The sequence below is a fragment of the Hemitrygon akajei genome, chromosome 13, assembly GCF_048418815.1.
Source record: "Hemitrygon akajei chromosome 13, sHemAka1.3, whole genome shotgun sequence".
Lineage (NCBI taxonomy): Eukaryota > Metazoa > Chordata > Chondrichthyes > Myliobatiformes > Dasyatidae > Hemitrygon > Hemitrygon akajei.
Genome location: NC_133136.1, coordinates 55,575,217 through 55,713,282, shown reverse-complemented (window position 1 = coordinate 55,713,282; position 138,066 = coordinate 55,575,217). Strand labels below are relative to the sequence as shown.

The 138,066-nt window shown below is 40.5% G+C and overlaps 2 protein-coding genes and 1 long non-coding RNA gene across 6 annotated transcripts; 2 read left to right on the top strand and 1 right to left on the bottom strand.

Annotated features, from left to right (window-relative positions):
* Positions 1-37,038: 37,038 nt before the first annotated feature.
* Positions 37,039-43,394, top strand: LOC140737888 (homeobox protein Hox-A4-like). 2 transcript variants are annotated; one of them, XM_073064651.1, is made up of 2 exons: positions 37,039-37,873; positions 41,812-43,390. In XM_073064651.1, exons 1-2 carry the CDS (start codon positions 37,555-37,557, stop codon positions 42,132-42,134), a joined length of 642 nt encoding a protein of 213 aa, XP_072920752.1. In that variant the 5' UTR covers positions 37,039-37,554; the 3' UTR covers positions 42,135-43,390. The 2 variants fall into 2 exon arrangements, with proteins under 2 accessions (XP_072920752.1, XP_072920753.1); XM_073064652.1 differs by having other exon boundaries at positions 37,735-37,913; positions 41,812-43,394.
* Positions 43,395-43,400: 6 nt separating this feature from the next.
* On the bottom strand, positions 43,401-63,719 carry LOC140737889 (uncharacterized). Its single transcript, XR_012101264.1, has 3 exons — positions 62,302-63,719; positions 47,927-48,084; positions 43,401-45,475 (listed from the first exon to the last, which is right to left on the bottom strand). It is a non-coding gene; the product is annotated as an uncharacterized lncRNA (long non-coding RNA).
* A 6,059-nt stretch (positions 63,720-69,778) lies between these two features.
* Positions 69,779-120,696, top strand: pdgfra (platelet-derived growth factor receptor, alpha polypeptide). Of its 3 annotated transcripts, none has more exons than XM_073064649.1 (23): positions 69,779-70,004; positions 85,834-85,909; positions 87,257-87,568; positions 89,852-90,118; positions 90,851-90,981; positions 94,839-95,001; positions 96,222-96,411; positions 97,243-97,358; positions 98,231-98,357; positions 98,581-98,777; positions 101,375-101,469; positions 103,682-103,814; positions 104,953-105,057; positions 105,848-105,958; positions 106,185-106,338; positions 107,585-107,751; positions 109,548-109,666; positions 109,789-109,911; positions 110,364-110,475; positions 112,780-112,879; positions 113,003-113,108; positions 114,627-114,865; positions 116,998-120,696. In XM_073064649.1, the coding sequence occupies exons 2-23, from the start codon at positions 85,849-85,851 to the stop codon at positions 117,143-117,145; spliced, it is 3,276 nt and encodes a 1,091-aa protein (XP_072920750.1). In that variant the 5' UTR covers positions 69,779-70,004; positions 85,834-85,848; the 3' UTR covers positions 117,146-120,696. The 3 variants fall into 3 exon arrangements, with proteins under 3 accessions (XP_072920750.1, XP_072920748.1, XP_072920749.1); XM_073064647.1 differs by having other exon boundaries at positions 69,780-70,004; positions 94,836-95,001; XM_073064648.1 differs by lacking the exon at positions 69,779-70,004 and adding an exon at positions 70,087-70,735 and having other exon boundaries at positions 94,836-95,001.
* Positions 120,697-138,066: the final 17,370 nt, after the last annotated feature.

The window sequence follows — 138,066 nt, the reverse complement described above, 5'->3', positions numbered from 1 at the left end:
TTTCCCACCATGACGAGAAACTTTTCCAATCATTTTAGTCCCTATGTATGTTTCTAGTAGGTGGCACGTTCACTGTGAACTCGTCACGAGCAGATGAAAGGAGAAATGGAGAATGTTTCCACTGAATATAAGCAACGATTATGTGAGAGGTTGCTAAGGATTCCAGAAATGTTAATTTTAATACGTGGGGTGACAAGATCTGATGGCAGTTACAGGCAAATCCCAGTGAATATATTTAGTTGCTCCTGTCATAAGCGTCTTGTCAATTGAGACGGACGTAATGGATTGCAGAGTACATCAGTGGTTTCTGGAAATATTTCAAGAATAAGTGCTATATTTTAAACCTTAATTACAATGAAAAAAAAAGTACTAAAAACCACGAGAAATCCCGCAGATGCTGCAAACCCGAAGCAACACACACATAAGATGCTGGAGGAACACAGCAGGCCAGGCAACATCTATAAAAATGAGTAAGCAGTTAACGTTTCGGGCCGAAACACTTCTTCAGCACAGGCCCGAGTGCTTGTACTTACGAGTATCTCAGAAGTATGCTGGACCTTGTGTCACTTTCAAAAATATCACCCACGTATTTTAAAATAGATCCAGCTTACATACTGGACCACAGCGTTCGTGCAACGCATAGCTTGCAAAGAAGACCATCGCATTTGTGTACATAATTTGCAAGGCCAAGACACCCAACTTAAAATATCTGCTAGAAAATGCACTTGGAATTTTAGGGCCAGGTTTGGTTGTGTAGGGCTCTTGTTAATTTCTGTTGCAACTTTCAACTGAGCATAGGCTATCAGTTTCTCGAATTCTGCCATTGCCCAAACAACAGACAGTCCTTCGGGCACTTCGCAGAATTGTTAGGGCAATAAGAGAAGATAAATTGGAACATTATTCATTGGCAGCATGGAGAAAATAGCCACAGATTAATGAACTATTGACAATTTCCATCTGTTGAAAGGCCGAAGTTGGCAATGTCCGGGACTGAGCGTGGAGAGCCCGGCGGAGCTCGCTGTGGCGAAGGGCGCATTGTGTATATTTTCTATGCAAGCGACAATGATGGATAGGAAAGCATTGAGGGACCCAGAGGAGTGATTCAGCAACTCGTAAACCAGTGTCACTGTTAGACATGGCCCGAGGTGCTTTTATGATGCCTTATTAGCCCTATCTATACAATATCGGTCAAAGATATATGACTTTGACGTCCTTTTAATTGACTTTAAACCAAATGCAGTTGGGTGTACAATAAGCATGTGTCTTTTTTTGTAAAATGGATGACGTTCATTGGCAAAAAGTCGAAGTCTTCATTTTTAACAATGCTATTAATGTTCATGTAAAAAAGGAAAAGTTTAGAAATGATCTACACCCTGAATTGGATCGTCAAAGTTAACATGGGTTTCAACAGGATTTTTTCTAGTTCGTTTCTTAATGTTAAACAATCAACGCAGATTTAATAGTAAAATGTTGCTTAGGAACTTTTATTAACAAAAGGCGTCGTATCGGAGGCTTTGATTGTTGGCATTTAATATATTTGATTGTTTAACATCTTGGGTATTTTTAATAAGTGCGATTTCTGGATATTAAAGTCACCAAGTTCACTGCTTTGATCTCTCAGCGTTATTAAGTTTTTATTTTGTATATGGTTCAGAACTGAGCAGAGCCTGTATTGCGCAGTCGCCACATGTTTAGTCTGAAGAACATGAGTAACGTTGACAACTTTATCCAAACGGCGCCGTTTATTTTCAGTTTCAATGCACTAAAAGGTTTATATATTTCTCTCGCGCTTGGAACCTCTGTAAAAGCAGAAAAAAAGACTACGTTCACCAAAAGAACGCTTTGACAGGTATTCTGCTGCCAAAGACTTGCATTGCATTGAGTGGGACCCCCGACGGTTGCAAACCCAGAGCCTTTGAACACGGAGCTGAAGGGCTCCAATGTCGGCTTAGTGAACGATTTAGTCACTGTTTCATTAAGCAGTATTTGAACCTTACAACATGTGGTAATTTCTAGGGGCAAGTTAACCGCCGTAAAAAAGAAGGATTATGTGGTAGGGACACAAGAAAATTAGCGAACGGTTAATTTAACTCGTTTCTGGCAGAACTTTCGATACATTCCTAATTGCCTAGGGAGGCAGGTGAAGTTGAAGCCCAAGCACATTCAATCTCGCATTTAGGATGGGAATAAATAGGTCCCATTTAACTCGCTGTTGACAATTTATCTTTGCAGAAAGACACAGAATAACAATTAGTTTAAATTTTCATTAATTAAATTAGATCCTGTCTCGCAGGTGGAGAGATCAAAGCCATCCTATCAACTTGTAAGTATTACTACTAATAATTAAAAAAACAGATCCTATTTGCTGGGTTGTGGGCCTCAGTTTTAAGATTTCGGACCAGCTGCTGGGACCATACCGCTCTTTGTAGGCAGCAAATGTAAATCCCACAGAATGAGGAAAACTGTCAAAACAAGGCACAGAGGAGAAATTCAGCGCTGATTAGCGTCAATCAACCAGCGCTCAGCAGCCAGCGCGGCAAATTAATAGCAATTATTTCTACCTTTTGTTCCCCTCAGTGGCTTGCAACATTGATTGTAGTAAGTTTTCCAAAAGTTTGTATGATACACCTGACAAATGCGTTTGCTTTCGTGGCTACACTTTCTATTATTACTGCCAAAGACGCGTCGTCGGGAAGAACCCACATTGATACTAAATCCGCAAAGGAGGCTATTGACTCCGTTGAATTTAACTTCTCCAAGCAAATAAGAGATGGAAATGACAATAAAGAAATTACTTAAGAACAGCTTGAGCAAACGGGGTCGTTTATAATCTGGCCAGCACACCGTTTAGTTCCCAGCACAAAGCGCAAAACGCGCCGCCCCTATCTCGCCGCCAGCTTTAGAGGGTTTTTTTTTTGTTTAACAATGTTCAGATTTTAAAAGTTTCTCAAACTTGCTGTGTAGGATTGAAAAGGCAGCTTGTAATAAATCAGATCCTTTAGTTAAGAAGCCTTCGGGACACACAATAGAACCAGAACTTAGTACCTGTGTCTGGTAGACGAGGTGATATATGCAAATGACAATATTCGCAAGGAAAAATACTCGAATCCTCCAAATGCTTCTTTTGTGAGTTTCTTTAGAAATCAAGGAATTCTGCATGACAAAGAACAATTAATAAGCCGTCTTTTCACGAGCTAGCAGCTGGTACCCCGTGGGGAAAGTAGGGGAAAATCAGAGATGAATGCGCGCAAAAGTTTTATTTTGCGCACCGACATCTACTGTTTGGAACTGCGGCCACCTGAACAATGTTGATCAAAAAAGAACACTTGTGAAGGATCAGGAGCTTATAATAAGCATAAAACATCTCGAATCAAATGCAGGAGCTTTAGAAAACCCTTTGGTCGGAGGTGGTTATGTTGGAGAAGGTTGGACACGTGGCGGATCAGTTTGGAGACGGAATTACGCGGCAAGCGCCGCACCAGCGCCGTGCGTTTCTTCTCCCTATTTCACTCCTTTGAAACTAATTTTATCGTAAAATATAAAAATAGCGTGGAGCATGTTGAAAATTTGCATGTTTATTTAACTAAGATATGAATTATATTGGCAAAATTGCATTTAAACTGGAAAAACTTTATATGCGCACTTTTACTTGTAAGAAGCTGGACCTGCTGTGTTAAGGGAGCCCGACCAATGAAGCTGCTTAATGTTATTTATTTTTCTTTTGTAAGAATTGAAGGCCATCGTCTCCAACACTCACCCCCCCCCCACCCACCAGCACCACACTCCAAAAGCCGCTAACTTACTTATGCCTAGTACATGCACCGTGCAACCCAAAGTATATTACGGTAATGTTTTAACAAGTGGCCGATAAAAGTCTTTATTTTATACTTTTATATTCGAATGGTATTAAAAACTCCGCGTTACTTTAGTGGACTAAGGGAAATCAGAGCTTCGATATGCAGTTTCTATTACTCTAAACAGTTTTTACTTACTTTAATAGAAGAAATGTATGTATACAATAAGAAAACAATAGGAATTAGAAAGTGCGGAAGAAAAGATTATAAGAAAGAATGTAATTCCAATGAATTAAACCAAAATAGTATTCAAAGGGTTATAGGTATGATCGAGGCGAATCTTACGACTATCGTACACATAAAGGTAAATTAGTAGATGATTGTAATACTTTATTGCCAGCGCAATTACACGATATAAGTGTTTCATGGGACACTGTTGAAGTGGCACAGTAGCTAGTTTGAACCAGTGTGTGGGTACAATAAAGCGCCCCGTCCTCCAGCGGTAGTTTTGTCAATTTGAATATATATCCAGCAAAACCAATTTTTCGTAAAAGTAATAACTCAGAACGCTTGTAAATATGGACACATAGTAGCACTACCGTCCTAAAAGTCGGCGCAGACGCGTGTGAACCCTATTTGAATATTAGTTTTGTTAATTGAACTTTACCTAAGAGACCCGTCTTTAAAGGTTATAAGGTATATTGTGCAATCATGCCCTGAAGAACTTGGACTGCATAAAGCTGTCATATCGGCCGCAACCTCTCATAACCTTAAGCGGCCTTCTCTGCGTGGTCACGTATACTTCCCCGCAGCAGCTCTGAGTTCGAGGCGCTTTGCGCCATGCTCTCCATGCATTGCCACAACTGTAGATATGTCCAAGCAAAGAGATCTAAAATGCAGAACTTAGCAAATAAAAATAATGTATTACAGTGAGCCGAACTGTATCTACGAGACTTGTTAATTTATGTTGCATTCGAAGGCCGAGCTCAGATCAGCACTAAAATCTTAAGTGCGGCTGACACGCCACACAAACTTTCATATTTTCAATGTTGGGTTGCAATTTTGAAGGCATCGTTTTAAAAAGATATTAACGTCTGCTGTAATTTCAGAAAGTGTGTCGGAAATAGAGGGATTCTGAAAAGGTGCGGAAGTGCATCTAATTCTGAGTTAAAACCAAAAGTGGTAGAGTTCCTTGTGTTCTTGGTAATCGAATTGGTCCTTAATCAACCTGTGCCTTTTTGTGCAGGTACTATTTTATATACCTGAGGTCTATTGGTTATGAACTAGATAAAAATTCAAGGTTTTGTGAACTATCTTATAATTGTAATAAATAAATATGTTGGATTAGAACATTACGCACTTGGAACGGTGTTTGTGTATTGCTGACAGCGTTTTTACAATGATCGTTTATACATCTGATACCTTATGACAGCTTGTTGTAAGAGCAAGGATACAAATAAATCACATAAGTACATCGACACAAGGGACTCAAGGGCACGTTAGCGGGCGCTCTCCAACTTGTAATCTGGTCCAATGAATCAGATATTCACAGACCCCACAGAAAAGCATTAGGGAAGTGAAACGTAGAGGTTAGCCTTCAGATATTCCATTCAGAAGAAGATGGACCCTTTGTCTAATACACATGTAAACGGGGCTTTTTTCTTGCTTAAATGCGCAGCGGATTTGACTGTGCACAGGCAAGTTCAGCTACAAGACTGGGGTTTGTTCTGCGATCTTTCCGACACTCAGTTTGCCAAGGGGCGTAACTCCAACCAAAGCGAACTTTCAAATCACCGGCAATTATCGGTGAACTATAACTACAGCCTATTGAGAAGTTATATTTAAATGTCATTTTTGCATTTTCTTAATGCTGTTGAATATTGGTATAATGGAAGTTGCAAATAATTCGTTTAATCAGAACTCGCCTCTATTTCTCGCATGCAGAGTGTAATTGCAAGAGCTAGTTACATAATAGTTGTTCATCACTCCTCATTGCACCATATTCTTGACTCTGTCCCATATTGGTAGTTAAACTACGAAATAGTCGGTTACATACACTTGACAATGATCACTTTCATTAAATATATAGCTCTGAAAAATATGGCTGACAGTCAGTTACGAGAATATGCAAAAGGACCAGGGCATAGTAGAACAACTGGTAAAGTTGTCACTTCAGTTCCAGCGACCTGCGATCAGCCCGCACCTCCATTGCCTGAGTGAAGATTGTGGGCTTTCCCTGTCACCCGTGGGTTTACCCGGGTGTGCTCCGATTTCCTCCCACAGGCTACGGTTAATTAGCCTCTGTAAGTTGTTGCTAGAGTATAAGTAGAGGGGATTGAGTTATTTTTAGAGGGAGGAGCAAGGAATAGATTGACAGAAATGCAAGGAAGAATTAAAAATGAAGTTGTTGATCGGTACTCTACGGTTCCTGTACAGTATGAATCTAAATAGGTGTGGTTTTGCAATTGTTTTGAAAAGCAACTGTGCGTGTTTGAACCATTAATCCTTGCATTCCCCTCCATCCATTTAAAATAGTAAGAGTATATTAGAATGAGGTAAGTAGTTAATGAATATACTAATATATATATTCATATTCATTACATATACTCCAAGTTTAAGTTTTAATTTAACTCGCATTTTGCTTCTAAAGTTTTGATCTATCCAGGATGATGTGTTTTGAAGACTATTGCACTTCGCACTGACCATAGCTCACGAATAGGCAATGCTATTTAGTAACTGTCTTTTTATTTTGTAAGGCGACTCTCGCTCTTTTGACGTGAATGAGGGTCTCCGCTTTGGTTCTCCCAGAACTGATCAGGGACACGTTATAAAATGTCGGGTTGTGCCAACCATCCTTCCAATAATGTGTAAGACCATGTGCTGATCCACCCAATTTCTTAAACGCGTGTTAGAGCACCTTGATGGAATTACTCCCCGGTGATCATAGAAACATACAGAACGGAAACATGCTCTTCAGCCCCACCGAGTCCATCCTCGACCAATCACCCGTTTGCACAGTTCATCTCATATTTTATTCTCCCCACATTCCCAACAATCTTCGCAAAATTTGACCAATCACCTACGTACAGTGGGGAGCTTAGGGCAGCAAAGGAACCTATCAAGCCGCGCATCTTTGAAATGAGGGAGGAAGTCAAAGCACCCGGAGGAAAACCAGGCCGTCACGATACAACCTGTAAACGCCACGCAGACCGCATTCAAGGTGGTCGTTGATCTCCGGGGTTTCTGTTGTTGTGAGGTAATGGGTCTGCTCAGTGCTCCTTCTTCACAAACTGACTCTGCTAATATTTTGTGTTGGAATGATATGATTTGAGCTTTAATATTAATTTTCGGCACTCAAGGGTATATATAACGATCGGCGAACCGTTGAAAAGCATTATCTTGCCATTAAAATGCAGTTTAATTCAAACTTTAAGCGTGTATACTGGTTTGGATGCTGTTGGGCGACGACCTCCCCGGGGAAAGCTGCAGCGACTATATCCCTGGCTCAGAGGGGAAGGGGGAGAAGAGAGGAACGGTAGCAACAGGAGATTCTGTGGATCTGAGAGTCCTGGATGACGTGTTACGTCCCGGGTGCCAGGGTCAGGGAGGTCTCAGATCGGGTCTTCAGCAGACAAGAGAGGGGGGGAGGGGGAGCAGCTACGAGTCGTAGTGCATGTTGGTAACAACGACATCGAATGGGAAAAGGGATGAGGTCCTGAAAAGCAAATGTAGGAAGCTATGAAGGAAATTGAAAAGCAAGACCTCAGGGGTTGTAATCTATGGATTGCTGCTTATGCCAGGGGAAGAATATGGCAGATAAATGTACAGCGGAAGAATTGGTGTAGGGGGCAGCGTTTCAGACTTGTGGATCGTTGTGATCTTTTCTGGGGAAGGTATGACCTGCACAGAAGGGATGGGTTACACTTGAATTTGAGGGGATCCTATATCCTTCTGGCCAGGTTTGCTACAGCTGTTGGGGAGGGTTTAAAATAGACTGGCAGGGGGATGGGAAGCAGTGTTGGGTCAGAGATTGGAACAATTGCTATTAAGGCAGATGCAATGTGTAGATAGATTGTGAGGAAGGAATGGCAGTCGATAGGGTATAAAACCAGTCAGATGAATGGGTTGAAATATGTCTATTTTAATGCCAGAAGTATCAAACAAGGGTAATTAACTTAGAGCCAGGGTCATTAAATGGAACTATGACATTGTGGCCATTATGTCGACTTGGCTGTCACAAGAAACGTCATACTGTTGTTTAGATGTTTCAAAACGGACAGGGAGGAAGGCAAAAGAGGTGGAGAGTGACATTGCTAATCAAAGATAGTATTCAGCTGCAGAAAGGGTGGAAGTAGTGGAGGGATTGTCTGTTGAGTCAGGTGGAAGTCAGAAACTAGAAGAAAGCAATCATTCTATTGCGTGTATTCTTTATACCCTGCAATAGCAACAGAGACACTGAAAACCAGATCGGAGGCAGATTCTGAATAAAAAAGAAAAAAATAACAAGGTTGTTGTCATAGGTGACTTTATCTTCCCAAGTATTCCTAGTGCAAAAGGTTTAGATAGGATGGAATTTGTTAGGTGTGTCCAGGGCTATTAGGCAGGGACTTGGTAGCATGATTTGGAAACAGATGTACTCAGTAAAATGTTCAATGTGGAGGCTGTTTAGGGAGCATTTGCATGGGGTTCTGGATAGATTTGTCTCATTGAGGTAGGGAAAGGATGGCATGGTGAAGGAACAAGAGATGTGGGTCATCTAGTCAAGAGGGAGAAAGGAAAATCAAGAGAGAAGAAAGAAGCATACTTACAGTTTAGGAAACAAGGATCAGAGAAGGAACTGAAGAGTTATAAGGTAGCCAGGAATGAGGTTAAGCAAAGACCTAGGAGAAGCCCATGGTAAGTAGGATTCAGGAAATACTTTCTGCATGTTGATGAAGAACAGGAGGATAATCAGTGTGAGTGTAAGAGCGATCAGCAATAGAAGAAAAAAAAATGTGCCTGGAGTCAGCAGTGGCTGGGAGGTTATTACTGAATATTTTACTATGGTATTTACCAGTGAGAGGGGCCTTGATATTAATCTATTTTATCATGTATTGTATTGCACTGCTGTTGCAAAATTAACAAATTTCATGACATATGCCAGTGATATTAAACTTGATTCTGATACACAATAAATAAAAAAAAACTGAATTACAGTATTGTTTATTTGTCTATTAAATAGTTAAATTAAGACATGTAATGCAAAAAAAAACAGACATTAAAAAAAGGTTGTGCGGTAAAGTTCATAGGTTCAATATCCATTTAAAAGTCAGATGGCAGAGGGGAAGAAGTAGTTCCTGAATTGCTGAATGTGTGCCTGAGTGATGGGGGTCCTTGATGATGGAAGACACCTTTCTGAGTCACCGCTCCTTGATGATGCCTTGGATATTATGGAGGCTATAACCCATGATGAAGCTGGTTAATTTTACTACTCGCTGCAGCTTGCTATGATCCTGTGCAAGTAGCTTCCTCTGCCCAATACCAGACAATGATGTGGCTAGTCAGAATATTCTCCTCAGTATATCTGTAGAAGTTTTTGTATGTTTTAGGTGACAAACCAAATCTCCTCAAACTCCTGATGAAATATAGCCGCTGTCTTGCCTTCTTTATAGTTGCATCAATATGTTTGGACCAGGTTAGAGCCTCAGAGATATTGACACCCATGAACTTGAAATTGCTCTCTCTCTCTCTCTCTCCACTTCTGATCTCTCTATGAGGATTGGTTTGTGTTCCCTTGTCTTACCCTTTCTGAAGCCCACAATCAACTCTTCAGTCTTAACTGATGTTGAGTGCAAGGTTGTTATTGCAACACGACTCAATTAGTTGGGATATCTCACTCCTGTACGCACTCTCGTCTCCATCTGAGATTCTGTGAACAATAGTTGTATCATCAGCAAATTTATAGATGGCATTTGAGCTATGCCAAGCCACACAGAAAGAGGATGTTCTTGAATGTTTGAAAAGCACTAGGATAGATAAGTCCCTACGTAGGACAAGATATACTCCAAGTTCTAGGAAGAGGGAAGAGATTGCTGATCCTTCGGCAATGATCTTTACATCCTTGCTGCCCACAGGAGTAGTACCAAAAGATTGGAGGGTAGCAGATGTTATTCATTTATTCATGAAGATAATCCTGGGAGTTATAGACCAGTGAGTATTACATCAGCTCTGGGCAAACTTTTGAATAGGATTCTTAGAGATAGGTGCATTTGGAGCTTTGCTGATTAGGATTAGTCAGCATGGCAGGTCATGCCTCAGGAGTCTAATTGAATACTTCAGGGAAGTGACAGGACAAATTGATGAAGGTAGAGCAATGGATGTAGTGTATATGGATTTTAGTAAGGAATTTGATGAGGTTTCCCATGGCAGGCTTATTAGGAAAGTTAGGAGGCATGGGGTCCAAGGAAACCTGGCTGAATGGAATCAAGATTTGCTTGTCAACATAAGACAGGGGGTGGTAGTAGATGGAGTGTATTCTGTTTAGAGGTCAGTGACAAGTGGGGTTCTGCAGGGATATGGTCTGAGTCCCTTGCTGTTTGCGGTTTTTATAAATGACTTGGATGAGGAAATTGAAGGGTAAGTTTTCCAGTGACCTAAAGGTTGGTGGTGTTGTGGGTAGTGTGTATGAGTATAGAAGGTTGATATGAGTATAGAAGGATACAGAGCTGGTTGAAAAGTGACAGATGGAGTTCATAAAATAACATTCGCCAATGAGTTGCATCAGGAGATATTACACCAGATAGTAATCTTTAAAGAAGGAAATAGAAGAAAAGAAGTAAGGATGCTGAAGGAAGATTCCAGAAGTTATTGCAACAATAGCTAAAGACAAACTGCCAATTGAGAAACATTTAAATTTATGGCTGTAAAAGCCGGAGGAGCTTAAAGATTGTTGAAAGGCTTTAAAACTGGATGACGTTAGAATGATATGGGGAAGCAATGCTATGGATATATTTGAAAATAAGAATGAAAGTTATAAAAGTTGTGCCATTGCTTAAGATACAGTTGTTCAGCAAGTTGGGAATGGTGTTGGTTTGCCAATTAAATTACTAAATTGATAATGCAAAGATCTCAGCTAACAGTCTCAGGAACCTGAGTTCAAATACACCCATTGCAGTTAATAATGCTTTTTTTTTTACAAAGACTTCTATTAATAATGATGACTGAGGGAATTGAACCATTTCTGGAATGTATCACCAGAAAGGATGATGGAAGGACCAGTAATTTACTTCAAATGTTCTGAGACCTGTGAGCTGCTCATACAAGATCTTGTTACACGCTTTATAATGATTAAAACTGTTGCAGTGTTTTAGGACATCAGGTTCAGTGAATATATGATTCCTCACCCAAATCAGGTGCCTGAATCACTTGGAGCAGACCAATTGGAATTCTCTTTTCTGGCACTTGATCACATCAAAGTTCACTTTACAATTCTGTACACTCACACCTTCCACACTAATGAATTGCTGCATCCTTTACAATATATCCATTGTAAAGCACTAAAGGAACATCATTTCTGCTCAAAGTGAAAACACACAGTAGAACATTTGAAGTCTGGAAATGTGTGATAGCCACTGGTACACTCAGGTATGGTATAACAACCTACTTGCTCTGAATAGCTGTTGCGTTATGTACCGTGCAGTTCCCAAACTTTCATGAGTTCAAATCCTGTTATTAGGTAACATATTCATTAGGACTAAAAATATTTATCACTTATCTAAAAATGCTATTATGAGACCACTAGAACTGGCAGAAATGTTCATGCTTGGAATTATTTTGTCCCTTTGTTCTACTGCACTTTCACTGGTGTCTCTTGCATTCTTAATCTTTTACTCCTCTATATTGGTTATTCATTTTTAGATAGCTGTGGACCTTATAGCTGAACTTTAGAATTGGCACCCTCAAGGACTGAAATGACATGGCTCGCCAAACCTAATCTCATTACATGAGCTGCTCATGATCCTGTTACTCTTACTGAGCCCAGGTGGCTTTGATGGAAATAAACTGTAATTTTTGTGAGAAGCAGCAACATTCATTCATTCTACATAAACTTATAGAGTCATAGAGCATGGAAACATGCCCTTCAGGACAATGTGCCCAGAACAGGATGAACAACCTGTTTACACTAATCCCGTTTACTGGTGTCCACATTTCCATCAACTTCTCCTAGATTCTACTGCACAACTACACGCTAGAGGCAATTTACACCAGCAAATTAACCTACGAATCTGCATGTCTTTGGGAGGAAAGAGGAGCAGTCAGAGTATCCCAAGCAGTTACTGGGAGAGTGTGCAGACTCCACACAGACACCACTGGAGTTCAGGGCAGGAGCTTTTCTATAGGAGAAAAGTAAAAATTATTGGTTTTGCTTTGTTCCAGCTTTTGTAATCTCCCTGAATGTCTTCATTAAAGAATCATGAGGAGAGCAATCGTTCTCAGTGCCTGCAAAACCAAACCAACACATTAATGAAATTTACTTAGAGAACAAACACGAGGAAATCTGCAGATGCTGGATATTCAAACAACAACACACACAAAATGCTGCTGGAACACAGCAGGCCAGGCAGCATTGACAGGGAGAAGCGCTGTCGACGTTTCGGGCTGAGACCCTTCGAAGGTTCTCGGCCCAAAACGTCGACAGCGCTTCTCCCTATCGATGCTGCCTGGCCTGCTGTGTTCCACCAGCATTTTGTGTGTGTTGTTGTTTTACTTAGAGAAGTTTTAGAAGGCTTGTGATATTAGTATTGGCATTTGGTGAATACTGTTAGGCTCGCCAACTCTCAAAGCTCCATTAAGATTGAATGTTTGTAAAATTTTTACAGATGTATTAAAAACAGAATTATTTAACAAGCTGACTAAAAACTAAATTAAATCAAACAAAAAGAAAACTTAAGAGCTGCAAAATGTGAAGAGGTTTATGTTGTGCTTTTGGACTCCTTGAAGATTCCACTGATGCAGCATAGTTCCCTGTGGCTGGTGATTCAGTTTCAGTTTACTCTTGTGAATACTACCACTTTATCAAATCCTGTCAGAGTCACCACACGTATAGCGTCACTTTATGGACATACAATCAATGCCTGTATGTAAGCTATCTTATGTATTTATATTTATTGTGTTTTTTATATTATTGTTTTCTTTACCTTATTGTGGATTTTTTTTGCACTGCATTGGACCGGGGTAACAATTATTTCATTCTCCTTTACAGTTGTTTACTGAGTCTTGAATCCTGATCTAAACTTACACTTCATTAAGTGCTTAAATATCAGCATATCTAGTATGCTCCAAAATGCTTCCATGTGATTGCCTGGGATCTGTATTCATAGAACATAGACCATTACAGCACAGTACAGTACAGGCCCTTCAGCCTGTGATGCTGTGCTATCCTTTTAACCTACTCTGTGGTCTGACCATTGCCTCCCCCATAGCCCTCCAGTTTTTTTGTAATCTTCCACACACCTGTCTAAAGGGATCCTTACATGTCTTCAATGAATCTGCCTCTACCACCAACCCTGGCAGGGTGTCCTAGGCACCCACCACTCCGTGTTAAATAACTTACCTCTTTTATCCCCTCTGTACGCTCTTCCCATCACTTTCAAATGATGCCCCCTCATATAAGTCATTTCCACCCTGAGAAGAAGAATCTGGCTATCCACTCAATCTATACCACTTCCCTTGTACACCTTTATCAAGTCAGCTCTTATCCTGCTTCACTCCATTAGCCCAGTACTGAATACTGCATTATACTTGATCACACTCAAAACTGCCCTTAGTACTTTCAGAATCAGAATCAGAATTAGTTTCATTATCACTGACAAATGTCATGACATTTGTCCTATTTGCAGCAGCAGCATAGTGCAAGACATACATTTACTGTACATTACAAAAAAAATGCAAAAGAGGAACTGTGAGGCAGTGTTTCTGCACTGTACAGAAATCTGTTGGCAGAGGGTAAGAAGCTGTTCCTAAAGCATTGAGTGTGGGTCTTCAGGCTCCTCTATCTCCTCCGTGATGATAGTAGTGTCTCGGATGTGAGGGTCCTTCACAATGGACCTCAATGATGGTGGAATTACTATTTCCTCTGCTTCAACCCTTCATGACTTAAATGCAGAGCTACTTCTTTATACCTAATGAATATACACACACAAGCATGCTCTCTCCTGTTTGCATCGCATAAAAGCTGACATACTTTAATATCTGACAACTTGCACTGTCACTAATTATTCCACCATTTCTTCTGCACTTTATTTTATATTATTCCCACTTTCTTGGTGTTTCCCTATATTTGACAAGGTACCCCATGCAAGGCTTATTGAGAAAATAAGGAGGGATGGGATCCAAGGGGACATTGCTTTGTGGATCCAGAACTGGCTTGCCCATGGAAGCCAAGGAGTGGTTGTAAATGGGCCATATTCTGCATGGAGGTCGGTGACCAGTGGTGTGCCTCAGGGATCTGATCTGGGACCCCTTCTCTTTGTGATTGTTGTAAGTGACTTGGATGAGGAAGTGGAGGGATGGGTTAGTAATTTTCCTGATGACGCAAAGGTGGGGGGTGTTGTGGATTGTGTGGACGACTGTTAGAGGTTACAGCGGGACATTGATAGGATGCAAAACTGGGCTGAGAAGTGGCAGATAGAGGTCAACCCAGATAAGTGTGAGGTGGTTCATTTTGGTAGGTCAAATATGATGGCAGAATATAGCATTAATGGCAAGACTCTTGGCAGTGTGGAGGATCAGTGGGATCTTGGGATCCGAGTCCATAGGACTCTCAAAGTTGCTGCGTAGGTTGACTCTGTGGTTAAGAAGGCATACGGTGAATTGGCATTCATCAATTGCGGGATTGAGTTTAAGAGCTGAGAGGTAATGTTGCAGGTATATAGGACCCTGGTCAGACCCAACTTGGAGTACTGTGCTCAGTTCTGGTCACCTCACTACAGGAAGGATGTGAAAACTATAGAAAGGGTGCAGAGGAGATTTACAAGGATGTTGCCTGGATTGGGGAGCATGCTTTATGAGAATAGGTTGAGTGAACTCGGCCTTTTCCCCTTGGAGAGACGGAGGATGAGAGGTGACTTGATAGAGGTGTATAAGATGATGTCGGGGTAAGTTTTTTTACGCAGAAAGTGGTGAATGTGTAGAATAGGCTGCTGGCAATGGTGGTGGAGGTGGATACGATAGGGTCTTTCAAGAGACTCCTGGATAGGTACGTGGAGTTTAGAAAAATAGAAGGCTATGGGTAACCCTAGGTAATTTCTAAGGTAAGGAGACGTTTGGCACAGCTTTGTAGGCAGAAGGGATTGTATTGTGCTTTAGGTTTTCTATGTTTCTATGTTTCTATTCCTGCAATATTTTTCATTATGTTTATGTAACTTCCATTTGAAAGTTATTATTCAAGCTGCTTCTACTACTCATTGTCTGGTAACAACTTAGTGTGTAAAAAGGGCCATATACTGTCAGATATATTTTAATAAGTTTGCATCTGTTATCCCCAACAAATAAATATTAGACATTGAAAAAGACTCAGGATAGTGGTAGAGCTCATTGTATCAGTCAGCAACTGTGATCTGTGGAGGTAAAAGGTCTCAGTCCACTTTTCAGGTCAAGACCCTGCTTGCATCAAGCACTGACAGGGAATGGCAGCATGTGGCAGTACCAGGAAGTTGGAATGGTGTGGGGAAGTGGGATAGAGGCTGGTAGTTACGAGGTAGAACCATGTAGGGAAGGAGTGATAGACAGATTGGACCAGGTGCAGGGGGTGGATGAGAAAGTTGAACAAAAGGAGAAGAAAACTGGTGACTGTGGATGGAGAAAAGCTTCTCTCCATCACAATGCATAAGACATGTTTATGTCTATGTGGGAGTGGCAAGGAGTGTTACAATATCAGGCAATCAGAATCTCAAGATAGCAGACTGTGCTCAGGTGCTCTGCAATAGTAGTTGCCTAGTATTAACAAGCCTCACTATTATAGAAGAGGCCACATTAAGAGCACCAAGTGCAGTAGACCAGGTTGGAAGAAGTGCAGGTGAATCTTTGCCTCACTTGGATGATTGTGTCCCTGGGTGGTGGTGATAGTGAAGGTAAAGCTACAGTTGTTGCTCCTCCTATGCTAGGAGGAGAAGGTTCCAGCAAATGGGAAGGGATGGAGGGAAAGGATGAACCACCCAGGGAGAACGCAGACTGTGGGAGAGGGGGAAAGATGTCATGATCACATTGGAGCTGCTGTAAATAGTGAAGGATGATTTATTGGATGGCGGGGCTGGTGGAGTGAAAGTCGAGGACCAAGGGAACTGCATTGCCTCTATTGCTATTGTGTCTAGATGTGGATTGATGGTGAAAACCAATGTGCAGGAAACAGAGGAAGTGTGTAATAGCTCCATCAACTATAGTAGAGGGGAAGTAACAATTTTAGAAGAAGGAGGACATTTCAGAAGTTCTAGAGCAGAATGCCTCATCTTGAGAATGGATGCTGTACAATCAGCAAAATTGAACAAAAAGATTCCATCCTTACATGGCGGGGTAGGGGCCATAATTGAAGTAGCAGTAGGAGGCAGGAGTTTATATAAGATATTAATGGCAAGTCTGTCTCCTGAGATGGTGATAGTGAGATAAAAAAAGAGAGTTGTCAGAGATGATCCAGAAGAACTTCAGGGCAAATTAGAAGCTGGAAGCAAAGGTGGTGAAGTTGACAAGTTGTGCATTAGCACAGGAAGCATCATCATAGGCATGGCACACAGATTGTTTCACTTAGCCAACAGAATGATAGGCATGGCTGGGGCTCATGCAATTGCCAATTTGTCCCCTTTGATTTGTCTGGCATGGGGGGCAGGCAGAAGCATGTGGGATGAATGGACAATTAATGATCATACTGAAGTTCCATCCCAACCTTACATTGGACACCTCTGTGTCATACCTGATACTCATCCACTCAATTTCCAATTGCTGATATGACATTGACCATCCTGACTTCCCCATTCCCCTGCCCCACTCCAACCTCATCCTCTCTGAATGCATAATCTCTGCTTACTTCTGACTATCATCAAACCCGCAGACAAGATGTGTCTTTGAAGTCCGGCACATAGACCTCTACCTTGCAGAGGCTGTACGCTAGCTTTCTGACACCTCCTTCTACCTTCCTCTGCACCATGACCCCACTGATGAACACCAGGCCACCATCTCCTGAAATATTACAGATTCTCCATGTCAGGATCTCTCTCCTCCACAGTCTCCAATGTCACAGTCCTCCAACCCCACACTGCCTGCTTCTAACTTTTAGCAAAGATATATAAACAGGACTATTGTGGTAAGATCATTGTTTTGTCTGATCTCGCCCCCGCTGAATTCATTTCTTCATACCTAGACTCCATTCTACCTTGCTACTCATTTATATCCAGGACATACTGAAGCTTTCACCATTTCAAAATCTTCCAATTACCTGGTCCCAACTGGCTCATCTTTACCACGGACATCGTTCCTATACACCTGTCACCCATCAGGAAGGTCTTACCATCATTTGTTTCTCAAACAAAATCTCCATACGTTTCCTTTCACTAACACTCTTAACTGCTTGGAAGAATTTTCCCTTCTCCTCAACAATGTCTCTTTTGATTCTCCCCCATGTTCCTCTCACTTTCTGCAGATCAAAGGAGTAGCCGCAGGCACTTGCAAAGGCTCAGCTATGCAGGTGCCCATGGCTTTGTTGACTAAGTGGAACAGTTATTGTTCCAAGCCTTTTCCAACACACCCTAACTCTTTCTCTGGTACATCAATGACATTCAGTACCTCCTCCTGCACTTGTGCAGAACTCAGTAGCCTATGCACGAGCTCACTTCGGCTGGAATCATTTATCAGAATATGAAGGTGTTCAAATCAGGTGACCCTGACTTTTACAGGAAATCAAAATATGACTTCTGTACAGCTATCAGTGAAGCCAAGAGACAGAATAGAATCATGGGTCGGCCATCATTTGTGGCAGGGCCTATATGTTATAATGAGCTACAAAATGAAGTTAGCATCACCGACAACACTGTATCCCTTCTTGATGAGCTTAAGCATTCTATGCATGTTTTGAACAGAGGTGGATTGGAATGTCACCACTAACCACCAGCCTCCAATGTGCTTGAACCCACAGTCATCACTGTAAATGTAAGATTAGTCTTCTGGCCAATGAACCCATAAAAAGCAACTGGCCCATATTGAGTCCTTGGCTGTGTCCTCAGATGTACAAATCAGCTGGCAGGGTTATTTGCAGACATTCTTAACCCCTCCCTTCTTCAGTCTGAGATTCCACCTGCACTGCGAAGAATACTATTATCCTGGTACCTAAGACCAACAAGATAACCTGTTTTAATGACTATTGCCAGTGGCACTGACATCCACCATCATGAAGTGCTTCAAGGGGCTAGTCATGGCACACATTAATTTCAGCTTTACCAACAACCTTGATCTATGACGGAAGAAATCGTAGTTAAAAACAATTTCTTGTTGCTGCAACACAATTTAAATTCTCCGAACTGGGTAGTTATCTGAGTCGTGACATAAGCTGCTCAGTAGATGAAATGGTTGATTCTTTCATCAACAACTTGACAAAGACGGCATGTTAAATACAGTGACCCCACTTTGGGTTATAAAGAAATCACATAGTGAAACTATGAATCTTTTCATAGAGTTTTCAATACTGTTAGAAAAAAAAATATTACCACATTCCTCGAGAGTGGGGTTTTCCCAGATGCCTTCAAAACTGCAACTGTTAAAGCAGTCAAACCCCTACATAAAAAGCCAAACCTAGCTAACTGCAGGCCTATATCAAATCTTCCCTTCCTGGGTAAGATTCTTGAGAAAGACATGCTCATCTGACTCAACAACATTCTGAATGAGAACAATATTCTAGCAAAGCTTCAGTCAGGTTTTCAAGCATGGAGATAGCAGTTAACAAAATTGTCGGTGACCTTAGGTTCAGCACTGATGCCAACAGGTTCTCAATTCTAATTCTCCTAGATCTAAGTGCCACCTTTGAAACAATTGACTACAACATTCTCCTGGATTGCCGTGAGAACTGACTTGGTCTCTCTGATAGTGTCCTTAATTGGTTTTGTTCATATATCTCAGAGGGAAAATATTTTGTCTGTCCTGGGGACTATTTTTCTAAGACATACAATATACCATTTGGCATTGCTCAGAGAAGCTGTCATGCTATACATGCTCCCCTTACGAGGCATCATTAGAGAGCATAAACTTAATTTCCACAGTTATGCAGATGACACACAATTATACATCTCATTTGAGTCTGATGATTATAACAGCCTATCTTCTCTGACTTCTGATTTGGCTGCAAAAAACAAATGGATGGAGGGGCAATAATTTCCTAAAACTACATGAAGCTAAAACTGAAATACTTTTAGTTGGCCCTAAAGCCAAAAGAGATAAACTTCTTAATAAACTCAAGAACTTGGCTCCATTTGTAAAATCAGAAGTAACAAGCCTTGGTGTTTTCTTTGATTCAGATTTGAATTTTAAATCCCACATCAAGAAATTGACCAGAGCAGCATTTCTACATTTAAGAAATATTGCATAGCATTCATTTCTGTTAACTAATGATGCTGAAAAACTAATTCCTGCCTTTTTCTCAAATAGACTAGATTACTGCACTTTTTACTGGCCTTCCAAAGTGATCTATTGACAAACTTTAACTCACTCACAACACCACTGCTAGACTTTTAACTAAAACCAGGATGAAGGAGCATATCACTCATGTCCTAACAACTCTGAACTGGCTTCCTGTATCTTTTAGAATTGATTTTAAAGTTCTCTTACTTGTTTTTAGAGTTCATAATTGTCTGGGACTGGAGTACATCAAAGAAACACTTCTGGTTTATATCCTGCTTGAGCTTTCAGGTTTTCTTCTGCTGGTCTCTTAAATTTAAATAATTTTCCTGTAAAGGTAATTGGTAGGTCAGTTTTTTGAAGTACTAAACTGTGGAACTCAATACTTAAATCTACAAAGGATGCCGATCCAGTTGATACATTTAAACACCAGTTGAAAAACTTGTTCATTTAACCCTGCTTTTAACTTTCACGATTGCACTTTATCCCATTGTAAAGCACTTTGAACTATATCATTTGTATAAAATGTGATGTATAAATAAGTTGATGTTATTATTATTATTATTATTATTATTATTATTATTATTATTATTATTATTATTATTATTATTATTATTATTATTAATTTGCCTATTGATAATCCACCCATCTCACTGTCCCTATGCTCATCTCTGGAGTATTTGGACAGTAACAGCATTGATGTTAGGTTGTTGTTTATTGACTACAACTCAGCCTTTAATACTACAATTCCAAATAAACACATCTTCAAACACCCAAACCTGGGACTCAACATCTCTCTTTTCAACTGGACCAATAGACTGCAATCAGGAAGGATAGGCAGCAACACATCTGCCATGATTATTCTTTAGCATGGGTGCCCCACAAGACTGTGACCTCTGCCTCCTACCCTATGAGCTAGAAACTTTGTGAACCCTTTAGAATATTCTCTTTTTCTGCATAAATGTAACCTAAAATGTGATCAGATCTTCATGTAAGTGCTAAAACTAGATAAAGAGAACCCAATTAAATAAATAACACAAAACATTACACTTGTTCATTTATTAATTAAGAAAAATGATCCAATATTACATGTATATTTGGAAAAAGTATATGAACCTTTGCTGTCAGTAACTGTTGTGACCCCCTTGTACAGCAATAACTTCAACCAAATGTTTCCATTAACTGTTGTTCAGTCCTGCACATTGTTTGGAAGAATTTTAGACCATTCTTTCATCCATAACTTTCTGTTCATCAATATTTCTGAGATATCTTGGATGAACAGCCCTCTTCAGATCATGGAACAGGATCTCAATTGGCTCAAGATCTGGATTCTGACTTGGCCATTTGAAAATGTGAATTTTCTTCTTTTTAAACCATTTTGTCATTGATTTACTCTTGTATTTTGGATCATTGTCGTGTTGTATCAGCTAACTTCTATTAAGTTTCAGGTGATGGACCACCACCCTGATATTCTCCTGTAAGATATCTACATACAATTTTGAATTCATTGTTCCCTCAATGATTGCAAGCTGTCCTGGCCCTGAGGCAGCAAAGCAGCCCCAAACCATGATGCTCCTTCCACCATGCTTCACAGTTAGACTGAGGTTTGGTGTTGGTGTGCAGTGCTCTTTTCCCTCCAAACATAGCAGTGTGCATTTCTGCCAAAAAGTTCAACTATTGTCTCATCTGGCCACAGAATATTGTCCCAGAAGTATTGTGGAACATCCAGGTGGTCTTTGCAAACTTTAGACATGCAGCAGTGTTTTTTTTTGGAGAGCAATGGTTTCCTCCATTGTGTCCTTCCATGAATGCCGTTCTTTTTCAGTGTTTTTCTTATAGTGAACAAAAGAACAAAGACTTTAGCAAGTTCTAGATGTTTTCTGCAGGTCTTTTGCTGTTACCCCTGGGTTCTTCTTCACCTCCTTCAGCATTGCAATTTGTGCTCTTGGTGTGATCTTTGCTGGACGCACTCTCCTAGGGAGAGTAACAAAATTACTGAATTTTCTCCATTTGGAGACAGTTTCTCTTACTGTGGATTAATGAACACTTTAATCCTTTGTAGCCTTTTCCAGCTTCATGCATCTCTACAATTTTTCTAATGATCTCTGAAAGTTGTTTTGATCGAAGCATGGTGCACGTGAAGAAATCTTTCTTTAGAAGCACAGGCTCTGTCAGTAACCTGACTTTGTGTGTGTGGTTTTTAAAGGGTAAGGCACATTTACAACCCACACCTCCAATCTCACCTGACTCCAAATAGCTTTTGTAGAAGCCATTACCCCAGAGGTTCACATACTTATTTTGAACCTAGAAACATAAAAACATAGAAAACCTACAGCACAATACAGGCCCTTCGGCCCACCATGTTGTGCCGAGCATGTACTTACTTTAGAAATTACCTAGGATTACTCATAACTCTCTATTCTTCTAAACTCCATGTACCTATCTAGGAGTCTCTTAAAAGACCCTATTGTACCCGCCTCCACCACCGTCACCGGCAGCCCATTCCACACACTCACCACTCTGTGTAAAAAAAACTTACCCCTGACATCTCCTCTGTACCTACTTCCAAGCACCTTAAAACTGTGCCCTCTCATGTTAGCCATTTCATCCCTGGGAAAAAGCCTCTGACTATCCACACGATCAATGCCTCTCATCACCTTATACACCTATATCAGGTCACCTCTTATCTTCCGTTGCTCCAAGGAGAAAAGGCCAAGTTCACTCAACCTATTCTCATAAGGTATGCTCCCCAATCCAGGCAACATCCTTGTAAATCTCCTCTGCACCTTTTCTATTATTTCCACATCCTTCCTGTAGTGAGGCAACCAGAACTGAGCACAGTACTCCAGGTGGGCTTTGACTAGGGTCCTATATAGACTGATTGTTTATATGGTGTACTCAGTAATGATGAGAAGAAGTACAACTGTTTGTGTGTTATTAGCTTAGGCATACTGTGTTTGTCCATTATTGCGACTTAGTTGAAAATCAGACCACATTTTATGAGCAATCAATGCAGAAAACCAGGTAATTGCAAAGGGTTCACAAACTTCTTCTTGCAGCTCTATACTCATAACTGCATGGCCAGATTCTATTCTAATTCCATCTGCAAGTTTACAGATGATACCATCATAATAGGTTATATCTTAAGTACTGATGAGTCAGAGTCCAGGAAGGCAATAGGGAGCTTAGTGACATGGTGTTATGACAACAACCTTTCATTCAAAGTCAGCAAAACAAAAGAGCTGGCAGTAGACTTCAGAAGGGGGTGGTGTGGTGATGCACTTGCTTCTGTTTACATCAATGATGCTGAGGTCAAGCAGGTTGAGAGTTTCAGGTTCCTAGAAGTGAACATCACCAGTAGTCTGTCCTGGTCCAATTATATGATGTCATGGCCAAGAAATCTCACCAGCTACCCTACTTCCTCAGGAGGCTAAAGAAATTAGGCATGTCCCCTTTGACCCTCACCAATTTTTAATGAGGCACCATATAAAATATCTTTTCAGGATGAATATTGGCTTAGTATGGTAACTGTTTTCTCCATGGCCACAACAAACTGCAGAGAGTTGCTTAGCTCAGAGCACCAGAATCCATTTGTATGATAACATTGTCTCTTCACTCACTATCTAACTCATCATAACCTTGTAAGAGCTGTTTGCAGTTTATTGTCCCTGTTCTGCAACCCTGTTATTGTTTTGTCTTGTTCTATCTCAATGGAATATTGCAATGAATTGATCTGGAGGTATGAAAGACTTGTTTTTCAATGTACCTCAATGTACAGTATGCAACAGTAATAAACCAATTTTCCATTTGAATTGCCTTCCAGCATACAATAATTAGCCTGTTTCTAACTGCATTTTTTTCACCTAGAATGTGAGATACCTTGTTCTTTATTCATCATCTCCGCTACCTCCTTGATTCATCCAGGGAATTTTTACTTTATTTTTATCTTTTTCCCTTCTGGGAATGTACCTCTAAGGTTGCCCATAATATCAGAGGAAGAGGCAATGCAGAACAAAAACACATCACTTATAATTAACCAATAACAGAATGGAACAGCATCTGCCTAGTAACAGAATAAACAGTCCACCACAGGCCAAGTCCTCCCCACCATTGATTACATTTATTACATGGAGTGATGCCACAAGAAAGCAGCATCCATCATCAAAGATGTCCACCATTCAGGATATGCCATCTTCTCATCTCTACAGTCAGGCAGGAGGTACAGAATCTTTAGGTCCCACAACACCAGGTTCAGGAACAGTTATTGTCCTGCAACCATCAAGTTGCTTAACCAGCATGGCCAGCTTCAATCGCCACTACACGGAAATTGTTCTACAACATACAGGCTCACTTTCAGGACTCTTAATAACTCATGTTCTCAGTATTATTTTTTATTTGCATAGTTTGTCTTCTTTTGCACATTGGCTGTTTGTCAGTCATTAAGTATAGTTTTTCAAAAATTCTATTGTATCTCTGTTTCTCCTGTAAATGCCTGCAAGAAAATGAAACTCAAGATGGTGTACTGCAGCATATAAGTGCTTTGATAATAAATTTACTTTGAACTGCCACTTATACATTGCAACTGGTACAAGCCATATTAATTCAAATTAACCTTGGAAAGATAAATGACCTTTTATTAGAATGATTTCCATAAGCAGTAGTTGTCCTAAAAAGTAAACTCAATTTTTTTCTCTCTCTCTGCAGTTGCTGCCTGACCTTCGAAGTATTTCCACTTCATTCCACTTTTCATTATAGATTTTAAATATATACAGCCTTGGTGGAGCTTCAATGTTGCAATTTTGCTTCCTAGTCCATCCTGATGTTTTGATCATGAAAACCCTGGAAGTGTACAAGGTAGCCTCTAGATTAACACACAAAAATGAACAGTCCTGACAAAGGGTCTCGACCCGAAACGTTGACTGCTTCTTTGAACGGATGCTGCCCGACCTGTTGAGTTCATCCAGCTTGTTTGTATGTCTTGATTTGACCACAGCATCTGCAGTGTACTTTGTGTTTACTAGTCTTTATTCTTTTTGTGATCCCTAATGTTATCCACTCAACCCATGAGTTGGAAAAATTGTGCCTCTGTTTTAGCAGGGAAGTTTGCAAAACCCACACTGAGATCTTTAAATTCCAATTGCGGTGGCAATATCTGTTAAGATTAATTGCTTCAATTTACTACTTCATCTCCAAAGGGAGATAACTCTCACTAGATCACATCTAGTACTGAGAATTCTGGAAGCGAGTTGAGTGTTGAATTTGTCATTTCTGACATTTTAACCTATTCATGCCCATTTTTGGAGTTTCAGAACCACTCACACAATTTTCCAAATTGATTCAGTTCTCCTTGAATCGTGGATGTAATTCTAGAAAGATATACTGTTGGACTTGAGTTCTCAGGGACAGTTCATTTTTTTCCAATATCGGAGGGTGCAAATGGTAAATTTGCCCACAGTTAATAATTTCCCTTTGATATTCAACGTTATAATTAAGACATAAACCTTACTGGAAACACTTCCAATGTCTCAATGGTCTCTAATTCATGGATGTAAGGTGATAAAAGAATAGATAATGTATATATTCCACTAGATCATAGATACAGCAATTAATGAGTTCATTAAATTCTCTATTTGTGTCTTTTTAAAAGTGATCAGTAATAGGCACAGTGCTCAGGTTTAAAATGCTCTAAAAGACTGGTAAACTAACTAGATCTGCCAAATGGAACATATCTTGCATTACAAGTTAAAGTACTGTATGACCATATTAAAACATAGAAAACTTCCAACACGATACAGGCCCTTCGGCCCACAAAGCTGTGCTGAACATGTTCTCACCTTAGAAATTACCTAGTTACCCATTTCCCTCTATTTTCTAAGCCTCATATACCTATCCAGGATTTTTTTGGGGTAATGATATTTTAATTATTGATCAGACAGACTGAAGAATCGATTTACATTCAATTACGAATTAAGAATAATATTGGGATCATTTTGTAAGTGGAAGGTGCATTTTATATTTTGTACAAGTTTTGAAAATTATGGACTGCTTTTGTGAAGTTTTGTAATCCAACATTTTTTCCTTTTATAAATTAGAAATAAAAGAAGCCAAAAATAGCATTGATTAATTTGTATTTTGAATTGACTTTATTTCTTACTTACATCCTTCATAATCATAAGAAGTAAAAATCCTTACGTTATCTCTCCGTCTAAAAGTGCAATGTGCAATTTATAGTAATTTATAACAAATCGTATGTACAACAGAACAGTCAATATAACATAGAAATACAAAATGGAAGGAGTTTGGCACTGGTAAAGTACCAAGTGTCTGCACTTGCTGGTCAATAATACCTGAATAATAGAGTTCAGTGGAATCGTAATTATTATAAGGAGCGGGTTTCTCGGTAGAGGAAGAGGACGCTGTTTTCCAGGTGATAGTTTTGTATTAAGCCATTAGTCCCCCGACTTTGCTATTCATGTTTGTTTCATCATAACAGCAGTCATTGTCATCATTATCGTATATTCTGGAAATGTTAGCATGGTGCTAGTGCAGCGTAATTCGGAGTTCAATTCCGACGTCATCTGTAAGGTGTCTGTACGTTCAAGCTGTGGAATGTATGGGTTTTCTGCAGGTGCTCAGGTTTCCTCCCAAAGTTCAGAGACGTACCGGTTAGTAGGTTAATTGGTCGATGTAAATTGCCCCGTGTTTGATTAGACTGTGTTTAAAACGGAAATTGCTGGGTGGCGGCGGCGCAGCTCGAATGGTTTATTCCGCGTTTTATTTCTAAGTGAATGAATGAATGAAGGAAGGAAGGAATAAATAAATACATAAATAAGTAAACAGCTAGCTAGAGACCTAGATAGATAAACAAATGAATAGTTAAATACATAAATCAATAAATAAATTTCCAACAGGCCAGGCAACAGCCGAGAAGCGAGTTTTGATGAAAGATTTTTGACCTGAACTGCAAATGCGTAACAGAGCAGAAATGTTTTTTGTTTTCATCCCTATTTTGTTTAATTGGAATTAGATTGTCTTGTTTACAGCTCACAGAAGTATCCGACGGTAATAGTGAAAACATGAGTCAACTTTGTATGAATTCTCAGTGTGCTCGATCACTGTACGCATTTGTGTTTTTGTAAAGGTCGATTGTGCACCGACTAAATTCATAATCACTTGGTGCCAGAATTGAACTGCAAACTAACTACTCTAGCATGATGCAATTATTTAGATACCTTTCTCCGCTGAGGTAGTTAATACTTGAAACACAGCACACATTAAAAAATCCTTTTAAAATTACCCAACAAATTACCCAAATCCGCAGCATTTATTATAAGGGTTGTACCTCCGAAAAGGAACATTAGCAACTGCATATTTCTTGAAACTCCCTGCCATTCAATCTCAGCGGCGAGATGTACTTCGCTTCTTGTCAGTGAAGGCATGCAAGATGAATGCAGTTTCAAATTATACTAATACGAGGGGGGCTTAATTTTAAGGTGATTGGAGGAAAGTATGGGGAGCGTCAGGGGTATTTGTTTTTACACGGCGAGTGGTGGGTTCGTGGAAACTACTGCCAGGAATGGTGGTTACATTAGGAACATTTGAGAAACTCTTAATGTATATAGGCACATGGATGAGAGAAAAATGGAGTTGTATTATGTCTGAAATGATCCATCGAGGCTGTAAGTGCCAGTTGTCCGACGTTTTTTTGTTGTTCGCGCGCATCCTCTTTGAAGCATTTGAAGGGAAGATACGATGACCATATTTCCTTTGTCAGCAACATTTTAATGAATTGGTTATTTAAAGCAAATCACTTTTTGAATACTATAATCAATATTCCAATATCAACAAGAAAATATGTTTTATAAACTGGTAATTTTAAATTTTGCGCATTCTTTGCTTTTTAGTTCCCTCGCACACGCTTTTGTTTAACGAGATATTGGTAGGCAAACTAAACACGCAAATCTAGCTTTGAGATCTGCGTCAAATGGAAATCGCTAGTCAGCAAAATGGGTTAGATTTATCTTTATTAACATTTAAATTACTCATAGCTTGCAGGCATCGTATATGGGAAAAGTTTACCAAATACGACATTTTTAAAAAACTTACGAAGACGAAGGGCAAAGAACAAACTTCATTCATAGCCAAACGCGGTCGCTCAAATAGATGTCAGTTGGTATTGAAACTGCATTTACACAGCGGACATCAACCTCAACACGAACCCAAAATGTTAACTGTTTCTAATCCTGCAGGTCCACTCTGCCCAGCTAGGCGTTTTCAACAATTACTATTTTCATTTCGGATTTTTATCTTCTGCGATTTATTTTTAATGAATTTCAACCACAAAATGTAATCACTAAAGTACAATGAATGGAGTTAATCTAGGAGTAAGCCAGGAAGGGTCCCTTTTCTCTAAACATTGAACCAGTTTGTGTAGGTGTTTGTAAAATAAACTCCCACAAAAGGTCCCACAAAAATTAGCAGGCTCTATACTATATCTTTACCAAAATCAACTCGAATTTAGTGGACTCTACAGCAAACCGGTGATAAAGAGGAAGCAGTAAGTAATATATGGACAAATCAGATGCAAGAGTTCTCGGAAATGACAAACTGATAAAGAATATAATTCATATTTAAATCATTCTACAGAACAAAATAAAGATTGGGGCTTAAGAGTGGAACTCTAATATTGAAACAAAACTTATGAAAAGTAACAATGAATTGTCTATTGCTTTTGACATTCTAAAATTGCCAACTTTTATCAAGATCACAATTTGTTCAGCAGTATTTTGCACATTGTTAACAATTCTACTACACTAAGTTAAGCTAATTTAATTTTTTTTTCATTGGACTCTGCATTGAGAGTACTGGACAAATGGTTAAAATCTATGAAAATCAGTGAATCTGATATAGATCTGATTTACAAAGACACACAACAACACAGCTCAAATGACTACATAATATCACTGACAGCAGTTTCTAGATTTGTGCATTTAATTTTTTTCCATAAAATTTCAGAACACTTCCAGGATACTCAAGGCACTCTAGAACATAAATCTTGACCTAAATTATCAGTTCAATGGGAATGGGAAACTACTTATAGAGATTAACTGCTTATACGAAAAGTGCAGTCTGTCACAGAGATTCCTGATTTCCAATTCCAGATTATTAACCATTTCTGCCCTGTTTCAGTCCATCTTAAATTCCTGTCCAAGCCTTTATCACTTCCAAAACTCAACAACAATTATGGCATTATAGTCAGCCTTTCATTCTTCTAGCCTTTTCAAAGTTCAATATATCTAAAATTCTCACATCTCTGTTATTGATTTTGTAATTGAATGTAGATACACATTGTCTTCATTTTCCCCAATGCTATCAATTTAAGTCGTTCATAGATTCCCATCTCTTTATAACCTGTCAGCTCTAACCACTATGACATTTACAGTTCATCTTGTCCATTTTTCCTCCCCTTACTCCACTATTCATGGGCAATCTTTCAGCATTCTGTGGACAAACATCTGTAGATGTGTGGTGGAGAGTATACAGACTGCCTGCATCACAACCTGATATGGAAACACCAAAGGCCTTGAATGGAAAATCCTATAAAATGTAATGAATATGGCCCAGTCCATCACGGTTAAGCTCTCTCCACCACTGAGTACATCTACATGGAGTGTTGTCACAGGAAAGCAGCATCCATTATCAAGGATCCCCACCATCCAGGTCATGCTCTCTTCTCCAAACTTACTGTTTACCTATATTCTTCCCTTAATATAGGAAATATTAAGATTAGTACCTTAATCTTCCCTATACTTAAGGCTTTCAGTTCATTAACATCCTTCCATAAATAAGGAAACTGCTATTATAGACCATAGCCCTATAGCCTTATTTAAATGAAAATTAACATCTCTGCTTTTGTATTCTTTTATCCAGGCAATAAACCATAAGAGCAAACACGAGGAAATCTGCAGATGCTGGAAATTCAAACAACACAGACAAAACGCTGGTGGAACGCAGCAGGCCAGGCAGCATCTATAAGGAGAAGCACTGTCGACGTTTCGGGCCGAGACCCTTCATCAGGACCATAATATTAGTTTTCCTAATTACTTCATTCTTCAATTGTCCTGCCAAAATTTCACCTGTTCCAAAGTTTTCATTATTAGTACTTTGTTTAATCACTTAACCTATCTGTGCATTTTATAGTCCCCTTATATCTTTCTCTTTGCTTACTTTGCTTCCTATTTTTGTATCATCAGTGAATTTAGCAACTACAACTTCAGTGTTTTCAAGGAGTTTATATAACTTGTAAGACGTTGAGGTCCCAGCACTACCCTGTGGCACATAATTCCAACCAGACAGAAAAGACCCATGTATGCTTATTTTCCAATTAGCTAACCAATCTTCTATCAAAGTAATATGTTACTTTTAATACTATGCACTATTATTTATCTCAATAACTTTTCATCTGGTACCTTAGTAAATGCCTTCTGGATGTCTACGTATCCACTAGTTGTCCTTTAGCTACAGTACATGCTACCTCTTCAAGATGAAGGGATACAACAAGAATACATAATGAGAGCATGAAATAACAAGATAAAAAATCCTTAGTGAGATTATTGATTGTAGGAACACCTCACTGGATGGGCAAGTGAGTGTAGTAGTCCCCTTTTGTTCAAGAACCTGGTGGCTGCGGCGTAATGACTTTCCTTGAATCTGGTGGTACTTGTATCTTCTATCTGATGGCAGCAGTACATGGCCTGGGTGGCAAGAATCTCAGTTGATGGATACTGCTTTCCTATGAAAGCATTTTGTGTAGATGTGCTCAGTGGTTGGGAGGGCTTTACCTGTGAAGTACTGGGTCAAATCCACTGCCTTTTGTAGGATTTTCTGTTCAAAGGCACTGGTGTTTCCATACCAGGTTGTGATGCAGCTAGTCAATACACTCTCCACTACACATCTGTAAAAGTCTGTCAAAGTTTTAGATATCATGCCAAATCTCTGCAGACTCCTAAGGAAGCAGAGGCACTGCTGTGATATCTTTGCAATTGCACTTACATGCTGAATCCAGGACAGGTCCTCTGAAATAGTAACACACTATAACTTGTCCTGGTTCAGCATCATAGATGCTATGGCCAAGAAAACACACAGTGCATCCACTTCTTCAGAAGGTTAAGAGAATTCAGCATGTCCCCATTGACCCTCACCAATTTTTACAGAGACATCACAGAACACATCCGATCTAAATGCATCTCTGCTTGGTGTGGCAACTGCTCTGCCCAAGGCTGCAAGAATTTGTAGAGAGTTGTGTATTCATCTCCTTCCATCAAGAAAAACAGACTCTGTCCATATTGTCTTAGAAGTACATCCACCATAACTGAATACTAATACCACTTTGGACATTCTCTCTTCTCCTGCCTTCTATTGGGTAAAATATACAAAAGCTTGGAAATGCACACCAACCAGACTCAAGGATAACATAGTTTCCACTCCTATAATGTAATTAAATGGACTTCTTTTGTAATAAGAATAAACTCTTGGCCTCACTAACTGAAAACCACAGCTTGCTTACCCAAGAATGTGTTATTGTCAGTTCAAAAGTACTTGCCTTTACTTCAGATTATGTTAGTAGCAATTTTCTTTCTCTTCAAAACAATCTTATATAATCTATATCAGATTGTGTTAAACATTTTAAGAGAAAATAATTCCCTTCTTATTCTTATGATGCAGCAGAACCTATGAAAATAATGGTACAAAAATAAATCACCTGCAATGTGATACGTAAAATGACGTTGTCCTTTGGGAGTGCTTTTGATATTTTAATATAAATGTTTTTTTTGTAATTAACTTTATCTCTCATTCCATTATCCATTCTACAGCTGTCGAATCTCTGCTCCAGTCTCTCTTTCTGACTAACAGTCCTGAAAGTGGGATGGTGTGTGTGTGTGTGTGTGTGTGTGTGTGTGTGTGTGTGTGTGTGTGTGTGTGTGTGTGTGTGTGTGTGTGTGTGTGTGTGTGTGTGTGTGTGAGGTAAGAGAGAGAGAGAGAGAGTAAAAGACAGACAGGCAGACAGACGGGGGCAGGAGGGGGTTGGATGTGGATGGATAGAAAATGTGTGAAGGAGTGATCCGGCTGACACTCGGCAGTGATAGTCCAAGCCAATAGTTTCGGCAGTAACATAACACAGCAGAATCTACGATATCCAGGCATATTTATTCATATTCTCTTTCGAATCAAAGGCTGTTGTGTTATATACTTCTGGAGTTCCAAAAATGCACAGTAACATATTCTTGAAATTTTCTTTCAATTTTAAAAACTATCGAATTTATAAAAGAGCTACCCAGATCAGATAGCATTTATAAACAAATGGTGCAGCGACGGCATAAAACAGCAGCAAATTTCTTTCTCTGTAATCTTTGTTCAAGACCACCTTATCATTCTTTGGTATCCAAGTCAACCTGTAAATTGCTGCCCGATAGTGGGTCAAAAGGTTATTTATTTCTACTGTGTACACAGGATACAGAATAAACTGGAGAAAATCAATACCTTCACCACGAAGACAGAATACCTTAGACCGAACTTTAGTTAAATGAAAGGTGTGTTCTTAAACTGGCAGTAAATGGCACCAGATGCAATAGCTTGGCTAACATTGTTATTTCACAATCTCAGTGTGTTGGTGGGGTGGAGTAAAGGGTGCGGAGGAAACAAAACTATCTGCTGTGTTGAACAGAGGTCACTGGTAAAAATAAAACTCTTTTAATCTGTATAGCCCTGCTATAAATCAACAGTTGGTATAAGGATAATGTTGTAAACTCTTTCTAATCCATTGTTAGTTTTCTTGAAATGTGCTACTGTGCTGACTGAGTGGAAAGCTATAGTCAGCACTGAAGCCAAAGGTCTGCAGAATGACTCCCGTTTGGAAAAAGCAAATCTAATCCAGCTCGATAAAGTGATAATATTGTGGAAAGGCTCAAAACAATTCTACTCCGGACTAACACATGACAAAACTGTTTTTGTGTGTTACAGTCCTATTATGAATGTAAATTGCATTACCATTAATATATTTACACTGCTATGAGTTTGATTTGAATTGTTTTGAGGAAAGCTCGCTGACTGGAAACATTGACTGAATTCTCCTTACACAGATTACGCTCTACTGACTGAGTTCGTCCGGCACCTCTACTTTCATATCAGAAATGTATTTTTGTTTTGTGTTACAAATCCACCGATCGGACATTGTACGCAATAAGTGAACTGAGCTTGGGAGAATTAAATGGCATCTCATTGAAAAGAGCAAAATTCTGAGAGGCGAGACAGTCGTGAATGCAGAGAGAATGTTTCCCTGGACTACAGAGAACGGCGTCTACAACGAGGGGTCATGATCTCAGGATTGGGAATAAAACATACACGACGAAATTGGCGAGACATTTCTTCAGTCACAGAACATGTAGAATTATCTACCGGGAAGGCGGTGGAGACAAATTGTCGGATATTTTAAGAGATTGGTGGACTTCTCGACACAAAAGACACGCGGAGCTATGGGATATGGAAGTGGGGGAAGAGCAAGGATATGTTACCAATGGCATTGTAGGCTCGAAGGGCCTGTTCCCACTCCTACTCCTAATTTCTATGCTTCATTGTTTTGTTTTTATCTGGCACCTGACTTTAGCGCATGTCAAACATATTTGATCTATAGAGGTGCACTTCCACATATTCCCATATCAACTTTCTATGCCCCACGGCGTGCTTGCGTTCCTTCTTACCTGAGTTTTGCAAAAGAGATGATGTCCATAGTTCATAGGATCTTAATGAATTTTCCGCTGACAAATTCTGATATAACTCTTTCTACTTTACAACCGAGAGACAAGGTGTTGCAGTATAATCAACCGAATATAACAAATTCTGCATTCTTCGTCAGATAGTGCAGTGAGAACGGCTCCAGGGGCTGTATTGTGTTCTTTATGTGAGATGTGGGAATTCTGGGTCCCGGATAATCACAGGTGCACCGAGATGCAGCTCCTCGTGAATGTGTTAAAGAACCGGAGCAGCTCTCATACCGGAAAGTATGGAACTGATAGATAGGAGCTGCAGAAAGGTAATTGCAGCAGGCAGGTGGCCTGTGTGACTGTCAGGCGAGGGAGAGGAAATGGGCAGTCCGTGCAGAGTACCCCTGTGGCCGTTCCCCTCAATAATAAGTATACCACTTTGGATGCTGTTGGGAAGGGGGGGGGGCGGGGTCGACCTACTAGAGGGGAAGCTGCAGTGACCAGGTCATTGTCACTGAATCTGGCGCTGTGGCACAGAAGGGAAGGGAGAGAAGAGGGCTGCATTAGTGATAGGAGGTTCCATATTGGAAGAGTAGACACACTACTTCGTGGACGTGAAAGACGGTATGTTGCCTCGCAGGTGCCAGAGTCAGGGATGTCTTGGATATTGTCCATGCCATTCTAAAGCGGGAGAGTGAACAGCTAGAAGTCTTGGTACATATTGGCACCAATGATATAGGTAGAAAAAAGGTGGAGGTCCTGAAGAGAGAATTTCGGGAGTTACGAAGAAAGCTGAAAAGCAGGACCTCCGTGGTAGTAATCTATGGATTGTTGCCTGTGTCATGCGTCAGTGAGAGTAAGAATAGGATGATTTGGCAGATGAATGTGTGGTTGAGCAACTGGTGAAGGGAGCTTCAGATTTCTGGTTCATTGGGATTTCTTCTGGGTAAGGTATGGCCTGTATACAAGGGACAGATTACACCTATACCCGACGAGAACCAATATCCTTGCCGGCAAGTTTGCTAGAGCTGTTGAGGAGGGTTTAAACTAAATTGGCAGGGGTTGGGGACAAGAGTGATAGGGCTGAGGATGGGGCACTTAGTACAGAACTATAGAACAGTATGTAGTGGGACTGTCAGGAAGGACAGGCAGAAGACAGGGCAAAATTGCAGTCAGTGGGATGATTTGCAGTGTAACGGGGACAAAAGCGAGAAGGGTGACGAATACAGTTCTGAAGGAGTTATATTTTGAATGCATGCAGTATACAGAATAAGGTAAATGATCTTGTAGCGCAGATAAAAATTGGCAGGTAGAAGTTCTGGGCATCAATGCGTCGTGGCTGAAAGAAGATCATAGTTTAAGTAATATACATTACTTTGAATAGACAGGCAGGTAGACAAAGAGGGTGGCATGACTCTATTGGTAAAAAAATGAAATCAAATATTTAGAAAGAGGTGACATGTGATCGGAAGTAGTAGAATTCTTGTGGGTAGAGTTAAAAAACTGAAAGGGTAAAAAGACCCTGATGGGAGTTATGGAACAGTAGCCAGGATGTGAGCTACAAATGACAGCGGAAGACAGAAAAAGCATGTCGAAAGTGCAAGAGAGGATAGTCGTGGATGATTTCAATATGCAGATAGATTGGGAAAATCGGGTTGGTGCTGAATCCTAAGTTAGAAGATCTTTTAGAATGCCTACAAGATCGCTTTTTAGAGCAACGTGTGGTTGAGCCCACTGGGGGAGATTATTCTGGATTGGCTGTTGTGCAATGTACTACATTTGATTGGGGTAGCAAGGTAAAGGAACCTTTAGGAGATAGAGATCATAGTATGGTAGAATTTTACCTGCAGTGTGAGAGGTTGAAGATAAAGTCAGGTGTATCTGCATTACAGTGGAGTAACGGGTATGAAAGAAGCATGAAAGAGGAGCTGGTCAAAGTTAGTTGGAAGGGGACACCAGCAATGATGATGGCAGAACAGCAATGGCTGGAGTTTCTGGGAGAAAATCGGAAGGCACAGGATAGAGACATCCCAAGGAAGAAAATGTATTCTAAGTACAGGATGACACAGCCGTGGCTGACAAGGGAAATCAAAAACACCATAAGAGCAAAAGGGAGGGCATATTACAGAGAAAAACATAATGGAAGGTTAGATGATTGGGAAGCTTTTAAAAACCAACAGAAGGCAACAAGAAAAGCCATAAGGAAGGAAAAGATGGAATATAAATGTAAGCTAGCCAATAACATCAAAGAAGATACCAATTTTTTTCAGATGGCATATATAAGGAATAAAAGAGAGGCGAGAGTGGATATTGGATCATTGGAAAATGATGCTGGAGAGGAAGTAATGGGGGACAAGAAAATGGAAGATGAAATAACTAAGTATTCTGCATCCGTCTTTACTGTGGAATACTCTAGCAGTATGTTGGAAGTTTGAGAGTGTCAGAGGGCAGAAATGAGTGCAGTTGCTATTACTAGGGAGAAGGTGCTTGGGATGCTGAACGCTCTAAAGGTGTATAAGTCTCCTGGACCAGATTGGCTGCACCCCAGATTCAGGAAGAGGTGGACGGGGAGGTTGTGGAGTCATTGGTAATGACCTGTCGATAATCTATTGATTCCCAGCGGTCTGGAAAATTGCACATGTCTATTCACTTTTCAAGAGAGAGGGAGGCAGAAGAAAGGAAAGTATAAACCAGTGAGCCTGATCTCAGTGGTTGGCAAGAAATTGGAGTCAAATGTTATGGATGAGGTCTCAGGGTATTTGGAGGCACATGATTAAATTGAGCAAATTCAGTATGTTTTCCTTAAGAGGAAGTGTTGCCTGACAAATCTGTTGAAATTCTTTGAGGAAATAACAAGTGGGATAGACAAAGGTGGATGCTGTGCACTTGGATTTTCGGAAGACCTTTGACAAGGTGCTGCAGATGAGGCTGCCTAATAAGAGCCCATGGACTTACAGTGAAGATACTAGCATTGATTGAGGATTGGCTGATTGGAGGCAAAGAGTGGGAGTAAAGGAATCCTTTTCTGGTTGGCTGTCGGTAACTATTGGTGCTCTGCAGGGGTCGGTGTTAGGACCACTTCTATTTACATTATGTTTGATTTTGATGACATGCTTGATGGCTTTGTGGCCAGGTTTGTGGACAACAGGAAAATAGGTGGCGGGGCAGGTAGTGTTGAGGCGGTAGGGAGGTTGCAGAAGGATGTGGGCAGATTAGAGAATGGGCAAAGGAGTGGCAGGTGGGTTATTATTTTAGGAAGTGTATGGTTCTACACTTTGGTAAAAGGAACAAAAGCATGGATTATTTTCTAAATGGGCTGAAAAATCAAAAATCTGAGGTGCAAGGGGACTTGGGAGTCCTTATGGAGGATTCTCTAACGATTAACCTGCAGGTTGTGTCGATGGTGAGGAAGGCAAATACAATGTTAGCATTCATTTCTAGAGGACTAGAATATAAAAGGAAGGATGTAATGCTTAAGTTTTATAAAACACTGGTGAGGCCTCACTTGGAGTATTGCGGGCTCTTTTGGGCCTCTACCGAAGAAAAGAGTTGCTGACATTGGAGAGCGTGCAGAGGATGAATGCGTGAATGAAGAGTTATGGTATCACGAGCGTTTTTATGACTCTGGGCCTGTACTCGCTGGAATTTAGAAGAATGAACCATCGAACCATAGAACGCTACAGCACAGAAAACAGGCCATTCGTCCCTTTTAGTCTGTGGCAATGAGGAGGTATCTCATGGAAAACTGTCGAATGTTGAAAGGCCTAGATAGAGTGGATGTGGAGAGGATGGGCCCTCCAGCGGGGGAGTCGAGGAGCAGAGGGCACAATCCATTTAGAACGAAGGTGGAGAGGGATTTCTTTAGCCAGAGGGTGGTGAATTTGTGAAATTCGTTACCACAGGCGACTGTGGAGGCCAGGCCACTGGCATATTTAAGGCGGATGTTGATAGGTTCTTGATTCGTCAGGGCATGAAAGGCTTCCGGAGAAGGCAGGAGAATGGGGTTGAGAGGGAAAATGGATCAGCCATGATGAAATGGCGGAGCAGATTAGATGGGCCGAAAGGCCCAATTCTTCTCGTATCTCTTATGGCTTTATTGACTATACGGGAACTCGGCATATCTATATTTATCACCCAACATATAGTTGCTTATTACAGCAGGTCAAATAAGACTTTTTCAAAAATACAGTAAACGCTGGTTTGCTCTCTGCCTACCAATCGTTGACTTCAAATGAATCACATGACAAAGAAACAGGTAGAGAGTTTCAGACCAGGTGTGAGCGTTCATTGTACACGAGACTGTGGAAAAACGAAGTTTATAGAGATTTGGCGATAACACCTCCCAAATATTAGAAACTATCTCGGCTATGGATTGCGACGTGGACTACTTCGAAAGTGCCTGCCAGTACCAGGGACCAGATTACGCGCAGAATCCACCTGCCTGTATCTACACCAGAAATCCGCAGTCGCCTCTCCTCAGGTCGTGTTTCGGCGATTTAAATGAGCATAGTGTGACGGATTTCACCCACTGTGAAGGTCTTCCGACTCTGAACTTCGGTCAACTTCCTCAAGCGAATTTTGTCCATACTGAATACGGGGATAACCGTGAGCTTCAGGGACGCTACCCATTCCCCTGGATGAAAAATACAAAACCGCATGCGTGTGCTTGGAGAGATCAGTGGGCAGGTACGGTCACAAGAAAATCAGATATTATTTTCAGTGCTTGGTAAGTGGAATTAACGAAACATCAACAGTTCTTAACTATAATACCTACAGCTTTTTCTTATGGCGTGTGATATTTACTGAGAAATATTATTAATATTTAAATTAATTGTACTTCGCGAAGGTACTATATGCTTTGTGTGTATGTGTAGCATAGGGAATGGCACATTCCAACATACTTTACACCCGAAGTGTAACTAAAAAAATCAATTCAAATCGATGACCATAAAAAATCATGAGTTTCCTTTGATTTTCTCGAACTATAAAGGCCAACATTAAAACGGATACAAAATAATTTTTAAAAATTCAACTTCGTTTGTGTTGCGACCAAGCAAATTCATCGGGCATATATCGAAGGCTACTTTGTCGAATTCGATGCAGATCGAACTGAGGCTCCCAGAAGAGTAGATAATGATCGAATGGTGTTGAATCTCTTGCCCGCTTTGCTGTAGGTTTTCACCTCTTCCCTGATTGAAGTGGACAAAATGCAGAATATGGTGAATTAAAAATCATCCACACAAAACCAGCTGAGTGGGCCCGAAGTCCTTCTCTCCTCTGATTTCTTATAAACACTTTAAGCCTTATCGAAACACCAAATCCTAACCGGTGCTTTCAAGACACAAACTTCTACGATATAGTAGTTGCAGAAATGTCGCTAAGTAATTATTGTAATAAGAAAAACACAATTTCCTTTGTCCTCTGCACATTTCTTTAGAGAAATGTTATGCGGAAGTACAGCTGTCACACGATTTTAAAATGCGCTGTATTATACAGTATTAATTTTGGTCCTATAGTTTCCTACAAATTTTCCTGCCACCAGATCATAATATTTAGTGACTTCTGATGACATATCAATGAATGACTGGAATTCAGATCTGTCCTGTAAAGGATAAGTGCAAAAATAAGTTACGGCGGATTTCCATTACAAGAGTATAAAGAGCCATTGTGACTAAAAGTAGCAATATTAGTTTCTCTGCGCGTAATACCAGTGCCGACAGCGAGGAGCTACGTAAATTAGAATACAGCTTTATTTACTAGCCACCCATTCATTTGTTTTTTTATCTTATTCAAATAATTCTTCCATTTCTAGAAATTAACACGTATGTTTAAAACTTTATTACCGGGTTTTATTATATAGGATCAATGAATTATAGAAAATATTCCGTTCAGTATAGAATGATTATTTATGGTTGGGTGTTGAAATGAACCACGTCATTGTCAGATTGAATCCATATTAAAAAATTAGCCATGTTCCAAAAGTGAGGAGATTACAGTTACAGGTAAAAAGAAATCAAATTGTAAAAATGAAATTATTTAATGCTGTACAGGAAATAAACACCAACTGCTTTCAGTGGACGGATAAAAGCTCGCACAAGTAAATGCACTTACGACGCAGCAGTTAAAAGAGTACGCCAATGCATATTTCCGATCTCAATTCTAAAACGCAGTTACATTTAGAGAACCAAGTTTTTCATATTCTAAACCACCTACTTTGGTCAATTAAAGGAAATCTTTTTTTATTTATTCACCGATTTTTGACCAGGGACTGAATATAACAGTAAGCGATTTCTTTGGCGCCAAAGCGTGGGTATTAGTATTTTAACACAAGAGCAGTTATAGAGCACAAAACATACAGTATCTGTTTATGACTGCAATTATATGCCATATTTTCACAATATACCAAAGTAGAATTGTGTACAAGTCTGGAACTTGCATGTCGACATTTTGGAAGTCTGGAACTCTTCTGTAAATAACGTTAACATTAAATCTGACTTACAGATTTTGATTAAACCCAGGTTTTATTAACCATATGTTAGCTACCTAATATCAAAGTTCAAAGTAAATTTATTATCTAAGTGTATATGTCACCATACACAACCTTGAGGTTCGCGTTCTTGCGGGTACACTCAGTGAATCCATAATAGAATCAAAGAAAGACTGCGCCCAACAGGGCCCTCAAACAACCGGTGTGCAAGTACACCAAAACTGCGCATTTACAAAAGAGAAAACAAATAAATAAGCAATTAATATTGAGAACATGAGATGAAGAGTCCTTGAAAGCGAGTGCATAGTTCAGTGATGGGGCAAGTGAAGTTGAATGAAGTTATCCCCATTGGTTCAAGAACCTGATGTTTGAGGCGAAGTAACTGTCCCTGTACCTGGTAGTGTGAGTCCTGAGGCTCCTGAGCCTTCGTCCTGATGGCAGCAGCGAGAAGAAAGCATGGCCCGGGCGGTGGGGGTCCCTGATGATGGATGCTGCGACAGCACTGATTAATATAATTGGAACAGATAAACAACGATCTTACTTAGTTGTGAACAGAGGTGTTGAACAGCCAAGCATATTCCAACTTTCCGATTCTTTTATATTCCATTATTCACGTTTCCGCAGGTAATTATGATAAAGGATTTGGGTCATATAAAATCGAGATATCAGTGGGCTGTAAACATTTTTTTCTGGAATAAAATGTCCACTTGTAATTCTAGCATTAGGTTTATATTATACACTTCTACCCTGGCAATGTGGGTTTCACCTCGATTGGACTTCCCCTATTTTCCGGAAAACGGTGCTATTCTTTGAGCGCTTTATTTACGCACAGCCGAATGTGGATTTGTCTGAAGCCTTGAGATGCCCTGAACTCCTTAAAATATTTGTATCTATAGGACACCTGCTAGAAACAGAGAAGCGAAATAATGCCCTGCTTGAATGAGTTAACAATTTTCAAGGCTCCTGAGGATTTCAAAATATTTTTGTTTAAAAAATGCGTAGGAAGCCATTTTTGGCACAAGAAAAACAAAGGCCGCAATTGGAAGACTTTTTCAGCGTTTTAATTTTAAGCGTTCAGAAGGTACCAACCTCTCACAGAAGTAAGGAGAACTTGTCCATTAGGGTAAATAGTATATCTTAGGCACATTATATATCCACGATTGATGGTAGAGTACCTGTGGTTCTTATAATGTTTCATACCAAGTTCAGCTGTCATCTGAGGCCCTCCGTTGGTAGGGGTCAACCATGATGCTGTGTCTCAGCTGTCTAGATACGCAAGCCACGGCAGGACGATATGGAGAGCAAAGTGTTGCGCATGTAGCCGATGAATTTAAAGGAACACAGAGACCGATGCAGTTTGGCATCAGCAGCGTCGCTGGAGTTGTCAGTCAGCGTTGAACCCAACGCCTTAGGGACTCTAGCTCTGGATTTTTCCTCGGGGTTTACTCCTGAAGCCTTCCCCATTAGTGGGTATAGCCGCAAGGCAGTGGAGGTTTTCCTTCACTGAGACGAGCTGACGAGCCCCATCTGCCCGAAGCTACTGGCTTTAAGGCGCCGATAACCAGCCTTTGCCCATTCCTCTGTCAGTAGAAACGGTTCTGCTGGGCTTAGTATCTAAGCCATACATGAAGGCCAGGAATTGGACTTGGTTGTCAGAGTCTGTTGGAGACGCATGCCATTGGGAGCATTTAATAGATAGTGGAAGCTTATCCGCACTACCACCCCGGCCATAAAACGCTTAAGGAACACTGTCATTATCTAATAGTGTGGTGTGGATTCTGTTCACCACTGTTATGGGCCAGATTCCACACTAAAGGTTAACCCTCCGTAGAAAAACGTGGCTTAATCTGTTGTTATGACGGACGATAATACGAGTAGCTACAATTACTTTAAGAAGTTCGAAGTTAATGCTTGAAGAATTTCAGAATGTCTTGAGCGTTATTAAATTCCACAAAAAAATCTACATAATTTTCCGAAAAAATTGTCGAGGTGTCATCGACCGTGAATTCGCTCAATTTTCAGAATGCTTCTTCTGAAATTTGACTACTATGAACGGTCAACAGATCCTGACCCGGGGACTAAAATGTCAAACTGCAGACATCATTAAGCTTTCAGTTAATACTTGGTTTCCTTGCAGGAAACAACGACCCGATAGATGCGGATGAGACCAAGAGAACCCGAACGGCCTATAGCAGAGGTCAGCTTCTGGAACTGGAGAAGGAATTCCATTTCAACAAGTACATCTCCAGGCCACGACGCATTGAACTCGCAGCGATGTTGAATCTCACCGAGAGACACATCAAAATCTGGTTCCAAAACAGAAGGATGAAGTGGAAGAAGGAAGAAGCGAAAGGGCAAGTAAAGGCATCCCCCGACAAAGCAGAAGCCACATTGTGCGAAAACTATGCAGGAGAGTCCGAAGGGAGTTACTCCGGAGATTCTTCCAAAAAGACATCATGATTTTCCTGATACTGCAATCAATATCGCGATATTGGACATCTACCATTGGCATAGGAATAATTTTAACACATTCTTCTGAATAAAATATTCTGATCATTGATATTGTAAGCTGGGAAATGCAGCATGTTTTATACACAAACCAACATAACCACACTTGTATCACTTTAAATATTTAATATATTGCAGTGAATAAATGTAGCCTTCAATTTAAATGTGCTATGTATTTTTCTATCTGACAATGGCGATTACTTCGGTCAGAGGCAGTTTTCTCAAGCACATCTAAGATATTAATGAAAGCATAAAATCAGAGATACGTTGTTTACAATAGTGTCCGTTAATTGTCTTCTCTGTCGGCTTAACACTTCAAACCTACAGCAGTAAAATAAAATATAAAGAAATATAATGACCATTCGAATTAGCGTACATTACCAACTTTCTCAAGGACATACTAAGTAAACGACGGTTCAAAGGAAACATTAGTACACTCAACCAACAACGCCCGAGTTAATTGGGAAGAAAAATGTAAAAAAATGGAATTTAAACATGGTGAAAGTCAGAGAAAGAGCAGTATATGCGTATGTTGTAAAGCTGTTGGCGATTTACTCAACATGAACCTTCAATGATCCATCAGAGGCGAGGCCTATGTGATGTAGCACGACTTTACTCACAGTCACCTTGCTTATTATGTCTTTACAATACCGTTACCAGAAAAATACTATTCGAGACGCAAATAACTTCAGGGTTGAGAGCACAATGTGCACAACGCTTACACGATCGGCAGAATTATTTACTGAACCCAGTGGCTAAGAGGGGGGGGGGGAATTGGCGGTTAAATTTCGGGTTTACTTTGATCCGATGCTCAAAAGCGTTTAACAAAGAAGAAATAAGATTAAATTCAATTAACCATTGACCTGCCGTATCCTAAAGGGCAAACGCCCTTCCAATCTATCAAAACATTAACGTGAACCTAAGCCAGTATTACATGTCAGTATTCGCACAGCACACTCTATACAAACATGTAATTGTATTTATAAACAACAGGTTGAATACCATTAAATTATTGATACCAAACATATTTTATTGGTTTTGCATATCAATTAATAAATTAATTAATAAAAACGATAAATTAAATAATAAAAAATTGCAAAACCATACAATGCGATATCATGTAAGGGGGAATCCCGACAGTCCTCAAAAGTAGACACTTATGAAATGCATACATCGAATAATTAGTGAGAAATGGGCTTTATTAGTTACTGGATAAATGTTAACGACATAGGTTTAGGGCGAGAGGAGAAGATTTAAAGGGAGTCTGGGGAGCAACTTGTTCACACAGAGCGTGATGGAGCGAATGCCATAAGGTGGTAGACGCAACTGCATCGTTTGAAAGACTCTTGGGCAAGGATGTCCTTAGGAAAGGTTTTGGGGGATATGGGGCAAACTCAGACAAATGGGATTGGCATAGCCAGTCTTCCTGGTCGGCAGGGACGAACTGGGCTGAAGGGTTCGTCTCCGTGCTGTATAATTCTATGTATCTATGAACAGATGCCGACGGGTTGAGTATTTGACCGGCGGATTATTATGCAGCACGATGCTTGTTATTGCCGGAATGTGATAAATTGATATTAATCAAAACAAAATATTTTAGTTTATTTAAAATATCCAAATATTACATTTGAATAAATACATAAATACGATTAATCTGAGAGGATATAAGACAAGTGATATTGGTCAGGAAAACACTAAACTCATTGAGGGTCGTGATGTGTTATTTCATGCAAACAATATTCGCCACAAAAGTAGAATGGAAAAGTGATTACGTAACTAGAGCGGGACATTGTAATTGGAAAGCATATTCGGTCCAGTTTTGAAGGGACGCAATGGGAGCTTCAAATTTCTTTTATCAGCTATAAGATAAAAGTCTAGTTTATTCTGTTTCACTTAATTTAAATAATTTCCTGACCATTTGTTACACGAGCTAGTACTTCCGCCTTGCAGTTGCGGTGTTTTAGCCTTGCGGGTCAGTACCTGAAAAAAAAACTTGAACAGCAGCGGACTGTAAACACGAATGCATTTGGATATTAAAACGAATACAGCAATTCTCCTGAATACAACCAGAGAAGACATAAATCCTATAGCCCAAATTTCTCACCTAAGATACATAACAGCTTGACGACAGGACGATAGAATATCACTGAAGGAAATGATCAATGATTGCTGACCGACACACTGATCACCAACTGTTTGTCATGCAGCTATTATATGGACTTTATATCTGTGAAGAAATAGATAACTAGTATTTTATTTACTAAATGGATGTATGCCCAAGGACCACGGTGAAAAATTTAAACTAAAATTCCTCAACTGGCCTTCCTGCTAAAACTAAAAGATTCGACTGGATACAATTCGGTATGATTTCATTGGTGAGGATCTTCGGCGAAACGAAAGTTTTCAATCTATAGAACCTATCGGCCGCGGCTCTTCTCTGGCTCTCAGTGATACCTTGTCACTTCTACCCCGCTATACCCCATACGTTACCCTCCCACTCTCCATCGCCAGCAGCAAGCCTGAATACGGTAACCACGTTCTGCACAGTGCCTCACCACCAGACAGGGTCAGTTCAACTTGCCTTGTGCTCCGTTCACTTTCAGAAAGAGCAGGTGATACTTATCAGGCGGCACCTCCTTCCGATGAAAACAACCGATTCAGTATAGACTGGGATAGACCCAAGACCATCGGGATCTGCGTCGTCATACATTGAACAGGTTTGCTGAGTGTGGGACTGGCGGTGGAGCGAGTGGAACTGGGCGAGGGCAAAAAAACAGCGCATGAAACAATCTCAAGCCCCATACACAAATAACCATCAATCCAATTATGCATTAATAGCCACGTTTCTTCATTCATAACTGACAACTAAACTTTTCTACACAATTTCAAATTGATATAGCCTCGACTCAATAACTTACAAAATTTGTTCCAGTGCTCTCTAAATAATGAGCCCGTGGCATCAATTTAGCGCGTTTATAATTCCCAGGTATTTTCCAAAGCCTTATTTGCATTTCGGTTGATATATGTCCCTGTTGTCATTTCACTATCCCTTTGAAAACGATCTCTCTTGTAGACCCGTTTATTCGTGCACACGCGATTCTAGGGGTGAGATTGAGTTTTCCACCTCGAGATCACCAGTCCAATTCTCTTCCTCCGCGGTAGGCCTTGGGACCAAAGGAGACATAAGTTCAATTCCGAAAGATTGAAGATATCTGTGCAGAATTCTCTTTCCTGTGGATAGCCGTTGTAGGCTAGCGTGGTCCGGAGGTCTTAGTCCAGTGGCAAGGATTCTGCTGCAAAATGTAAGCACATGCATGTGCTGGATCTGAGTGCATGAGTAGCGTAAAAGTATCATCTGTCTGTTGGTTATATAACGTTATTCCCATAATGTGAAATCAGTTTACATCACCTACTTCAAGTACTTCACAATTCCTATTAACCTTGGAATGTAAACAAGCGTGCAACCTCGGGCAAAGTTGCCGATAACTGTTTTTGGAATATTACAATAATAATATATTTCTACTTTTAAACCTTGTGTGATGCTGGGGGTAGGGGGAGGCAGGTGGCTTCACTTTTCAAAGAAGGGTGGAATTAGTTCAATAGAATATTTCTAACCACTTAACTAATTATTGTAAATTTAGGAGATAATGTGTAAACGTCGTTAGACTTTCCTGAAATAAATCAAAACTCTTGAACTTTTTAATTACGTTATATATCTCAAAACCGACAGGACCTGCGACTGAGCGCTGCGACAAAACGGAAGTTGCAGAGCAAAATTGACTTTTGCCCTTGAATCTTATGTAAACAGTAAAGAAACAACCTAAAGATTATGTTAAATATTCCGTTTCACACGGCAACAAAGCAAAACACACTAAAACACTTTGGAGAGCTGAATAATTTGATCTGATCACCATATTAAAGAGGGGGGAAGGGTTTCAAGCACATTTGTACCGATAGGTTTGAGAATTTGAGATTATTGAATCAAGCCATTTCTCACTGTTCCATGAGTAAAACACTTAGAATGCATGCGGCAACAGCATGTCGCCAAGTCAACACAAACATAATCAGGCAACACATCAGTTCCCAACAATGTAATAACTGAATTGCAAGAATGTAAACGTGTATTAAAATTATTTTCTAACAATGATTTTGAATCATTAAACTGAACATTGTTTGGAAATCTAATGGAAGTGTATAGTTACTCCTGTGTGGGAGAATAGTTTGACCTGTGAAATATTAAAATGAAATATTTTGTTATGTAAAGTCTTTGTCTGATATGCCAGCACATTTTACATGGTATTGCTCATGGTGACCTAGATAACATTGTGTTTGCGGTGACGGTGTGTTTTCCTGTGAATAATCAGCAGTCCTGAAACAAATGTTGGCAAGAGGAGTGCCACTAGGATCAGTGCTGGGATCTCAGCCTTCCTAATATATATGACTGAAATAAAGATAATGAATTTGATGATTGCTTTATTTACTGGTATCACAAACATTGGTCAGAATAGAAGTGGAGAAGATAACATAAGGAGTCTATAAAGAGACAAAAGTTCACAGTAGTGAGTGGGCAAATATATGGCTAATAGAGTGTATAGTGGGAAATGTGAAATAGTCCTTTCCTGGCAAGAAAAAAACTAATAAAAATAAATAATTTTATCTAATGGTGAAATTTTGTAGATCTCTAAGATGAAGTGTGTTCTGGTGGTCTTGATGCATGATTTTCAGATGGCTACTAGGCGGGTACAATGAGTAATTAGGAAGGAGGACAGAATGTTATTGTGTACTACTGGAGAAATTCAACCCAAAAGTTGGAAAGTCATTTCAATTATGCGGGACATTGTTGAGAGCCTCATCTGTAGAACTGCTTAAAGTACTGGCCTCTCGAATTGAGGATCAATCTCATTGTATTGGAAGCAGAAAGTTTCTAGATTGGCACATGGAATTGGAGAGTTTTAGATGTTGGATAGGCTAGGCTACCATCCATTGGTATTTGGAAGAGGGAGAGGAGGCTAAATTGAAACATTCTGGGGGCCTCCTTTGCAAAGTAAATAGATGGAGGATATTTCCTTTAGAGAACCTGGAAACAGGGACTACTGATTAACGATTGGTGGCCATCCTTTCAGCTTTTGTTTTCTACATGAGCCTTTGAAATTCTCTTGCTCAAAGTTTGACATGATATGGGGTTGAGGCTGCATTTGGAGTAGCCATGACCTAACTGCCAGAGGAAACTGTAGAGGCAAGTACAACTACAATTCTTAGCAAAGATAGTTAAGCAGGTACTTGAATAGAAAAAAGTTTAGAGGGATGTGAAAATAGGACTAGCTTGGATAGACATCTTGGTTGGTATGAATGGGTTGAGCTGAAGGGCCTTTTGTGTGCTGTAAAACTCTGTGATCCTATGAATATTGGAGCAGGTTGAAGGAGTTGAGCAGCTTTGTCCTATTCCTAGTGTATGTGCCCATATGTTTGTACGTTTGTAAACTGCTGTGATAAAATATTGTGTCAATATTTGTGTTGGGAAGAAAATCTTTCACATCTTTCAGCCATTGTAACTCTGGCATTAGTTTTGAAAGATAGCCTGGATTTAAGTTTAGATCTACCAATATTAAGATTTGACCTGATATGGGTTTACCCATTTGATTTATAAAAGATAGAACCATTATCCACCAATAAGAACCCCTTGGTTATGCAGAAGATTGATCAGTGCATGAGGGGAGGAGGCTCTTTACTCTGAGTATTCTTACATTTGAAGACGGTCATACATTTAGGACTTGGTAATGTTGACAGAGAGCATGGTAGATGATCCCTCCTCCTCCCTGTTGACAACTGGCCATGACATGCTCCTTCAACACTTCTTGTTTCTGGATCAGATTGCACCTCAGCTGCTTTCAATATTATCCACCTGGTCATAAAAGATCAAGAAATGATGACAAGTGTGAGGTGATGCACTTTGAGAAGTCAAAAAGTGGGTAGAACATTTACCGTAAACAGAGCAACTGTGGGACTTAAGTCCATAATTTCCCAAAAATGGTAGCATAGGTAGATGGTATGTGGTGAAGAAGGCAAATGGCATACTTACTTCATAGTCAGGGCACAGAATATAACAATTTCAACTTTATAAAACATTAAACTGTACCAGGAGTCTGGTACACAAAATGCTGGAGGAACTCAGCAAGTCGAGCAGTATCTATGGAGGAGAGTAAACAGTCAAAGTTTTTGGCTAAGACCTTTCATCAGGACTGGAAAGAAAGGGAGCAGAAATCAGAATAAGAAGGTGCAGAGAGTGGAAGGAGTACAAGCTGGCAGGTGATAGGTGAAACAAGATGAGGGGAAGGTATGTGGGTGGGGAGAGGGGATGAAGTAAGAAGCTGGGAGGTAATAGGTGGAAGAAGTAAAGGACTGAAGAAGAAGAAAGGGAAGGAAGGGGGGCATCAGAGGGAGTTGACTGGAGGTGAGGAAAAGAGAAGGGATAAGAGGGGAGCCAGAATGAGGAATGGAAAAAGAAATAAGGGGAGGGAGGAGAAATGACAGGAAGTCAGAGAAATCAATGTTCAAGCCATCAGATTGGAGACTACCCAGACAGAACCTCTCACTGCTATGGGCAGAAGTTCCCACTTGCTTTAAAAAGGCAACAATTATACCAGTTCTGAAGAGGAATAATGTGAGCTGGTTGATGACTATTGCCTGATAGCACTCACATCTATAGTGATGAAATTATTTGAGAGGTTGGTCATGACTAGAATGAACTCCTGCCTCAGCAAGGACCTGGACCCATTGCAATTTGACTATCACCACAATAGGTCAATGGCAGACACAAACTCAATGGCTTTTCACATGGCCTTGGACCATCTGGACAATACAAAACCTATGTCAGGATGTTGTTCATCAACTATAGATCAGCATTTAATACCATTATTCCCACAATCCTGACTGAGAAGTTGCAGAACCTGGGCCTCTGTACCTACCTCTGCAATTGGATCCTCAGTTTCTAACCAGAAGACCACAATCTGTGTGGATCGGTGATTATGTCTCCTCCTCACTGATGATCAACACTGGTGCACCTCAGGATGTGTGCTTATCCCACTGCTCTACTCTCTCTATACCCATGACTGTGTGGCTAGGCATAGCTCAAATGCCATCTATAACTTTGCTGATGATACGACCATTGATGGTAAAATCTCAGATGGAGACGAGAGGGCATACAGGAATGAGACATACCAACTAGTGGAGTGGTACAGTACTGAAAAAAGCTGGAGAGGGTTGTAAATTTAGTCTGCCCTATCTTGGGTACTAGCCTACAAAGTACCAGGACAACTTCAAGGAGAGGCATCTCAGAAAAGCAGCTTCCATTATCCATTATCCTTTTCTCACTGTTACCATCAAGTAGGAGGTATAGAAGCCTGAAGGCACACACTCAGTGATCCAGGAACAGCTTCTTCCCCTCTGTCATCCAATTCCTAAATGGACATTGAACCCTTGAACACGACCTCACTTTCTTAATATATATTATTTCTGTTTTTTTGCATGATTTTTAATCTATTCAATATACATATACTGTGATTGATTGATTGATTAATATTATTATTTTCTTTTATATTATGTACTGCATTGAACTGCTGCTGCTAAGTAAACAAATTTCACGACACATGCCGGTGATAATAAACGCGATTCTCATTCTGAATATGAGGTGTTGCTGAGAGTGGCCACATCGTGGCAGTAGAAGACGTCATGGACTGACATGTCAGAATGGAAATGGACAGTGAAATTAAAGTGGCTGGCCACTGAGAAATCCTGCTCAACAAAGAGATCCTCCAATATATGTTGGGTCTTACCGATGTCAAGGAAGCTGCACTGGAACCCTACTTACAGATACTGGCCCCTACAGTCTCGCAGATCACCTGGAAAGACTGCTTGGAGCCTGAACTGTGATGAGGGAGGAGGTGACTGGGCAGGTGTTTCACTCGCAGGGATAAGTGCCAAGAGAGAGATCAATGGGGAGGAATGAGTGGCAAATGCAATCACAGAGAGAATGATACCTGCAGAATGTGGAGAGGTGGGGTGGGGGAGGTACAAACATGTCTGGTGTAGGACGACGGAGGTTGCGGAGAAAGAGGTCCTGGATGCAGAGGCTCATGAGGTGGAGGACAAGGACAAGAGGAACTCCATCCCTGTTGAGGCTGCGGGAACATGGGGTGAGGTCGGATGTCTGGGAAATGGACGAAATGTGGGTGAGGCCAGCATCAATGGTAGAGGAAGAGAAATCCTATGCTATAAAGAAGGAGAAATTGAGAAAGGGGAGAGAGGGGAGAGAAGTGGACCAAGTGAATTTAAGGGTAGGGTTAAAGTTGAAAGATAAATGCTCATTCCTCAATCCTTGCATCCAAGTTAGAGATTCATGCAGTATCTCCCACCAGGGACAATGACATATAATCAAGGCAGTCATTGCCAATGTTATAATGTGTTTATATGCTGCAGTGTGATTATTCCTGTCATTTATTCCATTGCGGTAGGAAAACTGAAACTTAATGGCTGCAAATTTGTCAGCATTCCATCAAGCAAGCTAGTCTCAAATTGCTTGAGAAATTAAAGCTTCACTTGTCTATCTGCTCAGATTCATATAAAGAATGTGACAACAGAACTTACTGAAGAATGGTTTGATGGTCTTTAAGTATTCTAACTGAATTTTATACCTCAACTAATATCCATTGTTTGTAGGTCCTTACTGTATGTAAATATTGTATGCAATGTAAATATTTGCCCATGTAATGACAATTCAGAATATGTGGTCTAGATTATGTGGTGTTTTGGATACCCAGACAACATGAGAAAAATATCTATATGCACAAGGTAATGCTTCCTCATTTTAATGAGACAGGTGAATGTTTTCATAACCCAATGACTGTTTATAGGGGACATATGAATATCATATTTTAGTGGATGATTTCTCTTGTTGTCCACTTATATACTGTAAAAGGAAAATTCTTATTGCTTGACAAATAATCAAGTCAATTATGTCTTATTCACAGATTAATCAAGTGCATCTTTCATCCATGTGGAAGAAGCAATTGTACATCTTTAATTCATAATGAAAGCTGTTATGTATAGTATGAAAGAGCCATTGATTCATATAAAAAGGGAAATGATTGCTATCTATTCATTTGTAGGAGTGAACTTCCCTCCAGTGTTAATTGCCCAACTTTGCTGAGGTTATTTATGAGGCTAGACAACTTAAAATTGCTGAACATGTCCTTTTATGAATTCAGTAGATCAGGTGATCCCATTGGTTCTTAGATACTTGACAAAGGTCCATGCCTTGGCCCCAGAAAGTTGGTTATTAGACACTGAACTTGGGAGAGCTGCTGCAAAAGTGTGTGCAGTAGACTAGAGCTTCCAGGCAGGAAATCTTACTGACTTCTCTCTAATTCCTGTAGTTTACATGGCTCTCACAGAGAATGTTGCCTCTTCCAAAGAAAGGAGGGATTTCATTTGTCAGTGACAGCTTTTCTTTTCATACTGTTTTGTAATAAATTCAGAGTTTAGAAGTCATTATGAAATCAATTCCACATATTTTAATAAACCTAGGAAAGGATCTTTGATGGAGCATATGGGGTTAGATTCTGATAGTGTAAAATGATAGTCAAGTGACAGACATTTTCCATCTCTCATAGATTTTTATTTTCACTGAAGTCAAAGGAAATAAATATTGTGCATGATATCAAATGCATGCAGATTCACACCCAGTTTGCATTATTTTTTAAACTTAAACCCTGCCTTATAAATGACTGTCCATCACTCTTGCAAAATCATGAATTTGTAGCCTTTATATTCAAAACTATTGTTTTTCCTCATGCAGATACTTAAGGCAAGTAAAACAATGTTGGAAAATAGGAAATAATTTGACGAGCAATTCATCCCTTACCAAAAGTTATACATTATTTATTTAAAATAACTGATCTTAAATGAGCATAGATGAAACTCAAATCGCAATGTTTGAAGGAGAAGCAAATAACTTGAAGCATTAGAGCTTATTTGTTGCATACAAAATGATCTTCTAAAAGGTATAAATATGAAATATTGTTGAAAAATTATATGGAGAATATGTTCCTAAGAATTCAATATGGTAGGTGGTATACGCCTGGCTATTCTGTCTAAGAAGAATATTGTCACCTTCAGGCAGACTGAAAAGACAGGCTGTCAGTCGGACCGAGACCCGATTTTGCTCATTCTCTGTGATGGTCATCTCCATGGCGCTGAGTCTATGAAGACTGCCTGGCTGCTGTGCTCCGTGCCTGCTAATAAGATGAACTGATAAGCGAGGCTTTGGGCCCACTCCGGGCTGCTCCGGGGTTTAGATCCGAAGACTCATTTTTGGTTCAGAATGTTGTTGTTTCCTTCAGTTGTTTGCATGACTTGTTTTTTTTTTCTTTCTCTTGCACATTGAGCGTTGGTCTTTTATTTGTATTCTTCTTTTTGTTAATTGAGTTCTTTTGGGTTTCTTGCTTTCTGGCTACTTGGAAGTAAGCAAATATCAAGAATGTATGATTTATACATTCTTTGAGAATAAATGTACTTCAATTGGGTTCCAGGTGATGCACGTATAGCTTGGCCCTTGGTATGATATGGATTAGGTGGTGCTGTTCAGAGAGGTTAGCAAGTCAATCGTCAATCTGCACTCGGAAAGGCAGTGATTAATGGAGTATATTCATCATGGTTTTGTCATGAGTGGATCCTGCATAATTAATTTCTTAAAAAAATTCGAAGATATTAATTGTACTAATGATGCAGCTTACATGGACTTGACAATATGTCACATGGCTGACTGGATTAAGATGTAAAAATCCATGGGATTCAGGGAAATTTGGTGATTTGGATCTGAAATTTACGGGAGCTAGCGGCCAGAGGGAAATGACCAAGATCGTTTCTGTGAATGGAAGCACTGCAGGGAACCCTTGCTGAGCAGATCATTGTTAGGCTGAGTTTGCATTGGAATGGATTCGAGAAGGCTAGAGAGGGTCGTATCAGAGGTATACAAATTATGAAAGGCATGGACAGGTAGATAGCTGAGTTGTCAATAACTAGACAGCAAGGGGTAGGTGATTTAGAGGGATCATGGGGAAGGAAGGTTTTTCTCCAAGAGAGTGGTTGAATTCTGGTACATAATTACTGATGGGATTATGCATTCAGGACCTGTACTGCTATGGCATAGAAGACCCTATGTCAAATGCTAGAATATGGGAAGATCATAGACAGATTTTTGATGGTGAGATGGCTATACCGGGCTAAAGAGCGTGACCTTATGACTCCAGGAATCTATGAATTCATCACAGGTTCATGGATTCAGGGTGCAATAACTGCCTCAACTCTTCTGCAGTGTTCCCAGTACAACTTACAGAGGAACACACTAAACTTTGAATTCTGTTTGCTTCTGCTTAATGCAGCACCTCTACTGGTCAGGAACACACAGCCGACTGCTGAGGTGTAACTTGTAATAGCAAGTCTGTAAGGAAATGAAAGTGAATGCAAGTATACTGCTGGAGATTAGTCAGCTAAAATGTACACAGCATTCCAGGACATGCTACCTGTTACTAGTTCCCTAAGAATGCACACCACCTCAGAGATCATTGATTTTCAGGCATCCTTAGAGCTTAATCAGAAAAATTGGGTGTGTCCAGTCTCTTCCAAGCTGCCATAACCCAATTATTAGAAAGAATGAGTAATTTTCGTGGACCAGCCCATCTGCAATCAGTCATTCATTCTTAAAGACTGGATTACTTAGAGTCATAAAGTAATGCAACGTTACAACAAAAACAGGCCCTTCAGCCCATCTAGTCCATCTGCCTAGTCCCATTGACCTGCACCCAGACCATAGCCCTCCATATATCTCCCATCCATGAACCTGTCCAAATTTCTCTTAAATGTTGAAATCGAACTTACAATCACCTTTTCCACTGGCAGCTCGATCCACACTCTCACCACCCTCTGAGTGAAGAAGTCCCCCCTCATGTTCCCCTTTAACATTTAATCTTTCCCCCTCAGCCTATGACCTCTAAGCAATACACACAAAATTTTGGAGGAACTCAGCAGGCCATCTAGGTAGCATCTATGGAAAGGAGTAAACAGTCGATATTTCAGGCCGAGACCCTTCATTGGGACTGGAGAAAAAAGATGAGGTCAGAGTAAGAAGGTGGGGAGAGGGCAGGAAGAAATACAAGGCAGTAGTGTTACCAGGACTGGAGAAAAAAATTCCTTTATCTCCTCTGCATCTGCTCTCAAGATGAGGCTTTTCACTTCAGAACTAAGGAGATGTCCATCCTTCTTGAAAGAAAGGGGCTTCCTTTCCTTCACCTATGCTGCCCTCACCCACATCTCTTGCATCTCATACACGTCTGCCACCCCACCAAGGATGGGGTTCCTCTCACCCTCATCTACCACTCCACCAGCCTCCATGTCCAGCACCTAATTCTCCGTAACTTCTGCCATCTCCAAAGGGATCCCACCACCAAGAACATCTTTCCCTCCCTCAAATATTCTGCTTTCCGCAGGGATCATTCCCTACGTAACTCCCTTGTCCATTCATCCCTCCCCACTGATCTCCCACATGGCACTTGCCCTTGCAGGTGGAACAAGTGCTAAACCTGCCGCTACACCTCCTCCCTCACTATCATTCAGGACCCCAAACAGTCCTTCTGGATGAGGTGACACTTCACCTGTGAGTCTGTTGGGGTCACCTGGTGCTCACGGTGTGGGCTCCTGTATATTGGTGACACCTGGAAGACCGCTTCGCCAAGCACCTGTGCTCTCTCCACCAGAAAAAGCAGATCTCCCAGTGGCCACCCATTTCAATTCTACTTCCCATTCCCATTCCGACATGTCAGTCCATGGCCTCCTCTACTGCTGTGATGAGGCCACAGTCAGGTTGGAGAAGCAACACCTTATATTCCACCTTCCAACCTGATGGCATGAACATCAATTTTTCAAACTTCCAGTAATGGCCCTCCATGTCCTTCATCATTCCCCATTCTCATTTCCCTCTCTCACCTTATCACCTTACCTGCTCATCACCTCCCTCTGGTGCTCCTCCCCCTTTACTTTCTTCTATGGTTTCTGTCCTCTCCTATCAGATTCCCCTTTCTACCACACTCCTCAGTGCCCTACTGCTAACCAGACAAGTTCTACCCTGTTTTGTCCTCGCAAAGTGCAGCACCTCACACTTGTCCGCATTAAATTCTATCTGCCATTTTTCCAACTGGTCCAGATGCTGCTGCAAATTTTGACATTCCTCTTCACTGTCCAGTGCATCTCCAATTTTGGTGCTATCCACCAAATTACTGATTCAGTTTACTAAATGATCATCCAGATCATTGATACAGATGACAAACAACAACAGACTCTGCCCGGATTCCTGCAGCACTCCACTAGTCACAGGCCTCCAGTCAGAGAGGCAACCATCTACTACCACTCTCTGGCTTCTCCCGCAAAGCCAATGTCTGATCTATCTTACTACCTTATCTTGAATGCCAAGGGACTGACCCTTCTTGACCAACCTTCTGTGTGGGGTGTGGCCAAAAGCTTCACTAAAGTCCGTGCATTTCCATGGCTTTGCCTTCATCAATTTTTCTGGCAACTTCCTTGAAAAACTCTATAGGATTCATTAGACATGTACAAAGCCATGTTGATTATCCCTAATTGGTCCCTGTCTATCCAAATAAGTAATATGCCTGCTCCTTTAGAATATCTTCCAATAACTTACATACAACTGCTTATAATTTCCTTGCTTATTCTTAGAACATTTTGTAATCAACAGAACAACATTAGCTATCCTCCAATCCTCTGGTACCTCACCCATGGTTAAGGATGTTTTAAATATCTCTGCTAGGACCTTCGCAATTTCAGTACTGGCCTCCCACACTGAGCGAACACCTTGTCATGCCCTAGGTATTTTCCACCCTAATTTGCCTCAAGACAGCAAAGACCACCTCCTCTGTAATCTGTAAATGGATCACTGAAGCTTTGCCTCCAATTTCATCCTTTGCAATTCTATTGCTCTTAACACACCTGCAGAAGCCTTTCAGATTCACCTTCACTTTGTCTGCTGGAGCAATCTCACGCCATCTTTTAGACCTTCTGATTTCCTAATTAAGTGTTCTCTTGCATTTCTTACACTCCTCAAATACATAATTTGCTCCTTGCCTAAACCTGCTATGCATCTCATTCTGTCTTTCAGCCGGGGCTTCAATATCTCGCAAAAACCAAGGTTCCCTTAACCTGTTATCCTTGCTGTTTGTTCTGACAGGAACATTTTAAACTAGTTTTGAGGGCACTAGGAACCGGAGCCCTGGGTGAGTAAGGGGAGGATCAGACCAAAAGGTAGCTGTCGGTGAAAATATTGAAAGACAAAATAGAAATAACAGGTACGATATTATTTTTAAAGTGTGTATATTTTAATGCTAGGAGTACTATGGGTAAGGGTGATGAACTTAGAGCATGGATCTGTACATGGAAATACAATGTTGTAGCCATTACTGAAACTTTGGTTGAGAGAGGAGCAGGAATGGATGATTAACGTACCAGGTTTTTGAAGTTTTAGAAAAGATAGAGGAGAAGGTAAAGGGGGTGGGGGGAGAGGAAGTTGTATTACTTATCAGGGATAATATCACAGCTACACTCAGGGGAGACGTTCTGGAGGGGTCAGACACTGAGTCCATTTGGGTGGAACTCGGGAATAGGAAGGGTGCAATCACACTGACAGGATTGTACTACAGACCCCCAAATAGCCACCCGGACATTGAAGAACAGATATGTAATCAGATTAAGGAAATGTGTAAATGTAATAGGATCGCTGTTATGCAACACACACAAAATGCTGGAGGAACTCAGCAGGTCAGGCAGCATCTATGGGAAAGAGTACAGTCAATGTTTCAGGCTGAGATCCTTCATCAGGACTGTTGTCATGGGGGATTTCAACTCCCCTAGTATAAACTGAGACCTTCTTAGTACAAAGGGTTTAGATGGGGCAGAATTTGTTAAGTGTACCCAGGAAGGTTTCTTCTATCAATATGCGGACAGTCCAAAGAGAGGACGGGCCATGCTGGACCTGGTGTTGGGTAATAAACTGGCCAGGCTACTGACCTTTCAGTGCACAAAGAGTTAGGCAACAGTGACCACAACTCCTTAACTATTAGAATAGTTATAGATACGGATGGGTATGGTCCTGGTGGGAGAGGTTTAAATTGGAAGAGGACAAATTATGAGGGCATTAGGCAGGAACTAAGAAGCACTAATAGGGAACACCCTTTCTCTGGCAAGTCCACATCAGGCAAGTGCAGGGTGTTTAAAGATCGATTGCACAGAGTAGAGGAAAGGTATGTTCCAACTAGGACAGAGGTGGAAAGAGAACCCTGGATGTCCAGAGAGGTGATGAATTTAGTCATGAAAAAAAAGGAAAAGTATGTGAAGCTTTGGAAGTTAGGATCAAATGGAGCACATAAGGAGTATTAAGAAGCCCAAAAAAAGAAGGGTATTAGGAAAGCCAGGAGGGGCCATGAAAAGTTCTTGGCAGGTAGGATTAAGGTGAATCCCAAGGCATTCTACACATACGTACATCAAGAGTAAGAGGATAACTGAGTGTGAGACCACTCAATGATAAAGGGGAGAACATTTGCTTCAATGTGGAGAATGTGAGTGAAGTACTTAATGAGTACTTTGCCTCAAGATTTACCAAGGAAAGTGATACGGTGGACCAGGAGATCAGTGCTGAGTGTGTAAATGCATTAGGGCATTTAGAGACCAAGGAGGAGGAGGTGCCTGGCCTCCTAATGAGTATTAAGATGGATAGGTCCACAGGACCTGATGAGATTTACACCAGGTTATTGAAGGAGGCAGGATTGCTGGGCCCTTGACCAGTATCCTTGCGTCCTCTCTAGCCATAGGCACGGTCCCAGAGAACTAGCAAATGGCTAAAGTTGTACCTCTATTTAGGAAGGGAACAAGGGAGAATCCTGGGAACTATAATCTTATGTCAGTTGTCGGGAAATTGCTGGAGAATTTTTTTAGGAATAGGACATATGAGCATTTGCAAACCCATGTGCTAATCAGGGAGAGCCAGCATGGCTTTGTGCTTAGCAGGTCGTACCTTACCAACTTGAGTTTTTTGACAAGGTGATGAGAGAGACAGTGGATGTTGTCTGTGACAAAGTTCCTCATGGGAGGCTAATCCAGAAGATTAAATGGATGTGGCTGTTTGGATTCAGAACTGGTTTCTGCATAGAAGACAGAGGGTAATGGTAGAAGGAACATTTGACCTGGAGATCTGTACTTAGTAGTGGTCCATAGAGATCTGTGCTGGGACCTCTGCTGTTTGTGATGTATACAAATGGCTTGGATGAAAATGTAGTTGGGTGGGTTAGTGAATTTGCTGATGATATCAAGATTGGTGGAGTTGTGAATAGTTTAGAAGACAGGCAAAGATTACTGCATGATATAGACCAGTTGCAGATATGGGCTGAGAAATGGCAGATGGAGTTTAACCCAGATAAATGTGAGGTGTTGCACACCTAAAAAGGGCCAATGCAAGGAGACAGAACACTGTTATGGGCAAGATCCAAGTTCATTGCTCCTTCAAAGTGGCTACACAGGTTGATAAGGTCATTAAGAAGGCTTATGGAATGCTTGTTTTTATTAGTTGAGGCATCGAGTTCAAAAATCAGGAAGTTATGCTACAAATTTATAAAACTCTGATTAGGCAACATCTAGAGTATTGAGTACAGTTCTGGTTGCTCCACTATAGGAAGAATATTGAGGCTTTGGAGAGGGTGCAGAAGAGGTTTACAAGGACGCTGCTTGGTTTCAAGACATCTGCTATCACAAGAGGCTGGATAAACCTGGGTTGTTTACTCTGGAACAGTGGAGGCTGAGGGGAGATCTGATGGAGGTTTAGAAGATTATGAGAGGCACAGAGAGTAAATGTTTCCCAGGGTTGAAATGTCTAATACCAGAGAGCATGCATTGAAGGTGAGGGGGGATAGGTTCAAGGGAGATGTGAGGGTTAAGTTTTTACTCAGAGAGTCATGGGTGCCTGGAATGCGCTGCCTGGTATGATGGTAGAGGCAAATACATTAAATGACGTTTGAATGGGCACATGGATGTGGGGAAGATGGAGGGATATGGATATTGTGTAGGTCGGAGGGATTAAAGTTTGGGTGTTTTTAATTAGCACATTATGGGGTGAGTGGCTTATTCCTGTTCTGTACTGTTCTATGAAAACTCTATACACTCGAAATTTCACTTTTGATGGCCTCTCACTTACCAAGTGTAGGCCACTGTTAGTCTCGCTAGACCATGGATTTGCACCTTGGAAAGTTTCCAGGGCGCAAGCCTGGGCAGGGTTTTTTTTATGGAAGACTGGCAGTTGCCCAAGCTGCAAGTCTCCCCTCTCCACACCACCAATGTTGTCCAAGGGACGGGCATTAGACTTGCCAAGTACACCTTTGCTATAAAACAACCCGTCCCAATCCACACCTGCCAGATCCTTTCGTGCACCATCAAAGTTGGCCGTTGTCCAATTTAGAATCTGAACCTGAGGCCCAGAGCTATCCTTCTCTATTATGATCATGAAACTAATGGTATTATGATCACTAGAATAAAGTGTACTCCTACATCAACTTCTGTCACCTGTCCTGTCTCATTCCTTAATAGGAGATCTAGTATCACACTCTCTGTCTCTACTTAGGATCTCTATGTATTGATTAAGGAAACTTTCCTGAAAACATGTGACAAACTCTTTAGCCCTTTATCCCTTTTACAGTATGGGAGACCCAGTCAATACGTGGAAACTTAAAATTACCTACTATCACAATCTTAAGTTTCTTGCAAAAGTCTGTAGCTTCTCTATAGATTTTCTCTATTACACTAGTAATGCCACCCTTCCTGCTTTAATCCCTCCTTCTCTATCACACCTAAAACAAGGGAACTATGGAACATTGAGCTGTGTGTCTTGCCCCTCTTGGAACCAAGTTTCACTAATGGCATAATTCCACAAGGGATTCCATCCACATTTTGGCAAGTTGTCAAGTGATGAAGGGCACAAGGTGACAGGGGGGACATGCATCACTATCTCTTAATCAGTAAATCTTCAAAAGAGTAACCATTACCAATACATTCTCCAAGCAGCTAAATAAGGCTACGAGATTTCCACACTGGAATCGCATCACGTTGAAGGGAAAGTGCTTTCAGCTTCTCAGTAATAAGCACTTGAAAAAATAACCACATGTCTGAAGAAGAACTTTAAAATAACTGGAGGAGAATATGTTTTTATCATAAATACAGAGGAAGCATCATGGCAATAAGAGTATGGGTAGCAATGACATAGAGAGAACTGCTATTGAGGTCCTACATTTAGAATTTCAGGAATTAGGAAGCAGGTTAGAAAATAGGTCTTTAAAGGATTATACCCAGTGTGCTATATTTAGAGAAGTTTAAATTAAATTAGATGGGCAAGAAGAAATGACATGAACAAAGCAATGAGCATATTGGGTTGTACCAGAGAATAAAGCAGAGTAATAGAGGCCAAGGAATACAAACACACATTTTGTGAGTATACATATAGATGCACAAAGTGTGGTTGATTATGTTGGTGAGTTCCAAACATAAATAGTCAAGTGAGAATCTGAAGTAATGGCAATAATGTAAATAAGATTTTCATTGGTGAGACTTGGGGCTTAATATTCAGAAATAAGATATAGGAGCATTATCAGGCCAGTTGGCCCATTGAGTCTGCTCTACATCATCATGGCTGATCCATTTCCCTCTCAGCCCCGATCTCCTGCCTACTCCCCGTTTCCTTTCATGCACAGACTAATCAGGAATTTATCAACTCAAGTCAATATACCCAATGACTTGGCCTCCACAGCCACATGTGACAGCAAATTCCACAGATTCACCACTCTCTGGCTAAAGAAATTCCTCATCAAACTTCTAGCACACTGCTAGTGTCTTCCACAGTGAAGACTGATGTAAAATACTTATTCAGTTCATCTGCCATTTCCTTGTCACCATTACTACCTCTCCAGCATCTTTATCTACTCTCACCTTTCTTTTACACCTTATCTATCTGAAGAAACTTTTGGTATCCTCTTGAGTATTACTGGCAAGCTTACCTTCCTATTCCATCTTTTTCTTCTTTATGACTTTTTAGTTGCTTTCTGTTGGTATAAAGAAGCTTCCCAATCTTCTAAATGCTCACTAATTTTTGCTCCATTAAATGCCCTCTCTTTGCCTTTGACTTCCCTTGTCATCCATGGTTGTATCATGCTGCCTTTAGAATACTTCTTCTTTGGGATGTATCTATCCTGCACCTTTTAAATTGCCCCCAGAAGCTCCAGTCATTGCTCTGCTATCACCCCATCTAGTGTCCTCTTCCAATCAATTTTGGGCAGCTCCTCTCTCATGTCTCTGTAATTCCCATTACTCCACTGTAATATTGATAGATCTGACTTTAGTTTCCCCTTTTCAGATTCTGGGGTGAATTTGGGGTGACTATGATCACTGCCTCCTCTGGGTTCCTTACGGGTTTCTAAACACTAAATACTCAGTGATTAGAAAAAGTTGTAAGGAAAGTAATGGAAATGGGGCAGCAGTGCTGTTTAGGAGCGAATCCTCATGCAGCTTTGATTTTGGCCACAACTAGAGCATTGTGTCCTACTCTGCTCCCCATACTTCCCGATGACTGTGAAGGTGATTTACAAGGATGGTTGCAGTGATGAGTGATATTAACTTCCAGATTACATTGGATAAACCTTGAAGAACAGAGGTCAAAGGAAGTTTTGGAACACTCATACAAGTTGGAGACAATAGAGAAAGAAAAGCTGTTTTGGTACAAGGATCACAGAGGTTTTGGACAAGCAAAGAAGGAAGGAAGATTTTTCTTACATGGTGAGTGGTATTAAACTGGAACTTGCTATTGATGACACTGATGAAAACATAATTCGATAAGACCATAAGACATAGGAACAGAATTAGACCATTCAGCCCATCAAGTCTTCTTAGCCATTCCATGATGGCTGATTTATTTTTCCTTCAACCCCATTTTCCTGACTTTGCCCGTAATCTTTGATACCCTTACCTCTGCTTTAAATATACCAAATGACGTCCTCCGTAGTCCTCGGTGCAATGAATTCCACAGATTCACCACCCTCACTCAGCCCAAAAGAAAAACGCCCTCATCTCTGTTCTAAAGGGACATCATTTTATTAGAAGGCCGTGCCCTCTACTCCTGGACTCTCCCACGACTGGAAATGCTATTTCCACGTCCACGCCATCCAGCAGAGATGATCAGATATTTCACAGGAAATCCAGCACGCAGGCGGGTGGAGCTCGGAATGGGGCTGGCTGGATTTCGCGATAGCCCGAAATAAACTTGTGACCGTTGATGAACAGGTATATGCGGTTTAAACAGCGGCCTAAAAATCAAACACCTCTTTAATCGATGTTAATTAATTCATTCTTGGCTCCCCAGAAACTGCTTAAGAAGACAAGAAGCATCAAACCAAATACAAGGTAACATTTTTGATTCTAAACTATTACATTCGTTAATAAATTCGATTATTAAATTAATCCATTAACCTGAAACTTTGACAATACCTTTCTCCTCACAGATGCTGCCCGACGCTGAGTACTTCGAGTGGTTTGTATTTTTGCTATTAAATTCATTATTTGGTTACTTACATCACTTACCCTCGTTATGCAAAATAGTAATGGTGACACCACTTTGTTGTTGCGGAGGAAAATGTTACTGCTCAAATTCTCATGCCACTGTTTTTAAAGGTTCGCAGTGCTATGTCAACTACTAGGGGCGTGAGTGCGCTTTCGGAGCGGACTGGCAGTTCCTCACTGGGCCCAGTCGGACACTCAGTCAGCCGGACTTTTCCGCCCTCTGCTGGCCAGATCGCCAGCGACAGGTTAGCCTGCAGAATTGGATCCAAATGTGAATCCGTAACTATGCGATATGGGTCGAGTTCACCGGACGTTTACTAAATGTTAATTTCGACATTGTTGCTGATCAGGTAATCAATCTCTTGTGGAGCTTTAATCATTAAAATCCAGCGAAAGTCCGTTTTTTGAGATTTGAAGAAAATCGAAAAAGGTATAAATAATCTAAAATGTAATTTAGAAAGTACGAACACGAAAGCATAATGAATTATTATATCGGTTTTAAGATACAACTAAGCACCTTAGACGTTCTTTCTGAGCATCTCTTTCTATGAATATAACGTCAAATGTTAATTCGAGATATGCCATTTGTGCATTAACCACTTTTTTTTGCATTTCGGCACATAAAACTTCTCTAAAATAGTATTTGTAACTGATAAAAAGCTTTAAATCCGATTCGCCATCTCTTTAACGGTACACATTGCAACTAGAAATAATCCACAACTTATCAGCTGTCTGGTGCCCGTCTCATTCTTTTAAAGGATTTGACTCCGCAAAGCACCAAAGTAAACATAATTTCTAAATGGATTCACCCATTGTGTACGTCCAGTAATTACTTCAGTTCGCGTAAAACTCACCGCGGACAGACAATAAACCATTGCCAAGTTTACGCAATTAGCCCAAAGCTCCAAGACCTTGTGATGATTATTGCTCAGCTTTATGTCGGTTTCCACCCGGAGTTCTTTTACTGGAAAATTGCAGATTAAACAAACCAATTGCGCGAAGATCAGAATGTCACTGTTCTGGAAGTCGGGAGTATCCTCTTTAGCCCCTGTAATGTGCCATAGTCAGCGGTGCCATTGTCTGAACTGTGCTCATTTGAGCTCTCGACTTTACAGTTCCTGCTCTCGTAATACGGCTCCGCTCTGTGAACTCGGACACACAGCATTTCTCAGACATAGGGGAGGCGGCACAAAATGTCTCTCGATGCTCAAATTAAAAGATCATTAGGCAACTGCGGAAAATGAAACTGGTTTCATCTATTGATTCCAACTTTAAGTTTGTTGATGGGACAACATTTGTTATCAATTTTGGGTAAAATTCAGAGAATTTTAACTCTGCAGTTTGTTGATTTTCGGTCAACTCACTATCAATACCACATCTATCAGCCTGTCTATTGTCTATCTCTACTTATCTACTTCTGACTGGCACTTAATGTTCTACCCACCTATCGAGGGCCTTTTGGATCCTTTTGCTTGCTTACCTTCCGGATGATCTCAGAATATTTCTCAATCTACTGTTTTTCGATAAACTAAAGTGTTTAGTGAAATGCTTCATTCTGGGCCATTGCTTGGAAAGGCGGTCTGTTTTTTTTTGTCCCGAGGATCCACGTCTTGTCCCAGGTAAAAAACCAAGCGAGGGCAGGACTCAATTCCAGTCCCGGTACGGATGGAATTGTGGTTCCACCGGACAGCGGAGTACGCCGAGCCATTCTGAGCTAGACGTATACTCACGCACATTGTCTTTGGCTGGAAGGGTGCTGCCTTCTGGACAATTCCACCTTTAGGAAAGGGTTAAGATCTTCCGGAGACTATAACAGCACGTTTTGTTTTAATTCTTCCTTTGCGATTTTAGTTTTCTCTGAGCAATTCCGTGGATGTTCCTGTGGGAATTGGGCAAGGATAGAGAGGGCTGGTCACATACGCCTGACTTCAATGCACCAGGGAAACCTCGAACACGATTCTTAGACTCTCTTATCCCAATGCACAGCCAAATCAATTTGCAGGCCGTTCTGTCAACAAAACTATCAAAGGAAACAACATCTGCATAATGAATTAATAATTGAAACTATTGACTGGCTGGAAAGAAAATAGAATTGACGAATGATGGACGTAGCTGTAAGCTCAATCGTGGTATTATGAATTAGATGGGTCAAATGGGATATGACCTTATCCTTTAGTTGGTACATAGAACGATAATAATTGTGATCTACCTTCACGCTCTCCAGCGTTAAAACGTATCACATGTCAAACAAACATCTTACTTCGATCATGAATGTTTGTGCTTGTCAGACGGTGGTGGGGTGTGGGCATTCAGAATATTTGTAACGAACTTTTGATTGATGGTTACCCAGATTTATTCCCAGGGTATGAGACGATCTTGTTTTTGATTGGGTAAATAATGGGATGACGTTTCCTTAGTTGGGCTGATAGAACCAGAGTCACCGTCTCAAAGAAGAGAATTAGCCCGTTAGAACGGGGAGAGGAAAAAATAATTTTTGTCCAGAGGATGGTGATTTTTCTTTTGGAGTCCTTTATCCTTGAGGGCTCTGGAGACTGAAAAGTTAAGTTTATGCAGTTCAGAGATCTTTGGATATTAAGGTAATCAAGAAAAAAGAGGATTGCACAGAAGAATGGCACTGAGGTAAAAGACCAGCCATCAGCAGGGCAAGGGGCCGAATAGTCGACTCCTATTTCTATCGAATGGGTTCCAGTCAATAAAACGCGTTTCCAGATAGAGAGAGGGCTCGAAGTTAGAAGTTATATGCCCCGCAGACATTCTGTTACCTATGATTGAAGGCGCAGTATCTCCCAACATTCCAGATACAGTATCTGCGACCCAACAAACAATCCAACCTCCAAAATAAATCCTATGGTCTGAAGTCGTAAAACTAAGCTCGCAAACTGAAGCCAGCTGTGCTCTTTGTCACACGTGTTAAACGTGCTTGAACATCAACTAGTAAAACTATGGTCTCAGAAATGGGATCAAAAAGCCTCTGCAAGTTTTATCTGCAGTGAGTTGGCGGGTACACGGAAATAACTGCTCACTCACACTGCCTCGGCCCAAGTAGATTACATTTAAAACACAACGCAAAAGTTAATATGGACATCCCCTCCCACCCAAAAGAACGAGAAGCCTGACCCACTACTCATATGGAACAGAGCAACGGTCCTTTTGAGACGAAACGAACTCGCTGCGTGGGGTTGTGGTTGAGTCACAAAGCCTGGACTCTATTAGTTTTCACATCCAACCTTTGTGTAGAAAGAGGAGAATATTTTACTCAATATTCATCGCATATTGGGTTTGATAAAAACCTTTTATCATTTTATAGGCCACTTTGAGTCCCAGCACATATGGTCAGGGAGTTAGTACTAAGGGGACCTTTGGTAAATCATCAAGGGACACATATGGTGAGCATTTTAACGCTATCAGACGCACGGCCTGATAAGAAACAAATAAACAAACAGACCCGTCAATTTGGGAGACTTTTTTTTAAACCCTCCCACCCATTAGGACCACACAGATCCACTCGGACTGTCGGGCAGTTTGCTTCTGAGCAGATCTCCCCATGCAAGGAAGAGGGCCCAGCTGCTCAGGTTTAACAACCCGCGTTCAGCTACGGGCACAGAAATGTTTGGCGGTGAACTAAAAGTTGGGATTGGTAAATAACATCCCACTGAGCGGCACCAGTCCCAGTGATATTCGCCATGGCCTTGCTCTACCAAACTTGAGGCAAACAGAAGGCAAACTAGTTTTCTGCCGCTGCCCTAAACGAGATGGTTCTGCACAATTTGTCCCTCCCAAGGTCGGCAAATAACTTCTCACACAAGAGGATTTTATTTCGGTAAACGCCTGTTAATGAGCGAGCACCAGAGGCTACTCGAATGAAAGCGGTTATCGCAGTTAGATGGTCAGAGAGGAGCCGGGGCCATTCCTCATTCTCCAGTGAGTGACAGACTCCTCTCACTGGCAAGCATCCCGCGAACGCACTGAAGCTTCGTGATCAGAAACAGGGCGATGCTTTGATTTCCGTTCTGTGACACTGGTGTTTGGAACAGTTTTGCTTGTTTAAAACGCACATCAAAGCATTCATTTCGAATAAGCTCACCAAACAAATGGGGAAAGCAAACCAAATAATTATTAGATTGCGAAATGTTGGGGAAAATTGCATCTTTATATACGAAATGGAGTCTACTCCAACCCACACCTGCATGAAACCGCAATGATTGTACTTTCAATATCAGGAATTAATATCGACATGAAACAAGCTTGCATGGGAGTAATCTGTAAATAAGTGAGCTGCCATTTCCAAATACTTTCAGGGTTTTGCTGACTTTACACAGCATATTGGCGTTGCAAGCTGCACTCCCCCCAGTTTTATCGACAGTGAAAGCAATCGAACCCGAAGTCAGCGAATGCAATGTTGACACATTTTGGATGATCGAGGAGGCTCGGTCACAACAGTGAAGCCAATGGCAGTTGGTGAATTCGCTGGCAGCATTACAGGAGCAACAGCCACGGTTCCGCACGGGGTTTGCACCATCAGCCACAAGGAGAGTCTGCACTAAATTGGATTGTTTTCTTCGGGACGTACCGGAAGCTGAGGGGGGAGAACTGATAGAAATACGTCTAAGAGAGGCCTAGACAGGGGAGGCAGCCCGATTCTTCTTCTCGGGGTGGAAATGTCAAATACTAGAGAGGATAACGTTAAAGGGAGAGGGGGAGAAATTGAAAAGAAATTTAGAGGGATTTTTTTTAACATAAGGAATGATAGATGCCAGGAACGCGCTGCCTGGAGAAGAGGTGGATGGCGACGTTTAAGGGCATTTAGCCAGGCAGGGAAGGAGATTATAGACCATATGCATAGTTTGATTGGTAGCACGGTCGGCACAGGGTCGCGGTGGCCGAAGGGCCAGTTCTAGGCCGTGCTGTTCTATGTTCCTTCCTATTCGCGCCTAATGGCAGTGAAACTAGGGCGTCCGAGCAAGCGCCTTTACACAGGGCCAGAGGAATCTGATCAACCCTCGCCACGAAACAGATGGATTCTTCAGACATGCCAGCTCTTGCCCTGATCGACTTTAACTCCAGAGTGGCAGAGCGGTCAGGACTGGGGAGCGTGTGTCAATTGTGTTGTTCAGGTGCTGAATTAGCCGGGGATATTATGTTTAGCGATGGGGTGTTGAAACTATGGCACTCTGATCCGTACTGACCAGTATGCTGATGAGAAGTGGCCACCCAGCAGGATCTGGAGTGATGGGCAGTGTATTGGGAATAGCACCACTCCAATCCAATCTGGACAAACCAACGAGCCAATGCAAGATCTAAATCGCCATAAAAATAAAAATAAAGAAGTACTACGAATCTGCCATGGCGGCCCCAAACCCCTCCCCATCTAACACACACTTGTATTCAGTTTGTCCCGACCATGATGTTTACATCGCTCCGTCAAAGTCGGTGACCAGTTTGTTTCCAGAGGCTATCGAGAGCTTTCCGATCAAAAGTCCGCCTCTCGGGCCAAACACAAGTGTCCAGTTCTTTGGTAAAGTCCCGTAACCACAATCTAGTTCTAACCAATGTGGATCAGCGACACTAACTGTTTGCCTATAACAAACTAAAGGAACTCGTCGTGAAGGAGGCGGCTATAACTAAATGGTAAATGTCAATGAAAGAGAGGTAGTTACACAACATGTATCTAACGCATTGTTATGGAAGGAAAGGACTAGCCGAAAGAAAGAGAGCGGGAATAACAGGGAAAAGCAAATTAATTTTTAAAAAAAGAGTTGGTGGAAGGTGAAAGGTAAATGTAAAAACTGAGAAGGCCCCCCCACCCCCCAAAGCTCTGTTTATTGCCCGGGAAGTGGGCAGGGGTACACGCTGCCCCGTCACAACGTTTCCACTGAAAACAGTCGAATGGCCCAGCACGGTGCCGTCGACTGGTCACTTTGGTATTCCCGCGCACCCCAAAACAATCGGTCTGGCCTGGCGTTGCCTCCAACGATTTGCTGAAGCATGTGGAAGTAATAGTTCGTCTGTACCTTCACAGCGCTGAAGATATATTACATCAGCTAGCGGCTGGAGGCAAGATGAGAAACAGCACTTAAAGCAAAAAAAAACCCAGAACCCTCGCAGCCGTTCTTTCTAACAGACTGACTGACACATGCTTTACCACCCGTGTATAACCCTCTGTGCCATACTTCACCCCCTTTCCAATACCCCCCTTAAATCTCCCACACGTCCCGCACTGTTTTCTAAAGCAGAGAAAGGGACTGAACCCCAGAGGTAAACAAACGGTTCGGGACACCCTTATTATGCACTTATCTGAGATTTCTGTGCAAAGAGCCTGTTAGCGTCACCTCCAAGCGAAGAGCAACTCGGTGGGACAGAGCAAGGGCGCCTCCTTCTTTTACTGATGGGAGTTGCTTTAATTCATTCCTCAAAACGTCCAATTTATCACACAGCAACACAATTACATAGTGTTAAGAAATGGGTTCTGCTTTTCAAAAACTTAATTTTCCCTGCAGATTTATGGCGGTCATAAACGCTGAGAAAAAAAGCTCTCCTTCCGACCAAAAAAAAGGCGGTACGTTCTTCTTAACTCCAATTACTTTAATTTTGGTTAAAATTCTTTCTTAGGGAATATTCTGGCGCAGAGACATTGCCCTGATAAATTAAAGGCTCGCCTGAGGTGAAAATCTATTCACGAGAATCGGAATGCGAAAAAAGCACAAAAGAAAAAAAAACATTTTCTTCTATATAAAACTTTCTTCAAAAAGCACATATGGCAACTTTCTGAGCAAGACAGCCCTGGATGTGACTGTGCCCTATTGGATAAGAGTTGAAGAGGCCCAGCCTCCAGAATCAGAAGCCAGCAAGACTCCCGGCGCTGACTAAGGGGGGAGGACTCTTATTCTGAAGCGACCACAGGCGCTTCATTTCCTGACAGTTATTTACTTAAAGCAAATGATTAGTTTTTTTGGAAGGATGGACTGCAACATTGAATCAATTACAAAACGCTGTTCTGTGCGCCCATTAACAGCCAGAGTCCGACTCTAACGTTAAACCTCTATGTTGCCCCCCGTTTTAAGAGGAGTTTGTGGATTTACCACTTTACGCAAGGTAAGGAGAGAGTGATGTAAAATTTATTAAGGCGATGCTGCTTTGTATTGTCGTCACTGAAAGCCAATTTCGTAAAGAAATTTCGTGTTACAGAGGAGTGACAGCGGAACCCAGGTCGCTTCGTTCTTCCACACACAGACCCAGTTGTAGCATTGTTTCGAACTTATTCTGCGAGTAATCCTCCCGTTGTATTAACTTTGGCGACTGTGCACTGAAGATTGTTATCTTTGGCTTAAAAAAGTGTGCGAGAGTATGCGTTTTTTTAAAATCTTGGTCGAGGGGCTGAAGTTTGAAGTAGAATGTTTGCCTGCGATTGCAATACATTTCTTGCTGTTGAATGAGGCAAGTGAAAGGTTCCTTTGGATCGCGTTGTGTCACGTCAGCCCGCTTGCTGCATTTCACTCGGACAGCACTAACGCTGATGGCTCCAGTGCGCAAATTCTATAATGACAAACACATTGGCGTTGGATGTGGAAGCCATTGGGTGCCTGCGTCAGGGATTTAAGGAATTTCGAACAAGATACAGGCTTTTTTTTTCTGGGACTACTCTGCTGTCCTGGGATCGAGGGTGGAGGAGGGAGAGATTTTTGGATTGTTCAGGAGCCCTGCCATGTGGATGAATCACATAAACAGGAAGGAAAGTAGAATGGTGCCAGGACATTTGGATTGTCTGTGAGCAGGCTGTACCGAGAGACTTGTGCGGGACTTTTCGGTGGGAGAAAGTGGCCGAGGTAGGAATGGAACAGTTGTTTACTTCACGGTGCGACCCTTTGTCTTCGAGCTTTCTGCCCCACTACTACCCCCATCACTCTGTTCTATTTGCGCTCAGCTCCCTCCCCCTGTTCCTATGACTGCTTCTTTTCAGCATTAATATTTTTCTCTCTGTATCTAGACTCCCATCAGTAAAGCTGTTCTCGTCCGTTCTTTTCTCCTCTCTCTGAGGTGTAGGGTAGTCTTTCCTAAACGCACCCACCCCTTTCCCCCATCCTTTCCTTCCCGATCCCCCCCCCCCTCATTTTCTACTCCACTCTTTCACCTTTTCCCCGCCTCACTCCTTTGGCCTTCTCTCCATTTCCTCTCGCCACCCCTCTTTCTCTCCAGCCCCTTCCCCCTACCCTCGTACACATACTCATCTGTAGTCTATTATAAGTCCCCCTGCTTTTACAGTTCTGTAATATTTTAAAGGAACGGGACTCGCAGTTCCCCAGCACCGCACACCCAGCTACATTCCCTCCTTATCTTTCTCGGCCACAATCTTCCCCCTCTCCTATCACCCTCTCACAGCCACTCCCGCCCAACCACAACACTTGGCCGGTTTTTCACACAGCAGATTGAGAAACAGCAGGCGGGCAGTCGTAGAACCATTTGGCCCGCAGCTATCTCAGCTCTTTCCCCAAGTGCCAAAGCCCAGCGGGAAGACTGAAGCAGCTGTCCCGAGTGGCACCGAAATGGTTAACGTGAGCCAAGGCGAATAAAGAGAGTGGGCATCTTAACTCCGTCGGTCGCTGGCACGTTCAGAAGTGGCGTCTTGCTGTTGCATGAAACTATGTGAAGCCTAATTCCATGGAACGCCTGTAAGACAAGCTTTTGATAAAGCAATTTCTATCACAGGGATAACCTTTCTGTTTGCCCCAGATTAATCCCTTTATTTGACAAACTTGAGGCGACTATTTAAACTCTTATAACCCGTTACTTTTTGTGTGGCCATGTAGTTGTATACCGGACATGGAATTCAATCTTCTATTAACTTGTAACTGTACTGGGAACGGTTTCTAGTGCCGATTCAGACCAGGCGGTGATGCTAGCCGCTTTTCTGAGGCGCGGAGAGGTTGGTACAAGCGGCGAAAGCTTTTACCAGTTCACATCAGCACAGGAAAGTTTTCAGTAAGCCAGCCTTCCTCTTTCTGTAGCGCAAGAGGGGGTTTCGTTGCCCGAATCTCATCTTCCACTGTCCGAGGGAGTGAGTAGGGTCTCGGATGGTGGCGGTGGTTTGGTTCTGGCCCTCCGAGCCCGGATTCAGCTCCGCTTGCCGATGCATTTCAGAGGGGCATCATTAAAAGCGGTTCGCTCAGTCTGATAACCAAGTCTCTTACTCTAGTGGGCAGATGGACATCGTAGACCCCAAGAACACTCCAAACACTTTCAGTCAGAAAGCGAAGCCCAGATTAACGAATTTTCTGTTGAGAAATCTTTAGTAGTCAAGAGGCAAATAAAATTACCGAACTCATACAAGACTGAAATGCCCAAAGATGTAACTAATGGAAAGTATTGGGAAGTGTTAAACGCTTGGCGTAGAAACGAAAACAAGGCAGTTTCAATCTTGTTTTCACTAACTTAGATCGAATAATTTATTCGGTTTGGAATCAGAACCCAAGGATTGAAATGACCAAAACTACAACTGATGTCAAGTATTAGGACGGTGTATTATATTCATAGCAAAGAAACGAAAACAAGGCTGCTTCAACTTTGTTTTCACTGATTTAGATCGAATTATTCACAGGACACAACGTTGGTAGTTAGAACCGAAGTACATTTTAAAGATGAAACATGGATCTATAGCTCCCCCTATACAATGAGAGCTGAATTGCACCCGGGGTTTAAGAAAGGATTTAAGTTGTTGCAACAATTCTCTTACGGGAAAATAAATGGCAATAATCAATTTTCAAGAAGTGGTAGTTCCGGGGATAATTTAATTGACCCAGTTGATAGGTTATTTTATTTTGCAGGGCCTTTGGACGAATTTACTCCAGTTTAGGAGAGTGGTGTTTACTCTCCGCCACGTTGTTGACACACACTCGCTGGTTATTCCCATCCGGTATCCTAAGTGTATTGGAGGTTCACAACACACTAGCTGTAGAAGTAAATCGAATCAAACGCTCGCTGCAGTGTGCTGACACTAGAAGACAGAGTGCTGGAATATTGCGCTGACACGGGAAGGTTTTCAATAAACCACCCTTCCTCCTTTATATGTACCGGTTTACACTACGCAGAATATGAAAATTAATTAAGATGTATGGAGATTTAACAATTGGGGATGTATTTCGCTGGAATTTGTTAGATGCCGGCGGATTAAACAGCCTCCGTTGTAACAAATTTTAACAAAACAATCCATCTATCTGTATTGATATACTTTCTTCGAAAGGAAACAACGTTCATAAACAAAAATACTTATTACATGTTTTCCGCTTTTAAGTTTAATTATGGTCCAACATGTCACTCATTTAACGAATACAGTGTATCTTTAAATTAAAATAGTCATTTTCTCCGTAAGCCTGCAGTTTAAAAATGGCAAAATACTTCTTGAATCTAGAGTAAATTGCAGGATTCATTTCCAGGGGGAATTTAAACACCAGCGTCTGATTTAAATATAGCCCAGAACCCTTGCTCGCCGTAATTAACATTACTGATTTCTCCGAAATAGAAGATTACAGTCTGTGCCTGTTACTCTTTGTTTCCGCCTCACCGACAGGGAAATCGTCAGTAGCACCCGTATTCCACAAGTTCCAACTTCCAGGGAAAAGTTACCTCTGCACGAACTGTTTCCCGCCGTAAATCACCCGCTAAAGGGGATGATATTGAAGGATATAGCTCTTGTCTCTTTACCTCTAAAAAAAACCAAATGTAACAATATGCGAAACTGTTAAACTATTAAAATAATCCCATTTAATTAAACTAATTCACTTGGTTGATCTTTAGCATCCTAATATAAACATAATATGAATGGAGTTTAGCTGTTTCTCCTGGCCAGTTGCTTAGGTTTAGATTTTTCGGAATGATTACACGTTCGATTTGTTTCCACGTCCAAATGTACACACAGCGTACAAGACTATAACTAAAATTGGAAAAAGTACAAAATTACCGCAATAAAAAATAAAAGCGTGCTATAAAATATAAAGTTGGATGCGGATGTTGTGTCTGTATAGCGGAGTTTTTTGCGTCCGCTATCAGTCTGAATGATAGTGGCGGGTGGGCGTGGCCGCTCAGATGCTGGCGCTTCCCTGCAGCGGTCTGCTTTCGGTGGAGACACAGCTCCACCTGGCGGACAATCGCTGGAAGTACGAACACTAGACCGTGTTGTTTTGCAGTTAAATTCTCTCAGGCTTGCTTCCTAGCGAATACAAAATTGAGGAATTTTCTTTAAATACTAATCATCTAAGAAATAAGTAATAGCTTTAAATGAGGCAATCTCTTGGCTGTAGACATCATGTCCTGACTGGTGAAGTTAAAGCAAAGAGACTTATCTATCTATCTATCTAATTAGCAGCTATTTTCTTTGCATGCTCAGTGATTATGGCTTCTCACTGGCATTCTCATGCCAGTCGGCTTTGAGCTGTTGAACTGTTACTGCAAATACAGGGAATTAATTGTCATAATGAACTGAAAAGGGTTTTAAAATGAAAGCAATCTCCCATTGTAATCTCAGTTCTAATTCTGTACAGATGAGTTTACCTACCTCAGACTCTATGTGACAAAAGCTCTCACAGATCATAGTTCTTTAAGTAGAGAGTATGAGAGGATGTTGTGTTGTGAAGATGCACGCTTCTTCCCTTGGGGCATGGGTTATGTTTTGTCTTCCCTGTTAAGGTCTTCTCTGAGGGTCAGTGTGTTGCCAGCTGAAAGCAGGTTTTGAATGAGCAGAGTCTTTCTTTCCATTCACAGATCATCTACTAAATGACTACAGATGAGTTTATGACTGAATGTTTGCCAAGTTGGATCCATACTGAAGTGTGCAGGCTTGTGTTTTTTTGGAGGGGGAAGGGGAGGATGAGCAGTTCCAGACGGTAATCAGGAAAGAGAATAAACTGTAATTCAAAATCCCTTTAACACCTCAGAGGGGGGTAATCTGCCTGAGATTTTAGTGAAGTGGGAAATGGATTCGAACATTTTTTATTTTTCTAGAAATCCAGGCCAGAAGAAATTGGAAGATTTCACCATTGGCAACTACTAGCACATAATTCATGCTCCCTTACTCCCTTAATGCAAAAGGCTGTAGTTTTCTCAATTCACACTGAGTGGCCACTTTATTAGGTACCCCCTGTTTCTGCTCCTCTGTTGCTGTAGCCCATCCACTTCAAGGTTCGGCATGTTGTGCATTCAGGGAAGCTTTTCTGCACACCACTGCTGTGACGTGTGATTGAGTTACTGTTGCCTTCTTGTCAGCGTGAACCAGTCTGGTATTCACTAGGTGTTTTCATCCACAAAACTGCCACTCATTGGAAGCTTATCACATCATTCTCTGTAAACTCCAAGGAAAATCCCAGGAGATCAGCTGTTTCTAAGATACTCAAACCACCCTGTCTAGCGCCAACAAACATTCCATGGTCAAAGTCGCTTAGATCACATTTCTTCCCCACTCTGATGCTTGATCTGAGCAGCAACTGAACCTCTTGACCACGTCTGCATGCTCCTACTGTTATATGATTGGTTGATTAGATATTTGCATTAATGAGCATGTGTATAGGCATACCTAATAATGTGGCCACTGAGTGTATACCCAAAAGACATATTTTTAAAACTGCCCAACAAAATCACAGAAATAAGCTCCATAAAAGTCATTTCCATCCAAGATTTTGGTCACCATTCAGAATAGCAATGATTGTCAATGTTTGAGTGTCTTTTAATGCATCTTTGGAGCAATAAAGATGCAATGCAAATTCAGTAGTAGTTTCTCTGTAGTATATTACCTGAAAAAACATAAAGTACAACCATTCTATCATGTTTCAAATATTTTATTTATTTTCTATGTTTATTCCTCAAATCTCTTTCCGTTTTGCACTTTTTTGGGGAAGCATGTGAGAACGCTGTTCTCCCTCCAGGAGTTTGACATGGCATATTTGGGGCCAGATCCTGTCTCGGCAAGCATGGTTGACGGTACATTATCACGCTGAGGGGAGGCTTCTTGTGAGCTGCGTGTGCAGTGGAAACCTACACCAATTCTTCATAGGATTGAGAAGCCCATCAGGGAAAGTGGCCACACACTGGAACGTCACAGGGAGCAAGCTCAGGAAAACCTCCCTTGTGTTGTGTGTTCCATAAACCCTCAGCTTGTCGCTGACCTTCATTCTCAGGTTCATTTCCCCAAGAGTTGTTTAAAATTCCTGTGTTATGTGGCAGAAATTCAAATGTTGACTTCACATGATTAGTGGAGAGATTTAGGAAGAACTGATTTCGAACTGTTTGTGCTGAAGTACTGGATTAAACTATGTCCCTGGAACAAATATTGCCAGCAAGCAAATATGCGTTTGCTACAGGATACTCCGTATTACAATGACTTTTGGCAATCAAGGCTGATTAACTTTCAGAGGAACGCAACAGGTCAGGCAACATCCGTGGAAAGGAATAAAGAGTCGACGTTCCTCCAGCACTTTGTGTGTGTTACTCTGGATTTCCAGCATCTGCCGAATCTCGAACAAGAGAAAATCTGCAGACGCTGGAAATCCGGGCAGCACAAACACAGTGTGCTGGAGGAATTCAGCAGGCCAGGCAGCGTCTATGGGAAAGAGTACACTCAAAGGGTTTTGGCCTGAAACGTCGACTGTACTCTTTTCCATAGATGCTGCCTGGCCTGCTGAGTTGCTCCAGTACACTGTGTGTGTAGCTCTGCCATTCTTTCTTTTACGCTGAGTCCTTTTGCCATGCTCTCAGAGTAAACTGCTGTCAGAAAAGAGCAAATGAGTTCCTGGTCAAAGCATTTCCCTATTGGAATGTTCTCATTTAGCCTCTAGTGAAGTTAAAGTAATAAAAAATCATTCCAAAATGATAAAATGGCTTTCAGAATCATATTTTTTTAAGTTGTGGTTATTGGTGGTCCCAGGGCATTAGTGCAGGTCAGTGCCCTGGGACCATCTGACTTCGACTGCCTCTTTAGTGACTTCCTTCCACCAGTGTTATTGCATGGATGTTCCCTGATGGTTGCACAGTATTCGGTCTCATCTGTAGCACCATCTGAAAGTGAGGCTCCCAATGCCTTCATGCTGCAGACCTAGATGACTTTCAGGTATCAACTTATAAATGGCCATTTTGAGCTTGTGCCACAAGACAGTCAGGCAATGACTATGCCCAGGCTGGTGCCTCATCATTAACCCTTCCCATTCAATATGATCGCCAAGTCCCTTATCATGAACATCTTGGGGTCCCCATTGACTCGAGGGACAAGTGGACCAGCTGTGGTTTGAAGTGTGGGAGAAGAGCTGGGTAACTTGCAGTGTCCCAGCATCCACAAGACACAAGGCAAGAGGATGATTAAATTGCGTGGATGCTGACATTCAAAGATCGGTACAAAACATCCAGTGAAAGCACAGCTTGATTGGCGGTCCATTCATCCCTGTATTCCCAAGAACAACGATTTTGTTCTCCTCTACACGTGTGCTGGAAAGGAGATGAGACAATCTCGAGTTACTGGGCAACAGCGGCTACACAATGCCCCGCTATTACTCACCTGGGCTACCCTGACACTGTAACCTCCATCCATCACTGTGAGGACAAGGTATCAGGTGCAGGGAACTCCAAAGTCTGCCAATTGCACTGGGAAATACATTGCCAGTCCTTCACTGCAACTGGATCTATATCTTGGAATTTCCTGCCAACAGAACCATGGGAATTCCTTCACCAGAAGGACTGTAGCATTTCAGGAAGGCCGCTCACTGTCATCTCTCTCAAGGGCAATTAGGGCCGGGCAATAAATGCTGGTCTTGCCGGTGATGCTCACATCTGGAAAATGAATAAATAATAAAAATGCTGTTCTTGTGCAGAGCAAGGGATATCCTTTAAAAGGAACTATTGGTTGTAAAAACTTGCTGCTTCTGCAGAGTATCCAAGAGTATTGGTGCTCTAAAAGGGAGCATTTTCTGTGATCCCCACCTTGGTTTGAAGATTGCCCTCGTTTCCTGTCCATAGATATGGTCGATACATATATTTTCCTTTCTGTTAGCGAACTGAGTAAACACTCAATCTTACAGTAAATGATCAACAATTACCAGTAAATGTATATTGAAAATCAAGTTAATTAAATAATTATTGATCTAACAAAAGAACCTGGTGAATGGCACTGTGCAGGGTCTTCTAAGAACTGGGAATGTTTATCCACTAAGCTTGTGTAAAAGCTGATTTGAAAACTGCTTACAGCTTAACCACCACTGGTATTTAGAGGGACATTCCAGCGTAGACCAAAGAGTGCTGGGCTGTCTGGGCTGCCTTCATTTTGTTTGATGATTTGTTAAATCAATGCCAAATGAGATGATCTCATTTGTTGAATTTGAAGAACAACGTAGTTGCCCCTGGTGTGTTGGTCAATGTTCATTCCTCGGTCAACATTACTAATGAGAAGTTGTTTGTTGTTCTTTTTCAACGCCTTGTGCCACATCAGGTGGTATTCTTGTCACTTGGGTTGCATTTGACCATTTCTTTACGAGCCGAGTTGCTTGCTTGGCGCTCAACCCAGCATGGGTGGAAGGCGTGCAAGGGGCCGGCTGGACCCTAATTCTGGACCACTCACCTCAAAGTCTGGTGCTGAAGCCACTACTCCACCAGCCAGCTAATGAAAGAGAAATGTTAGGCTATTATTACATAGGTGTTGAGGAAGCTTAGTGTGTTAATCAGTGGTCAGTTTCCTGTTTTACTGCAATTATTATTTAAAATGCTTTCTGGGCTGTAAAGATCTTAGTCACATAGTGCAATTTAACCACAATCCTGCCCTCTTTTATCTCTAAATGCATGTATTTTTAAAATTTTCTTGACTGATAATTCTTCTTCTTCTTCTTCTTCTTCTTCTTCTTCTTCTTCTTCTTCTTCTTCTTCTTCTTCTTCTTCTTCTTCTTCTTCTTCTTCTTCTTCGGCTGTCCATCAATTTTCAATGATAACTGAGGACTGGGCAGGGTTGTATGGAAGACCTGCAGTTGCCCAAGCTGCAAGTCCCCCCTCTCCATGCCACCAATGTTGTCCAAGGGAAGGGCATTAGGACCCATACAGCTTGGCACTGGTGTCATCGCAGAGCAATGTGTGGTTAAGTGCCTTGCTCAAGGACAGAACACATTGCCTCAGCTAAGGCTCGAACTAGCGACCTTCAGATTACTAGACTGATGCTTTAACCACTTGGACTGATAATTCTAAAGTGTAAATATTTGAATTCATCTCAACATGGATACAGAAATGCTTCCTATCCCTTATGAATGATGTCTATCCTTCCATCTCTGTCTGTGTATTCACCTTCCCATCACCGTAAGCCCCTCTCACTCCCTGCTCTCCCATTCTCTTGGCCGTTTGCACACACAATTCCTCCACATAATGTTGTTTTGATACATCACGTTTTGCGGGGTTAGAGGGCTGTCTGTCATTTATTGCAGGGAAACCTAATGCATCAGTAGTCAGTGGAAATCTAAGACTAACTTCAATAGCAAAATACAGTGGATGTGGCAAATCTGATTTTTTTAAAAAAAGGGATGATCTGGAACTCTTCAGCAAGCCAGCTAGCATCTGTGAAGAGATAAAGAGTTCATGTACCTTCATCTGATTAGGGGTAAGTTGGAGATTTAAGTAATGGAAGCAGGAAAGAATGGTGGAGAGACAAGGATGGTCTGTGAGAGCTGGAAACCTGAAGAGATTGGATGTAACAGCAGTGATAGTCGTGACTGAAAGAGGATGGTAAAGGCTCACAGCTAATGGAAGTTGTTTCTGCACAGCCAAACAAAATTTGTATTTACCACAGGAGGACTGAGGAAAAATTCTAAATAGCGAAAATATAAAATAGGAGGCTGAGTTGGGAATTTACACGAAATTGTTGAATTCAATGTTGAACCTGGAAGGCTGCCATCTGTCAAGCTGGTGGGTGGCTTACTGATCCTCAGGTTTATGTGGAGCTTGATCAGAATGATGTAGGAGACCAAAAATAGAGAACTCAGAGCAAGGGTGAATTGGGAAATTAAAGTGATTGTAACTGGAATTCTTTTTTTCAGTCTTTATGGAGGTCTTGATCCAAAATATTGAGTCTCCCTTGGCCTACAGACATGTCCCCAGCCCACTGAGTTTTTATGGCACGAGGTCCTTGCACCTCGTGTCTTAGTTCAGTAAAGGTGACATTCAGTCAGTGTAGGGTGTCAAAGATGTCGAGGAGACCACATTGTGGAACCGATCTCTGTGCACCATCTAGGAGGGAATGTAAATGAATGGCTGCCTCACTTGGGAAGGCTGTTTGGGGAACTGGACTGTGGGAAGGGAGGATGGAAAAGCAAGGCCAAGTGTTGCAGCCACTGTGGCTGCATAGCAAGTTGCCACTGGAAAGGGGGATGATCAAATGTAAATTTATTCAAGGAGTAATTCGTTGGGTTTGACGAGCCTTGATGCCAAAAATGGCTTCTCTGATGTTTACCCTGGTCAATTGTGTGAAACCTTTGTGGTGGAAAGCTCTTTTATTATCCTAAGAACCTTTGCTATCGTTAGGCTCCCTGCTTTTTACTCCTTCTATTTAGACCTTAGGTCCTCAAGTGCAATGTTTGTTGCCTAGGTTCATCCACTTTAGCCATCCTTACATAGCTCTAGCGCTAAAAGAGTCTGAACTGAGCACCTGAACTGTAGTGAAGTGTTGGTGCTGGCAGAACTCAGCAGGCCAGACAGCATCTGGCAGTGACGACCTCCTCCATAGATGCTGTCTGGCCTGCTGAGTTCTGCCAGCATTTTGTGTTTTTATTTATTTCCAGCACCTGCAGATTCACTCGTGTTGCCTTTGAAGTGTTGGTGTCTTTGGTGACACTACTTAGCTTTGTATAGACTGACTTCACTAATGTTAAAATGGCTTAGCTAAGAAATCATGCAGAGATGGAAGGAAACATAGAAAACGTTATAAACAGTTAACAGGTCAGGTGGAGAAACAAAATTAATGATTCAGGTCACTGTTATTTTTTGTAATTTCAAAACATTAAACTACTCAAAAGAAAATCTTAGAGCTGGGAGATATGTGTATACTTTTGTTTTTACTTTTGGAATAATGACGTATGCCATTTACGCACTTTTACGTATAACCTATAATGATCTTGTAAACAACAAAGAATGCTTAATTAAACAATATCTTTGCAATATTACTCAAATACTACTGAAATATTAAATATACAACAGAGACTGCTGATGAAATATGAGCCTGAATTATTATTTCAGCTTTCCTCTCCATAGCTGCGGTCTGGTTTATTGAATATTTTCGCATTTTCTGTTTTTCTTTCAGATTTCCAACATTTGAAATTTTTTTATATTACACTTGGATCTTTAACAATGTCTAAATTTGCATAACCTGATTCTTAAATCATAAATCCCCAGAACAGGACAGATCCAGGACGGGAATGGGATGGCCCGGTACGTTGTCGCAGCACTAGCGACCCCAGTTCAACTCCACTGCTGCCTGTACGGAGTTTGTACGTTCTTCGGGGGGGGGGGGGGGTTTCCTCCGGGTGCTCTGGTTTCCTTCCACGTGCCAAAGACGTGGCTAATTGGCCACACGGGTGTGATTGGGCTTGTTGGGTACAAGGGCTTGTTAGTGTGCTGTACCTGTTAGTGTGCTAGTACAAATAAGGTAGTAAAAAGTTGGAAAGAAGTAAATAGAAGTGGTGAGTAAATATTGAGAGACCACAGTCTGCCATCACCTGATCTTGTAACCATGTGGTATGTGCAGTACCGATAAAGCAGAGGCAAAGCTGCCCAGAGATTCTCTGTTTGGAGAATATTCAGACACTGATGGGCCATTGCACTCTGATGAATCCAGTTGTGGCTGGTAGGTAAGATGAATGGAGGTTAATATGCTTTTTTCAGCATTGCCTGGGGCCTCAGTGTTGTAAAATTTCCCATGGCTCCGGTACATCCCCAGCTGATGAGGCCAGTGATTTTTTTAACCATTGCTTCTAAATGTTGTAATTCCTGGATCCAGATACAATATCTTGCATTTCTGGGCTGAAGGCTTCATCACTGTGCAATTGGCCCAGGTTGTAGTTCTCTTGTTACTCCATGGAATGAATTCAAAATCAATCATACCCAAGTTTGCTAAGAGCCTGAGCACTTCATTCATTAAAAAAACCTGGTCGTGTGCTGATTGTGATCAGTTTAGGAGCAATGTCGTGACTTTATAAATATTTGAACCTTTATGCTCAGGTGGGATAACAATTTTATTATTATTTTTTAAATTCATGATTATTTTTCTCCTTGGAGTTAACAAACATTGTGCTTTAGGAGGCCAGCGATAGATAACCACACCCACCTGGCTGTCTGAAGCTGTGGGGTGCCAATAACCTGCATTTTGAATGAGCCATTAAATTTAATTTTGTGTCCAAGTTTTCCCCCCTATGTGGCCAATTGCCTGGAACTTGCTTCAATGAAATGCTGAATTATGGACCTTAATCACTTTCTCTGTGGAAGCTTCTTCTCAATTTTCCTCAAGTGTTTGTCATTTGTTTTAAATCTTTGACAGGTTACTGACTAACTGAACAGAAACAATTCCTTCCTACTTTCTTGTCCAGGACCCCCATAACATTCCCTTTTATCCTGTTTTGCTCCAAGGAGAATATTTTCAGACTCTCCAGTCTCATCACTTCACCCAAGTCATTAATCTTGTTATCATCCTGGTGAACCATCTTACTTTGGCAAAGCCCTGATATCATTCCTAAAGTATGATGTCTGGAATTGTACACCTTACACTATCGGGGGTCAGGAAGAGGGTTGTCAAACTCATTACGCCTCCTATGAGTTTAAAAAATGACAAGGATCTTATTAACTTCATAAGAAGCTATTAGCTTCTCCTGCTGCTTTCAAAGATTTGTGATAGTGCAACCCTTGGTCTCCTTGCTCTTGAAGCTTGTCAAAACATAGACAATAAACAATAGGTACAGAAGTAGACCATTCGGCCCTTCGAGCCTGCACCGCCATTTTGAGATCATGGCTGATCATCTACTATCAATACCCGGTTCCTGCCTTGTCCCCATATCCCTTGATTGCCCTATCCATAAGATACCTATCTAGCTCCTTGAAAGCATCCAGAGAATTGGCCTCCACTACCTTCTGAGGCAGTGCATTCCAGACCCCCACAACTCTCTGGGAGAAGGTTTTTCCTTAACTCTGTCCTAAATGACCTACCCCTTATTCTCAAACCATGCCCTCTGGTACTGGACTCTCTCAGCATCTGGAACATATTTCCTGCCTCCATCTTGTCCAATCCCTTAATAATCTTATATGTTTCAATCAGATCCCCTCTCAATCTCCTTAATTCCAGCACGTACAAGCCCAGTCTCTCTAACCTCTCTGCGTAAGACAGTCCAGACATCCCAGGAATTAACCTCGTGAATCTATGCTGCACTTCCTCTACAGACAGGATGTCCTTCCTTAATCCTGGAGACCAAAACTGTACACAATACTCCAGGTGTGGTCTCACCAGGGCCCTGTACAAATGCAAGAGGATTTCCTTGCTCTTGTACTCAATTCCCTTTGTAATAAAGGCCAACATTCCATTAGCCTTCTTCACTGTCTGCTGCACTTGCTCATTCACCTTCAGTGACTGATGAACAAGGATTCCTAGATCTCTTTGTATTTCTCCCTTACCTAACTCTACACCGTTCAGATAATAATCTGCCTTCCTGTTCTTACTCCCAAAGTGGATAATCTCACACTTATTCACATTAAACGTCATCTGCCACGTATCTGCCCACTCACCCAGCCTATCCAAGTCACCCTGAATTCTCCTAACATCCTCATCACATGTCACACTGCCACCCAGCTTAGTATCATCAGCAAATTTGTAGAGTAATATCATAAGTAAAATATCATAGAGTAAAAACATAAGTAGAGTAATATCAGCCCAACTTTTCTAATTGGAAATGCTGACGGGAAAATTAATTACAGCACAAATGGTCTGCTAGCTGATCTTTTACACTGGCTTTGTTATAATTTAACTCCACATCTTGACCTTCCTCCGGATGGCGTCAGCCATTTGATTAAGCTGATTGTCAGATGAAGTGCAATGTTGCACATTAAATCTCAACTGAGTAGGGAAGCCCTCATGGAAAATTCTGACCGTGCCCTTGCTGGTCTTTTGCAGTGTGCTTCAGCCAACTAATTGTAGCCAGCATTGACATCATGGTCTGCAAATGGTTGGGAGTTTTGTGGTTGCAGGAAGAAGCGAAATGACTTACAGAGAAGGACAAACACATTGCAAAAACAACATTGCTGTTATCTGCTTTTATGTTCTGCGCTCTGTTATCAGTTTTGTTTCAGCATCTCCAGTTAGAGTGGGGGTGATCTAGGTCTGCCTTGGATATGTTCACATTGATACAGTAAATAGGAAGCTGGAGGAAGAAAGTACAAGAAAACATGTTTAGTAAAATGTCACCAGGCCAGGTGAATGATCAGCATGGAATGCTAAAGAATAACAATCCAGGTTTGGAACACCACACTGGCGTCCAGTAGGAATGTGGGTGTTCTTGTTACCGTGAGCAGAGGGCGTGGGTGTGAGAAAAAGAACGAGGCACCTTGTGAAACTGATTAATGGGCAAATCTGAGTTTATTTAACTTTTAAACCATGGCCGCAGAGTTATACACTCTTTGCCAGCTGCAATGCTCAGCGTCCCAACAGCATAGCTCCCAAGAGAAGGATTACTTGGAATAAGCAGATCGCTCTCTGACTTTCTTGGCTGCAGTGCTGGAAGCATTACACCAGGCTGCTGCCCACCAGCCCGATCAGATCATTGGGTGAGATGGAAGTCTAGATCAGTGCATGATGGTGCACAGTGTATTTGAATGATATCAGTGTAGACTGCTTTCCATGGCCGGGCCAACCCGTAATGTTGTCATTCCCCCTGCACCCCCCCCCCCCCCCACCTAGAATGCTCCTTAGATTTACAGGGTTGAGGAATCTCGTGTCATTTTAGAGCCTAATTACTGCCAATATTGTGCTTGGGAATGATCTTCTTTAAGACATAAGAGCAGAATTAGACCATTCAGCCCATCGAGTCTGCTCGGCCAAATTGTCCCAAGAACCATGATTGCATTCTGTGGTGAATATCTCTTCTGATTGTAGTTTTCTGTACTGCTAATTGACAGAAGTGTTCAGGTGATAGGTCACCACCTGAAGCACTGCCCTCTACAGATGCTACCTGACTCACTGAGTTTAAAAAAATTATTTATTTAGCGATGCAATGCAGAATATGCCCTTCTGTCCCTTTGAGACGTACCTCCTAGCAACCCCCGACCACTCCAATTTCACCCAATCACAGGACAATTTACAATGGCCAATTAATCTACCCGGTAGTTGTTTGGACTGTGGGAGAGAACTGGGGAAACTCATGCGTTCCGCAGGGAGGATGTACAGAACTCCTTACAGAGGATGTTGGGATTGAACTCCGACGCCTCGATCTGTAAAAGCGTTGTGCAGATCCCCACGTCTGCTGTTTCTTGTGTATGTTAGATGCTTGAGCTGGAAGTGAGGCAGCAATGGGTGTGGGACCTTCGATTTCCCATAAAAACTAGGAAATTTGGAGAGAGAACTAGAAAAAGCCAAGGAGAAGGAAACAGAAATGCAGAGAACAGAATAGAGAAGCAGCAGAAAGCGAGATAGGATGACTATGCGTCAAATTAAATTCAGAAAAGGAAAAAAAACTTGATTGAAAGAGAGAAAAATGTCTAATTTCTTTCTACTACTGTATAACAACGTAAAGTGAGTCAAACGGTTGTGACATGGTACAGGCAATATTTCCTGTCACACACAAGTTCTTAGGAGAAGAATGTTGAAAGAAAGACATATACTTTGTACAAAATAACAAACTACTGCAAGCCTGCTAAAGTTTCTGGAATAATTTTCTCTTTTCAGTAAATTTCCACCACCATGGGCACATTCTGGAAGGCATTCTTGATTGTCGTTAGCTTCTTCCTGGAAGTCTTCGAAGGTAACTCAGCATGTTGCAGGCAAAACTTACAGAAATGCCTCCTTAAAATATTAAATTGGTAGAAATAACCTTCATATGAAGGGGGTTTGTTATTTGCTGATTAGGCCAAAGTAAAAATCTCCAAGGAAGGTGAGCTTGAGAACCACCATGCTGTAGGTTTCCATGGGTGTCACAGTCCCGGGTAGGCACTACGGGTTTCAGCCAGCACCACTTCCTCAGGGAAGTCTTCTCATCTGAGAGCTAATGGGTGTGGTTGGAGAGTGAGGGAAGGGGAAGACGATGTCTAAATAAACCCGTCCTTGCTACTTTCCTTTTCCCAAGAAGTTACTCCATTGCTTGCCACATGAGGGTAGCCTAGGTTTCCCTGTGGCATCTGTCAGAGAAAATCCTTCCCACTATTTAATGGCTTTGTAAGCTAACTGTGAAAAGTACCCTGGGTGTAGATAATGATGCACATGTAAGTGCAAGGGTGCAAGGAGGGATTGTTTAGAGTTCTGAGGATATTGGAAGGATCTTCATTCAGAGAGCAGTTTATGCTTTCAATCATTGTAGATGTTAGCCTTAACTTGACATGTGCCCCTTATTAGTATATGTAACCATACGTTATGAATGGGGATATATTGGCTCAGAATGCATATTAGGTAATAGTTGGCAAGTTTATCATAATTCTTTCTCCATTAGATATGACATGTTATACTGAGGACATCTATTTTGAAGATAATCTATGCATCTCTGGAGCCTGTTCTGTTTCAATATTTTTTATTATTCATTTCACATTGATGAAGTTAGTTATTCTTAAATTCCAAATTAAATGATGCTATTCTTTGCCACAACATTTTGACAATGGGGTAAAAATGTATTAATCTGAAGCCTCGGTGATCTACCAGTTTTACTCAAAACGCCCAGGTAGGAGCCACGTGAAGCACGTGTTAATGCTGGTGGTGAATTTATGAAAGACTGTCCGGACCGATCTCGCAGTGATACACTAATGGAGTGATGGAGAACTGGGACCACGGCATTTGTGCATCCATTTATGGGGTGATAGCTAGTAACAGAAGCAGGAAATGGAATTGAGTGAGAGGTTCAAAACACTTAGCATTCTGCAAAGGTGGTATAAAGGTTAATAGACAGATAATCACTTTTATAATTACATTTCTCAGAAGACCCAATACCAAAGGGTGAAATAAAAGATGCAATTGTGAGTGTTGTCAGTAATTCTACCTTGTGTTCACTCTGCATTTCATAGTGATATTTGGAGTAGTCAACCATTGCAGAGGTTAATTGACCAAGGAAAGGATACCTTTAATTTTGTGAATAATGACTGTTACTTTTTTTGTCTGCATCTAGGGCCTCACCAGGCTCGGTGCCAAGAGATACCCGATGTTTACCCCAACCTAGATGAAATAGAAGTTCCTCTCCATTCAACAATCAACCTGAAGTGTTTGGGGAAGAATGAAGTGGTTTGGGAGTTGCCTTTTAAAGAGGCTGCACAGACTGTCATTAAAAAAAATGAAAGCAACAATAATGGGAGCTTTGTACAAACACTCGAGGTCCAAAAAGCAACAGGAATCCACACTGGGATGTACACGTGCTACTACCCAGCACTTTATTCCGATGACGATGAGATTGAAGGCCGCAATATATATGTTTTTGTTCCAGGTGTGTGCATATGAGAGGGGTTAACTGCTAATGGCTTCAATTTTCTCATGCCAGAATTGTGCTAGTTTGTATTTGCTTACAGGGATATCACTATTTGATAACTCAGCCTAATAGCTATTCTTAAAATGTGGGCTAACAGCATTTGTTTGGGTCTATCAATACCTCATGACTTCATAATCATGCATTTTCCAATGGTACGAACGGCATTAGTTGGGATTCTGCTTTCCCTCATCAGCCTGGGCATAACCACTCATTGCGATCAGTTATCTCCTGCGGAGAGTGACTGTTGAACTTGGCACTAACATGGACAGCGTAACTGAGTTTTACATTGTATTTCCAACCTGAGCTGTCAGGGAAACTGCTGCAGTCTGGACTTTGTGTTGCTTATGCTGATTATCTGTCAGCCTTTTGCAGATACGGGTTCAGTTTCCTTCTACGTTTGCCTCAGAGATTTGTGATAGCTATTTGTTTGGTGATAATAATTGTTTTATTTTAGTAAGTTTCTAATCCTTTCCCCTCCTGAAAGTCTTGACATTCCTGGAATATAGTTTGACAGATGCTGTTGTCTCAGAAGTTTGGCTCTGGATTCTGGTAGGCTATCCAATGTTAAGGGGCCAGGGTGAGGAAAGGGCAATGTTGCCATAAGCATACCAAAGAGGAATAACACAATGTCAAAAGGAAAGCTGATGATCCAACACAAATATTTTGGCTGAATCTTTCCACGTTTTGCAATGTGGGCTGAAGTTCTAAAATATGTCAGTTGGGGTTTGAGAGTGTAGTGTTGGGCTCCTGTGATAGGTCATGATTAGAAGCGTTCTCTGCTCCTACCACATCTAACTACGGAGTAAAGCAGATATGAACATGTTCCCTTTATTAACTGGATTGGTTGCCCTTGTCATGTTCTGCGTATATTATTTTGCACATTAATAACACACAAGAGAGAGCTTTAATCTCCCTTGAAATTCATTGTTAAAATTCTATCTGTTCTGTTTTTCCATTTCCCTGCCTCAGCCTCAAATGGCTGCCAAAGCTAGTTCTTCATTGCCTACTGTGCAAACAATGACTAATCCCACTGTGCTATCAATGGCTGCAATAACTAGCTGCACCTTTTCATCAGTGGTGACGATGGCTGCGTTCTCTGTGCTCCTCATTGCATTGAGCATCAATTCCTCACCATTCCTCTCAAGCACTGTGCTTAGCCAACCATGCCAATTCTTTCTTGAGTCCCACCTGATATTGATCTTCATAGCTGATGTGTGATGCTAATTTGATGATTGGTTACAACAGGCATATCACCCCAGCGAGCACCTGTTAATATCCAGTGACTCCTGCAGAATAAAAAAAATTAAGCGTTGTTTAAACATGAGAATAGGTGATATGGTGTGACAGTTTCTCTCCAGGTTCAGTTTAATGTTCACGCCGTTTAAAGTTTTCACATTGTAGATGAATATTAATATATTGTAGGACAACAGCACAACAAGTTAAAATTGCGAGCTGCAGCTCAAAAACCAAACAGTAGATTTAACGGGATTGAGGTGTTCTCACTTACACCAAATTTTCATTTAGAATTGTACAAGCATCTTCTAATTGGATTGTTGCATTCTTCACAGGTAGTTTGTGTAATAGCTGTGATCTCTTCACCTGGAAAGTGATGACAATTTGAATTGGAGGCTTTCCAGGATGCTCTAAGCTTGGGGTATGGAGTTGAAATATGAGTGACAAGTTGTGTGAAGTCACTTTTTCCTTTGCAATGAGCAGTACCTCCCTTTAGCAAATTGGCCAAGAGCAGCTGAAAGCCATTCAAACCAAGAAAAATAAGTTGGTGTTTATGATGTTGTAGTTGCTATGCAGTCAGCAGTCAGCTTTCTGAAATTATAGCTCTAACTAAAGCCACTGGGGTGTATCCTTGTTCTGGTGCGACGCTGGTATGCATTTTATAATCCAAAGTTCATGTTGGAGTTGAGTAAAGTTTGACTTCAGCAAAAGCCATTAACTGAAAGTAAAGCATGGTGTAAAAGTTTTAATTGAAAAAAAGAACATCCAAAATCTAATCGAAGAGGCTATGACACGTAAGTCAACTGCAGAGAATAGAAATAGTTAATGTGAAATAGCAGTAGAATTCAGTGTCAAAAGTTCCACATAAACATTTAGGTGTGGTAATTGCAGATTTTTTTGATATCCTGGAAAATATGTCCCAAGTGTACTTACCACATGTTTCAGAATTGTCAGGTTTCAGATGTTGTTGAGGTGGAGTTATTGTTAAATACTTTGACTTATTTACAGATCCAGACCATCCCTTTGTTCCACAACTGAATTTTGAAAATATAGTAATAGTAGCGGAAGGTGAAGTTGCTGTGATTCCATGTCGAGTGTCCGATCCAAATCTGGAAGTCACCTTGACCGATCTCGATACCGTGAACACCATCTCTGCTACCTACGATAATAAAGAAGGATTCAGAGGGCTCTTCAAGGAGGGGATGTACATCTGTGTCACAACAGTCAACAACACAAAGCACGAATCAGAAGAGTACATTGTTAATACATTTAAAGGTAAAGTAATGCTTGATGTTGTGGTTCACCAGATCAATGCTCCTTGTTATTTAAAGAATCCTCTTTTCTGAATAATAACTTTCAAACCTAATTATAATGTATAATAATATCTACAAAAATTACATAAAAACTTAATGAGAAGATAAAATGTTTCTCTAGTGACTAAATTTTAAGGCATTAAGGTAATTAATATGTTAACTTTTGTTTATACTTTATGATCTTTGAATGATTAAAGCAAGTTAAATTAGAAGACTTTTTGCAGTGATTTAGCACATGATATTAAATGGTATATGTATAACTTTATCAGAATAATTGGATAATGTCCAACTAGCACGGATCATGAAAAGCATATTATTGTTGTACAATGTAACCTAGTTGAGGATGCACCAGGGTATTAAATGATGTTTAATGTTTTACATTTAATTTCTGTGTAATATTTTTATGCTGCATTAGATCTGGTGTAACAATAATTTTGTTCTCCTTTACATTTGTGTACTAAAGAATGACAATAAACAATCTTGAATCTTGAAAATATTTTATACTCTCTGGTAATACTTAAGATGAAGATGTCTTTTTCCATCTATATCGAATTCATAGATTCTACAGTTTTGATCATCTTTATAAAAAATAACAACCGTGATCCTTTTATAAATAAAAAATGATGAAAATGTTTTTAAACCTGTCCCACTGAAATGGGCTCTAATAATATTTTCTTGCATTTATCTCTTTTAGTGGCAAAGGATCTGAAAGTTGAAATAGAAGCTTTAAAAAATGTAGTTAAAGTGGGAGAAAGCATCCTTGTTACTTGCAAAGTAGTGGATAATGAAGTGGTGACCATCAACTGGAATTACCCAGGAAAAAACGTATGTAAAGCTTATCTCCTCATCTGCTTGCCAGCCCATCACCTCCCTCTAGTGCTCGCCCTCCTCTTCTTTCTTCCATTGCCTTCTGTCTCTTTCACCACTCAACTTCCAGCTCCTTACTTCATCCTTCTCTCTCCAGGTTTCACCTATCACCTTGTGTGTTCTCTCTCCCCTCCCCCACCTTTTAGATCTATTCCTCAGCCTTTTCTCTCCAGTCCTGCTGAAGGGTTTCAGCCCAAAACGTCAGCTGTATTTTGTCCTATAGATGCTGCCTGGCCTGCTGAGTTTCTCCAGCATTTTGTGTGTTGCTCGGATTTCCAGCATCTGCAGATTTTCTCTTTATTTGTGTATGTAAAGCTGATTGCTTTTTATCTTTCCTTTCCCCGTGGCAGAATGCTGACATGATTTTTTTTGGCAAAACAGTCTTTATCTGTTAAAATATAATGAAGGTGTAATATTTTTGCTGATGCGATAAATATTTTGGCAAAGCTAAAGATAAGGTTAATCAGAATTCTGTTTGAGTCTATCATGCATGCAATCCCCTTGTGCATTATTTTCTGCGTACATATAATCAAATTGCGTTCAGTGCCTGCACACTTTATTTAAACATTGATAAATTGGTTTATTATTGTCACATATACTGAGGTGCAGTGAAAATGCATACATGCAGCATGCCATCCATACAGATTTCATTACATCAGTGCAAGGCAAAAGCAATATAGTGTTAGAGTTACAGAAAGAGAAGTGCAGGCAGACAGTATAGTTGGGGGTCATAATGAGTCAGGGTGTGAGGTCAGGAGTCCATCTTAATGTACAAGGGCACTGTTCAATAGTCTTATAATAGTGTAGTACAAGCTCTCCTTGAGCTGGCGGTACAGTGGTTTGCAGTGATTTAGCAGTGATGTATGTATAACTTTAGATAATGATCAACCAGCACAGGCCAGGAAAGGCATGTCTTGCCATATTATTGTTGTATAATGCGATCCAATTGGGGATGCACCAGGCTTTTGTAAACTCCTGCCTGGTGAGATGAGTTAGAAGGGAGAATGTCTGTGCGGAAGGATCTTTGATTAATGTTGGTCGCTATACTGAGGCAGCAAAAAGTGTAGGCAAAGTCCATGGAGGGGAGGCTGGTTTCCTGGATGTGCTGAGAGTGTCCACAACTCTCTGTAGTTTCTTGGGGGTCTCAAGCAAGGCAGTTGCCATATCAAGTTCTAATGCACCCAGAAAGGATGCTCCCTCTGGTACATCTACAAACATTGGCAAGGGTCGACAGGGATATGCCAAATTTGTTTAGCCTCCTAAAGAGGTAGAGGCACTGGTGTATTTTCCTGGGCATGGCATCAACATGATTGGACCAGGACCAGCTATTGGTGATTTTCAGTCCTCGCTACTTGAATCCCTCAGCCCTCCTGACCTTATCACAATTGATGTAAACGGAGCATGTGCATCATCAGGAAGAGACTGGAGTGGTTATTTTTGTGCATTTATGGAACTGTAGAACATGAATGGAAATAATTTTACTGCTTCTCTCTGTGTCAGCCCTTTAAAAGAGCTTTCCAATTAGACCCACTCCCTAGTCCTTAGTCTTGTATTTTTTATCCTTTTCACCTCAATTTTCTCTTCAAAATTCACAAAAGGTATTGCATAAATTGATGACTTTCCTATTAATTTATTAAAAACTATTAAAATTTAATGAACGTTTTTGAAGATAAAAGAACTCTAAGTTTGAGTGGGCCTGAAGGAACAATGTGAAAAAGACAATACTAAGACAGTTATGATCAGAACATATAGGCATCTAGAAATTGTGAAATGTTCTGAGCTTTGACATTCACTTTAATTATGTTTGCGTATGTTTCAGCTCTGATGGTTTTCTGATTTTAAATAATTCCTGTAACAAAATTGAAAGCTGAATTGAAGTGTTGACTCCAGATATTAAATTCAGCCAATGGAAGTTAAAAGCAATGCCATGGAAAAGTGATAGCCTTTTGATTTTGGCCTACTAATCTGTGTGCCGAAAACTCTTAGAAAACACTCCAAAAATTATTGTCACGTTGCACACTAAGTGGCACGGATTTCAGACATAGGAAAAGGGCCTGCACTTGACCTTTGGTAGTTGGTGTATTATTGGTTGATATATAACTTCTATTGAATTGCAGAAACTTACAGTGCAGAAAGGAGGCTATTTGGGCCATCATGCGTTTGCAGGCCGAGAAAGGATCTGTTCAGGTTCTTTTCCCTTCCTATCTCTTGTCCACAGGATTGTGGATTTCTGCTTCTCAAGTGTTTATTCATTGTAAGTGTGATGATGTTTATGAGAGTTTCTGACTGCACTACTCTCTGTATGAAAAATTAAAAAAAAATCTTCAACTTCTTTTAATCCTTCTGCCAATTAACTTACCGGTAAATTTATTGACTCAGTTTATTAACTGAAAGAGATAAATCTTCCTTGTTCTCCCTGCCCGGGCTTCTGCTGATTTTTTCACTCAATTGAATCTCTCCTCAATATTTGCAATGTAAATACGCTCAGCCTAGTCAATGTAGGGGAATATATCAGGAGGGTGCTTGAATATAGAAGACAAATTGCGTGCATTTTTTGATGGAAAGGGCAGTAGCTTAAACTTGTTCAATCATTCCTCGGAATACATTAATATTTTACAACGTGGACTGAGAACGTACTCCTCCTGTGTTTACTCTGCATTTAAAGAGCTAGTTTTCTCAAAATTAATTTTATTGACTGGTTTTCATGAAGATTTTATTTTGAAGTGGTCCCAATTTTTGACTGAAGGTGTTCATACACTACTTGTAACTGATTGTTGAAATGCAAACAAAAATTATTTGAGCTATATGTTATATAACACAACACAGGTCCTTCAAGCCAACCATTTTGCCCATCTCCTGTGATTCCATTTCCCCACTTTAGGTCTTTATTCATCTATGCCTCTTCTGTTCAAGTACCCATCTTAATGTCACTTAAACACAGTGATTGTGTTTGATTCCACTGTCTTCTCCTTCAACACTCCCAATGTGAAAGAAGAAACTTCCCTGCAAATAATTGAAATTCCTATTTCTCAGGTTAAATCCGCACCCTTTTGTGTTTGAACAGCAATGAAGTAATATTATTGAATATAAAACAGCTTACCAATCGGAAATGAGATATGGTTTGGGGAAAAGTAATTTTACATGTCCCTCCTCTTCAGACGTTAACAGCAAGCAGAGTAAGAGCAGGAAAGTCATTGGACATTATTCCCCCCAAGTCACTCCACAGCAACACATTTCCCAGTTCTTCCAGGTATTTTAGGCTAATATTTTTACCGAGCACAAATGTAGGAGTCCTTTCTCCTCAAGGAATGCATTGATTCAAGGAATGGACAGCAAACCATCGGTGACCATCAAGGGGTAAAGGGACATATGTATTGCTCGCATCCGAAAAACATATTTTTTCGGAAAAAAGTTCTACTTTTCAACCAATTATTTTGATGGGGGAAGGGAATTGGAGTGATAGGGCAGAGGATAGAGCAGCAGATGTAGTGTTCATTGAGACTATGAGGATGGATAGGGCACAATTGCAGGCTTATTGTCTTGGACCTGCTGTCTGGAAGGAAAACCTCAGCTGAGTAATCCACAAAGGGATCTCTTGAAAACATTTCTGTTTTTACCTCAACTACAAACTATAAACCTTATCACAGCGATATTAATGTTGCTGCTTGAGAGCTGCATAAAAATATTTGAATTTGCTAACTTGTGTGTTTCAAAGAAAAGTTCAGTTTTGTTGATATGCTACCTACTAATTCTCTAGGTCAAAGTGCAGGAGAGATCATCAATATTCATGTAGATTGTTTGATTTACTTTAGAAGGGAAGGGAAGATCTCAAGGAAGTAAAACAACCATCCATAATAATTACAAAGACCCTTGAAATTGAGGAAGCCATGTTGGAAGATACTGGGATCTATGAATGTTCTGTGTCACATGCAACTCAAGCAACCTATAGAAAAAAGCACGTTTACATCGAAGTTAGAGGTATGTGTGAATTAATTTGTCTATCTTACTTTTAATTTTTGTTCTAGTTCATGTACATAGACTTACAAAGCATAAATATCTTCAATGATACTATCTACAGAAGAAGCTTCAGTGCTTGATCACCACATTATTCACTTAATGTTCTAAAAAATGATGGTTTAAGTTATGCTAAATTTAAGTCTGAATTCAGATGCTACTCCAATCATCTACACCATTTAGGGTTGGAACTGAGACAAATACCATTTTGAGCTAGTGATCATTGAAATTATGTGAGTGATGCCGGTGAACCGCAGCCATTTCTTCTCTGTACGTTCATTGCCATTGTTATATAGTGAATGAAAATATTACAACTATGTAATAGTTTGTTATTTTGAGGCACATTAAATTTGAAAACTTCATGAGGCAGCCTTTGGAGTAAGAGGAAATGGATTTTTTTTTGGGAAAGTGGAAAGAATCAAAATTTGGTTAGTATTCCATTATGTTATTGTTAGATTGCTTGAATGGTTGCCTTTATAAGTAAATCACTAACATAGATTGCCTAAACACACAGTTTTCTGGGAAAGGCTGTATACATTTCTCTCATGCAGCTGTGGAATTTTTATCAATGTTTTTGACAAACATGTTCCAGAATGTGTATCATTTTTCCATGGATGTCAGTACAATTTCCTATTCTATGGGGAGACTGTCAAAGGTGTGGAGACCTGAACACAAAATGCAGATTGATACTTCAGTACAAAATGGTGGTATGCCACTTGGTCTTTTGGATGAATTATAAAACAACATCAATAAAACAAATTATTCTAATGTGACCAGCTTTGAGATTTTGTTGTGTGCAAATAGCTGCTGTTATTTCTGTATTAAAATCTTAATCACTCTCAGGAGTATTTAATTGGTTGTAAAGTGCTATGGGGTGTCTTGTGTTTGTGAAGGTTACTGTGCAAATGATAATAGCAGGTGAATACTTTGTGAACTCAAGCTCAGTCATTACCCATGATGGAAGAACCAAAACAGAGTGAGACAGTAGTCTTTGCATTGATGGATATGTGAGTTTATGAAGAAGGAAGAAGTATATTTACTTTTTAATAAATGTCTGATGAAAATTCTGATTTTAGTAACTTTCAACAACAGTACACATGATGTTCAGTCCAAAGCTAAGATGATTGCATCAAGCAGAACAATTAAGGGCTGATACAACCTACTTTCCTTTCTTTGTTTCTTAGAGAACGGATTTATACATTTGGATCCCAGTTTTGGAACAGAAGAGTTTGCAGATCTACATGAAGTCAAGCAGTTTGTGGTCAACATTGAGGCCTACCCAGCACCCACTGTTCAATGGCTGAAGAACAATGTTACTCTGCATGAAGATAACAATGAAGTGATCATTAACACAGTAAATATCCAGAAAATCAGGTAAAAACGGACACCACTATACCAGTTTAATGTACAATCAGTAGAATTTCACACACCTGCTAGAAAAAATGATAACCAAATGTACATGTAAAATCCCTCAATGGTGCAATTAATTGTCAACAAACTACTATATCTACCCATTTGCTGCAAGGTCATCTGAATTAGCATGTATGGAAACAAAGTACTGCCTGGACATACAGCCTCTTATAACATAGAAAGTTAGGAATTGGATATTCCCTTTGAGACCACTCTGCCATTCAACAAGATCATGGCTCAGCTTCTTTCTCAGCACCACTTTCCCGCCCTAACCCAACTTCACATTATTCATTCTCTTAACGTCCAGAATTCATTTTGAATAAACTCAGTGTCTGACCCTCCACAGGACTCAGGTGTAGAGAATGCCAAATGTTCACTCCCTTTTCTGCAAGAAGTTACTTCTCCTCATCTCTGAACAGAGGCATTCTGCAAAGCAGTCACCCCAATCGTAGGGACCAATGTAGAGGAGACCATATAATGAGCACCAGTTGAATTGCTGGTTCACCTTGAGGGAATATTTGAGGGAAAGGAACTGGTGAATGGGCAGGATTCTGCCTCCTGCCTTAGCATGGGAGGCTGCAATAAGAAGGGGAAGAGGGTGCTAGTAGAGATGAAATGGTGAACCATGGACTTGTGGAGAGATTCACAAATTATTGGTCTTCTCAGATATTGTTGAGTTGTTTGATGTTTCTTGTAGAGTTGTCATTGAATACTGACACTTTATGTCATGTGCCTGCTCTTCTCTTCTTCATTTATTAACTGCCTATTTGATGTTTGTGTTTTGACTTTGTCCAGGTATCAGAGTAATCTAACCCTGATTCGTGCAAAGAAACAAGACAGTGGAATGTACAGTATTATTGTTGAAAATGAAGATAATTGTACCATTTTTACCTTCTTCTTGCAGGTGAAAGGTAAATCCACAAGCTCCAGTTTCTTGAGTTAATGAGCTGATCTTTATGCTGCCAAATATATTTGCATTTTGTACTTTATGTGTTCCTTACGGCGCCAAGTACATTTGCATTTCGCTCTTTAATGAGCTGATCTTTGTGGTGCTAGATATGTTTACATCGTCCAAGCAATACTTCACTGTACTCAATTTTTGGGCCAGTGATAATTATAAATTTAAAAGGTAAAATGCGAACGTGCCAAATAATGAAAATCTTAAATATATGTTTGATTTTTGAAACATACAGCAGGTCTGCAAGCATCTCAAAAAGCAAGTGGTAGGTATTGTTTCAGTGGTATACAGCCATAGCAATCACCAAGGTCAAGTCTGAGTTAAATTGCAATTAGGGCCCAATCTGCACTGAACCTGCTTGGAACTGTGGATTAGGATAGTTTCAGCAAGAAAGTTAGGGCCAAGGAGCTATTTGAACTGATGAGCTTTATTTGTCCATCTGTTTGACTTCAATCGGGAAGGTCAAGTTGGCATTGTCCTTGATAAGTCTCCTGATTTGTTCTGAGATTTGATTGCATGCCAATTTGTATTTCTACTCTCATTAGTTAAGCATGCTGTCTTCCATGCTGAAGTAAGCTGTGCAGTAAAGCACAAAGGTGGATGCTTGTTTTCTTGAACATTAGATATTGTGGCTTGATTTTTGTGCAAGAAATCTAAAATTCTGTCTTTTTTTCTAAAGTGAGCAACACCATTTCACTTTTATAAGACTTGGCAATATTTATCGATGCATGCGCAGAGTATTTTAAATATTTATATACTTTTGTTTTTAAGCAATCAGGAACACTTCAGCTTTTTTAATGTGTTGTTTTGCACTTCCTGTTCCAGTGCCAGCAAAGATCATCAATCTTGTTGACCTGCACCATGGCTCTGCGAATGGGCAGATTGTTTCATGTTCTGCAGATGGGACACCCAGCCCAGAGGTCGAGTGGCTAATCTGTACAGATCTAAAAAAGTAAGGTCTTATTCATTCTAACATACTGTGTTCTTAAGTCAGCAAACTACTTACTTCGAGTAATAATTTTGATTCTATCAATTTAAAGCTCTAATACTGAACAGACTTCTTTTTGTTTCCAAAAACCCAATATTCTTTTTAGCTGGAAATACTGTTTTATGACCCAATACATTATTGATCGCTAAAGAACATAAACCTTAGTAATCTCTGTACCTTCTTTTAGGTGTGCCAACGACTCAATGCTGTGGAATGTCCTGCACAGCAATTCAAGTGATATAAGTATTGAGACTCACCAGACGAAGAAAAACATTGTGGAGAGCAAACTGACATTTCAGAAAGTGGATAATACAATGGCCGTGAAATGTATTGCAAAGAATGAGCTTGCTGTTGTTGCACGTGAAGTCAAACTGGTGGCTCACAGTAAGTCATGGTTTTAATCCACCCCCTTAAACAGGAAGGGGTTCACTGGAAAGAAGCTGATATGTTCCAAAGGACCTTTTCATAAAGCTCAATGAAGTGTGATTCATTTTGAACTGGAATAACTCCAAATGTTAAAAAAAAACATATCAGAGTTATGTTTTGCACACTTCTACGTGGGTGCTTAACATCAGGCCTGTGATTCATTAGACATTAAAAACTGTAACAATTTTTTTGCACATGAAATGCATTTAATATCTAGGACAATTAAGTATGAATTTCAAACTATACTTCATGTCAGGTCTTGTTTTGTCTGATCTCAAGAAGATTCTTACTTCTCATGAGAACAGTCTGTTGGGAACCAAGATTGTTGACAATTGTTATAATTGGTATAATGAATACATTTTACTTTGTTAATGCACCAACTTTGAGGTGATACATTGTGATGTTTAAAGTAAATTCTGTCTGCTGGTCAAGGTGTTAAAGCTTGTGTTCATCTAAAACTCTGCTGCTGATTTCCCAAATGCTGATCGCACGTTGTCCCTGACATTTCTGTTTGTGTGCTTTGATTCTGTGTCTTATAAATCCTCAAAACAATCCTGGCCTCTCTTGTATCTTTTCCTTAGAAGCAACTTATCAAAAATAGTTTGAAAAATATCAAAATATTCAACCCTATACTTAAACCAGAACTTAATCAATAATTTAAAGTTATTGTCCATTGATTCACTGTCTAATAAATGCTTTTCCAAGAACAAGGGAACTTTTTAGTGGTTTGAATGTTCAATGATTATTAATGTTCTGGCTTTTGGAAAACTGATCACTCTAAAATTTAGTTTACTGTTAGATTTTAAACCCATCATTTCTCTGGAAAGAGGTTATCTAAGAAGTGAATTTATTATGAGCCTTGTACTCCTGGAGCTCAGAGGACAATTCCTTTAAGCTCTGCCACTCTTGAATCAGAATCAGAATCAGTTTTATTATCACCGGCATGTGACATGAAATTTGTTAACTTAGCAATATGTAATATAGAAGAGAAAATAATAATAATAAATGAAATAGAAATAATAATAAAAAATAAGTAAATCAATTACAGTATACATATATTGAATAGATTTTAAAAATGCAAAAAAAAAATACTGTATATTAGAAAAAGTGAGGTAGTGTCCAAGGGTTCAATGTCCATTTAGGAATCGGATGGCAGAGGGAAGAAGCTGTTCCTGAATCACTGAGTGTGTGCCTTCAGGCTTCTGTACCTCCTGCCTGATGGTAAGAGTGAGAAAAGGGGATGCCCTGGGTGCTGTAGGTCCTTAATAATGGACGCTGCCTTTCTGAGAAACCGCTCCCTAAAGATGTCCTGGGTACTTTGTAGGCTAGTGCCCATGATGGAGGTGACTAGATTTACAACTCCTCTGCAGCTTCTTTCAGTCCTGTGCAGTAGCCCCCCCACCCCCCCCATACCAGACAGTGATGCAGCCTGTCAGGATGCTCTCCACAGTACAACTATAGAAGTTTATGAGTGTATTTGTTGACATACCAAATCCCTTCAAACTCGTAATGAGGTACAGTCGCTGTCTTGCCTTCTTTATAACTGTTGGAATCAGGTTAGAACCTCAGAGATCTTGACACCCAAGAACTTGAAGCTACTCATTCTCTCCACTTCTGATCTCTCTATGAGGATTGGTATGTGTTCCTTCGTCTTATGCTTCCTGAAGTCCACAATCAACTCTTTCATCTTATTGACGTTGTGTGCCAGGTTGTTGCTGTGGCACCACTCCACTAGTTGGCATATCTCACTCTTGTACACCCTCTTGACACCACCTGAGGTTTTACCAACAATGGTTGTATCCTCAGCAAATTTATAGATGGTATTTGAGTATGCCTAGCCACACAGTCATGTGTATATAGAGAGTAGAGCAGTGGGCTAAGCACACACCCCTGAGGGGCACCAGTGTTGATTGTCAGCGAGGAGGATATGTTATCACCAATCTGCACAGATTGTGGTCTTCATGTTAGGAAGTCGAGGATCCAATTGCAGAGGGAGGTACAGAGGCCCAGGTTCTGCAACTTCTCAATCAGGATTGTGGGCTGATGGTATTAAATGCTGAGCTATAGTCGTTGGACTGCATCCTGACATAGGTGTTGGTGTTGTCCAGGTGGTCTAAAGCCATGTGGAAAGCCATTGAGAATGAGCATTCATTCATCAGCCAGTTGCAATTTTGTTACTTCCTGACACTCTGTTTAGCAGTTTGTTTGCTTTTAAGCAGTATCCGTGATGAATTAGCTGCAACATAAGAAATTGCAGCGTTTGCTAATTAAAAATGTTGACTGAATATAGTCTGTGACTGTAGTTACAGAAGTTCAGTGCCAGTAGAAACCATTTTTTCCCATTCTAATTCCAATCCTAGAGCTTTGTGGAAAATTCATCATTTGACAATTCCTTTGTAAAGTGAGTGACAAGAGCCATGAAGATCTTGAAAGGGTTTTCCCCTGAGAGTGAGATCCCAGAAATGTTTTTTTTTAAATTACTGTTGTTTTAAAAAAAAAATCAAAGTAATAAATATGAGTTTTTTGGAATGACAGTCTTTTCCCTTGATTTGCAGATTTACACTCTGAGTTGACTGTGGCTGCAGCAGTCTTGGTACTGCTGGTTATCGTGATCATTTCCTTGATAGTACTTGTTGTAGTTTGGAAACAGGTAAGCTCTCAATTACTCTCCCTAGCTTGATTGTCAGCGAGGAGGATTTGACTTTTATCTAAAGACCCATAATGGGGATAAGAATGTGAAGAGTATAATTTTTGTCACAAAATAGTAGGGATGTACAGTACCTACACCAATCCCTTTTGCCTGCATTAAGTCTGTATCTTCTATTCCTTGTCTATTAAAATATATGTCTAAATGTCTTTTAACCATTGGTATTGTGTCTGACTCAGCCTCATCCATTGGCAGTGAGTTTCAGATATCAACCATTCTCTCTGTAAACAGCTTTCTCCTCAAGTTCCTTTTAAAACAAAAGGGATTCTGCGGATGCTGGAAATTCAGAACAACACACACAAAATACAGGAGGAACTCAGCAGGTCAGGCAGCATCTATGGAAATGAATAAACAGTCGACATTTTGGGCTGAGACCCTTCTACAGGACTGGGAAGGAAGTGGGAAGGCACCAGCATAACAAGATGGGGGAAGGGGAAGGAAGACTAGGTGAAGCCAGGTGAGTGGGAAAGGTAAAGGGCTGGAGAAGAAGAATTTGATAGGTGAGGAGAGTGGACCATGGGAGAAAGGGAAGAAGAAGGGGCACTAGGGGAGGTGAGAGGCAGGTGAGGAGAAGAGTTAAGAGGCCAGAGTGGGGGATAGAAGAAGAGGGAAGGGGAAGGAAAACAAATTACTGGAAGGAGAAATTGATGTTCATACCATCAGGTTGGAGGCAACCTGGATAGATCTGAGGTGTTGCTCCTCCACCCTGAGAGTGGTTTCATTGTGGCAAAAGAGAAGGCCCTGGAATGGGAATGGAGATAGGAATTACAATAGTTACCACCAGGAAATTCTGCTCTAGGAAGATGGAGTGGAGGTGATCGATAAAGCATTTTCCACAACTTATGTCAGCAACGTACAGGAGGCTGTGTCGGGAGCACCGGATACAATAGATGACCCCAACGGGTGAAGTGTTGCCTCACCTGGAAGGACTTTGAATGGAGATAAGGGAGGAGGTAAATGGCAGACTTAGAATTTCTGCTGTTTTCAGGGAGAGGTGCCAGGAGGGAGATTAGTATGGAGGGATGAATGGACAAAGGTATCACTGAGGGTACAATTCCTGTGGAAAGCAGAGAGTGGGTGGGGGGGAGGTAAAGATGCGTTTGGTGGTAGGATCCCGTTGAAGATGATGGAAGTTGTGGAGAATGATGTGTTGGATGTGGAGGCTTACTGTGTGGTAGGTGAGGACAAGTGGAACTCTATCCCTGTTAAGGAGGCAGGAATATGGGGCGAGAGCAGATGATGCCTTTTAAAACTCTCTTCTCATGGTAAACCTAATCCCTACTGTTTGTGATATCTCTAGCATAGGAAAAAGATTCTCACTAGCGACCCTATTTGTCCTCTTATAAATTTATATATCTCTATCAGGTCACCCCTCAGCCATTTTCACCGTAAGGAAGACAAGCCCAGCCCAATCCAATCTCTCCCCATAGTTAAAGCCCTTCAATCCAGGCAACATCCTGGTGAACCTCTTATGGACTCCCTCCAGTGCAACCACACCCAGTCTGTAATATGGTGACCAGAGCTGCACACAATATTCCAAGTGCAACCTAGTCAGTGTTTTGTAGATTTAAACATAATAGCTGGCTTTTATACCCAGTGTGCCAGATATGAAGGCAAATATATCTTCAGGAAGCTATGGAACTGAACCTCCGTAGTGCCCTGCCATTTACTGTATATATAGCTCCTATTTGACATCTCAAATTGCATCATGTTGCACTTAGTGGGAATAAATTCCATCTGCCAATGCTCTGCTCAATGTTTCAGCTGATTAATATCCTGCTGTATTGATAACCTTTTGTGACTGCAACAACACTTAATTTCAGGTGCTGATTTGTGTTCTAAGCTCACTAGATGGTCTTGCATTAAAGTAAATGCAGTTCAGGCTCCCAGCTCTCCATGCTCCCTAACCTGCCAATGTCTTACATGATTCCTAATTTAATCCACACAGTTTGTGTTCTCTGAATGTATAATGATGTTTTTAAAGGAATATTTTAATCCTATTCGAAGTGGCAATTCTTTAGATCATGATGGTGTCAATAAAATTAATGTATGAAGTATTTAAATCTTAACAGATCATCTAAACTTGTCTGTTTAAGGTAAAAAAAAACCTTGTCTTACTTCAATAATAGGAAATGTAATTTATTGTTTTGTTTAGAAACCAAGGTATGAAATACGTTGGAGAGTCATTGAATCCATAAGTCCAGATGGCCATGAATATATTTATGTTGATCCCATGCAACTTCCCTATGATACAAGATGGGAGTTTCCTAGGGATGGACTTGTCCTTGGTAGGTACATGTTTGCTGGAGCTTGGAGGCATTCTGGTAAAAATGCTAAGTCCATTAGCTGTAAATTAGAATTTCCCAAATGTAAGATAATTAAGAAAGCACCCAGAGTGTCAAAAATCTTCTTGCGAGAAGTACCCTTTTCACTCCTTCCAGTTTTGGTTCAATGGTAGCATTCTTGCAAGTTCAAATTCCATCTTGAGACTTAAGTTAAGAGTCCAAGCTAACATAGTTGAAAGTGGCATTTTAGAATGTGATGTTTAACTGAAGTCTCTGTTTGATGTCTTAAGTGGATAGAAAACATTCATTACCATTATTTGAGTAAGAACAACAGTGTTCTCCCCATAGTTCCTACCAATTTCTTAATCAGCATTATTGAATTAAAGCATCTGGCCCTAATGTCATTGTTTTTTGACAGACCTTACTGTGCACAAGTTCGTTGCTGCTTTTCCTACTTCATGTACTTACTTAGCTACAAAGAAGTTAGAATATCCCGAGGATGTTGAAATGTACTACTTGCATACAATTCCTTTCATTACAAGACAGTGCTCCTATAATTACTTGAAGTTATCAATGGTAAAGTGGAATTTTAAGAAACAACTGGTAATATCCCAGTTTAATTGACTCTATGGTACCTTTGTAATAAACAAACCTACTTTATCCAGGTAGATGGAAACCACTGATGGTCTTGAAATTTTTACATGTAAAGCAGACCATGGCATATACCTGTATAGTTTTCAAAATAAATACATGAATGCATTTTGAAATCTCAAATGCAATTTGTTCGTTCTGACTTACTTTCTGTTGCTCTGTGACATGCAATTGTTCTGGTAATATTGGCCTTGGTTCATTATTGTTACATGCACCAAGCTACAGTGAAAAGCTTGCCTTGCATGCTGTTCATACAGATCAAGTTATTATACAGTGCATGGAGCTAGAATGAGATAAAACAACAACAATGCAGAATAAAGTGTAAAAGCAGCCAAAGAAATGATGAAGTGCAAGATCATAACGAGGTGGACTGTGAGGCCAAGAGTCTAACTTATTGGCCAAGTGGCCAACTAATTGTACAAGAGGCCCTTTGAAGAATCTGATACTTCTCATGTGGCATTAATTATCATGTACTTTGCGGTTTTTAAAGGGCGCATTCTTGGTTCTGGAGCATTTGGAAAGGTGGTTGAAGGAACTGCATATGGTTTAAGTCGCTCACAGCCTGTCATGAAAGTTGCAGTGAAAATGCTAAAGCGTGAGTACTCTTGTATTGTGGCCCATACAGTCGAGCTTGGCCAAACAGTGAAAGCTATTTCAAATGTCTAATGGTATAGTTGTATTGCTAACATTGCAGATTTAATCCATTAGGATTGATTACATCAGTTACTTTCTTGTCAGGACGTTGAACTAGTCTGTTTTGGCTTAACTTCAGCACTGGTTTTGGCCTGACAGCAATTTACTTGAAGAAATGCTGTGAATTTTTGCAGTAAATTTGACATTTACTGATTGATATATGTAAAGCAAAACTGTTTTGTTTATGTGATGAATGTAATTATTTCGTAGAAAATAATTGCATGTTACTCAGAGAGATTTTCAGTCATTACTTATGCCTCAAATGGATGATCACTGTTAAAATGGTTCTGAATTATCTAGTAACCTTATCCAAGGTCCCTTAAAATTGTAATATGCAGTACAGTAAAAAGGACAAGTGGAATATATCAAATTCCTCATGAACTATGGTAAGACTAGAGGCAGCACTAATGTAACATCTCTCAGTGCACTGTACATAGAATTGATAAAAACCTGGAAGCAGCATAGATATTGTGAATGGCAAATGAAGAGGAGAAAGGGAGAAAATTATAGTAAATGTGTTTTCACGTATGATTTTGAATAAGTCATGATCTGTTTTTTCTAAAAAATTATAAATACCCTGCATACTGTTAGATGTTGTTTGAATTTAAACGATGTAATGAATTTTGAATTTCACCATGATGCTTTCCAAATATCAAATTGTATCGATTACTATTTACTATATATTTTTACAGCAACTGCTCGTTCCAGTGAGAAACAGGCCTTGATGTCAGAGCTGAAGATAATGACTCATCTCGGTCCACATTTAAACATTGTTAATCTGCTAGGGGCTTGTACAAAAGCAGGTGAGAATTCTTTCTGATTTTATTTGCCCTGCTTTTCCAATCCATTGTAGTTGGAACTGGTTTAAAAAAATATATAGGGTGGGAATGTTAAACATTGCAAAAGACTGAAGTTGATTTTTAAATACTCTTTTCAAGCAATCCAGATGTTCACTGTTTAGCATAATGTTGAGGAAAATCTGTTTCATTCTGGTATTCAGCATGCTAATTTTATTTTTCTAACCAATAGGTCCCATTTACATCATTACTGAGTACTGTTTCTATGGTGATCTGGTCAACTACCTGCATAAAAACAGGGACAGCTTTATAAGTCGATATTCTGAAAAAGGAAAGAAAGAAGTGGATATTTTTGGTATAAACCCTGCTGATGAAAGCACACGAAGGTGAATTCATTGTCTATAGTCTTTTATCATGTAACTACTGATAATTATATCAATTAAATTAATTTATCATCCTAGCAAAGTACTTTCTTTAAAAAATCTACAGTGGTGCGTGATTCCTTTGCATGCAATAGTGAAGCATTTAGATTTGGTGACATTCTTAATAACAGTATCACCTTTATTGTAGCTTTCTTTTGAAACTACGAAGGTGTTGGCGCATTAAGGTGTTGGTCCAGTGATGTGAAGGTCGCTAGTTCAAGCCTCAGCTAAGGCAGAGTGTTGTGTCCTTGAGCAACGCACTTAACGTTGCTCTGCGACGATACCGGTGCCAAGCTGTATCGGCCCTTGCCCTTCCCCTGGACAACATCGGTGGTGTGGAGAGGGGAGACTTGCAGCATGGGCAACTGCCGGTCTCCCATACAAGGCCTGCGCCCTGGAAACTTTCCAAGGTGCTAATGGATGCCTATATATATATATATATATATTTTGAAAATACTAAATCAAGTGAATAATGTCCCTATCGAACATCTGTACTTAAGTGTTATTGAATGCAAAGTGATTAGAGCTTAATTCAATAGTCTTTTTCAAATATAATCACTAAATATTATTTAAATAGCAGTTTGGCTCAGCTAAGTCTAGAGGTTAGTGCCTTTGGCACAATTTCAGGAGTTCATTATACAAACTAAGCAGAATTTGTTCAGTTCTCAAGGAGTCATGATGATGAAAGTGATAATATTTGTCAAAGTTACTTGGCAAAGTTTATCTGCTTGTCTAGTGGTTTAAATGGATATTTCTGGTACCATTATTCTACTTAATCCACTACAACTAGTCCAATTAAAAAGTAAATCAAACCATTTTTCCTTGTGTATATTTCATATCCCTGCTTTTCAAAAATCCCCATAGCAATGAAAGAGACCATATCTTGAAAGACAGAGTAAATGGAATGAAGACTTACTGAGGGGCAGCCTAGTCTTGGCAATTGTGCTCACAGTGATTCAACTGAAGAAAATTTGCCAGCATTTTAAATATTCTGTGGTCTTGCATAGTACATTTTGTGGTAGAGGGGAAAACCAATTCCACCTTCAGAACTGCAGCTAGAACAACGTCCGATCGACATCTGCATATAGACAAACATCCTTCAGTTATTTATGCAGAATTCCTACAGTTAAGTTATGATTTTCGGACCACATCTCTAGTAAGGAAAGTTTCTTGTACATTGAATATTAATGCCATCTTATTGTGTCCACAGTTACGTGATCTTGTCTTTTGAGAGCAATGGGGATTACATGGATATGAAACAAGCAGAAAGCACCCAGTATGTGCCAATGTTGGAAAGGAAATCCAGCTTCAAGTACACTGACATCCAGCAGCACATGTACGATCATCCACCATCGCAGAAAAATAAGTCCTTGACAGGTAAGGGACAGGTTTTGTTCTACTGCATTCAGTGGTACTCAAAGCAAGGTAAATTTGTGAAATAGGTGAGAAGAATGAATTGACTGAAATTAGTAATGTCTTATGAATTCATGCTAATTGTTCAATAGAAATGAGCTTCCCTAAAAATATAAGAAATAGCATTTTTGTGTTTTGATACAGGTGAATCTTTTATACTTACTTGGATTTTTCTCTTAAATTTATTAGATTTTCATTTATGTAGCCTCTTTGGTGTCCAAAGGCACTTCACAGGGGTATTATCAAACTAATATTGACATTGTGACACATAAGGAAGTACTAGGGTAGGTCCCCACCCTCCCTCAAACTCTTTCCCCATTGGTGGATGTGCAGGGACATTGTTAAGTTCCTGGCTCTTTGAAAAATGCTCCTTTTGAGGGGAACCTCATTGAAACCTATCAAATGTTGAAAGGACCAGACAGCGTGGATGTGGAGAGGATGTTTCCTACTGTGGGTGGGTGAAGGTCCAGAGGGCACTGCCTCAGAACAGAGGGATGTCCATTTGAACAGAGATGAGGGGGAGTTTCTTTAGTCATTGGGAAGTGAAGCTGAGGAATTCATTGCTAGGGAAGGCTGTGGAGGCCAAGGCTTTGAGTATATTTAAAGCAGAGGTTGATAGGTTACTGATTAGTCTGGGTGTCAAAAGTTACGGGAAGAATTCAGGAGAATAGGATGAAGGGGGTAATAAATCAGCCATGATGGAATGGTGGAGCAGACTTGATGGGCTGAATGGCCTAATTCTGCTCCTATGTTTTATGGTCTTTAATATTTACAACAAATAGTATAATTTCTAATATTTTCTATAAACATAGGCAGTAAGAATAATGCTCCATATCTTCTCCCTACATTGTTTGAAAATGTAAAATGTGCGAAGTATGATTGTATTATTACAAACAGCATCTTCATAATGTAAACACAAGGAACTCTACAGATTTTGGAAATCCAAAGCGACGCATAAAATGCTGGAGCAGCTCAGCAGGTTGGGCGGTATCTATGGAAGTGAATAGATATTCGACGAAAGGTCTCGGTCAGAAACGTTGACAATATATTAATCTCCATAAAAGCTGCCTGACCTGCTGAGTTCCTCCAGCAATTTGTGTGTGTTGCTTCATAATATAGTTTTCAGGTCATTAATTTGACATTTTCTTTTTTCCTAAAGTAAACTCTGTTCAAGATTTTGTTTTATGGAGCATGTCCCACATAAATAGAAATGTGGCCTGTTATTTCTGGACTTCATTAAATTCTGAATTTTTTGATAATGAAGATGGAGGATATCATTGCAGGAGAATGACATGATCTCTTTATGTGAAGTAAATAGTGCCAGAATAAAGAATTCTTACATCAGATATGTCATGAGAAACCAAAACTTCTCTCTGTCAACTCTAGTATAAAGGAGTCTCTCCCACTGCAGTAATGTGACATTTGTCAGGAGTGAGTATATGGTTCTTCTGAATGAGATAGCCAGTTAGTGCTGAATTGAGCGTAGCTTCATATTGGAAGTTCATACTCATTTCTCACTTGTAACTATGATAGAGAATACCTGAATCCATTCCACTGAGGGCACGTAATGCCACCAAATAAAGGAGTTTGGGTTAAATTTGAATCCAGTTCCAAAAATTAGAACTCCTTCTTCAACATCACTCACCACTGTAGACAGTTTTTCTTCTATTCACTTCCATTTCTTTATTTAGGGTTAGTTATGACGATGCAGCAAGCTATTGCTCATGCCCTACAATTAACGTTTACTGTTCATCCCGCAGAAACAACAGAATCTTGGAATCCTCTTTTGGATAACAGTTCAGAGGGGCTTTCTTTCATGGACCTAATCAGCTTTACCTTTCAAGTTGCACAAGGAATGGAGTTTCTGGCTTCTAAAAATGTAAGTGCCAGCTTGGACATGGTGATCCACAGCTGCGCTCATGTAACTTTGGTACACTGTCTAATATGATCTGGTGTTACATTGTGGTGACGATTCAGCTTCTCTTTTCTCTTCTTACACAGTGTGTGCATCGTGATTTGGCAGCACGTAATGTTCTTCTGGCTCAAGGAAAGATTGTCAAGATCTGTGACTTTGGCCTGGCACGAGACATCATGCATGATTCCAACTATGTTTCTAAAGGCAATGTAAGTGTCAGAAGATTGATCTTATATCTATCTATATATATCCAAGAGGAATTCTGTGACCAGAGCAAAATAAATATTCAAACACACTCAGCTACTAGATCAGTCATTGAGAAAAACTATTGTGCTGTTATTGTGTTAGCACTGAAGCACTGAAACAGGCCCCGTGCTGATCATCAGATCCTCATCTGTATTCATCCCACTTTGCCCATAACCACTATGCCTCAGAATTTTAAGTGCTGGTCGAGATACTTCTTAAAGGCTGTGTTTCAAGATTCTGACCAGCCTCTGGTTGCATTAAATACCAGTATAAAAACTTAAACATTTAATTCTTTCATTTTAATTCAAAATTCTGACCATGTACAGCATATCATTTCGGTGTCTTACTAGCAATATCTCAGCTTAATGATTATCACTTTTAAATCAATACGGGTCTTTTTAATGTATAATTTTAGACATTCCTACCAGTGAAGTGGATGGCTCCTGAGAGCATATTTGACAACTTGTACACTACTCTGAGTGATGTCTGGTCCTACGGCATTCTTCTTTGGGAAATATTCTCTTTGGGTAGGTGCAAACTCTCTATACAATGTTGTTCCAGATAGTCTCTTGAACTAACAGCAATATATTTTGAATTAATGACCGTCTCATGGAGTAATACTCTATGTGTAATCCATGTTTTTGGGAGTAGTATTTCTGGAGGGTATTACATGCTGCTTTTCACTCTTATATCAATAATTAATAATGAAACACATTGGATCAAGATTGCATGTAGTAAATTAAATGTGACATTTTTGAAGGGGATTTGACAAGGCCATAGATGTATTTGCTCATGTTTTCAGTGCAGATAGTGATTATTAGGGTTGGCAGTGAGGATACTGCATAGTTGATGTGCTTGTACTGGACGTCCAGCTCCGACTGCTGAGTGCTGTCAGAGTCACATACTGCTGGTCTAACTAAGAACTTGCAGTAAAGACCAAAGTTTGAATCCAGGACATTAGGTCATTGCTAACTATATCTTCAACGTATTTTCATTATGAATAAACCATCCCATTGCTCTGCAACCTCTCTCATTGATCTGATTAATGTAATATGATCACTATGAGGAAACTATTACCCTACAATATTGTTATCAGTAGATTGCTGACATTTTTAGTTAAAGAATGAAGTCATTTTAAAATAGCTGGTGATTGATACATGACTTATTTTAAATACTTCTGAACTTCAATGAAACTAAGTAACTAGCGCAGTGAAGTCCACTAAAATTGTTTGAATTTCTGTTCGATGCACATTTGTATCGCCACAGTAGAGTAGCAGTCAGTGTAACACTATGACAGCTTGGGACGTCAGATGTTAGAGTTTCATTCCAGAGTCATCTGTAAGGAGTGTGTACATCTTCCCCATTGAATGTGTGGGTTTTCCCCAGCTGCCCAGTCCAAAGACATATCAGGTAGGTAAATTGGTCATTGTAAATTGTCCTGTGATTGGGTTAGGGTTAAACTGGTATTGTCAGCATTGGCTGGGATGGAGTGGCTTGGAGTTCAAAGTACATTTATTATCAAAGTGTGTATACTATATACAATCTTGAGATTCACACACAAAATGCTGGAGGAACTCAGCAGGCCAGGCAGCATCTATGGAAAAGAGTACGGTTGACATTTCGGGCTGAAACCCTTCGGCAGGACTTGAGATTTGTCCCTACAGGCAGCCACTAAACAAAGAAACCCAATAGAACCCATTAAAAGAAAAAAGATCATCAAACACCCAATGTGCAAAAAAACCCAAATTGTACAAAGAATAAAGTAAGCAAATAACATTCAGAACTGAATTTCATGAGAATCAGTCTGCAGCCAATCCAGGACCCCGTTAGTTGCAGGCCATGGCCTCAGTTCAGTGCAGAGATGAGCAAACTTTGTGGAGCAGTGAGCTGAACCAGCCCTTCCCTTGCCTCCGGCCCAGAAACCCTGACCTTTTCAATCTGTCTCAGGGCATAGATTGTCCAAACCTCAGGTCATTCCTTGCTCTCAGACCTGGGGCCTGCCCCTTCAATTCAGCCCATACCCAACTTCTTTATTTCATCCTGGCACTTAAATTGACCAAACCTTGCTCGGATCCAGGCCCTGCCGCTTCGAAACGCTCTCGGGCCTGAGCTTCACCACCTCGATTAGGCCTGTACCTGACCGTTCCAATTCAAACATTGAATCGATCATTTCTTGCTCTTGGGCCCGGGCCCAGTCCCTGCTGCCTTGACTCCAACTTGCCTCCACTCGCTTTGCCTCGGTTCTGCTGTATCGAATCACTCCAGCAATGGTCAAACATTGGCTCAATCCCTGCTGTCAGGCCTGGGCCCCACTGCTCAATTTGGCCTGTACATGCCACGCTGTAACCGTTCTGCACCTTTGAGACTTCAGTTCATACCGCAAAAATGCCAAGTTGTACAGGCAGTTCAAAAGCTCAGCTCCAAAATGGAAGTTACAGGCTATAGATTGCAGTGATCGTTTACCAGAAAAGTGTGATTAATAAAGTAGTTAGTAGTTTTGTTTATTTTTTTTGCTATCAGCAAGTAGTCACTGTACTTCATCAGCGCCATCTTAAAAACCAGAAGAGTCCACCCCATATCGCTAAAATAAGTGAAATAAAAATTAGATTTTTCCAGCTTAATTGATCCTGTAATATTTACTAAAATTCAATCCCATGATGATTTTTTTTGACTTACCATGACTGGCAAAGACCAATTTTTTCTATGACCTTGGGTCTGCTTAAAGTGTCATTGCTACTCTGATGTTTTGTATGAACTGCTTTGTGAATACTGTATAAGGAAGTTCAGCTCATTTCTCATTATTTCTAAGTGGGTTATTTTCTCTGTTTCAGGTGGCACACCGTATCCAGGGATGATGGTTGACTCCAACTTTTACAATAAGATCAAGAGTGGTTACAGGATGACGAAACCAGAACATGCTTCTTCAGATGTGTATGTTTGCAGCTGATGTGCTGTGGCTTCCAGCTTCTACAAAAATTATTTTTGAATAAGTATTCCAAGTGTTGTATCAGACAGTTAAACTCTTGCTTCCTATTTCAATCTTCCTCCATGTAGCTATGACCTGATGGTGAAATGCTGGAACAGCGAGCCTGAGAAAAGGCCTTCCTTTACACGCCTGGCTGAAATTATTGGTGGCTTATTACCAGAAGCCTACAAGAAGGTAAGTCCCTTTTGCACTATGGACAACAGCAGAAATTTACTGCATAATCGGTGCAGTAATCAGTAAGGAAAGTACTATAGATTTGGTATGCTTAAAATGAAATATTGCTCACCAGATCACAAGTAAGAAATGGATAGGGAAGGCCACGCAGAGCTTATTAACATTTTCAGAAATGCTATCAAGCCTCTTCCTTCTGATACTCCATGTGAAAGTAATTTCCTACGCAAGCGAAGCCGTCCTGTAACATGCCCTACTATTGCCATTTAGTGGTAGAATTGTACCTCCAGATTCCGTCTTTGCAGTTCCAGCTTTGTAAGTGCTGTGGTTCTATGGTAGTTTGCAAACTGATAATTTATTTGTGATAATGCAGAATAAAGAATTCACTTATGTGCTAACTTCATATCTTCTGCTCTCTTAGTTATATAGAGCATGTCAAATTTCCAAAATCTTGCCAATTAGGGATAAACACAAGTGCAACTATCTCTGACCACCCCATTGAATATGAAAAAAAAAGTAACGGTAGTGTGTCTAAGCAGGTAGAATACTGCACAACAGGATTAATGATGCTGTATAATAGACATCAGTGATACCAAGTTTAGATTGGCTTAACCAAGCTACCGAAGCCTGACAAGCTCCGACCATGTAAACAGATATAACAGTGTAACATGGAAACAGGCCCTCCAGTCTACCAAGTTTGTGCTGACAATCAAGAAATTTTCTACACAAATCATACTTTATTCTCCACACATTCTCAGTGTATTTGGATGAAATTCACTGTCAAAGGGAGTACATGCAAACTTCACATAGATGATTTGAAGGACAGGTTCTGGATCACGAGGGCTGTCAGTCAATAGTTCTACTAGCTAATGCCCAAGTGTTTCAGGTTATGATAGAATCAGCTTGAAAAATAACCTTAGGCTTGGTAGGGTTCAGCATAGCCGTGGTTGGATCAGGTCAGATTTTAATTTTGTTCCCAAAGAGATCGCTAATCTGGACACCACAGAATGCAATAGCTCTTTTTTGATGTTATTCTCTGTGATATTGTTGACATCTCCCATGAATACATGAACAGAAGGACTGATATTTATATGCTGCCCTTCATTTCAAGAATTTACTATCAATGAAGTGGTTTTGAAATGCTACTGTAAGAAACAAAGGAGTTAATTTGAGCACAGTCTCACAAACAGCAAAGTGACAATCTGACAACATCATTTATTTTGGTGTTATCGATTGGGGAATGAATATTGCAGGGATAACTTATCATCTCCCCTTTACCGTATTGCTGTAGGATCTTTTATGTCTACCTCAGAAAGTAACTAGTGTATTTCTTTGGCGAACTGGCAACTCAAGTGTTATCCTAAGCTTTGGGGGTTCAGATCTTCTGGATTTGTATTTACCCAGAACCATATGCCAGTGAGGCAGGCATGCTCCCATCAGAACATATTGACATCTGCTGCAGAAGCTTTCTAAACTTCCTAGTCAAATCTTCTAATTAGATATTTCTTTGTAACTGAACAGAGCTACAAGCAGATGAATGATGACTTTCTGAAGAGTGATCATCCAGCTGTTGCTCGCATGAGGGCAGAATCCACTGATCCTTACGTTGGAGTGAACTACAACAATGAAAATAAAAAGAAAGACCGGGAGAGTGGATTCGATGAGCAACGGTTAAGTGCTGACAGTGGATACATCATCCCACTGCCTGATATTGACCCAGTCACAGACAACGACCCTAGTTCTTCAAGGAACCGCCATAGGTAAATCTACCTTGAGGTGCAGCATGTTCAGTGAAATCCTTGCATGGTTAAATCTAGTGGATGTGGGCCTCTAGTGATTATGTAATTAGTTTAGAAGTCTAAAGGTTCAGATTAATAATTGTGGCATGAATTCAAGTTCCTCAATGTCAGTAAGGGAAGCTAAATACAATAAATGTAATAAATCTGGGGTTAATTAGATGGTGTAACAGTGGCTATTAACCTGCTGGAGTGTCTCCAAAATAAGTTACCCAATTAGGAAAAATACCTGCTGTCCTTACATGATTAAGCCTGCATGAACATGAAATTGAAATGGTTTGCTAAGCTCTTGTTCAATAGACTGTAGAAGTTTAAGAAAACAGCCTACCTACCACATGGGGAACTTGGGATGGGTGATAACAGTTTGCCATCATGAGTGGTGCGTGCATTCCATGAATGAAAGGTCAATCAATTGGAACACTTTCTCATTGTTAATATTGCTTCTTTCACCAGACTTAGTATAGTAACACCTCACAGGACAACGAGCAGAAAATTGTCCCCTGTTTGAGGTATTAGAAAAGAATTAATTTTCTAAAATGCTCAATATGTACTGAATTGGACTAAGTGCAATAGTAGATTATTAACATGAATGGGCAATATATGGTAGCCTGGTTAGTGATGCCAACATGAAGAATGAAAAAATTAATATAGAATAAAGAGAATTAAAATCACGCATCATGCCAAGTAACATTCCAAAAAGACCAGGGGAATGTGGCTATTAACTCAGGGAAAATGATATATGAAAATGCTTAAACAATGCTTTAGTTGTATGGCACCTTGGTTAGACCTTAGTTTGGAGTATTAGGTTCCATTTTTGAAACACATTATAAAAAAGCTATGTGGGCCTTGGAGAGATTTACCAGACTGACAGTAGGCATTAAAGGAGTTGATGGTGGGATTTTAAACATTGAAATCTATTTGCAGTTTTTAAAATGACAAACTGATTTGATTTGGCACAAACAGCCCAAGAATTCTTCAGGGCTGGGAACACAGAAAGGGAGACAAAAGAACAAAATTTAGAGCCAGCTTATTTGAAACTAAATTCTGGAAGTAATTTTTCTTATGTGGACGAGAGCATATAAAGAATTCTCTCATGAAAAAACTGCCTGTCGGCTACTAGCTGAGGAATAGGTGGAGGGGAGGGGAGGTTAGAAAGACAGAGAAAGCATTGAAAACTCAGAGGAAGTCTTTATGACTGAAAGTGATAGATTTTTATTAGGTAGGGGATCAATGAGTATGGAATAAAGTAAGCTAAAGACTATGTTATGAGTCAGTTACACTGTAGTAGAATGATGAAGCAGACTGCAGTAGCTGAAAAGCTTTTTCTGTAAACAAATGTTGGAGGAACAGATGGAAGATTACTTGTGGGCAGACATGTTTGGGGGAAATGCAAAAGTATGTACTATCTGACAGCATTAATGACATATTAATGTCAACTAATAAAGAGCTCTTGGAAAATTTTGAGGTGCATTGTATAAAGGTAAAGATGCATGTATCCAAACTGGCAGCTTTTAATTCACGGGAGGTCCATTCCAGACGCTGATTGTAGGTCCAATCTAACCCTTGGCATCTGATTGCTTTAATATTTACGTCAGAACTTCTGAGCTCTCTTATTGTTCCACATTTAATAAATATATGTTGAAGATTTTCACGCAAAAACTTACAGGAAGTTTTGCTGAAATTCATTCTCCCAGATATGCCTGTCAGCTCTCTAGTGATTCTCCTCTCACCATTCACACTAATTACTGTATACACTAGACAATTAACTTCCCACCCAGCTCATCTTTAGAATGTGGGAGGGTATTAGAGTAGCATTGGGGTAATCCACGTTCAAAGAGAGAACGTGCAAGCTCCATGCAGAGAGAAGCAGTGGTCTGGATCAAATCTGAGTCCGAGTGTTATCTGGTGTGGATGGATAGGTAAAAGCAGACCAGGAAGACTTGTTGGTGAATTGGCTGGTCACTATGGAGTAGTGACCTCCCAATTATGTCCCGTCACTTTATGAATCAATGGAGACCATACTAGTTTTTTACTCCACTGGGGTATTTGCATATATTTTCAGCATTTAAAAAAAATAGACCTTTTTTCTCTTTTAGTTCCCAGACATCTGAAGAAAGTGCAATAGAGACCGGTTCCAGCAGCTCTACTTTTATAAAGCGAGAAGATGAAACCATTGAAGATATGGAAATGATGGATGATGTAGCAATTGATCCTTCAGACTTAGTGGAGGACAGCTTCCTGTAACCAGCTTTATTGTGGGAAAATAAACTTGCCCTATCCCAGACATGACCTTCTCTATAACCACTTACTGAGGCATGCCCAAACAGAGAAGCTTGAGGAGGGAATTTGATGGTACATCTGAAAGTGAGGCCAAATTGGAAAGATATCCTGGGACCAAGATATGATTTGTATAATAGTACATATCATATGTCTATTTCAGTGCATTATTTTTCTATTACGGTACACTCTATAGTGTTTATTTTAGGGTGTATACCCACTGCTATTCCTCTGGACTAAACATAATGCTAAACAAAGTTGTGTGTTTCAAAGACTTTGCTTCATCATAAATGGTCCTATATCTAGATATTTGATCGCATTTATCAGACTGCTTCATATGCACATAATGATAACCCTTATTAAGAATGTATGCTGTGTACTTAATGTTGTACCATATGATTTATATCTACATCAATAGATAGACAATGACTTTATCATTCTCCAGGTGGGTTACAAACAGTTGTTTGTCATTGTTTTCAGATACCAATGCACATCTTCATTTAAACAGGCATTCTTTTTAGTGCTTACTTTCTAATTACAAAGGACTTCTATTTTTTGCAAAGCACAATTTTTTGGGAGTAACTAGCTGTAAAGAATGCACTGCATCTATGCAAGATCCTACACTTGAATATTTCAAATATTTGTGTAAACTCATGAAAACATCGCAGACGTGAACTACAACCTACATTGAAAAGCTAAGAGCTTGGAATCCACAGTTATAACTCAGTTTGTGGATTGAGCCAACATATCAACTGACTTGTTTGTCAATGCAACCTTTTGGAAATCAAAGGATTTGCAGAGCATGGAGAACTGGTATATTTGAGCCAGCTGTAAATGACCTGGTAAATTGTGGCCAAGACATGCCAACAGTTATGAAGAGGAGCTACTGAAAAAAGTTCTCTTCAAAGTGAACTAAAAGGAAAAGCAAGCCGTTTCTTTTGAGCCGGGATTTGAAGGATGAATCTGGTCATGGAGAGTGTTGGTTAAATAGTAAACAAATTATAACATTACTTTATGGGCCAAATACCACAAATACTTCTGAAGTTTATGGAGGATGCCATAAAGCACAGAATTCCATTATGTAAATATTGTAAATTCAGTCTTACTAATGTGCTGAAAGTCAACTCATTTTGAGGCATCTTAATTCATTAATTGAAGTGATGATATGCTATTAAACTGAACTTGGCTATCATCAATAAGGGAAGGACCCTTTACATTTTCTGAGATTCCAGGCTGGAGGATTGAAATGTTTTATAAAACTGATGTCTTTACCATACATTAAGGATCAGCTTGGTACTGAACGAATCAGTCGTGACAGAATTCTATTGAATGGTCTAAAGAACATTAACATGTATCATTTAATGAAAGTAGCTGGCTTAAAAATTGCTGTTTGAATTTGATAACTAGTCAAGATACTATTTGCTAACTTTTGCAAACAATAGATACCTGATACAATGGAGTCATTGATTACTTTTATGAAAGTAAGCGAATGTCTTTATAAATCATTCATAATCTGGATTAAGTTTTCTGATTTTTTTCCTGTGTATGTGTGTGTGTGTGTGTGTGTGTATGTATGTATATATATATATATATATATATATATATATATATACACACACACACAAAATTATCATGAAACCTTCCAGGGATAATCATTAGTTAAAAACTTCTGAGAACTCAAACTAACAGCAACATTAACTTAGCTACTTCCTAAACTATCAATGCAAAAATTTAAGCACGTGGTTAAAGATGAATACAGAAAATGCTGGAAATAGTCAGCAAGTCAGGCTACATCTGTGGGAAGGGAAATAAAGTTAATGTTTCATGTGGAAGACCCTTCATCAGACCTAGGAAAGAGAGAAATGAAGCTGAGAGGGAATGTCTGTGATAGGGTAAAACCTAGACGACCATGGGGCTAAGCTGTAAACAAACAAGTCTGATCACTGAGTGAATGGGAGCAGTTAGAGAGAGAGAACAGACAAAAATACACACACACACCACACACACACATGTAGGAGTTATGAAATGCAGATCTAGAATATCTGACAGGACAGGTTGGGAATATCTTCCGCTCACAGAGGCGGTGCAAAAGGAAACTAAGGGAAAAAGCACCAAAGAGGATAAGCCAATGACACAGGTGGACTGAATGATACAAAGAAATCAAGCTACCTGAAGCTGTATGAATTGCATTTCATATCTCCTACAGTCTTTTGTCTGTGTTCTCCTGCTCTTGTTTATGTTATCACCCTGGATTGACTCTTTCAGAGACCTACCCTCACTGCAGGTTTATGAGTTCCTTTCTTTCCCAATATGATGAAGCTGTTCAACCTGAACCATTGACTCTGTTTAATCTCCCCTTATATACAGCCTGAAATGCTCAGTAAGTCAAGCATTTTTTGTTTACAATTTAAATTTAGAGCAAATTCAGTTAAAAAAATCATTAACTAACAAGTTTTCCCACCTGGATGACATGATTTAAATATTGTCATTGAGACGGGCTTGGAGCCTAGTAGGGATAAGTTTGGATGTTGTTTGGCTTATTTCTGACTCAGTGAAGACCACATTTGTGCTTGTATTTTTGATTGAGCAAAGTGCATTACTGAGCCTCTCTGCTCCAAGCTACTAACTGTTAAGGCATTAACATACTATACATTCCATGGCACATTGCAGTAGCTGTATAGAGTAATATTAGAAAATATGTATGAAGAGAAACTGATTACAAACCACTTTTTCAAGTGCTTTCCATTGGTAAGTATTTTGTCCTGATATTGGTAATACTACATACTATCTCCTGCTCAAATCAATATTAGAAATCATAAAACACTCCATATCTAACAATAAAACAAGAGCAAACATATTAAGAGACTATTGAAATTCATGAAAATTTGTTTTCTATAAAATGTATGATAAAATGTAAAGAAAATAATGAGTAACTTTGCAGGCTGATATGTTCAGTGTTTCCATTCAGAGAGGGATTTCAAATATTAAATGAACAAGCTAATAAGGCAGATCAAAATGATGTAGCATTGTCTAGGAATCATGACTTTTTCTTTGAATGGTTTGAATGTTGAATATTATCCAATGGTTCTACAAAGTTACCAGGCACATTGGATATATATGATGATGTTATACATCATTTCTGTATATATATACATATATATATGTGTATTTCAGTGTAGTCAATTGAGTTACTGCCATACATTTATGAATAGCTGTATCACTGCCTATGTTTATATTTTTGACTGTGATGTTAGCCACAGGAACGTTACATGTTGCACTTTTGAATGTCCTAAAAGTTATATTTTAAAATGTAAAAAAAACGAGATGATTTCAAAGGGATTGAATTGTTAATGTGTATTTGAATGCATATGTGGGTTGAAGTTTCAGACATTTTATTATGACAAAATTACACAGTTTTAAATACTTTTTTAAAAAGAATTACTTTATGTTACATCAAATACACATTGTCTAAACTCAGAATTTCTATTTCAATAAATTCATATGAATTTAGTGACTGAGATTGGATCATCTTTCCCTCATTTCTATTTACAAAGTTGGATTTATTGTCATGTGCTCAGCTGCAATGAAAAAATTACTTGAAGCAGTATCATTGGTACAACCATTATCTGTGAATCTCGTAGGTGAGATCCTTAGGTGTTGTTGGAGCTCCAGTCATCCATGCAGGTACATTGTATTTTGTCACAGTCCCACCTGTGGCTTATAGATGGTGGAAGGTTTTGGGGAGTTGAGAGCTGAGTAATTCACCTCAGTAAATCTGTTCTCTAACTGGCTTAAGTAGCTAGATTATTTATGTGGGGCAGGTCAATGGTGCTTTGAATGTTGATGCTGAGTCCTTGGTGAAATTAATGCTACTGACTATCAAGGAATTGGTTGGACTTTTGTTAGAGATGGTTATTGCCTAGCACTTGTGACTTCTGAATATAACTTGTTACTTATCACCTGATGTCGTAATTTATCCCGGTCAAGCAGCAGCTGACTGAATCACCCAAAGACATCTGTTGCTAATCAGTTTGAAACCTCGTGGACAGCCCAGCACATTGCCAGAAAGGTAAAGGAGACAAGTAATTTGGGTCCCTATTGGCAAAAGATTAGTGATGTAATAACACAATTGAACATCTTGTGTATAAAAAATAGGAGTGAAGTCTCAACTAGAATCAAGGAACCTTACAGAAGGCCTTTTTGCTTATCCCTGAGACAAACAATCTAATTGTTTCCGTTCCTTTTACACTCTAAAATTATCACCATTTCAAATACCATTCCAATTAGCATTTGAAAAAAACTTATTCTCCTGCTTTGATCACCCTTTCGGACACTGCATTTCATATTGTAACCCCTTTCCCCAGCTCTTCTTTGAAAAAAACATAGAATAGGCCTTTCAGCCCATGATGTCTGTGCTAAACATAATGCCAAATTACTTTCTGCCTGCTCGTGATCTATATCCCTCCACTCTCTGGATATGTCTTTACAATCGCCTCTTAAATGCCATTACCATATCTGTTTCCACCACCATCCTTGGCATCATTTGCCATTCTCTTTGTATAAAACTTGCATCTCCCTTACACTTTATCCTTCTCACCTGTTAGCTATGACCTGTAGTATTTGACATTTCTAACCTGGGATAAAGAGTCTGACTGTCTACTTTATCTATGCCTCTTAGGTATTCCTTCAGCTACCAACCCTCCAGAGAAAACACTAAAAGCTTTTCCAGCCTCTCCTCATAGATAATATCCTCTAATCCAGGCATCATCCTGGTAAAGCTCTCCAAAGTCTCTACAATAGGTCTGCAGCAGACGCAAGCTCAATTGTTCTTCATACAGCCCTGGATCTCCTGGACAATCCTGATATCAGGATGCTGCTTGCTGACTATAGCTCAGTGTTTAATGCCATTGTTCCCTCAGTCCTGATCAAAAAGCTACAGAATCTGGGCCTCCGTACCTTTTCTCTCTGCAATTGGATCTTTGACTTCCTAACCAGAAGACCACAATCGGTGCAGATTGGTAATAATATCTCCTCCTCGCTGATGATCAACACTGGTGCATCTGAGGGGTGTGTGCTTAGCCCACTACTCTACTCCCTCTGTACCCATGACTTTGTGGCTAGGCATAGCTCAAATGCCATCTATAAATTTGCTGATGATACCATTGTTGGTAGAATCTCAGATGGAGATGAGAGGGTGTGGAGGAGTGAGATATACCAGCTAGTTGAGTGGTGCTGAGCATGAACCTGGCACTCAACGTCAGTAAGACCAAAGAGCTGATTGTGGACTTCAGGAAGTGTAAGACAAGTGAACACAAAACTATCCTCACAGACGGATCAGAAATGGAGCGAGTGAGCAGTTTCAAGTTCCTGGGTGTCAATATCTCTGAGGATCTAACCTGGTCCCAATATATCGATGCAGCTATAAAGAAGGCAAGACAGTGGCTGTATTTCATTAGGAGTTTGAGGAGATTCTGGTTTGTCACCTAAAACACTCAAACTTCTACAGATGTACCATGGAGGGCATTCGGACAGGCTGCATCACCATGTGGTATGGTGGGGCGGGGGGCTACTGCACAGGATTGAAAGAAGCTACAGAAAGTTGTAAAGTTAGTTTGCTCCATCCTGGGTACTAGCCTCCATAGTATTCAAGACATCTTCAAGGAGAGGTGCCTCGGACAGGCAGCGTCCATTATTAAGGACCCCCATCATACAGGACTTGCCCTCTTCTCCTTGTTACCATCAGGAAGGAGGTACAGAAGCCTGAAGGCAGATGTTCAATGATTCAGGAACAGCTTCTTCTCCTCTGCCATCCAATTCCCAAATGGACAATGAACCCATAAACACTACCTCACTTTTTTATATATCATTTCTGGTTTTGCATTATTTTAAATTTAACTTTTTAATATACATATATATACTTACTGTAATTGATCTACTTACCTTTTCCTCCATATTATCATGTCTTGCATTGTAGTACTGCCATTAAGTTAACAGATTTTACAACATACTCAGTGATATTAAACCTGATTCTGAATCTGAGTCTGACATTCTTTCTGTAATGGGACAAACAGAACTGCACCAAATGCTCCAAGTGTAGCCTAACCAGAGTTTTATCTAGCTACCACATGCCTTCGTGATTAATGAAGTTAAGTATTCTATCTACTTCTGTCGCCACCTTTCAGGGAACTGACCCCAAGATCACTCTGTACATCAATGCTACTTTCATAATATATTTGATCTACCAAACTGCACCACACTCAGATAAAACTCCATCTGCCATTTCTCTGCATGTCTACATGTAACCTTCTTCATTGTCTGTAACTCCACATATTTTCGAGTTGTCTGCAAATTTACTGATTAATGCATTTTCAAGGTTCAAAGATCAACTTAAGTTTATTATCAAACGACCTATATGTTACCATAAACAACATTGAGATTCATTGTCTTGCAGGTATTTACAGAAAAAGAAAATGCAATAAATAATGTACAGACAGCCAATGTGCAAAAGGAAGCAATCGATGCAAACAAAAATATTGCTGAGAGCACGAGTTGTAAGGAGTCCTTGAAAGTTAGTCTGTAGGTTCTAACATCATTTCAGAACAGCGATGATTGAAGTTATTTATGCCATTTATGCCTCACATCTTAATAAGCTGATAAGGAAGGCGGGCTCTGTCGTGGGCAAAGTACTGGAGAGTTTAACATCGGTAGCTGAGCGAAGGGCGCTGAGTAGGCTACGGTCAATTATGGAAAACCCTGAACATCCTCTACATAGCACCATCCAGAGACAGAGAAGCAGTTTCAGCGACAGGTTACTGTCGATGCAATGCTCCTCAGACAGGATGAAGAGGTCAATACTCCCCAATGCCATTAGGCTTTACAATTCAACTGCCAGGACTTAAGAACTTTTTTTTAAAGCTATTATTAATGCTTTTTGAGTTAGTGATTTAGATGCATATCATATTATTACTGAGTTAAGTATTGTATGTAATGAGTTTTTGCTACAACAAGTGTATGGGACATTGGAAAAAATGTTGAATTTCCCCATGGGGATGAATAAAGTATCTATCTATCTATCTATCTATCATTTCAAGATCCTGATGGTTGCTGGTAGTGAGAAAAGAAATGGCCTGAATGGTGGGCTTCTGTGAGATGAATGCTGCTGCTTTCTTGTGACAGTGTTCTATGTAAATGCAATCTGTGGGCTGGGGTGGAGAAGAGCTTTGCTTGTGATGGACTGGGCTGTGCCCATCACTTTCCGTAGCTTTTTGCATTCCTGGGCTTTGGTGTTTCATCCAAGTCATTGCAAGCAACTGGAGGCTCCAGCAGTGATCCTTGCAGAACACCTTTGGTCACAGGTTTCAAGCAAGACTAACTTTTCCACCAGCACTCTCTGTCTTCTATGAGCAAATGGTTTGGAATCCAATCTGTCAAGTCCCTGTTGATCCCGTAATCTTCTGTATCAGCCTGCCATGAGGTACTTCATCAAAGTAGAATTTATTGTCATGCACAATATATGCACAGTTGCAGTGAAAGGCTTACGTGCAACAACATCACAGGGACATGGCAGTCACAAGAAAAACATAAACTGAATATAAATCATACACGTTTTCAAGAAGGAACAGATTAGAACAAAAAGAATAATGCCCATTTTAGTGCAAAGTGATCAAAGTGGTCAGCGTGTTGCTAAACTGTAGTGATTAGGGTTGTGCTAGATGATTCAAGAATTGAAAGGCTGAGGGAAAGCAGCCATTCTTGAACCTGTTTGTGTAGGACCTAAGGCTTCTGTACTTCCTGTCCAATGGCAGCTGCGAGATCTTGAAGGTGGGGATCTTTGATGAGGGATTTTGCCTTCTTGCAGCAGCACCTCCCTGTAGAAGCCTTTAAAGGTGGGGAGCTATGTATAGGGTTGAACTCACTACTATTTGCAGCTGCTTACGTGACTGTGCATTCAAATTTTTTTATGGTATACACCCAACCTCGCCAGCCTCCAGGGGTTTAGAGGCTCTGATCCAGTATACATAGCTGGCACACCTTCTTTAAAGACTCTGGCCAAATCTGCTAATTGGCAGAAATGTTTTGCTGCCAAGATTTGGATACTTAAGGAGCACCTAAGCTCAGGTTCGGTGCTCAGTCATCAGTTCAACTTTGGTTCAGTCTGCAATTGCGTTTAGGATTTCTGTCTCATTTGATTTCTCATCTAGTCTTGTCAGGTTGTCATCTAGCATCTAGTTAAGAACCCTGTTCTCATCTCAGTATCGAAATCGTATCTAAATTCTAGTTTTGGATTCTCCAGCACTTGGGTCCTAACCATCCTCCCCTAGGCCTCTCATTGTAGAATTACTGCATCAGACCATGATACGATCAGTCAGTCTACTTTCAGCAGTACATCTGTAGATAGATAGATAGATAGATACTTTATTCATCCCCATGGGGAAATTCAACTTTTTTTCCAATGTCCCATACACTTGTTGTAGCAAAACTAATTACATACAATACTCAACTCAGTAAAAAAATATGATATGCATCTAAATCACCATCTCAAAAAGCATTAATAATAGCTTTTAAAAAGTTCTTAAGTCCTGGCGGTAGAATTGTAAAGCCTAATGGCATTGGGGAGTATTGACCTCTTCATCCTGTCTGAGGAGCATTGCATCGATAGTAACCTGTCACTGAAACTGCTTCTCTGTCTCTGGATGGTGCTATGTAGAGGATGTTCAGAGTTATCCATAATTGACCGTAGCCTACTCAGCGCCCTTCGCTCAGCTACCGATGTTAAACTCTCCAGTACTTTGCCCACGACAGAGCCCGCCTTCCTTACCAGCTTATTAAGACGTGAGGCGTCCCTCTTCTTAATGCTTCCTCCCCAACACGCCACCACAAAGAAGAGGGCGCTCTCCACAACTGACCTATAGAACATCTTCAGCATCTCACTACAGACATTGAATGACGCCAACCTTCTTAGGAAGTAGAAGGTTATTGAAGTGTTTGATGACAAGTCAAACCTTTTTAACCTCCTAAGAAAGAAAAGAAACTAGAACACTTTCCTTGTGATTGCATCTACGTGCTAGGCTTAGGGCATACCATCCAATATAGAGTCATAGACTGATAGAACACCACAGCACAGACACAAGACCTTTAGTCCATGCCAAATTTGTTATTCTACCTCATCCCATCAACCTGCACCTGGACTACACCAAGCTGCACCAGCTTAATTTCACACCCTCTCCCCCTTCAGAATTCCAAATGAACCATTTCCTCTGGGATATCAATTCTTTTCCTCACAGGATCTTTTCATGCAACTTCCTGATGCCCAGAGCCTCCAAATGAAGCAATAATTCTCTTGTACTTTTCCAAGGAAAGTGGACTGACTTACACATTCATTGCATTTCTTTGTCTTAGTTTTGGGATCATATTATTTCCGATTTTCTCAATTTGTGCATTTGAACTCTCTCTCTCTGGGCCTTCAGCTGTAATGACTACTTGCAGCGTCAGCCCGTTGTGATCGACACATCGAGCCTTCAAAATAAAAAAGTCTATAAATAGTGATTCATATATCAGCTGTATTTGTTCTGTGAGCATGTTGACCTGTGTTAAGAGTAGTGTAACTATGTGTCTGAGCACGACTGATGCTAGTGAAATAACTGTTCACTACCAAGAGAGAATGACATTTGTGAAACATGAAGTTATTTTAAGAAGTTCACAGTCACTCTCATTCACATATAGCAAATCTCACAGATACGCTTTTCACTACTTGTTTGTTCATGTGAACATTGCAGAGCAAATGCACTCCCCAATCATCATTTAAAAGTCTTTTGAGGTCAGCCACAATAAGCAATTACCAGTGAGAGTCTGTTATTAAAAGCTATTCTAGGACAGAAACAGGCGTCAATAATCGCACAACATGGCAGACTCAGTGAAAATTGCGGTGTACTCTGCAGAATATTGCTGGATTCCTCCAGGCTGTGGAACCATTGCTCTGTTCTATCAGACTGTGTGTGGCAGCGTGGAATTTACATAGTCACACTGATCTCACGTGCATGAATTGTGTGCGTGGGTCAAGACCCGCACGGTTAGTCAGTGTTTGGAACCTGAATGATGCACTGCAAACAGTCACAAGCCAGCTGGTCACTGTGAGTAAAATCATTTTGATCGCGAGAAATGTCCAGGTAGTGTCATGTGATGGGTGCAGATTGACAGGTGTGCAATGAATGTACATAATATGTATGTCATGGATTTCGTCAATCCCAGCCTGGAAGGAGCCAGAGCACAAAGTTAACGTGCACCATGAGTCAGTGGCACAATACATATCCCATTGTTCTGCAGTTGGCATTGGAGCTACTCACTGTGGACAGGATTTATTATAAAGGGCAATTAAAAATAAGACAGGAAGGAGCGGAGTGGCCATTGTATGAATGGGCCAATGTTGAATGTGCTTTCAGGGTATTTGGAGGCACGTGATAAAATAGGCCATAGTTAGCGTGGTTTCCTTAAGGGAAAATCTTGCCTGACAAATCTGTTGGAATTCTTTGTAGGCATAACAAGCAGAATAGACAATCGGTGAATGTCATGGACTTGGATTTTGACAAAGTGTCACGCATGAGGTTGCTTAACATGTTTAGAGCCCATGGTATGACAGGAAAGATACTAGCGTGGATAGAGCATTAGCTGATTAGCAGGAGACAAAGATTGGGAATAAAGGGAGCTGTGTTGTCCTTAAGGCATTTGTTTAGTTTATTACATTTTTGCTTTAGTAATTCGTTTGTAATCGTTTTCTAGTTTCTAGTTAAGTTTCAACTTTCTAGTTGAAAGTAAATTCGTTGTCTGTGATATATTGCGGCATGCGATGATGTCACACCTGGTTTCGCCATGTCTTGTGGGAAAATACCGGTTTGGAGAAACGGGAAGGTGGGGGCTTGTGTGTGCAGGATCAGCGCGAGAAAATTTTCATTCTATGCACTAAGAAACATCATAGAAGAAACACTGTAAGTTCATAAGATAATCGATGTGTTGAAGTATTTAAAGCAGTTGATGGCGTAGGTAGATTCTGACTGTATGTTGTACTTTAATGTAATATAGTTTCTTGTAGTTTTACTTTTACAAGCATTTATGAAGTAAATGTGATGCCAAGAAGGAAACAAATACTGTATATATTTTGTATTGTTTTATCAACAGTTTTCACCATACATTAATGTAGAAGAGTGAACAGTAAACGGTTAATCTTGCTGCGATCGTGCCTCATTGACTCTGGTTTATACTTGGTGTTTAGTTCAGAGTTCTTACACCTGTGCAAGAACACTACAGGAGCCTTTCCTGACTGGCTGCCGATTACTAGTGGTATTCAGCAGTGGTCTGTGTTGGGACCGCTTATTTTTGCATTATACATCAATGATTTGGATGATGGAATTTATGGTTTTGTGGCCAAGTTTGCAGATGAGATAAAGATAGGTGGAGGGACAGGTAATTTTAAGAAATTAAAGAGGCTACATAAAGATTTAGACAGATTAGGAGAATGGTGGATGGAATACAGTGTCGGGAAGCCTATGGTCATGCACTTTGGTAGGAGAAATAAAAACATAGACTATTTTCTAAATAGAGAGAAAATTCAAAAATCTGAGGTGCAAAGGTATTTGGGGGGGGGGGGGGGTCCTCGAGCAGGATTCCCTAAAGGTTAATTTGCAGGTTGAGTCAGTGGTGAGGAAGGAAAATCCAATTTTAGCATTCATTTCAAGAGGACTAGAACATAAATGCAAGGCTGTAATATTGAGGCTTTATAAGACACTGGTGAGGCCTCACTTGGAGTATTATGAGCAGTTTTGTGTCCATGATCAAAGAAAGGATGTTCTGACATTGGAGAGGATTCAAAGGATGCTCATGAAAATGATTCCATGATTGAAAGGCTTGTCAAATGAGGGGTATTTGATGTCTCTGGGCCTTTATTCATTGGAATTCAGAAGAATGAGCAGTGATCTCATTTGAAAGCTATAGAATGTTAAAAGACCTCAATAAAGTGGATATTAAGAGGATGTTTCCTATGATGGAGGAGGCTAAGACCAGAGGACACTGCCTTAAAATAGAGGGATGTCCATTTAGAATGGAGAGGAGGAGGAATTACTTTAGCCAGAGAATGGTGAATCTGTGGAATTCATTGGCACAGACAGCTGTGGAGACCAAGTCACTGGGCATGTTTAAGGCAGAAGTTGATAGATTCTTGATTAGTTAGGGCATGAAGGGATACAGGAGATTGAAGCTGAGAGGGAAATGGATGAACCATGATGAAATGGCAGAGCAGATTCAATGGGCCAAATGGCCTAGTTTTGCTCCTCTATCTTATCATCTTATGGATTGCTACCATTTTGGTGGTAATGTCTTTAATGACCTGGTTCATGTTGTGTAACCCTACAGCTGAGTCATTGGCCAATTTCTCCAGAGTGGAATTCTCAAGGGGTGAGAAACCCACTGTCCATAGTCATGTGCTACTCTGATAGCATAATGAGAGTCAGTGTAAATATTTACTGTGGCACCAGCTCTAAGGATGCAAGCTCTTTTCAAGGCTGAAAGTTCAGAAAACGGTAAGACGCACTCAGGAAATGACCGAGATAATGCACCTTAGCTTGACCAGGTGGCAGTTTCTTCCTTGACACCTTGTGACCCTTGTCAGCCAGAGCAGGCAAAAGGACTACACTGTCTGTGGTACATAGAAGCAAATCATCCACATTTTGAAGCAGAGTGAAACTGGATGGGTGGGCTAAATCTGCCTCGTCCCTCTGAAGAGGCTGAAAAAAAACTGTAGGACTCTCAGTAGGAGGTTGCTCCAAGTGTTCTGTTTGCCTTGATCTGTAACAGTGAACAAATATTGAGAGTATGTGTGAACTGGGATAGAAAAGAAAGCCCCACATAAAGCAACAACTGTGTAGTACTTGCTGCAACTGAGGATTGTGGTTGTATTTTGAACTATTTGATACTCTGTTAGTACAGATTCTTTATTAGCCTGTAGATCTTGAACAAAATGTCAGGTGTCCCTTCCCAGCTTTTGTAGTTGCAATAAAGTTCTCACTGTTGGTGCAGCAGTTCCCCAGTGTATGAATTCTTCCAATAACCCTATCAGCCTCTGGGTTCAAGGGATACTGAAGTTTATGTGAAAAGAGTTTTGCAGGATCTAATTGCACTTTAAAAGGTTCATCAAATATTATTCACCCCACGTCACTACCTCCTTTTGCTCATAGGATCTCTCATACTTGATCAAACAACTATTTGGTAAAGTCATCGTTCTGTGTCTGGGAAAGGCTCAGGTCCTGAATTTCAGGGTTAGTGGATAGGATGTAAATTCACTGAATATAAAGATAATTGCCTGGGAAAAAAGGTTCCATCTGGAAAGGCATAGCTGGCTTCCAGCTTTTTACATTAGAGACATTTAACCATGGGTCATAAATCCCTTTAGCCCTTCCACCTCTCTGTTCATTCCCGAATAAGATACATTTCCAGAAGATGTCTACTAATTCACAGATATCTGGGTAGAAGCGGCTTGTACAGAAGCCTTGAAACTGAGACAACTTCTTTAACGTTCAACACATGCTTATTGTGAAAGAAGTTTCATAAAGTAATTGAATTGAAGTAAGTTCAAGTTTGTTGTCATGGAATCGGAATCAGAATCAGAACACATACCTAGAGGATAAATAGTATGCAACACAAACAAAATGCTGGAAGAACTCAGTAGGTCAGACAGCATCTATGAAGGGTCTTGGCCCAAAACATCAACCGTTTATTCATTTTTCGTAAATGCTACCTGACTTGCTGTGGTCCTCCAGCATTTTGTATGTGTTGCTCTGGATTCCCAGCATCTGTAGAATCTCAAGTTTATGCAGCACAAATAAATAATATTACAAATATGACAAGCATAAATTACATTAACAACATAAATTACATGTAAACAAAAACAAAAATAAACAACAAGGCACTAGTGCCATCAAAGGAAATATAGAAGTAGCATTTTTCAGGCAGGTTCAAGAACCTGGTGGCAGTGGGTGAAACGTTGAGGCATGGGTCTTCAGGCTACATCTCCTGCGTGATAACAGCATTGAGAAAAGGATTGTGGGGGTCTTTAAATATGGGTACCACATGTTGCCTTTCTAAGATATTGCCTCTTACACTCAATGGAAACCAACGAGCCAGTGCTAGGCATTTCCTTTAAACTGTACTGGAACTGGGTGTGGATTGGAGAAGGAAGCCTGTTCTTGCTGCTGACACCACATCCAATCGAAGTTCATGCCACTAGACCTGCAGCAGGTCATGACATCAGAGTCTAAAGTTGATGTGATGCCAGTATTTGTCTCTTACACATATTAGAAGCCAATTGATAGAAACCAATGAGCAGTGATGGCTGTTTTCTTTAAACTGCAGGTCTAATGGCTTCCTTTTGCAATCCACACCCAGTTCCAGTACAGCTTAAAAAACAGCCATCGCTGCTCGTACTGGCGTCACGTCAACTTCAGACTCTAATGTCATGACCTGCTTGCTTTGCGTTCTGCCTTCCGGCATGTGGTAGTAGATCTTCAGACCCTACAAATGCTATGAGCACTTTTCATGCATATTGACTCTTGTCACACCTAAAGAACAAGTTTCACTAAGTCGATTTTTGTTTCCTATTGGCTGATCTGGATGAAATTATGCCATGTCATTCAGTTTAGTTCAGTTTCAGTTTATTATCAGAGATAATAAATTATACAGCGTACAGCCCAAAATTCTTAGTTTTTGCAGACATCCTTGAAAACCAGAAGAACCCTAAATGAATGAACAACAGAAAAACATTAGAACCCCAAAGCCCCCTCCCCTCCCCCTCCCCCACGCAAATAGCAGCAAAGCGTCAACCCTCCCCCCCATCACCAATTTCAGCAAAAAGCATCAATGCCCACCACCCACCAGGCAACAGCCAAGTACCCTAAAAGAGACCATGGTCTGCCATCAACAAAAACTGTTGTTTACCTGACAGTTCGACATGCCACAGGCGCTCTCTCTCTCTCTCTCTCTCTCTCTCACAAGGGACAGAGAGATGTCACCCATTTCACAGTGAAAGGGAGGCTGCAGACAGTGTTACGGTGTTAAAGTCTGCGGCATTGCTTTTTATTCTGAGATTCTCTGGCTCGAGGATCGGAAGCAAACTCTCCCCACCATCACAAGGTCGAGAGAGAGGGAGCGATCGCTTGACGTACAGTATTGCCTGTGGCATAACTTCAAAGTAAAAAGTGCAGCTCATGAAGGTGAGAATGGAGCGAAGGGTGGCAGATTCAGAATACTTGCCATTTCATTTGCAATGTCATATCAAACAGTCCCACATTAAAGGTGCCATTAATCAACTGACAATATGCCTCAGTTAAAACTTGAGGAAAGTAGCATTTTTGGCTCCAGTAATAGTTCTTCCTGTAGTAACTGTGTCAGACTGCCTGAGTGGCAATATCAGTCATTGCCAATTTAGGTGTGGAAATGTTTGCATATCCTGCAAAGGGCTGATAATAATTTATGACTTTGTGCCCAGTGTGTCTTGAAAGGCTCATCCATTATTCATGAACACTAGTGAGGTGCTGGCACCTCGTCCTGCAGAGAAGGCTCAACAGGCAGCTGTTTCCTACCCTGTGAAAACAGCTTCTTCATAGAGCTTGTCACATCTTTACAGAAAGCTGACAACACAGCATGTGGCACCAATACTACACATGGAGTCAAGTATTTAAACACAAACAGATATTTGAAAGTGATAATCAATTAAAGAAATATGGTGGGGTCAAGTGAGTCATTCAACGTGTGCCCAAGAGGAAGGCAAATCACATTCTATGGCAACTGCCATTCCGATAATTTCTGGCAACATCTGTTGTCAAAATTCATAAGGATTTAAAAGTAAAAAGTTTTGCTCAAAGGCAAAACGAAGGCGAATGTGACATATGGAGGCCAAACATAATGGTTAGAGCTTTATGTATTGAAAAGTGGTGGGGCCAGCACTTGTCGGTCGTGAATGGTTGAGTAAAAACCAACTACAATGGCAGTCAATCAAAGCAAAGTCAAAGGTCTTAAGGTGCATAAGTCACCATGAGTCTGGGATGTAGTCCATCCCAGACTTATGCACCTTAAGTACTGAGAGTACTGAGAGAGGTTGCTGAAGAGATAATGAATGCATTGGTCATGATCTTTCAAGAATCACCTGATTCTGGTATGGTCCTGGAGAACTGGAAGATTGCAAATGTCACTTTGTTCTTTAAAAAGGAAGGAAGGCAAAAGAAAGGAAATTACAGGCCAGTTAGCTTAACCTCAGTGGTTGGGAAAGTACTGGAGTCTATTATTAAGGACGAGATTTCGAGGTACTTGGAGACTAATGATAAAATAAGTCAATGTCAGCATGTTTCTGTACAGGGAAATATGGTCTGATGTTCTTTGAGGAAGTAACAAGCAGGGTGGACAAAGGAGAGGCAGTGGATGCCATTTACTTGGATTTTCAGAAGGCTTTTGATAAGGTGTCACACATGAGGCTGCTTAACCAGATAAAATCATATAGCATTACAGAAAAGATACTGGCATGTATAGAAGAATGGCTGACAGCCAGGAGGCAGTAAGTGGGAATAAAAGGGGCCTTTTCTAGTTGGCTATCAGTAACTAGTTGTGTTCCTCAAAGGTCAGTACTGGGATGGCTGCTTTCCACATTGTTTGTCAGTGATTTAGATAATGGAACTGATGGCTTTGTGGCAAAGTTTGCAGATGATATGAAGATAAGTGGAGGGGTAGGTAGTGCTGAGGAAGCAATGTGATTGCAGCAGGACTTAGTCAAATTGGAAGAATGGGTGAAAAAATGGCAGGGAATACAGTACTAGGAAATGTATGATAGTGCATTTTGATAAAAGGACCAATAGTGCAGACTATTATCCAAATGGGGAGAAGGTTCAAACATCAGAGGTGCAGAGGGACTTAAGAATCCTCGTGCAAGACTTGTAGTAGGTTAATTCACAGGTTGAGTCTGTGGTAAAGAAGGCAAAAGCAATGTTGGCAATCATTTCAAGGGGAATAGAATATAAAAGCAAGGAAATAATGCTGAGCCTTTATAAGACACTAGTCAGGCCGCACCAGGAATATTGACTACAGTTTTGGGCCCCATATCCCAGAAAGGATGTATTGTAATTGGTGGTTCATGAGGATAATTCCAGGAATGAAGGGGTTAACATATGATGTGCGTTTGGCAGCTGTGGGCCTGTACTTACTGGAATTTAGAGGAATGTGGGGTATCTCATTGAAACCTACTGGAAGTTGAAAGGACTAGATAGGGTGGATGTGGAGAGGATGTTTCCTATGGTGGGGGTATCCAGAACTAGAAGACACAGCCTCAAAATTGAGAAGTGCCCCTTTAGAACAGAGGTAAGGAGGAATTTTTTTAGCCAGAGAGTAGTAAGTACGTGAAATGCTCTGCCACAGACTGCGGTAGAGGCAAAGTTTGTGCGTATATTTAAGGCGGAAGTTGATTGTTTCCTGATTGGTCAGGGCATCAAAGGTTATGAGAAGAAGGCAAGTGTATGGCATTGAGTGAGATCTGGGATCAGCCATGATGGAATGACAGAGCAGATTGATGGGTTGAATGGCCTAATATGCTCCTACGTCTTATGGTGTTACCAGATCAAATTGTGAGTGACAATTCAAGTCAGCTCCTCACCACCCAGCAATGAATGGGTTAGCTGAAAGATTTAGCCAAACCTTCAAGAAGTCCATTAAAGCAATGGCCAAGGAGGCCATTCCTCCACAGCACAAGGTGGACAACTGTCTTTTTGTGTATCGGAACTCTGTTCATGTGATGACATATCAAACACCTGCACTGCTGTTCATGAAGAGGAATCTGAGATATTGTATAGACCTTCTGAAACCAGATCTACAGACGGAAGTGCAAAATAAACAGTTCAATCAATTGCCAAGTGAAGCAGCAAGAAGCTACAAGATTGGACAGGAAGTCCTAGTGCGTGATTACCAAGAAATCAAATGGATACCTGGTAGGATAGGTGCAAGAGCGGGACCACAGACGTACGTAGTGGATGTTGGAGATCAGACATGCAGATGTCATGTGGACCGAACACTGGATGCTGAACTGAAGAGCCCTCCTGAGTCGATTGCATCCAACTAGATGGACACATTACAGTCACCGGACTTACCTCTCAGTGTTAATATCACTGACAGCAACATGACATGGGAAACAGAGAATGTTGTCTTAGACAAGGCACCTACCAAACCTGATGCCATTCCACAGGTCCAGAGGTGCTATCCTGAAAGGGATTGGGCGCCGCCCAAAAGATTGAACCTTTAGAACTGTGAAGTTAGTTGAGGACTGTTATTGTGAAAACACGTTTATTTGGATTATGGGTTTATGAAAGGGAAATTGAATGTATTGTACATGTATAGTTTTATGCTGCATTAATCTAAAGGGAGAGGAAGTGTAATGTATGGATCTATTTCTTTTAGTCAATGATTTCCCTTAGCACTACGTATTGACCTGTTGTCCCTGCACGCTCATTGATTTCTCTCTCTGTCTCACTGCAATGTGAATACGCCACTCAAAGCCATCTCCTGCGTACGTGCTTTTATTTAATTGATCTGTAGTTGCAAAGCCATAACAATATCCTTTATTTATCAGCAGCTATGGTATGTATTTTTGAGGTTGGTGATGTTGAATTTGGTGAACTCTTAAGTATTGTGGGAGCTGTTGTTATCCAGACAAGTGGAATGTGTTTTATCACACCCCTCTATTGTACCTTGTAAATGGTGGAAAGTTTCTGGGGTAGTAGGAGGTGAGCAATTTCTCTAAGTATATGGTCTCTGACCTGATATTGAAGCTACAATATTTATATGGCTGAGGCATCACCCCTTGGAGATGTCCTTGATGCTGGGGAGGCCAGTGCCCATGGACGACTTTTCTGATCAGGCAGTGATGCAACCAGTCAGAATGCCCTGAAAGGTACATCTGCAGAAACTTGTTGGAGTCCCTAGTGATATATCAAATTTCCCCAAACTACCAATGGAATACAGCTGCCAGCACACCACTGGGAATCAAAAACTACAGAGCTTAGGTTTAAGATGAGACTTAAAAGGGACCTGAGCAGGAAATTCTTTATGCAGCGACTTATTAGGAGGAGTCAGCACAGCTTTGTCCATGGGAAGTTATGTTTGATTGATCTTTTAGAGTTCTTTGAAAAGGTACCCGAAAGGATAGATTAGGGTAAGGCAGTGGGTATTGTCTTTTTGGACCTTATCAAGGCCTTCAACAAGGTCCTAGATGGTAGGTTGGCCTGGAAAGTTAGATTCATAGAATCCAGGGAGATCCAGTCAGGTGGGTTCAAAACTGGCTCAGAGGTAAGAGGTTGAAGGTAGTTTCTGAGAATGGAAACATGTGACTAGTGGTGTGCCACAGGGGTAAAATATCTTTTGTTTAAACCCTTGTTTATTTCTTTGAAATAACTCTAGTTTCAAAGTAAACATGCAAAAAGATAGGTCTGGTCCACAGGATGAGATTCTAAACTGGAGAAAGACCAGTTTTGATGGTATCTGAAATGATCTGGCAAGTGTGGACTGGGACAGGTTGTTTTCTGGCAAAGGCGCACTTGGAAAGTGGCAGGCCTTCAAAAATGAAATTTTGAGAGTACAAAGCTTGTATGTGCCTGTCAGAATAAAAGGTAAGGATAACAGGTGTAGGTAACCTTGGTTTTCGAGATATATTGAAACCCTGGTTAAGAGAAAAAAGGAGCAGAACAGGTATCGGGAAGTAGGAATAAATGAGGTGCTTATGGAGAACAAGAAAGGCAAGAGAACACTTAAGAGAGAAATCAGGAAGGCTAAACAAAGAAGGCATGAAGTTGCTTTAGAAGACAAAGTAAAGGAGAATTCTACCGGATTCAACAGATGTGTTAAGAGCAAAACGATTGCAAAGCATAAAATTGGTCCTTTGGAAAATCAGAATGGTAGTTCATGTGTGGAACCAGAAGAGATGGGGAGATCTTAAATGAATTGTTTGAATCTGTATTTACTCAGGAGATGGACACAGAGTCTACAGAAGTGAGACAAAGTGGCATCAACTTCATGGACCCTGTACAGATTACAGAGGAGGAGGTGTTTGCTACCCTGAGGCAAATCAGGATGAATAAATTCCCCAAGGCATGGCAAGGTGTTCTCTTGGACTCTACGGGAGGCAAGTGTAGAAATTGCAAGGGCTCTAGCAGAGATATTTAAAACATCCTTAGTGACAGAAGAGTTACCAGAAAATTGGAGGATAGCCAATGTTGTTTCGCTGTTTAAAAAAAGCTCTAAAGATAAAGCAGGAAATTATAGGCTGGTGAGTCTGACATCAGTTGTAGGAAAGGTATTGAAAGGTATTCTAAGGGACTACATACTGTACGTAAGTACTTGGATAGTCAAGGACTGATTAAGGATAGTCAGTATGGCTTTATGTGTGGTAGGTCATGTGTAACCAATCTTATAGAGTTTTTCAAGGAAGTTACTAGGAAAGTGGATGAAGGCAAGGCAGTGGATGTTGTCTACATGAATTTTAGTAAGGCATTTGACAAGGTCCCACATGGGAGACTTGTCTAGAAGGTTCAGTCACTTGGCATTCAGGATGGTAGTAAATTGGATGAGACATAGGCTTTGTGGGAGAAGCCAGAGAGTGGTAGTAGATGATTTCCTCTCTAACGGGAGGCCTCTAACTAGTGGAGTGCCACAGGGATTGGTGCTGGGTTCTTTGTTGTTTGTCATCTCTATCAATGATCTGGATGATAATGTGGTTAACTTGATCAGCAAATTTGTGGATGACACCAAAATTGGGTGTGGGTGTGTAGTGGACAGTGAGGAAAGCTGTCATGGCTTACAGAGGGATCTACATA

Coding starts and splice junctions, on each gene's coding strand:
- LOC140737888 (XM_073064651.1), top strand. CDS start 37,555: ATGGATTGCGACGTGGACTACTTCGAAAGTGCCTGCCAGTACCAGGGA. Junction 37,874..41,811: donor TTGGAGAGATCAGTGGGCAG/GTACGGTCACAA, acceptor GTTTCCTTGCAG/GAAACAACGACCCGATAGAT.
- pdgfra (XM_073064647.1), top strand. CDS start 85,849: ATGGGCACATTCTGGAAGGCATTCTTGATTGTCGTTAGCTTCTTCCTG. Junction 85,910..87,256: donor CTTCCTGGAAGTCTTCGAAG/GTAACTCAGCAT, acceptor GTCTGCATCTAG/GGCCTCACCAGGCTCGGTGC. Junction 98,358..98,580: donor ATCTGTACAGATCTAAAAAA/GTAAGGTCTTAT, acceptor ACCTTCTTTTAG/GTGTGCCAACGACTCAATGC.